Source organism: Agelaius phoeniceus, chromosome 15, assembly GCF_051311805.1.
Source record: "Agelaius phoeniceus isolate bAgePho1 chromosome 15, bAgePho1.hap1, whole genome shotgun sequence".
Lineage (NCBI taxonomy): Eukaryota > Metazoa > Chordata > Aves > Passeriformes > Icteridae > Agelaius > Agelaius phoeniceus.
The window spans coordinates 16768534-16908303 of NC_135279.1; the positions used below are offsets into that span (position 1 = coordinate 16768534).

General features: G+C 58.2%; 1 protein-coding gene across 3 annotated transcripts; it reads left to right on the forward strand.

Annotated features, from left to right (window-relative positions):
* The first annotated feature begins 40074 nt into the window (after positions 1-40074).
* Positions 40075-98759, forward strand: PCDH1 (protocadherin 1). 3 transcript variants are annotated; one of them, XM_054642894.2, is made up of 7 exons: positions 40131-40257; positions 41368-41521; positions 47535-48349; positions 49885-52077; positions 69308-69527; positions 95116-95158; positions 97158-97294. In XM_054642894.2, exons 2-6 carry the CDS (start codon positions 41458-41460, stop codon positions 95139-95141), a joined length of 3318 nt encoding a protein of 1105 aa, XP_054498869.1. In that variant the 5' UTR covers positions 40131-40257; positions 41368-41457; the 3' UTR covers positions 95142-95158; positions 97158-97294. The 3 variants fall into 3 exon arrangements, with proteins under 3 accessions (XP_054498868.2, XP_077042760.1, XP_054498869.1); XM_054642893.2 differs by lacking the exon at positions 95116-95158 and having other exon boundaries at positions 40075-40257; positions 97158-98759; XM_077186645.1 differs by lacking the exons at positions 41368-41521; positions 95116-95158 and having other exon boundaries at positions 40120-40257; positions 97158-98759.
* The last annotated feature ends 41011 nt before the right edge of the window (positions 98760-139770 follow it).

The following is a 139770-nucleotide window of genomic DNA, read 5'->3' on the forward strand; positions in this document are numbered from 1 at the left end:
TCTGCTCAATGCCATCAGCTTCCCATCCCAGCTGATGCAGGCTGGGAGCTGTGTGGGGTTTCAGGCTCATTCTCAGGGAGTTTGGGCACCTCCAGGGCACAGGAACACCCTGCAGGAAGAGCTGGCTCCATCACATCTCTGTGGTCTGTGGGGCAGCTGTGGCTTCCCTTGTTCCCTTGGAGCGGCCCAAGGAAGCTGGGCTGGATTTCAGGGGTAGCTGTGACTTCCCTTGAAAAGAGAGAGACCAAATCCATGGGGCTGGGCTGGATTTTGGGGCCCACACCCCTGTGAGAGCACAGACACCCCCTGAGCTGCCAGGCCAGGAGGGAATCACAGCAATTGCCCGTGTCACACCCTAAAGCCCCACATCAGCCCACCTGGGACAGTTCCAGCCGGCGCCGTGCCCAGCCCAGGCCTCAGGGGACATTCCCTGCTCCTGCTGCTGCTCCTCATCCCCCGCAGCTCCTCCTGGGCGGGCCGAGCGAGCGCTGCTGTGCTGCATCCTCCCCTGGGAGCAGCCAGGCGGGCTCTGCAGCCCGGGGTCACTGCAGGTGACACGCAGGTGACGCGTGGCCATGTGTCCTCTCCTGCTGACGCATCCCGGGTCCCCTCCCTCGGCCAGCGGAGCTGGGGTGGGTGCTGCAATCAGCAGAGATGCCGATAAGGGATCCCGCCCATCCTCCTGCTCCGGCTGCTGCCCCTCCATCCCCAGGGATCCTCGGTGCCAGGCACAGCCCCAAAGCCCCCAATAACCCCCCAAAGCCACTCCAATAACCCCCCAAAGCCACTCCAATAACCCCCCAAAGCCTCTCCAATAAACCCCCAAAGCCTCTCCAATAACCCCCCAAAGCCTCTCTAATAACCCCCCAAAGCCACTCCAATAAACCCCCAAAGCCTCTCCAATAAACCCCCAAAGCCTCTCCAATAAACCCCCAAACCCCCAATAACCCCCCAAAGCCCCCAGTAATCCCCCAAAGCCTCTCCAATAAACCCCCCCAAAGCCCCCAATAATCCCCCAAAGCCTCTCCAATAACCCCCCAAACCCCCCAGCCGGGCTGGGCAGGGCTGGCAGGGAGCAGAAGTGTGACAGTGTTCACAGGGGTCTGAGGATGAGGGAAGAGATGAGGATCTGACTCCATGTTTCAGAAGGCTTGATTTATTATTTTATGATATATATTATATTAAAACTATACTAAAAGAATAGAAGAAAGGATTTCATCAGAAGGCTGACTAAGAATAGAAAAAGAAAGAATGATAACAAAGGTTTGTGGCTCAGATAGAGAGTCTGAGCCTGCTGGGCTGTGATTGACCATTGATTAGAAACAACCACATGGCCCAATCCCAGATGCACCTGTTGCATTCCACAGCAGCAGATAACCATTGGTTACATTTAGTTCCTGAGGCCTCTCAGCTTCTCAGGAGGAAAAATCCTAAGGAAAGGATTTTCCATAAAATATGTCCGTGACACAGAAGGAGCAGCCTGGGGTGCCCTGCGCCCTCCCAGAGGGCTGTGCACAGGCTGTGGCACCGGGATTTCTGTAAAACCTGGGAATTGTGCCCCTCCATGGGCTGGGAGTGCCACTGCTGCCACCCCTCTGCAAGGGGACATGGTGCCCATCCCTGGGGACACAGTGCCCATCCCTAGGGACATGATCCCCATCCCTGGGGACACGGTGCCCATTCCTGGGGACACAGTGCCCATCCCTGGGAAAAGGCAGCGAGGGGACAGAGGTCCCTGGCAGGTTTGGGACTGGGAGGGGGGATGGCTTTGGTAGGTTTGGGATTGGAGGTGGGTATGGCTCTGGCAGGTTTGGGATTGGGATTGGGAGGGGGGATGGCTCTGGCAGGTTTGGGATTGGAGGTGGGGATGGCTTTGGCAGGTTTGGGATTGGGATTGGGAGGTGGGGATGGCTCTGGCAGGTTTGGGATTGGAGGTGGGGATGGCTCTGGCAGGTTTGGGATTGGGATTGGGAGGTGGGGATGGCTCTGGCAGGTTTGGGATTGGGATTGGGATTGGGAGGTGGGGATGGCTTTGGCAGGTTTGGGATTGGAGGTGGGGATGGCTTTGGCAGGTTTGGGATTGGGATTGGAGGTGGGGATGGCTCTGGCAGCTTTGGGATTGGGATTGGGAGGGGGGATGGCTCTGGCAGCTTTGGGATTGGGATTGGGAGGTGGGGATGGCTCTGGCAGGTTTGGGAGCAGCACAGTTGGATTTGGGCTGTCCTGGCAGGGAGGAAAGGCAGAGCCAAACTGGGAAAGCTTTCCCAGAGATGCTGCACTGGGGAGACTGTCAGGATTTCCCCCTGGAATGGGGAATTGCAGAGGGAGGGCCGGGAGGAGGGTGTCAGGAGGGGCAGGGGTGACAGGGAGTGCTCCGTGGTGCTCCCCATGGCAACTGCCGGGCTGGCGGGAGGATTGAGGGAATGGCTCTGGCTGTGCTGGGCCTAAACCACTGCCTGAGGGGCTGTGAGCACCCATGGGTGTCCCTGTGCCTTCCATGGGTGTCCCTGTCCCTCTGTGGGTGTCCCTGTCCCTCTGTGGGTGTCCCTGTGCCTTCCATGGGTGTCCCTGTGCCCCCATGGGTGTCCCTGTCCCTCTGTGGGTGTCCCTGTGCCCCCATGGGTGTCCCTGTCCCTCTGTGGGTGTCCCTGTGCCTTCCATGGGCGTCCCTGTGTTTCCATGGGCGTCCCTGTGTTTCCATGGGTGTCCCTGTGCTTCCATGGGTGTCTCTGTGCCCTCCATGGGTGTCCCTGTCCCTCTGTGAGTGTCCCTGTCCCTCTGTAAGTGTCCCTGTTCCTCCATGGGTGTCCCTGTCCCTCTGTGGGTGTCCCTGTCCCTCCGTGGGTGTCCCTGTGCCTCCCTGTGCCTTCCACCAGTGCCTGGAGGGGCATCCAGCTGCTGCCTGTCCAACATCTGCCCTGGCAGCAGAGACAGCGCTGCTCTGGGCTCACAAACCTCCCAGAACCCACCAGCTGGGCATCCCCAGCACCAAACCTGCCCAAGGGCATCCCCAGCACCAAACCTGCCCATGGGCATCCCCAGCACCAAACCTGCCCACGGGCATCCCCAGCACCAAACCTGCCCATGGGCATCCCCAGCACCAAACCTGCCTGAGGGCATCCCCAGCACCAAACCTGCCCATGGGCATCCCCAGCACCAAACCTGCCCAAGGGCATCCCCAGCACCAAACCTGCCCATGGGCACCCCCAGCACCAAACCTGCCTGAGGGCACCCCCAGCACCAAACCTGCCCACGGGCACCCCCAGCACCAAACCTGCCCGAGGGCACCCCCAGCACCAAACCTGCCCGAGGGCATCCCCAGCACCAAACCTGCCCGAGGGCACCCCCAGCACCAAACCTGCCCAAGGGCATCCCCAGCACCAAACCTGCCCAAGGGCATCCCCAGCACCAAACCTGCCCGAGGGCATCCCCAGCACCAAACCTGCCCACAGGCACCCCCAGCACCAAACCTGCCCATGGGCACCCCCAGCACCAAACCTGCCCGAGGGCATCCCCAGCACCAAACCTGCCCGAGGGCATCCCCAGCACCAAACCTGCCCGAGGGCATCCCCAGCACCAAACCTGCCCACAGGCACCCCCAGCACCAAACCTGCCCGAGGGGATCCCCAGCACCAAACCTGCCCGAGGGCATCCCCAGCACCAAACCTGCCCACGGGCACCCCCAGCACCAAACCTGCCCACGGGTACCCCCAGCACCAAACCTGCCCACGGGTACCCCCAGCACCAAACCTGCCCACGGGCATCCCCAGCACCAAACCTGCCCACGGGCATCCCCAGCACCAAACCTGCCCGAGGGCATCCCCAGCACCAAACCTGCCCATGGGCATCCCCAGCACCAAACCTGCCCGAGGGCATCCCCAGCACCAAGCCCAGCCACAGGACACCCCCCTGGCCCCAGAGGTGCCCCTGCCCTGCTGGGGCTGAGCCTCCTGCTCCATGGACCCTTCCTTGGCCTCCTGGCCAGCTCTGGGGTCCTGCTGGGCCCGGTGAGCTCCTCAAGGGCAGTCTCCCCCTCACCCTGGGGAGGTGTTTTGGGGTCTCCCTGCTGCCCCCAGCACTCGGGGGTCTCCATGCCAGGTTCGGTGGGAGCATGCAGAGGCCAGCCCATCACATGGAGCCCAGGCAGGGCAGAGGTGTCTGTGCCAGGCAGGGAGAGCCTCCCTGGCCCCACGTCACCGCCAGGGTGCCCTGGATTCCTCCCCGAGGCACGAGCCGGTGACCTCAGCCATAAACAAAGGAGTGCAATCAAACCAGGCCAAGATAGATGCCTGCTTTAGAGGCTTTTTAAAAGCTTTTGACTCATTCTGGCAGGCTGGACTAACCTTAAATTGCCGTGTGATGGAACTGGGGGGGAAATCTTCTGGCACCAGCGATGCTGCACACGGATCCATGGAGAGAGGATAAAAATAACCAGCGTGGAGAGGGCCCTGGGGCTGCCAGGAGGGGCTGCACCCCAGATTTAACCCCTGCACCCCAGTGCTGCAGCCAGGAGGGATCAGCAGCGTGGGCCTGGGGGCTGGCAGCTCTCCCTTATAGGATTTTCTGGTGGGAATAGGCTTGGCTGGGATCCCAGGCCTCTGCATGGCCCCTGGGAGTCACGGCAGACTGGCTTAGGAAATGGACCTGGGGTGAATGTCCTGCTCAGAAGGGGAGGGGGAATGTCCCCAAATGGAACTGGGATGTCCCAAAGAGCTGCAGGAGGCAGGGGAGGGGGAATGTCCCCAAATGGATCTGGGATGTCCCAAAGAGCTGCAGGAGGCAGCTGAAGGCATCCTCTGCCCGTGCCCACGGGGTCTGGCTGGGAGAGAGGGGCTGGGTGTGGGAAAGGCAGCCAGGAGCCAGCCCGGGCTGTGTGGGGCAGCGTTTGGGGTTTTCCTGTCTGTCCCCTCCTCCCTGCCTCAGGGGAAGGGACCTGCTCGATGCTGCAGCCCCAGGGCACAAACCCGTGTGACCCCCCTGCCCTTGGCACCCAGGAGGACATCCCTGCATCCAGGGACATGGGCTGGCAGCTGGCACTGAGGGGGCACTGAGGAGGCACTGAGGGGGCACAGCTCTTCCCTGGCACCCCAGGAGCACCCCCACATTCCTGCACCCAGGGAGATGGGCTGGCAGCTGGCACTGAGGGGGCACAGCTCTTGCCCAGCGCTCGCTGGGCACACAGGAGCAGGCTGGAGGCACCACCCTGGCACCGTGTGGGGACAGGGGGCAGGCAGAGCCCGGTGCCAGCCCGCTCCTCCTGCCTCAGCACAGAGCATCTGTGCCATCAGCCACTGCAGCTCCCATCGGGGAGGGTTTGAAGCAGCTCCTAATGCATTTCTAATTCCTGCTCACCGCCAGAGCCTGTTGGAGCTGCTCCCCCAGCCCTGCTGCAGTGATCTCACAGCAGCAGCTCAGCGTGGAGCCCTGGGCTGTGCCTGGAAAGCCTTCCCACAGCCCCTGCCCCATGGAGAGGGAGCTCTCACCACAGCAGCTCCCACCACAGCTGTTCCCTGCTTGTCCCTGCCCCTGTCCCTGTCCCTATCCCTGTCCCCATCCCTATCCCTATCCCTGCCCCTGTCCCCATCCCTATCCCTGTCCCCATCCCCTTCCCTATCCCCATCCCTATCCCTGCCCCTGTCCCCATCCCTATCCCTGTCCCCATCCCTGCCCCTGTCCCCATCCCTGTCCCTCTCCCTGCATCTCCTGGCCCTGGTTGGGATGAGATCCTGGTCACTGCCAGGCTCTGGTGGCATCACTGGACAGGTGTCCTTGTGCTATCATCCACAGGCCTGGGAGATGAGGCAAGGCTTTGCAGGATGAACCCTGCAACCCATCCCCAACCCCAGAGTCCCTGAGAGACCTTTTGGAGGTGACAAAAAGTCCTGGATGGAGAGGACAGGTGAAGTCCCACCTCTGCTGGAGGCTGTGGGTGACGGGGACGGACTCCAGCCCTTTTCCCTCCCGTTCCGGCGGTGGAAGGAGCATCCCCGGCATCCCCAGCCTCCGGCACCGGGGGAAGGGCTCGGTGGGAAGCGCCCTCTGCTCTGTCATTAGCGCTAATGGCTCTGTCGCTGGGGATGCTCCAAGAGCCGCGGCTCCAATTGAACGGCAAACCCGCCCTGCCCCTCCCCGCTGCCCCCGCACGGACACAGAGGCTCCTCCTGGGACCCCCGCGGGACAGCCAGGGCCACTCGCACAGCAAAGGGACCGGCAGGGAGGGCGTGCATAAAGAGGGACAGGGATGGGGATGGGGATGGGGATGGGGACGGGGATGGGGATGGGGACAGGGATGGGGATGGGGATGGGGATGGGGATGGGGACAGGGATGGGGATGGGGATGGGGATGGGGACGGGGATGGGGATGGGGATGGGGACAGGGATGGGGACAAGGATGGGGACAGGGACAGGAATGGGGACAGGGGACAGAGAGAGGGACAGGGATGGGGATGGGGAGAGGGATGGGGATGGGACAGGGATAGGGACAGGGACAGAGATGGGGACAGGGATGGGGACAGGGAACAGAGAGAGGGACAGGGACAGTGGTCACAGGGACAGGGGTGGAGATGGGGACAGGGATGGGGACAGGGACTGGGATGGGACAGGGACAGGGATGTGGACAGGGATGGGGATGGGGACAGGGATGGGGATGGAACAGGGATAAGGACGGGATGGGGGCGGGGATGGGGACAGGGACAGGGATGGGGACAGGGATGGGGATGAAACAGGGATAAGGACGGGGATGTGGACAGGGACAGGGATGGGGGTAGGGATAAGGACAGGGATAGGCATGGTAATGGGGACAGGGATGGGGATGGGGACAGGGATGGGGGTAGGGACAGGGACAGGGATGGGGACAGAGCTAGAGACAGGGACAGGGACAGGACACAGCCCGACAGCCCACGGGGAGCAGGAGCTGGCAGGTGGGGGCACAGAGCACACCCTGCACCCCAGGGTGGCACCCTGCCCACCTGGCACCTGCAGCTCCATTTGCATTTCAGGGATTCACGGGAAATGAGAGGGGATTTTTTAATATCTTTTTTTCCCCCTTAGTAAGCACGGAGTTGATGTGAGTTGAAAATTGACTCGATAAATATTTCAGGCGCTGTTTTAACGGCGTGTGCGGGCTTCCACGGCTCTGAGGGGAGCAGCTTCAGCCAGGCAGGCACTGAATCGCCCTGGCCAGAGCGCAGCACGGCCCGAGCTATGACACTGCCCCCAGGGGAGCTGCTCCAGCGGGATAAAACCGCTTTCCCTGGGAGCTGGGCGGGCTGGGATCTGCACCACAGGCGCTGGGCAGGATGCTGAGCACGGGGCAATGCACGGCGGGATCTGCGCTCCCTGGGAAGCCTCATGCGGGTGAGGGCTCTGCGGGAAGGTTTGGGAGGATGAGGAGCCCCGGGTGCTGCTGTGGGTGCTGCGGATCCAGGGTCCAGCCCTGCCTGGTGCTCGCTGGCGCTGCAGGATGAGCTGGAGGCTGCAAAGCCCCGGGGAATCCTCCTCCTCCTCCTCATCCTCCTCCTCCTCCTCCTCCCGTCTGCCGGGGAGAGGGAGGCGATTCCCGCTTGCAGAGCCCTCCCCATGCTCCGAAATGGCCCCACGGGCAGCCTGCCAGGCAGGGCTGCATCCTGCAGCGGTTCTGCAGCTGCCGGCAGCGCTGCCGTGCCCAGCCCGGCCGGGCACAGCCTGGGCACCCTGCGGGCCCCTGTGCCCCCTCCCTGCCCGTCCTCGCAGAGCCCAGCAGAGCTGGAAACGCTCGCAGCCAGCCAGACGAGTGGAAACCACTGCTCTGCATTTGGAAATTAAACGGGAGCTTTAAATATCGCTGGAGCCGATTGGCGGCGCGGGCAGGAGCCCAGCGCGGCCCTTGCCAAGGGCTGCCCGGCACGGGAGGGCTCAGCCACAGCGTCCCCAGCGCTGCTGCCCTCGGCCACTGCCCCCCGTGTGCCCCTGAGCCTGCCTGGTGCCATTGGGGGTGGCCCTGGTGACAACAGTGGGGACCTGGTGACAGCGAGATGGACCCAGTGCCAGTGGGGGTGGCCCTGGTGCCATTGGGGGTGGCTCTGGTGCCATTGGGGTGGCCCTGGTGCCATTGGGCGTGGCCCTGGTGCCATTGGGAGTGGCCCTGGTTCCATTGGGGGTGGCCCTGGTGCCATTGGGGTGGCCCTGGTGCCATTGGGGTGGCCCTGATGCCATTGGGGGTGGCCCTGGTGCCATTTAAGGTGGCCCTGGTGCCATTGGGGTGGCCCTGATGCCATTGGGGTGGCTCTGGTGCCATTGGGGGTGGCCCTGGTGACAGTGGGGTGGCCCTGGTGCCATTGGGGTGGCCCTGATGCCATTGGGGTGGCTCTGGTGCCATTGGGGGTGGCCCTGGTGACAGTGGGGTGGCCCTGGTTCCATTGGGAGTGGCCCTGGTGCCATTGGGGGTGACCATGGTGCCATTGGGGGTGGCGCTGTTGCCATTGGGGGTGGCCCTGGTGTCATTGGGCATGGCCCTGGTGACAGTGGGGTGGCCCTGGTGCCATTTGGGGTGGCTCTGGTGCTATTGTGGTGGCCCTGGTGCCATTGGGGGTGGCCCTGGTGCCATTGGGGGTGGCCCTGGTTCCATTGGGGAGCCCCTGGTGCCATTGGGGTGCCCCTGGTGCCATTGGGGTGGCCCTGGTGCCATTGGGGGTGACCCTGGTGCCATTGGGGGTGACCCCGGTTCCATTGGGGTGGCCCTGGTGACAGTGTGGTGGCCCTGGTGACAGTGGGGGTGGCGCTGCTCCCTGGGTGTCCCCGCTCCGGGGGCAGGGAGCCGTGCTGCAGGATTAGAGCAGTTTGCTGTGGGATTAGAGCACTGTGCCGCCCTGGCAGGGTGCAGGAGCCCCGCTCTGCCTCGCTGAGCTCGCCGGGATTAAGGTTTTGTTTCAAGGGATTAGGGCGATTAGCGCGGGGAGTGCTGTGGGATGCGGGGCTGCTTCGTGCAGAAACTGAGCCAGAAGTGGAGCTGGGGGGCTTGGAGAGCTCCAGAGACACCCCAAAATTGTGCTCCCCTCTCTCTGCAGGCTGCTGGTCCCTCGTGGGTCCATGCCCAGGGTGTCAGGGCCACGCACAGAGCTGCAGAAAACAACTGCACCCAGTCCCTGGTGGGATCCAGCCCCCTTGGAAGGATCCAGCCCCCTCAGTGGGATCCAGCCCCCACAGTGGGATCCATCCTTCCCAGTGGGATCCATCCCTCTCAGTGGGATCCATCCCCCTCAGTGGGATCCATCCCCCTCAGTGGGATCCATCCCTCTCAGTGGGATCCATCCCTCTCAGTGGGATCCATTCCTCTCAGTGGGATCCAGCCTTCCCAGTGGGATCCAGCCTTCCCAGTGGGATCCATTCCTCTCAGTGGGATCCATCCCCCTCAGTGGGATCCATCCCTCTCAATGGGATCCATTCCTCTCAGTGGGATCCATCCCCCTCAGTGGGATCCATCCCCCTCAGTGGGATCCATCCCCCTCAGTGGGATCCATCCCTCTCAATGGGATCCATCCCTCTCAGTGGGATCCATCCCCCTCAGTGGGATCCATCCCTCTCAGTGGGATCCAGCCCCCTCAGTGGGATCCAGCCCCCTTGGAAGGATCCAGCCCCTTTGGAAGGATCCAGTCCCCTCAGGGGGATGCAAACCCACCTCCTCCAGTGCCAACTGAGCCCAAGCCTGGCCTGACTCTACCTTCCTCATCCTCACAACTCAGCCTTTCCCCCACTCCTGCACATCCTTGGCCACAGACCATGGCAGGGAGCAAGGGCAACATGTGGGAAGATCATGGGGAACAGGGAAATGTGGAAGAAGTCCCCCCAGCCAGCAGGGACATCTCATTTCTGACACATAGACCAGCATCTCCTGGCTCTGGGAACCTCTGTGCCCTTCCCAACACCACTCTGGGGGGACAGGAGGTGCCAGCACAGCAGCTCCTGGCTGGTCCCAGGGGCTGTCCTGTCAGTCCCCAAGTGTCCCCAGGGCCCCCAGCTCCCTCTCTGGGGTAGGAACTGCTGGAGCTCAGCTGGGAGCAGGAGCAAGGGAACAGCCCCGACCTCTGCAGTGCAGGAGTGAAGCTAAAACTGCCAATCCCACCCAAGGTTAGAGCCTGGAATTGCCAAGAACCAGCTGGAATTGCCAAGGACCAGGAACTGGAATTGCCAAGAACCAGGAACTGGAATTGCCAGGGACCAGGAACTGGAATTGCCAAGGACCAGGAACTGGAATTGCCAGGGACCAGGAACTGGAATTGCCAAGAACCAGGAACTGGAATTGCCAAGGACCAGGAACTGGAACAGTCCAGGGACCAGGAACTGGAATTGCCAAGGACCAGCAGCTGGAATTGCCAGGGACCAGGAACTGGAATTGCCCAGGACCAGGAGCTGGAACTGCCCAGGACCAGCAGCTGGAATTGCCCAGGACCAGCAGCTGGAGCCCTCAGCCCTGGTGTCTGGTTGCTGCAGAGCTGGGGCGCTGGCAGCAGCCCTGCAGGGTGGTGGCAGTGCCAGGGGCACATGCCAGGCTCCCAGATGCCAGTGCTCATGCCATTTATGTGCTTTCCCCGTGGTGCTGCAGCCCAGCCCCTGACCTGAGGCAGCCACGAGGAGCTGGATCAGAGGAACCAGAAATGGAGCCAGGGGGTGGTGCAGGGGTCCCTCACCCTGCAGCTCCTCATGGCTGAGGCTCCCTGGCCCAAGCTGCAGAGCTCGGGGGCCTGCAGGGAGGGGAGCAGCCCCCAGGCCTCTGCTCTGAGAACCCAAAGTCTCATCTGTCCTGATCAGCTGGGAGGGACACAGAGCCCTTTGCTCAGATCCCTGTGCTCCCCCCTCAGACCCACAGCTGACCCTGCCTGGTGGTGACACCGTGGAATCATGGAATGGTTTGGGTTGGAAGGGAACTTAAACCTCATCCCACCCCTGCCATGGCAGGGACACCTCCCACTGTCCCAGGCTGCTCCAGCCCCAGTGCCCAGCCTGGCCTTGGGCACTGCCAGGGATCCAGGGGCAGCCCCAGCTGCTCTGGGCACCCTGTGCCAGGGCCTGCCCACCCTGCCAGGGAGGAATTGTATCCCAATATCTCACAGAATCACAGAATTACACAATCACAGAATCACAGAATGATGAGGTTGGAAGAGACCTCTAAGATCACTGAGTCCAACCTATACCCTCACACCTCACCCAGACCCTAGCACCCAGTGCCATGTCCAGGCTTTTTTTAAACACACCCAGAGATGGTGATTCCACCACCTCCCTGGGGAGAGCATTCCAGTACTTTATTATTCTTTTGGTGAAAAATTGCTTCCTAATTTCCAACCTATCCCTTCCCTGACGTAGCTGGAGACTGTGTCCTCTGGTTCTGTCAGTGCTGCCTGGTGGAAGAGACCGACCCCACCTGTCTGTAACCTCCTTTCAGGAAGGTGTAGAGAGCAATATCCCATCTAAAGCCCCTCTCTGTCCCTTTGAAGCCATTCCCTGTGTCCTGCCAGCCATCCCATGGGTACACTCGGGGGCAATGTCCCCCCAGCCCCCCTGTGCCATCCCCAGGCATCTGCAGATGCACATTTCCTCTTCACCAAGGAAATGTGCAAATGCTGCTTTGGGCATGGCCACACTCAGACCTTCAGAACTCTGGGACACCAGGTCTCTCCTGGCCCTGTGCTGTGCCTGGTCCTGCTGAGTGCCACCCCTGGGACAGGAGCAGCTCTGGGGCTGGCAGGGAGGGGATTTGCAGCTCTGGGGTTGAGCTGGGGATGGCAGCAGAGGGAGGGTGAGGGGGTTGGATTAGGGGGTGAGCAGGGCTGGATCCCATCCTCTCCCCTCCTCCAGCCTGTGAGGAGAGCTGGGTTTGAAATCCTTCTCCCCTGCTCGCTCCCTCTGAGCTGGCACCGTGCTGGAAGGGATTGATGTGGAGGAGACACAAATGAGTGACTCACACACACTTGGGGAGGATAAAAATACTCAGGCTCATGTGTCCCACCCGTGTGGGGTGGCTGGGATGCTGCAGGTGCCATCCCTGCTCCCCAGCCATGCCAGGACAAACCCACAGGGGGCTCAGTGGCTGCTGCCCTGCTGCTCCTGCCCCAGCAGCTCCAGCTCTGCTGCCCAGGAGTGACAAAGATCAGGAGCCACGTGCCCTGGGGATCAGGTGGCCTCTGTGTCCTTCAGCAGGCAGAGGGTGACACAGCCCTGCAATAAACCTGGTGCCAGCACCTGGGGAGCACCAGGGCCAGCAGCTCGGGCTGGCAGCAGCAGTGTGGACACTCAGGGTGCACCCAAGGGTGCCCACAGGGCAGGATTTGGTCTCCTCTGGCCTCGGCAGGGGTGGCACAGCCTTTTTGGGCACTGCCAGCAAGGTGTGCCCAGCTTTCAGTGCCTCTCCTGAGTGTGCCACGTGCAAGGGTCAGGCAGAATTCCCCGTGCTTCCCTCACTTCCCTGTTCCTGGGGGGAGGAAGGAGGTTTGAAAGCAGGGATTTTACTTCCTGTCCATTGCCTTTTGCAGTGCCATTTCTGAAAATGGGACACTTTGCAGTGTTTTCCCTGCTCTTTGGATGCTCTCTGACACAAGAATGCCCTGTTGGAGAGGGCACATGGTGCCAGGAGCAGCCAGGGATGATCCAAGCCCATCCCTGCTCAGTTCCTGCAGGGCTGATGGGTGACAGGAGGGGTTGATGGCGATGCCGGTGACAGGGCTGGGAGGGGACATCACCCAAATGTCCCTGGAGGCTGGCATGGCAGTGCCACACAGCAGGGGCACACAGGACACAGAGGGCACAGAGGGCTGTGCTTTGTGCAGGGAACCTGCAATCCCTGCAGGGGCAGTGATCAGTGCTGGCATGTGGGAATCACACCAGGAATGGTGAGAAAAAGGGAAAAACTGGAAGAAAAGCCCATGGGTGAAGGTTTCCAGCACTCAGCCTGAGGGTGTGGTGGGGCCTGAGCCTCTGCTTCCTTCCCCTGCTGCCTGTGCCAGGAGCCACAGGTGTCCCTTGGGCACAGGGGCACAGATCCAGCTCCCGATGGCTCCCCTGGCTCAGGGCAGGGGAATGGGGCAGTGGGGATGTGGGGAGGGGTCTGGCTGTGCCCAGCCTCATCTGCCACCTCCTGGGCATTCCTTGGTGATTTTCCACCTCGCTTTGCCCAGGAAGGAGCAGGAAGCTCTGCTGGTGTGTGGGTGAGCTCTCAGCACCCCTCGGGCCCTGCAGGTGCCCAGCCAGGGGTGCTTTGTGAGCCACTCAGAGGGTTTGGGGCAGAGGGCAGTGCCCAGGCCTGGGGTGGCACACTGATGGGAGCACCCCAAAGGGATGGGGCCCCGCTGAGCCCCCTGAGCTGTGCCAGCGCTGCAGAAGGTCCCTGCCGTCACCTGGCAGCTCGGAGAGCACGTTCCTGGCATTTCGCTGGAAGCTGAGGCGCAGGAGCCGGGCTCTGGCAGCGATCCCAGCACTCTGCGCTTTCCTGGCAGCGGGGTGGGAGCTGCCACGGCTGGGCGGGGGCTGCCTGGGGAGGGGGAGGAGGAGGAGGAGGAGGAGGAGGAGGAGGAGGATGCTCCTGCCGGGATGCAGCCCCGGGAGCCGGCTGGCGTGGGAGGGGGTGGGAAGGCAGTGAGGGCGGAAAGCAGGGTGGGAAAGCGAGGCAGAATTCCCGAGGGAGCGAGGGAGGGTGAGTTGGGAGCCCCGCTGCAGCCCCACCTCGGGCAGATGCAAATCCTGCGCCCTCCGCTCTGCCGGGGCACCCGGGCGCTCCTCTGCTCCCGAGGGGAGCTCTGTCACCTTCTGTGTCCTGTGACAGCAAGGGGAGCTCTGTCACCCTCTGCACCCTGGAGAGGGGAGCTCTGTCAACTTCTGCCCCTGTAACAGAGAGAGCAGCTCTGTCACCCTCAGCTCCCAAATGGCGAGGGCAGCTCTGTCACCCTCTGTGCCCTGTGAGGGCAGCTCTGTCACCCTCTGCCCCTGTGCCAGCATACAGGGGGTGCTGCTCACCCCCACCACAGGGCCTTGCCCGGGGGCACCGAGGGGACCCCACTGCTGAGGGGATCCTGGCATTCTGTGTCCCCTGTGCTGGGGGGACTCTCCCCACTGCTGCCCTGGTTATACTGGGACAACTGGGCAGTGGCTGGCACAGCGTTGGACTGGAGGAATTTTCCTGCAGTTAAAATATCCAATAGAAAAGGAGCATTTTAAGGCAGGATTAGTTCCTGGAGGGGGATCTGCCCCCCTGGCACTGTGCAAAGGGGGCAGCACTAAGGGGACAGGGCCCCCTGGGCTGGCAGGACACACACCAGGACACAGGGACACCCCCAGGGGGTTGCACCCTGCCCAGGGCATTGGGAGCACCTGGAGGGGCAGAGCCCCCATCCCCACCTGCACAGGCATGGAATCCCAGGTGGTTTGGGAGGAGCCTCACAGATCATTTCCATGCCAGGGCTGCCCTGGGCAGGTGATCCTGCCATGCTGACTCACGGCAATGCAGACATGAGTCAGTTGGGAGAAAAAACCACTCCTGCTCCCTGTTCCCTTTTCTCTTTGCAGGATCCCTTCCTCCCTGGGTGTCTCCCTGAGCTCTCTGCTCCACAGCCTCCCCTTGGCCAGGGGAACAGCTCCCAGAGCAGGGATGGAGTTGGGCTGTTGATTCCTTAGGGAAATGGGAATTCCCTGCACATGGCAGCATTTATTTTCCTCAGGGCTCCACCAGTACCAACACCCCCTGACTGTTCCTGTTCCTTCCCTACACATTTATCTGTCTTTCACAGGAATTTCAGCCCACCTTGGGCTTCCTCGGCCCCCAGCAGCAGCTCTCCCCTTCCCTCAGGTTTGCAGGGATGCTAAACCTCACTTCCTACTGCTCCTGCATATTTCTTCTCCAAAGCCCAGGCTGGGTTTGGCAGGAGCAGCCAGCACTGCCTGTTCCCAGCTCCAGCTCTCAGCTGGGGGATGAAATAGGGATGCTTGGATCAGCCTGGGCTGAAGGCTGCTGGCTCCTCATCACTATTTACTGCCCTGCCAGGCTCCCGTGTCAGCTGCAGATATCAGCAGAGAAATTGGGGATTTATTTCCAGCCACTGCTGAAAGGTGGCCCAGCCAGGGCTCCACATCCACTGGTGAGATCCCCATCAGGAGCATCCCGGGGTGGATTCAGGAGTGGAGGGGACCTGCCACGAGCTGCCTGGCCCTGTGGGCTGAGCTGGCTGCCTGTGGGGCTGGAAATGCCCCCTGGCATTGGACGCCCCCAGGGCTGTTTGTCCTGCTCCAGCAGCGGCACAACCAGTCCGGCAGCACCGGGAGGGTGGAGCAGGGAGCAGGGACAGGAAACTGCCCTGAATGAGCCCACTGGGTGAATCAGAGCCTCTCCTAACCCCGGCTATTCAGCCCGGGCTGCTGGAACAAACATGCCAAAGGAACAGCTCAGGACCTGCTGTGTGGCACCCACTGATCACAGGCACCCTGATCCCGGGAAGGATCCTGGTGGGAAGCACCTCACCTGCCCCCTGCCCCTGGGAAAACCTGCACACAGCCAGGACAGACCTCTCCAGGCTGCCCAGGCTTGAGCTGTGTCCCAGAAGGAGCCAGGCTGGTCCCCACCGTGCCACACTTCAGGATGGTGGCTGCTGGAAGAAGGGAAAACGTAATCCTGCTTTTTTTCCCTCATGTCCATTATAGCCGACATGAGGCAGCAAGAAGAGTGGATGACTCAGTGCTGTGCAATGCAGCTCCTCTGCAGCAGCTTCCTGTGCCCTGAGCATTGCCACGGCCTCAGGGTCCTGCCTCGGTTTTCTCCCTTTGGATGAATTCCTCCTCAGTGGGAAATGCAGGATCCTCCTGGCTGGGATTGCCCTGGGAAATCCAGGGGGGAGCTCGTGGGGAGCCCCGGATTTGCAAACACAGGATCAGGGCAGGAATCCTGAATGCATGGAGGAAGGGGAAAGAGGGGTCACATCTGGGGTGCAGAGTAGCCCAAGCAAGGCCATCCTGAGCAAGAGCCTCTGCAGCCTTGGGTGGGCTCTGGGTCATGGAATCAGGGAATGGTTTGGATGGAAAGGACCTTAAATCTCATCCCATCCCACCCCTGCCATGGCAGGGACACCTCCCACTGTCCCAGGCTGCTCCAGCCTGGCCTTGGGCACTGCCAGGGATCCAGGGGCAGCCCCAGCTGCTCTGGGCACCCTGTGCCAGGGCCTGCCCACCCTCACAGGGAACAATTCCCAATTCCCAATATCCCATCCATCCCTGCCCTCTGGCAGTGGGAGCCATTCCCTGTGTCCTGTCCCTCCATCCCTTGTCCCCAGTCCCTCTCCAGCTCTCCTGGAGCCCCTTTAGGCCCTGGCAGGGGCTCTGAGCTCTCCCTGGATCCTTCTCCTGTCCAGGGGAGCACCCCCAGCTCTCCCAGCCTGGCTCCAGGGCAGAGGGGCTCCAGCCCTTGGGAGCATCTCCATGGCCTCTCTGGACTCATCCAGCAGCTCCAGGTCCTTCTGGAGACCCCAGAGCTGGAGGCAGCTCTGCAGGGGGGTGGGCCCTGCTCAGGGGGTGCTGCTGCAGGGGGCTGTGGGTGCAGCTGTGGCTGCAGCTGTGGGTGCAGCTGTGGGTGCAGCTGTGGGTGCTGCTGTGGGTGCTGCTGTGGGTGCAGCTGTGGCTGCTCTGCTGCTCTCAGGACATACACCCAGCTCAGGGGCTGCTGGCTGTGGGGATGGGAGGAGTTTTTCCCCTGGGCACTGGGAGCACGTTTGTTCCATAGCTCTGGCATAGAGTGTGGCAGCATTTTCACGCACTGATAATCCATAAAAACAGGGTGAAATCTCTCCTGTGTTGTTGTCAAGTTTCAAATCTCCAAAGGGTTGGAGCAGAGAAAGCTCTTCTGGCTCCTTTTCCACGGCTCCAGCTTCGGCCTGAGTGGGCAGATCTCTGTGGAGCCAGGCAGGCAGGGAGCTGGGAGATGTTTTCCACTTTCACGCTCTTTACACTGTGATGTGTCCTCCAGGATGTCAGCTTTGCCTTTTGGGGGATGAGAGGCAGTGTGTGGCCCATCACATCCTGTCCCTGAGCTCCTGGGGGTGAAAGGAGCAGCTGCCTGCCCAGAGATCAGGGAATTTCAGAATTCACACAATCACAGAATTCACAGAATTCACAGAATTCAGAGAATGACCAGGTTGGAAGAGACCTCCAAGATCATTGAGTCCAACCCAGCCCCAACACCTCAACTACACCCTGGCACCCAGTGCCACATCCAGCCTTGTTTAAACACCTCCAGGGCTGGTGCCCACCTCCCTGGCAGCACATTGCAGTGCCCAGTCACTCTTGCTGTGAAGGATATTTTCCTCATGTCCAGCCTAAACTCCCCCTGGCACAGCTGAAGGCTGTGTCCTCTTGTCCTGGTGACCACTCCAGAGGAAATGACCTGGTGGGAATGTTGTGAGCACAAAGAACAGAGCAGAATGACCAAGTTGGAAGAGACCTCCAAGGTCATGGAGTCCAACCCAGCCCCAACCCCTCAACTCAGCCCTGGCACCCAGTGCCACATCCAGGCTTTGTTAAACACACCCAGGGATGGGGACTCCACCACCTCCCTGGGCAGCCATTCCAGAACTTTATCACCTTTCTGTGAAAAACTTTTCCCTGCTATCCAACCTGAATTTCCCTTGGTGCAGCTGGAGGCTGTGTGCTCTGGTTGTGTCAGTGCTGCTGGAGAAAGAGCCCAGGGCCAGCTGAGCACAGGCACCTTTCAGGAGCTGTGAGAGTGATGGGGGTAGCCCTGAGTCTCCTTTTCTCCAGGCTGAGCACCCCCAGCTCCCTCAGGGGTTCCTCACAGGGTTTGTGTTCCCAGCCCCTCTCCTGCCTCGTTGTCCCCTCTGGATGTGCTCAGTGTCCCAAGGTCCTTCCCAAGCTGAGGGCCAGAGCTGGGCACAGCACTCAGGGTGTGCCCTCCCAGTGCCCAGTGCAGGGGAAGGATGCCCTCCCTGCTCCTGCTGCCCACAGTCCATATGGACCATCCTTGGCAGTCCAGGAGCTTCCAAAGGCAAAGCTGCTCTTTATGGGCACTTTGATGAGAGCTGCTCAGGGGACAGGCTGAGCCTGCAGGACATCTGGGGACAGGACAGCTGTCTGTGCCCTCCTGCTTGCCCAGGACACTGCTGGCCACCCTGGGAAGGTGCCAGCAGCACCCAGAGCTGGGGGTGCCTGGCGCAGGGTGGTGGAGGCTCAGGAGCCCCTCCCCACCATCCCCATCCCTGTCTCCAGAGCAGGACAGGCTGCTCCCATGTCCCTGTCCCGGCCCCACAGCAACACCTCAGCACCCCTGTCCCACCAGCAGCGTCCCCTGTCCCCAGCAGTGTCCCCCTCCCTGTGCCAGCAGCTCCATTGCTTTGCTGATGCCTCTCCCCTGCTCTGGCAGTTCTGCTGTCCCCTGGGGAGGTGGCAGAGGAAGGTGTCACCCCCTCAGGCTGTTCCTCCCCAGGATCTGTGCCTCCCTCTGTGTCTGCAGGCAGCATGGGGAGCTGCCAGCCGGGCTGAGCTGCCTGGGCACCCATCCCAGCCCCAGGAGCCCATTCCAGCAGCCAGGGCAGGAGCTGTGCCTGTTCCCGAGCCTGTGGAGGGTCCTGGCCCTGCTGGGGTGGCTCTGGCTCCCTGCTGGCAGGTGGCCCTGCTGGGGATTGCTGGCAGCCATAGGGGAGGGTATTTTTAGCTCTCCCCTCCCTCTGGCTGTGGGTGGTGTGAGGCATTTATTTGTTGTGGAATTATTTGGAGTTGGGGTGGCAGGCAGCACGAGCAGAGGCACAGAGCTCACCACCATCACTCAGGGCACCCTCCTGACCCCAAAAACCCCTGGGTGCTGGGGTGGTCCCATGGGCTTCACCCTCATCCTGAGCCCAGGGCTCTGCCCAGGTCACAGGGAAGCTGAAATGCATCAGACCCAATGAGCTGCTCATAACTGTAGGTAAAGCACAGGTGAACTTCCAGGGTCACAGAACATGGAATCAGGGAATGATGTGGGGAGGAAGGGACCTTGAAAAGCATCTCATTCCTATGCCCTGCCATGGCAGGGATGCCACCCACTGGCCCAGGCTGCTCAGGGGCTCACCCAGCCTGGCCAGCACAGGTGAACCCATGCTCAGGCCCTGTGTGGAAGCATTTCTGTGTCCTGCCCCTGGCAGCTGCCTCCTCCTCCTCCCCTCTTGCCCATGCCCAAACTGGACCCACTTTTTCTCCTGCCAGCGCCTTGACTCAGCTGTTGGCATTCCCAGCCTGTCCTGCCTGCCCAGGAATGCCCATGGAGCAAACACTTGGTAGCTGTGAAACGATGCCCTGCAGGAAAACACTCCCCAGCCTGTCAGGTGCCTCCCCAAAGCTCCTCAGGCTGGCAGAGCCTCCCTGGCACACAAACCCTCCCTGCAAGGATCACACATTCCCTGGCACGGGCAGAGCCCTGCTGGATGCAGCTCTGGATGGGCTGGGCACGAGCAGGAATGTTGTGCCTGCACGTGTGGCTATGGTTCTGATGATCTGAGAGCTCCCAGCTTATCTGGACCTTACTATCTGGTTTTTAAAGCACATTTCAATCTTTATTTAGATGTTTTCAGGTCTTGCAGTAGATTTTATAAGCTGGCAAAAGTATTTCTTTCTCCCACAGAACTAGAACCACACATTCCCAATTCAGTATAAATATATGGTTGAACTAATATTAATACACATCACCATTTTCTCAATTACCTAATAAAACAAGTTATCAAGTATCCAAATATTAAGTTATGCAGCTTGAAAGGCATACAAAATATTACAGAGGTCTGCCCAAGGCATAGCAGAAATTCAAGGAGGAAAAGGAAAGGAAAGGAAAGGAAAGGAAAGGAAAGGAAAGGAAAGGAAAGGAAAGGAAAGGAAAGGAAAGGAAAGGAAAGGAAAGGAAAGGAAAGGAAAGGAAAGGAAAGGAAAGGAAAGGAAAGGAAAGGAAAGGAAAGGAAAGGAAAGGAAAGGAAAGGAAAGGAAAGGAAAGGAAAGGAAAGGAAAGGAAAGGAAAGGAAAGGAAAGGAAAGGAAAGGGAGAGAGAAGAAAAGAAAAAAGAAAAGAAAAGAAAAGAAAAGAAAAGAAAAGAAAAGAAAAGAAAAGAAAAGAAAAGAAAAGAAAAGAAAAGAAAAGAAAAGAAAAGAAAAGAAAAGAAAAGAATCACACTTTAAACAAAGCAATAGTTGGTAAACAACTCTCAATAGGTAAGTCAAAGAAAACTACAGGATTTTTTGGAAATTTTCTCATTAAGAATTTTTAGCTACAATAACAAAGCATTTCTATGTTTAAAAAAAACGTTTACTAAAGTAAAGGGCATATTCCATACCTCCTGCACAAGACAAAGCCAACACTTTACTGGAAACATTGTGCAGTCCCCTCGTGTGTGGGGACAGGCTGGGGGATGCAGGGGGTGATTCCAGCCTCAGCCATTCCATGGATGTCACCCCTCAGATCCACAGGGGCTGCTCCCAGGTCCCTGCAGGGGCTGCTTCCCTGTGGGCACTCCAAGGTGTGGCATGGCAGAGCCAGAATGCCAGCACTGGCAGCAGGCTGGGTTTGCTGCCACAGCTCCTGGGGCTGCCATTGGGAACCGGGGGCAGAGGCAGGGACAGCATTCTCAGATATTCCCAGCTGTGCAAACTGCTCGGTGGGGATGGAGCACAGGGACCAAACAGAGCTGGGGAAGCAGCTCTGAACCTTGGGGACTTTTCCCAGGGCTGAGCAGGAGGGAGCTCCCACTGGATTGCTGCCCCAGACCCTCTGGGGCTCATCCCATGATAGCGTCATGGAATCATGGAATGGTTTGAGTTGGAAGGGACCTTAAAGCCCTTCCAGCTCCACCCATGCCATGGGCAGGGACACCTCCACTGTGCCAGGGTGCTCCAGGGCCCATCCCTTGCACACCTCTGTGCCCCAGGTGTGTCTCTGTAGGCCTCTGTCCCTGCAGTGACACAGCTCAGGGAACACCCAGCCATGGAACAGCCCCTGGGAAGGGACCTGCAGCCTGTGAGGCCCCCATGGCAGAGAGCAGCCATGGCTGACTCACTGCAGCCCAGACACTGTGGGAGGGCTGGTTTCGGCTCCAGCAGGCTCCCAGTATAACCAGTAACGCTCCTGGCTGTGCCTCACTGCCAGCTGCAGCAGAGGCTCCACCCAGGAGAAGCCTTCCCCTGGCCTGGGGAGAGCTGAGGGTTGAAGAACACCTGAGTGCTTTGGCCTGTGGTGTCCAAATGACATTCCTGTGTGGATTTGTGTGTGTGTCCCCTCAGGAGCTCAGTCCCAACCCCTGCTGGCACACAGCAGGGTGGCACAAATGGAGGAAGGCCAGGGCAGGTGCCTGATGTGCCCAGGGCTGCAGTGAAGTGCCAGGAGCAGCCAGGGAATGTCACAGAATCATGGGATCGTCGAGGTTGGAGAAGCTCTCTGAGATGTTCCAGTCCAACCATTCCCTTGCACTGCCCAGGACACCAGTGCCCCATGTCCCCAGGTGACACAGCTGTGTGTGTTTGAGCTCTGCAGGGATGGTCACTCCAGCAGTTCCCTGGGCACCTGACCACCCTTTCCATGGGGAAATGTCCCCAAAATCCCCCCTGAGCTGCCCTGGCCCAGCCTGAGGCCGTTCCCTCTGCTCCTGTCCCTGTTCCCTGGAGCACAGCCCGGCCCCCCCGGCTGTCCCCTCCTGGCAGGAGCTGGGCAGAGCCACAAGGGCCCCCTGAGCCTCCTTTGCTCCAGGCTGAGCCCCTGCCCAGCTCCCTCAGCCTCTCCTGGGGCTCCAGCCCCTTCCCAGCTCCGTTCCCTGCCCTGGACACGCTCCAGCCCCTCCGGGGCTCTCTGGCCATGAGGGCCCAGAACAGGACACAGCCCTCGAGGTCCCCCAGCAGTGCCAGCACAGGGGACAGGCCCTGCCCTTGTCCTGCTGTCACACTGGGTTTGATCCAGGCCAGGTGCCCACGGCCTCCTTGGGCACCCCTGGGCACCCCTGGGCACCCCTGGGCACCCCTGGGCCTGTGTCCAGCTGCTGTCACCAGCACCCCCAGGCCTCTCCCCCTGGACAATTCCCAGTCACTCTGAGCGTCCCTGGGTTGTTGTGCCCCAAGAGCAGGGCAGGACTGGCAGCAATGCCCCTCAGGTGAGGGAGGAGCAGGCCCAGAAACCTCCCCGAGCTGTCACCGTGGAGACCAGCGAGGTAATTGCGAGAGAGGAGCGAGAGAGGAGCGAGAGAGGAGCGCTCTGCGAGCGGCAGCCGCTGCTGCATTCAGCCGCGGTGCAGCGGCTCTTTGAGGTAGCTGCGATTTCCACATCAAAAGAGGAAGCTGAGCTAAGGCAGACCAAAGGTTGAGGCCGAACTGTGCTCGGGTCCTTGCCCAGATGGCAGCAGGCCTGGGCAGATGGGGTGGGACGAGTTCCTCGAGCTCAAAATGCCTCCCCACAGAGCCTGTGCTCGCTCGGCCCTTTACAGGCCCTGGGGAGGATGGACACCTCTGGATGACAATTTGTGACATCCTCAGGTAGCTCTGAGATCAGACTCCAGACCTGTGCATGTCTTGGCTTTGTGAGGGAACAGGCAGAGGGATGGAAGCTCTGCTGGCCAGGGATCCCAGCCTGGGGGAGGCAGCACCTCTGAGGCCTTCTCTGCCATGCTGGGGTTGTTCTCAGCTTTTTGTTTTGTGCTTTGTACCCCTTGGCCTTGGCCCAGGGATGGGGATGGCACTGGGAGGGGAACTCAACATCAAACATTTCCATGTGCCCACCCCAAGCAGGATGGAGGGAATTCCTCCTGGGCCAGAGGGACAGGAAGCTTCTGCAGAGCTGGCTGAAGCAAATCAGAGGGCACCAGCAGAGTTTTGCATGGCTGAAATGCAAGAGACCCAATCTGAAATCTCTTTGGCACAGCAGATTTCAGACCATGATCATCAGTTCCAGTTCCAGCTCCTTCTGCTTGTGGAATTGGGCCTGGGGAGATGAGAATGGGGTGCAGAAGGAGAAAGCAGAGAAGCTGCTCCACAAGGGATCTCTCCTTGGTCCATCCTCACCCTTTGAACAGCTGAGCTGGGGACACTGGGAGGGGAGGCTCAGCTGCAGCAAACCAGGGTGACAACAAGAATTTGCACAACCTGTCAGAGGGACAAAGTGGCTCTTGAGGTCCTGCTGAAGGGGACAGGCAAAGCCTGGTCCCCATCTGCTGTTTGTTCCTCCAGGTCTTGTCCTGTCCCAGTTTGTCCACACACAGCCCTGGGGTTTGGCTCTGCAGTGCTGCCTTTGCTGGGCTCTCATGTCCTTTTCCAAACCCCACAGAGTACTGAGCTGGAAGTGACCCCAAGATCCCTAAAGTCCTGCACAGACCCTCCAACAATCCCACCCTGTGCATCCCTGGCAGCGCTGTCCAAAGGCTCCTGGAGCTCTGGCAGCCTCAGGGCTGTGCCCTTTCCCTGGAGAGCCTGGGCAGTGCCCAGCACCCTCTGGGGGAAGCAGAACCTTTCCCTGATCTCCAGCCTGACCTGCCATGGCCCAGTTCCATGGTGCTCTCACCTGGACAGCTGCTCTGGAGCAAGGGATGGGCCCAGGCTGGAGCCCTGCTGGGATCCTGGAGCTCCCATCACCCCTGGCCATGGCATTTCCCACCAGAAGTTGTTGGCCAAGTGCAACAGAACCAGCTGATTGTCACAGAATCCCAGACTCACAAAATGGAAAAAACCCTAAGGATCATCTCATGAGCAGGGACACCTTCCACTATCCCACCACCAAACATTTCCATGTGCCCACCCCAGCAAGATGGAGAGAATTCCTTCTGAGCCAGAGAAGCTTTCTGCAGAGCTGGCTGAAACCAATCAGAGAGTGCCAGCAGAGTTTTGCAGGCTGAAATCCAGGTTTCTGCACAGCAGATTTCCAGGTTGCTCCAAGCCCTGTCCAACCTGGTCTTGGACACTCCCAGGGATGAAACAGCCACAGCTTCTCTGGGCACCTTCTCCAGGGTGTCCTTTACTCCTCCTCCAGGGACATGGGGGTGAGGAACACATCCCACATGCAGCATCCAGTGAGGGATGTTTCTTCCAGTGAAGAAATTTCCCCAAAATCCCCCCTGAGCCTGCCCTGGCCCAGCCTGAGGCCATTCCCTCTGCTCCTGTCCCTGTTCCCTGGAGCACAGCCCGGCCCCCCTGGCTGTCCCCTCCTGGCAGGAGCTGTGCAGAGCCACAAGGTCCCCCTGTGGCTGTGCCAGGTGCAGGGAAGGCAGAACAGGAGCATCCTGTGATAGATGAGTAATGCAATGATTGACTCTCACAATTAATGGACAAGTATCATGTATGTAGGTTAAGATAAGTTTATAGATTTACAGTTATATTGTACCCCCTCATGTGGTTATCAGGGGACAGCTGGAGTTGGGACATCTGGGAGGGCTGGTTTGTCACTGTGGTGACATCTGACCTCCAGTCAGGATTTGAGGAAGAGCTCTCCACCACTGGACAGTGAAGGGCTTGATGGACAGAACTTTGGGAGGCGTTAAAGGGTTAAAAAGGGTAAAACCTCCATTGTAAGGGGGCTGAGCACATGGTGGGGAAAATCTTGGGCTCCCAGCGCCATAACCTTTTTTCTTTATTCAGTCTTCTGTTGTATTTTTGGTAAGGTTTAATAAACCTTCCTAAACTATGACAAGTGTGTAGCTGTTTCTCACAATCCCAGCCCAAACCCAGAGCTGTGCCCAGGAATCAGGGCCAGGCTGGGGATGGCAGCAGTGCCAGGACAGGGGACAAAGCAGAGCCCTGGCCCCGCTGGGCTGCAGCCCACATTAGCAGCCCCTGGTTGTGTATTAGCCGTGAATTAATGTCCTGCAGAGACTGGGAACCGGGATCATGCGGGGATTAAAGAGGCATTACCCCTTTGTTAAAGCTGATGTTTTTGGGATAATCTGGAAGCTTTAGCTAATACATTATTACAGAAACTCCTTCAATCACAGCGGCAGACAGTAAGCAGATTTGGATATTACTGCATAACTGCGCAGGGCTGCTGCTGCTGTTCCTCCCTGCTCCCCTTCCTGGGCAGCACCACGGCACAGCCAGGCCTGGGAGCTCCCCAGGGACCTGGGCTGGCCTTGTCCCAGAGGAGATCCTGCCTGGAGATGCCCAGCTGAAGGGTGGCTCTGTCCTGGCCAAGGTGCTCAGGGCTCCCCTGGGGAAATCAGCAGCTCTGGAGACACTGCAGGGGCTTTGTCCATGGACGGGAGCACTGGGAGCTCCAGCCTGGATAAGTGGATCACCAATCAAGCAGCAGGAAGCATCCCTGAAGCAGGGGGAGTTGTTGCTGGGGGCATATTTATCCCTTGGTGCTGCTGTCCCATTGGAGGTTCTGCTGCCTGGAGCCCAAAGCTGCTCCCTCCTGGTTGCTCAGGAGCCTCCAGGGTTCTGACAGAAGGAATCCTTCCCTCATCCCAAGGGGACAGCAGCCCCAGGATTTGGGGCTTGTTGGAAGGAGCCATTTGGATGGCACTTGTCCCTGTTCCCAGTGTTCAACACCTGAAGGACATCATGGGTGGCTTTGGCACCCATTCCCAAGGCTTACTGGGGCTTTGGTGGAGACACATTCCAAATTTTCCATGTGACCCCATGCAGACCCTGCCAGGGATGGGTCCCTAAATCCACCTGGGAGGGCAGGGGAAGCTCGTGTGTTCCACCCTGCAGGGATTCCTGACTGCTGGCAGAGCAAACTGGAGCTCAGCACTTCCCACCCCTCCACAAAGGCTCCTGGAAATGGGAAAGGTTCTCATGGAATCATGGAATCATGGACTGGTTTGGGTTGGAAATGAAAGCTCTTCTCATTCCAAGCCTCTGCCATTGGCAGAGACCAGGATGTTCCAAGCCCCATCCCAGTGCCCTACAAGCCTGGCAGGAGCCAGAGCTGGATTTAATCTCAGTCCCTGCCCTAAGTCTGGCTCTGATCCTGCCTCCCAGAGGTGCTGTGACTCCCACAAGGCAATCTCAGAGACACAGAGCCATGCCTGGGGTCGGAGCAAGAGCAACTCTCACTGTGCCACATTTCCTGGGACATGGAGATGGCTCCAGACCTGTGGGAATGGCAGGGACTGGAATGTGAAGGGACCAGGGCTCGAGCCCCTGCTCAGCAGAGCTTTGGGAATACTGGGAAGAGAAACAGGGAAGGGCCATATTGCTCTGATGGCAGATGCATGACAGGGAGCCAAATGCTGTGGAGAAAACAGGGATTAAGGCACAGAGAGCCAACAGAGAGGGGGAGAGAATGCAGGGAGTAAAACACGGGATGGAAATCAGGAATCAGAGATGGCTGGGAGCACAGGGAGCACGGGGAAGGGGGGAATGTGGGAATACATGGCCAAATCCTGGGACAACCTCACACAGGAGCAGAAGCCGTGTTCCCAAACCCATCCTCCTCCTCAGGCAGGGAAGCAGAGATGGAGGATTCACAGCCACGAGGCCAGAATGCACCAAAGGCAGCAAATCCCCTGGCCCAGATGACACATCTGGAGCCCTCCAAGAGCCCCAAGCCTGGTGATGGAGCTCTCAGCAATAAGACACAAATTCACATCCTCCAACTACGGCTCTGGGGGCACTAAAGGCTGGGCCTACATTTGAAAGCAGGCCCCGGGGTGTGCTCGGCCTCACAAACCAATAAGCTTTGCTTCAGCCTGAGCAAATGCTTGGAACAATTATGCAGAGGCATAATTAGAAATCTTGGTGAGCAGGGGCTCCTGAGCTGCCGTATCCAGCACTTCAAACGAGCACAGCAGCTCCTGCTTTCCAGGCTGGGCTGTTCCTGGGGCTGCTTCCCCCCACGGACACACGAGCCCTGCCCAGGCAGCAGCAGGCACAGTTTGGGCTGGGGTGGAGGGGTTGGCAGCAAGGAGAGCTCTGAGCAGAGCTCAGGCCAGCAGGACCCAGTTTTAGATGGATTTAGGCTCTACCAAGCTGCTGAAACCCACCCTGAGAGCTGCAGGTCCCACCCAGCAGAGCTCAGAGAGAGCAAGACCCAGTTTTAGAGGGGTTTAGGCTCTACCAAGCTGCTGAAACCCACCCTGAGAGCTGCAGGTCCCTCCCAGCAGAACTCAGGAGGTTCAGAGCCAGCAGGACCCAGTTTTAGAGGGGTTTAGGCTCCACCAAGCTGCTGAAACCCACCCTGAGAACTGCAGGTCCCACCCAGCAGAGTTCAGGGTCAGCAGGACCCAGTTTTAGATGGATTTAGGCTCTACCAAGCTCCTAAAACCCACCCTAAGAGCTGCAGGTCCCTCCCAGCAGAGCTCAGGGTCAGCAGGACCCAGTTTTAGATGGATTTAGGCTCTACCAAGCTCCTAAAACCCACCCTGAGAGCTGCAGGTCCCTCTCAGCAGAACTCAGAAGGCTTGGTGGCAGCAGGACCCAGTTTTAGAGGGGTTTAATCTCTATCAAGCTGCTGAAACCCACCCTGAGAGCTGCAGGTCCCACCCATCAGAGCTCAGAAGGTTCAGGCTAGCAGGACCCGGTTTTAGGGGGGTTTAAGCTCTGCCAAGATGCTGGAACCCACCCCATGAGCTGCAGGTAGCTCAGAGGGGCTGCAGTGCCAGGAAGATGCTGCCAGAGGTTGTTGTTTGCTCCTGGTGGATCTTTTCCTCCTTCAGGGCACCTTTTGCACCTCCCCATATCCAGACACCAATGTGGGGACTCCTCAAATTGAAGTGAGTCCCTGGAAGTGTTCAAAGCCAGGCTGGACAGGGCTTGGAGCAACCAGGTCTAGGAGAAGGTGTCAGCCAAGGGGGTTGGAATAAGGTGGTGTTTAATTCACAGAAATCACAGAATCACCAGGCTGGAAGAGACCTTCAAGATCATCAAGTCCAACCCAGCCCCAACCCCTCAACTCAACCCTGGCACCCAGTGTCACATCCAGGCTTTGTTAAACACACCCAGGGATGGGGACTCCACCACCTCCCTGGGCAGCCATTCTGTTTTAGGATCCCTTCCAACCCAAATAATTCTGTTATTAGAGTTTTTAGAACCCGTGGTTCTAGAAAACGTGCAGATGTGGCACCTGGGGACATGGACACATGGTGAACACGGTGGTGCTGGGTTAACTGTTGGACTCGGTGACCTTGGAGGTTTTTCCAACTTAAACAATTCTCTGATTCTGGGATCTAAATCCTGCAGAGCTCCCTCACATCGGTGACATCAGCCAGGAGCTAAAATCACCTCATTGCCTCAGAAAACCTGGCTGAAAGAGAAGGAAATGAAACCCAACCCTGCAGTGCCCAAGGCCCTGGCAGTCCCCTGAGGCACCAGGGTGTCCCTGCAGGGCTGGGGCTGCTGCAGCTCTGGGGTTTATTTTTGCCCTGCTAACAATAGGATTGCAAACCAAAACTCAATTATGGGATCCTCTGTATGGCTTCCTCCCCTCCCACTTTCCTCAAGAGGTGGAGCGGCCCAGAAAGGTCCACAGGGTTTTAAATACCTGACTCAGGCTGGAAAAAAACACCAAATAACAGCTGAGAAAGACTTTTCTGTAATCATTTTGGCAACAAAGGTCCCTGAAAAGCACCTTTGGGATCATCCTGATGCTCGGGGTGCCCTGTTTGTGTGCCCCTGGAGCTGCCCGTTGTTTGAGGGGGCCGGGGGGCACAGGGGAGCGTTCCTGCCCCAGGCTGTTCTCAGAAAGGAGAGCAGGGCCTCCCTGCAGGGCTGCCTGTGCCTGCTGCTGCCCCGGGGCGTTCGTGCTCCTTCCTCGGGAGCTCGGGCACCTCCGGGACTGGGAGCTCCCGCAGCACCAGCCCAGGGGCCTGACAAGGGAAATCAGGAGGGACCCCCGCCCTGGCTCCTCGCTGGTGGAAAAGTAGGACAGGTCTCCCAGGCTCTGCCGTGCTCCTGCCACCAGTCCCAGCGTGTCTCCAGCTGATTCCTGCTAACCCTGCCCTCTCCTGCTCCTCCAATGTGATCCTCACATCCAAGGGAGCCCCGATTTCACTGCTCCCCTTTGAGCTGGGCCTGTCTGCTGCCTCCCAGGGCAGCTGGGGGGTCACACAGAGCCCAAGGGAAGTTCCCAGCTTGGGGACAGCCCCTTCACCCACCTAAAAAACCACTCAGGAGCCTCTCTTGGTGCTGGTGAGGCACCTGCACCCCCTGGTACCTCCAGGAGGGACCGGGAGGTGATGGACACCCAGCATCACCATGGAGGTGGTGCTGGTGTCCCTGACAGGGCTGCTGGCACAGCAGTGGAGCTGGCACAGCAGCAATGGGGTACAATTTCTGCATCCTCTCCATCCTTCCTTGGCTTTCTGCAGCTCCCCCATCCCACATCTCCAGGAGGTGACACCATGGGTGTTGTACATGGGTCAGGAGCTGCCACCTGGAGCAGCCCAGTGTGGTTGTGGGGCAGGGAAGCAGGAGGAGGGCCCAGATCTCCTTCTGGCCCAGATTTCCACAGTCTGGCGCTGGCTGTGCCCCCACCTCCTGTCACCGAGCACCCCAGTGACACCAGTGCTGCCCCTTCACCTTCCTCACACTCCAGAGGGGCTGAGCAGCTCCCTGCCCTCTCCACAGTGCCCTTGGATGTGCCCTCAGCCCTCTCCAGGTGCGAGTGGTGCTGCTGCAATCAGGACAAGAGGTTTCATTTTGTGAGCAAAATTGTGACCAGATCCACTCCAAACGTCTTGCTGTGAGCCAGGCCAACACTCTGCAGTGATTTTCCTTCCTCTGCTCCTCTGGCCCTCCCCTGGAGTGCCTGGCACAGCCCTCCCTAACCCTGGTGGCACCTCCGTGGGGCACAGCTCAGTGGGATTTGCTGCATGGGGACACCATGGGTTCAGTTTCCCATGGTGAAACCCACCCCCCCAAAGGCTGCAGCTCCCTGTGACCCCCCCAGTGCCATCTCCACGCTCAATCCTGATTTCCTGAGGGCTTTTGGGGCAGCTCATGGTGGCTTTGCCAGGGACCTCAAGCTGAGGTGGCTCAGGGATCTCGTTATCCCATGACAATGGGATCTCATCATCCAAATCTCCCCTCCAAATTGTCTCATTCATTTTAGTCCTTGCTGTGGAGAAGACCCAGACCCTAAAAGGGCTTCTGCTTCTTGACCTCCACATCCTGCAGCTCAAAGTCTCTTTTGTGGTTGAAGCCTTGATGACTCTGAGCCAGGATGAGGCAGGAGGGTCAGGGCCAGGCTCTGGCAGCAGGAGGGGTGACAGGAAGAACATTCCCCCCATGGTGAGACTGTCCCCATGATTCCAGACTGTCCCCATCATTCCAGACTGTCCCCATCATTCCCAGACTGTCCCCATCATTCAGACTGTCCCCACCATTCCCAGACTGTCCCCATCATTCCAGATTGTCCCCATCATTCCCAGACTGTCCCCGTCATTCCAGACTTTCCCCATCATTCAGACTTTCCCCATCATTCCAGACTGTCCCCATCATTCCCAGATTGCCCCCATCATTCCCAGACTGTCCCCATGATTCCAGACTGTCCCCATCATTCCCAGACTGTCCCCATGATTCCAGACTGTCCCCATCATTCCCAGATTGCCCCCATCATTCTGACTGTCCTCATCATTCCAGACTGTCCCCATCATTCCCAGACTGTCCCCATCATTCCCAGACTGTCCCCATCATTCAGACTGTCCCCATGATTCCCGACTGTCCCCATCATTCCCAGACTGTCCCCATCATTCAGACTTTCCCCATCATTCTGACTGTCCTCATCATTCCCAGACTGTCCCCATCATTCCAGACTGTCCCCATCATTCCCAGACTGTCCCCATCATTCCAGACTGTCCCCATCATTCAGACTATCCCCATCATTCCCAGACTTTCCCCATCATTCCCAGGCTGTCCCCATCATTCCCAGACTTTCCCCATCATTCCCAGGCTGTCCCCATCATTCCAGGCTGTCCCCATCATTCCAGACTGTCCCCATCATTCCCAGACTGTCCCCATCGTTGCAGACTGTCCCCATGATTCCCGACTGTCCCCATCATTCCAGAGTGTCCCCATCATTCCCAGACTGTCCCCATCATTCCCAGACTGTCCTCATCATTCCCAGACTGTCCCCATCATTCCCAGGCTGTCCCCATCATTCCCAGATTGTCCCCATCATCCCAGACTGTCCCCATCATTCCAGACTGTCCCAAGAACCTACTCCATACCCTCCCCAGCCCCTCCAGGGCTCTTAGACCCAAAACTCTCTGCTCCCAATCCTTTCCTCTGGTTCTTCCTCATTTCACTGCTCCCACATCCAGAGCAAGCCCCTGGGAGCAGAGCCCAGAGCTGGGAGCAGCCCCCAGGCCACCAACCCATTGTCCCAGCAGTGCTGGAGGGAGGCTCCTCCCTGTGCCCAGTGCCTGGAGGTGCCCAGCCCATCCCCAGCCTCTCTCACGGTCACCCCAGCACATCCTGGCCCTGGCAGAGGGCAGTGCCCAGTCCCATGGCAGCAGGGCCAGCTCCTGTCCCGTGCCAGGCCACCAGAGATGCTGCTGGTGGCCATGGACTCGTTTGCCTGCTCAGCTCTCAGCCCATGGCTGCCAGGCTCCCAGGCATGTGGGCTGCAGTCCCTCCTGGGGGCCTCTTGCACCGTGCCAAGGGAGCTTTTCTTATCTTCACAGGAATGAAAACCTTTCTGAAATCAAAGTGCTTGGGTGGCTTTGAAGAGTTTCCTCTGGAGATGAAACAAGGCTGTTTGTGAGCGCCAGCAATCTGAGCTGCAGCTCCTGGGGCTGCTGGGCAGCGCTGGGCAGTGCCCAGCCTGGGGGTGCCCTGGCCTGGCCACTGTGGCCACAGGAGCTGCCCCCCAGGCTGGAAGGTGCCCCTGGTGCAGAGCCCACCCTCAGTGAGCTGGTCTGGCTGGCTCCCAGGCTGGGAGCTGTGTGCCATGAAAGGCAACCTGCAGAGGGATGGAGAGAGGATTATGTGGAGGTGCTGGAGATGTTCAAACACACCCTGAGCTGCCAGGGGCTGCTCAAATCATCCAGGCCCCAGGGCCCACAGGGCCCCTTTGCAATAGGGGAAAAGGAATTCAAGGGCCAGAGCAGCAAATGAGCCTGGAGGAAAACTGCCCCTGTGGAGGAACCCACCCAGGCTGGGCTGATTTGAGGTGCTGGATGTGGAGGGGCCAAGCAGGCGGTTGTGGGCATGGAATGTGGCACTCAGCAGCACAGGCTGTGCTGCCAGCCTGCCCTGGGGAGCAGAGAATGCCTGGCAGGCCGGTGTGCATGGAGATTACTTCTTGTTTGATATTTCCCCTTCAATGCTTTTGTCCTAAAATAAACACACAAAAGTTCAGGGCCCTGCAGGTTGTGTCTGTTAGGGCTGGTGGAGTCAGGGATTGTTTTGGAGTGATCCATGCTGTTTGTTTACCAGCATGGGCAAAGTCTGCTCTCCCTGCTTGCTCCCAGTTCCTCAGGATCCTTCCCCAAAGCTGCCTCACCCCCTCCCTGCTCAGCCCTGCCACCCTTCCCTGCTCCCATGGCCTTCCCACCCTGGGCAGGGCATGCTGGCCTCGTGGCACCAGCAATGTTTCTGTCTCTCTGGGGACAGACAGACTGGACAGACAGACTTTGTGCCCCTACAGGAGTGAAGGTCCACGCCAGGTGCCAGCCTGGGGTGGTGATGCTCAGGCCCAGGGGGAAGCAGGATGTGCTGTGAGCTCTGTGCCATCTCCCTGGCACCTGGGCACAGCTGGGAGTGATGTCCCATCCCCAGTGTTCCCCACTGCATCCCAGGGTCAGCACAGCCCAAGAGAAGCCCAAGAGAAGATCCCCAGCAGGATCCCCCACTGCAGCCATCCCTCTGAGGCTCCTTCTCTCCCTCAGGATGGGCTGTGTCTGATCTTGGCTGGCCTTTCCTGCAGATCCCAGCTTGTCTGCCACTTGTTTAGCCCTGCATTCCCCTTCCATGCTCACCCCAGGGCCTCTGGATTTTGACCCCAGAAGTGCTGGCTCCAGGATATTGCAGAGCAAACAGAGCAGAGATAAAGGGGCAGCATCACCCCTGGGAGCAAACACAGCCCCAGCCCTGCAGAGGTCACTCAGGTCCATCAGTGCTGCCACCCTTCCCTCCCCAGCCCCTGTGCTCCTGCCACGTGCCAGCTCCAGAGGGACAATGACCCAGAGCCTGCCCTCAGTGCATTCCCATTCCCCATTCCCAGCCCTGCTCTCCCCATCCCAGTGCCAGGCCTGCCTGTTCCTGCCCTCCATGCCCACAGGGATCTGTTCCTGCCCACAGGGATCTGTTCCTGCCCTGCTGGTGCTCGTGGCTCCCTGTGGCCCTTGTCTCCTCTGCTGTCCCCATGCCCTAACCCTGCCCCCAGTGTGTCCCTGCCATCTGCTGCCAAATCCACGCTCACCCTGAGCTCTGCCCCCTCTGCTGTGCCCACCACAGGCCCTGCCCTGCTGCTGTCACCCAGCACCCTGCCATGGTCCCCATCTGTCCCCAAAGCCTACAGAACCCTGCTGGCCATGGGTGCCTCCCCTCCAGGGATGGGGATGAGCCTCTCCCTCTCTCCATGCCCAGAGCTGCTCCTCTCCTGCCCAGCCCAGACTCCAGGGGCAAGTCCCAGCCTGAGCAGAGGTTTCTGTGTGTCCCATCCCCGTGCCAGTCACGGGCAGGGCAGGTCTGGTCTGGTCTCCTCTCCCTGAGTCTCCTCCTGCTCCCTTGGGCTGCAGGATCCTGTGGAGGGAGGTCAGGGCTCCCTGACAGCTCCTGTGGGAGGATGTGGAAACTTCCCTTCCCCGGTGCCTGCTTGCTTGTCTCCAGGGCTGGACCATCTCCCAGCGGCAGCTGGAGGTGGGATTTCAGGCAGGAGACCGTTGGACCCTAACAAAAGCAGGAAATGGGTGTAATTCTCCTTCGGAGGAGGAATGAATAGCAGATCCCCGGAGGAGGGGAGGCCAGCTCAGCAAGCAGGACGTGAGAAACTCAGCTCATTCCTCCTAAGGCTGCACTTCCTGAGAGCTTCCCCCTTCCTGCAGCTCTGCAGCCTCTCCCCAGCTCTGCCAGAGCCTCAGCAGCTCCAGCAGCAGGACAGGAGCACCAGAGTGCTGGCCAGGTGTCTGTTCCCAAAGCTGCTCCTGCCAGCTCCTGGGGAGCCCAGGATGGGACAGCCGAGGGGGACAGGGGACATGAATGATGTGATTGAGTGGGTAACATCCCTGTTTTGGATTGGGATGAGTTTGAAGGCCACTTCCAACCCAAACCATGCTGTGATTCCATGACTCTGTGACCCCACAACTCGTGTACAGCCCCACTCACTCCTTCCTTATACCCAGGAGCAGGAATGTGACTGGTTTGGGAATACAGGGGCAGGGGATGGGAGGGAGGCCAGCACAGCCCAGAGCACTGCCATGGGCACGGTGCTGGGAACAGCAGGAGCTGCCCTTGGGGGTGGCTCCCAAGCTGGGGAAGCTGTTGGAGCATCCCACAGGTTTCCAACAGCCTGGGAGTGCCAGGGAAGCTCCTCTCCAGTCTGAATCCCAGGATCAGCTCAGGCACTGAGCACCAAAGCTCCATCAGCACCCAGGGTTTCATTGTGGGGCTCTGCTGCTTGTTCTTGAGGAGCTCTGTGGTGCCGCAGAGGATGGGTGGGGACTGGAGAAACCTTCCTGAAGCCTGGAGCAGGGGATTGATTAATCAGTGCTTGAATAATTGCAGGGCACTGCAGACACTCTGCTCCCTGTGGAGGGAAGGGATGAGGTGGAGGATAGGGCCAGGCAGGTCACTCACCCCAGCCCATCCTCGCCTCAGCCTCAGAGCTGCTCCCAGGATTAAATGGTTTCTTTTTAAAAGTGAGATCTAATCTGGTGACAAAAGCTGCAGCAGTGCTGTGAGCCCATCAGCTCCCCAAGAAAAGCTCCTCCAGCCTTCAAATGCTCTCACCACTTGGATGCTGGATTTCAATCCAAGGCTGAATCTGCCTCTCTTCAGCTCCAGCCCTGCTCTTGTTCCTCCTTGCTGTGGGATTTAAGGGCTCCCCGCTCTGTTTTCCATGTGGGAGCACACAGGCCAGGTGCTCAGATCACCTGATAACCGAGTTGTAGCAGCATCACAGCCCTAGGCCTGGCTTTTCCAGCCTGTGGTCGGGTCTGTGGGCTCCTCCCAGCTCTCTGGTGTTCCCCTGCCATCCCCCAGTGTGGGTGCCAGACAAAGAGCTCCAGCAGGGCGCTCTTCACTGATTTGCAGCCCCCACACATCAGCACACAATGGTCCCTAATTACCCTTTCACAGACAAATCTGCATCGCTGGACCAGGCAGATATTCCTGGGAGGGCTTAAACTTAAAGCTGGTTTGGTTGCTGGTTAAAAGCCAGGGTTCCTCTCCCCAGCCTGTATGGGCATGTCCAGAGTCACTGCTTTCCAAGATCCAGCCTGAGGGCTTCAAATCCAAGCTTCAGACACAGATCTATTCCGGATATCTGCAGTCAAACACCCCCTGACCATTTAACCAGCTGAAAACATCCTCTTCCCTTACTGTCTCATCACTCTGGGTGTCATTTTCCAGCTTTCCCAGCAAAGATTTCATCTCTTCATCTCCATCATTGATAAAAATGTTTCATAGCAGCGGACAAAGCGCGGGGCCCCGGGGGAGGGAGGTGGGAATAATGCTCCTTTCTGCTCTCTCCCCATTAGCAGCCCCCTCGGAGATCTGCCAGGGAAGCAGTTTGAATCCATCTCATCTGTGCCCTGTTAATTCCTTCTAATGCAAGTTTTAATCAAAATGTCAGGTGGAAGGAAGTCAAATGCCTCAGAGAGATCCGAGTGTGCTCTATCAACACAAGTGCCTCTCTCGCCCAGCCTGGTGCTCCTGTCACACACAGACAGGTCTGGGTGACAGCCCTGCTGGCCCTGCCACCAACGCTGCCTGCAGCTCCTGTGTCTGGGGACATCACATCACCAGGTGGGACTTGTCCCAGGGATCCATGTGTGGATGGAGACCCATGGGACACCACCAACCCCCCCCGAGCAATGCCCTCAGCACCTTCTCCAAGCCTAGACCCACATTTCCCCCTCATTATGGAGGGAATGCTGCTCCCTGAGGAAGGGGAGGAGCTTTCTGTGATGCTCAGCCCCAATGTCCATCCCAGGAGGAGCTTCCAGTGTGGCAATAGTGGAGCTCATGTGCCCTGAGGGAAAAGGGGTAGTGGCCCCTGAGGAAGTGTCCCTAAGGAAAGGTCCCTGAGGAAGGGGATGAGCTTTCAGGGCTGGATGAGGAGCCTGGAGATGCTCAGCCCCAATGTCCATCCCAGGAGGAGCTCCCAGTGTAGCAATGGAGGAGCTCATGGGGCCTTGAGGGACAAGGAACAGTGGTCCTGAGGCTGGGAAGAGCTTTCAGGGCTGGAGGAGGAGAGTGGAGATGCTCAGCCCCAATGTCCATCCCAGGAGGAGCTCCCAACCCTGTGCCCTGGGATGTGGGGTGGGCCAAGCACTGTGGGAGGACCAGGGCTCAGGGGCTTCCCCAGCTTGCAGGATCTTTCATCCTCCGTCACCACAAAGCCAGGCCAGATCTGCATTTGCAGCAGCCCACAGAAGCTGCCTCTGTTGTCTTATTTTTGTTATTTTTGAGAGGATATTTTAGCGCTGAGCACATTCCCTCCTGTTGCCATGGCAGCCGTGACAGGGGTTATATACCGTGAGAAAAATACCAAAATTAATGAGTGAGTGAAAGAGCAGCCAAGAGAAAAACAAGGTTAAAAAAAGAGTTAAAACAGTAATAAAAACAATCTCCCAATAATTTGGCAGCGAGCATCCCACAGGCAAGACAGGCGGCGAACATGGGAGCCCCGCGGCTCCTTGCTGGATCCCAGCTGGGGCTGGCTGCCCACAGCCATGGCCAGAGCACTACAGCCCATGGCCAGAGCACTGCCACTGTCTGAGGGCCGTGCTGGATCCCAGCCTGTGGCCAGAGCATTGCTGCACTCCCAGGGATGCTGCAGATCCCAGCCTGTGGCCAGAGCATTGCTGCACTCCCAGGGATGCTCTGGATCTCAGCCTGTTGCCGGAGCATCGCTGCCATCCCAGGGGTGTTCTGGATCCCAGCCTTGGCTGCAGTGTCACTGTGGTCCCAGGGATGCTCTGGATCCCAGCCTATGGCTGGAGCATCGCTGTGATCCCAGGGCCACACTGGATCCTGGCCCGTGGCCAGAGCATCACTGCACTCCTAGGGCTGCGCTGGATCCCAACCCATTGCCAGAGCATCACCATGGTCCCAGGGATGCCCTGGATCCCATCCCATGGCTGGAGCATCGCTGCACTCCCAGAGATGCTCCAGATCCCAGCCCCTGGCTGGAGCCTTGTTGCGGTCCCAGACATGCACCAGATCCCATCCCATGGCCACCGCATCGCCACAGTCCCAGGACCGCACTGGATCCCAGCCTTGGCTGGAGCATTGCTGCAGTACCAGGGATGCCCTGGATCCCAGCCCATGGTCAGAGCTTTGCCACAGTCCCAGGGATGCTCCAGATCCCAGCCTGTGGCCAGAGCATCACTGTGGTCCCAGGGCTGTGCTGGATCCCAGCCTCTGGCTGGAGCATCACTGTGATCCCAGTGCTGTGCTGGATCCCAGCCCCTGGCCAGGGCATTGCTGTGATCCCTGTGCTGTATCCCAGCCCCTGGCTGGAGCATTGCTGTGATCCCAGTGCTGGATCTCAGCCCCTGGCTGGAGCATCGCTGTGATCCCAGTGCTGGATCCCAGCCCCTGGCCAGAGCATCACTGTGATCCCAGTGCTGGATCCCAGCCCCTGGCTGCAGCATTGCTGTGGTCCCAGGGCTGTGCTGGATCCCAGCCCCTGGCCAGGGCATTGCTGTGATCCCAGGGCTGGATCCCAGCCCCTGGCAGGAGCATCACTGTGATCCCAGTGCTGGATCCCAGCCCCTGGCCAGGGCATTGCTGTGATCCCAGTGCTGGATCCCAGCCCCTGGCCGGAGCATCACTGTGATCCCAGTGCTGGATCCCAGCCCCTGGCTGGAGCATCGCTGTGATCCCTGGGCTGTGCTGGATCCCAGCCCCTGGCCAGGGCATTGCTGTGATCCCAGGGCTGGATCCCAGCCCCTGGCCAGGGCATTGCTGTGATCCCAGTGCTGGATCCCAGCCCCTGGCCAGAGCATCACTGTGATCCCAGTGCTGGATCCCAGCCCCTGGCCAGAGCATCGCCACCATCCAGGGCCGCTCTGCTCCCACTCCACGCCACCGACGCTCCGGATGGGGCTGCGCCCACCCAGCTCCTTCCCCCGCAAACCTGCAGCCCTCGGTGACGCAGGAGGCGAGCGGAGGAGAAGTTCTTTAATGTGCTCATTTCCTCGCATTTGGGTTTTGAGGATCTTTTTGTTTTTAATTGTAGAAACAAGCGGATTGTCAGAACATCTGTGTTATTAGCATTTGCTGCCCAAATCCGAGCTGCTGCTTCTCCTGCGGAGCCCAGAGCTGATGAGAGAGAGAACAGTGGAGCCTTTGAACTCCTTGCAGCAGACGGCAGCCAGGTTGCTGCGTGTGTGTGTTGGGGGGGGGTATTTATTCTCTTGTAAGGTTCATTTGCTCTCCGTGTTTCCCTTTCTTCTTGCTTTCCCAGAGATTTAGCTGGATGCTCTTCCCTCGCAGGCTTTGTTCTTCTGACAAGGCCCCACCGGCACCAGGAGCAGCTGCCTCTGTGTGATGCCAGGGCAGCCCAGCACGGGGTACCTGGAGCAGCCCAGCACGGGGGACCCGGAGCTCGGGGCAAGGCAGAGCCTCCAGCAGCAGCTCCGGGGGCGGTGGCACTGCCAGCCCTGCAGGGGCTCACGGAATAACTCTGCAGACAGAGCTGCAGCCTCAGGGCTTCTTGTTGCTCAGACTGGCTCTGCTTTCTGGGAATGGTGAAGACAAGGTGAGGATGGGTGACTCATCTGGAGCTGTACATACACAAGGTGGAATTCTTCCCTGGTAGGGTGGTGAGACGCAGGTTGCCCAGAGAAGCTGTGGATGCTCCATCCCTAGAAGTGTTTAGGGCAAGGTTGGATGGGGCTTGGAGCACCCTGGGATAGTGCAAGGTGCCCCTGCCAGACAAGGGTGGAATGAGATGGTCTTTGAGCTCCTTTCCAGCCCAAACCATTCTGGGATTCTACAATGACGCCCAGGAGAAGGAAGTACAGGGAAAGGCAAGCTTCCTGTGTTGTCAGAGGGCAAGGAGCACTCTGGGAGGGGCTTTCAAAGGCACTGGGGTGGAGGAGGAAGGCAGAGATGGATGAGGCAGCCCTGGGATGCCAGGCCAGCAGGGGCCTGGACACAGTGTCCCCCCAGGTCCCCAGGCCACGGGTGCTGCTGGCACTGCAGAGGCTCTGCCAGGCTGCTCCCCTGGGCTGCACAGAGGTGGTTCCTGATGCCAGGACACTTCTCCCCTGCATTCCTAGAGCCTGGACCTGTCCTTCAGAAACATGTGTGAGCAGAGCCTGAGGTGACAGTCACAGGTGTCCCACAAACCAGCGGCATCCAGTGATCCATGTACGTGCCCAGCTCCCTGGCACTCCCAGTGCCGCTGCCCATCGACTCCTTCACTGCCCCGTGACTCTTGTGAAATGCAAACCTTTGGTCCCCAGCAATCTCTAAAGTTTGCTGTCCCTGCTTCCCGGGCAGCCTCAGATCCACAGGGTCACCCTCTTGGTTTCTCCCTTGGCTCCAGCTCTCTGTCCCTCCAAGGAGGGCTGCCAGTTACTGATCCATCAACAAAGGAGAATTTCGTTCCCTCCCCCTGCCCAGCTCATGCTGGATCAGCAGGGCACAGCCTGACAAACCCCACAGCTCCTCTCCCTGCCCCAAAGGTGGGCTGTGACCTTCCCTGGCTTCTCAATTCACATCTCCTGCTAAATTGGCTTCATGTGAATTGACACTCGGAAGAAAAACCCTGCACATACACACGGAGGAGCCGACATCTCTGGAGGAGCAGAAAGTCAGGGAGGAGAGCTGGGCTTTCCATCCTGAGGGATGACTCGCCAGCCCCCTTTTCCTGCCCATCCCTGCCACGGCCTGAACCCGCTTGTTGCCGGGGAAAAGCGGGGAAGATTTGGGAGAAAAGCACGGCAATTTTGGGGGGAAAACGAGGCGATTTAGGGGGTGAGAGAGAGCCGGGCTGCTCCGAGCAGGCAGGCGCAGCCTCTAGATGGTGCAGTCATGCAGCCGAGCTGAGCATGTGTGCAGCGAAGGGCTCTGCGCAACAGGTTGGCGTAGCTCAGCGGGGAGACGCGCTCCCATCCTCGCTGCGGCGGAGCGGGAAGGACTTTCCAGCATCCTGGCGAGAAATCCGCGCCGCAGCCGGCCCGGAAAGCGGGTGAGGGGCAGCGCCACGGGCTGCGAGACCCTCGGAGGGTGCCGAGGGTTTTGGCAGGGTCGGGCTGCAGCTCCAGCCCCCGGCACGGAGCGCGGCCGCTCCTTGTAGGAGCGCGGAGGCGGCGGCGGCAGCAAGGGAAGGGACAGCCCTGGATGGAACACGCTGTCCCCAGGCCCTCGGGGACCTGGCTCGGCCAGCCGAGGCGCCGGGGTGAGGAGCCAGCTGAGGGAGAGAGAACAGCTTGTGAAAGCATCGCCAGGGCGCTGGGAGCTCGCGGGTGCTTTGGGAGCCGCAGGTGCTCCGTGCCTGCTGCGCCCCGACAGCCCGCGGTAAATACAGCCGTGATTCACCGAGGTGTGACGGCTCCAGCCCCGGCCCCGCAGCCAGCAGGGCGGCTCTGCAGCCTGCCCGCAGCCCTGCTAGGCTGGGGGGGCCGGCGACGCTGGGCACGGCCCCCGCTGAGCGCGGTCGCACGGAGGGACCCTCCCGGCTGCCCTGGCCCAGGTCCCTGGCCCTGTGCATGGGGTTGTGGGGCTGTGAAGAGCCGGCTGGAAGAATAAATGAGCAAATTAATTATTAAGAGCACCGAGAGGGGAGTGAGGAGGGACACCCGAACCGCACGTGTGCGGGCGCGGAGCGGAGGGGTCCCCGGGGTGAGGGGGCTCCGGGGGCCGCGGGGACCCCCGTTCTCCACGGGCACGGCGCTGGGCGCGGTGCCGGCAGCCCGGAGCTCTGCCCGGCAGCCGCTGCCCGCTCGTCCCGGCAGCCCGGCAGGGCTCAGGATCTGATAAGGAGCCGGAGCTCCACCTCCCCGTGGTGGCGGCGGCGAGAGGCGGAGGCAGCGGCGGGCGGGGGGGGGAAGGGGCCGTGCCTGCGCTGCGCTTCCCCTGCACATCCTCACACACACCGAGGGACGGAGGCGGGCACGGACCGAGCTGCCCACCGGGGCTGCCTCCAGCCTGAGCCGCCGCTCCGCCGGAGGAGCCGCAGCCCCGGCCCGGGGAGGGGGGCGGTTCCCACGGGACATTTATATATTTTTTGCCCCCCCTCCCCATTTTTTCTTTTTTCTTTTTTTTTTTCTTTTTTTCTTTTTTTTTTTTTTTTCCCCAGTATTTTTTTTCCGTTTGGTTTTCATCCGTGGATAACGCTCGAGAGGAGCCGGGGGGGTGGGGTGAGCGCGGTCCCGGCGGGAAGGAGGCGATGGAGACGCCGCGGGACCAGCGCGCAGGGGCTCGGCACGGAGCGCAGCGCCGGCACCATCCAAGTAAGAGCTGCGGCGGGGCCGGGACCCCCTCCCGCAGCCAGGCAGAGCCGCGGGGGGGGTGCGGGATGCCCCGCGCCGGAGCTCGGCGCTGTGCGGGAGCGCGGGGCCGGGCGGCGGCGGGAGCGGCGCTGGCGAGCATCCCGCTCCCGAGCATCCCGCATCCCTCCGCTCCGCTCCGCGCCGGGCTGCGCGGGGCTCCGCGCACGGCGGGGCGGCTCCCGCTTGTCCCCGCTCCCGCCCGGCGCTGCCACTTGTTGTGCGGAGCGGAGCGGAGCGCGGCCAGCCCCGCACAGCGCGGGAGCAGCGCAGGGCGGGCGGGGGTTGCGGGAGGGCGGCTGTGGCGGGGGGTGCGCGCCTGTTTCGGGGTGTTTATTTTTCCGCGTGGGGGTGGCCCTGGGTGTGTGTCCCTCGTCCAGCCCTGGGTGTGTGCGCCCGCGGGGTGCGCGGCTGCGTGGGAGCCGCAGAAGTTGCGGGTGAGCCGGGAGCCGGCTGGGAGCGGGGCTGTGCGGGAGCCGGAGCGGCGGGGAGCGAGGGGCTCCGGGGGTGTGGAGAGGTGTCCGCGTGGATCCGTGTGACACCGGGGTGCGGGGACGCGAGTGGGGTGCGTGTGTCTGTGTGCGGAGCTGTGTGTGTGTAATGGGTGTGCGTGCGGTGAGTGTGTCAGCCGGCTCTGAGTGTGTCAGCGAGCTCCGAATGTGTCAGCCAGCTCCGAGTGTGTCAGCCAGCTCCGAGTGTGTCAGCGAGTTCCGAGTGTGTCAGCGAGCTCCGAGTGTATCAGCCAGCTCTGAGTGTGTCAGCGAGCTCTGAGTGTGTCAGCGAGCTCCGAGTGTGTCAGCGGGCTCTGAGTGTGTCAGCGAGCTCCGAGTGTGTCAGCGAGCTCCGAGTGTGTCAGCGGGCTCCGAGTGTGTCAGCGGGCTCCGAGTGTGTCAGCGGGCTGTGTTTGCTCTCGCCGCAGATGATCCCTGTTTCCCGGTACGCGAGGCTGAGCGCGGAGCCGGTGCCGGCAGAGCGGCTCCCGTGGTTTTGTCACGGGTGTCTGCGCGCGTGTGTCCGTGTGTCCGTGTGTGTGTGCGTGTCTCTGTGCGTGTGCTCGGGGCTGGCGGAGCCGCCTGCGGGAGCGGGGGCTCCGCTCCCTCCGTGCCCGCAGCCGGAGCCTCAGCCCGGGCAGCGCCGCGGGGAGCGGGGAGCCTCGGCCGCGGGGCCGGCAGCGGACCCGGCCTCCATCCTCCCTCCCGGCCCCCGCAGCGGCAGCAGCGGCTCCTGCGAGGCCGGGGGGGGACCCTGTGCCCCTTCCCCAAGGTCCCCCCGACCCTCCCGGCTGCATCCCCGCAGCAGAGCCGCTCCCGCTGTGCCCGGCTCCCAGTGGCCCTGCCGGGGTGTTCCAGGCCCGCGACATTTTTGTCTTGCCCCAGGGCCCCTCTCCAGCCGGGGTGGAGGGTGGGATGGTGGCGCGGGGAACGGGAGCCCGGAGTGGCTGTGGGGAACCCACGGCTGGAGGATGAGGGTGCCACTCCAGGGAGGCTCTGACAGGTCTCTGCCTCGCTGGCTGCCAGACTTGCAAGAGATGTGGAGAAGGCAGCAAGAGGAGGGAGGGCCCTGAGCTTTGCCGGCTTTTCACCGCCGCCCAGCTCCTCAGGGATGGTTTTGGGGTGACGCTGCTGCCAGGCCAGTGGGGTTCCTCCTCGCGGGGTGCTCTGGCTCCCGGCGCTCGGGCCCAGCCTGCAGAAACGCCGAGCAGCCGCAGTGGCAGCCGGAGCTGGAGCAAATCCTGGGACGTGCTACGGAATACCCAGGATTCAGCCCATCCGTGCCTTCGGCGCAGGACTGACCATCAGCGGCCGCGTTCTCGGCTCGCACGGTCCCTGAGCTCCGCGTGGAGCTGGGATGAGCTGCTGGCTGCTCGCTGGGATGTCGCTCCAGCTCCGGGTGTCGGAGCAGGGCTGGGGGGAGCGTGGAGGGGGGATTAGCACTTGTGTGCTCAGTGCAGGGTTTGGACAGACTTGTGAGCCGTGGCTCCGAGCCACGCAATCAGCGGCTGGGAGCGAGGAGAGGCTGGACTTTGGTGCCCATTCCCGAAGCGGTGCTGCCTCCCGTGGAACGGGGCCAGCAGGCTGTGGGAATCACAGGGAGTACAGGCTTGTTCAAGCAGTTGCTTAAATTCGCGGCGCTTTATAACCTCTCTCTCATTAAGGCTTGTTTTTTTTTGGTGGGGATGGCTGAATTCTGTCGGATTTTGCATGCCACTGTCCTCCGAGAGCTTCCCAGTCATGCATTAAGCAGCGTGACTAACGCCTCTCTCATGTGGTTCAGTCTCTCTCACACACTCCCCGTAGGGAGAATTGTGTGTGCGGAGGAATAGTTGTTTTGGGAGGGGCTTTTATTTTTAAGTGCTCTGTGCTTTGCCAGCAGGTTGGAAAAAGGTGCCTGGCACCAGAGAAGAAAGTGTGGGATGGTCCTTAGATCCCATGGGAAAATAGCCTGGTGCCTTGGACTGGCCCCTGGGAAGCCTGTGTCTCCTGCACAGACGTGCTTGTGGAGGCTTCCTCCTACTCCTCCTCCTCCTCCTCCTCCTCACGCCCAGCTCTGGGCTCTCACGTCTTCGCCGTGTCATTCACACCCCTGGGTGCCTGGGTGCCAAGCAGGATTCCTGACCCTGCTGATTCCTTATCCTGCCCAGCCCAGGGCCCCTTGTGCCTTCCAGCAGTGCCCCTCAGGCTCTCAGGCCCTCTGCTCCTCGCAGCTGCCAGCTCTGCAGGCTGCCTTTCTTCACCTGCAGGAATGGGGCCTGGGCTCAGAGTCCAGCCCTGGTTTTGGAGCAGAAATCCTGGGTGCTGAGCACCTTTGGGTGACACCCTTCCTCCTCCAGGCTGGCACAGGGCTCCTGGTGTTTCCAGCTGCTGGGCCCTCCCTTCCAGCTCCCTGAGCCATGTGAGGCATCAGCACTGCCTCGAGACTTTCCCCTTCCGTGGCGATCTTTCACCTCACACCAGGGCTTAGTCAGGATGTGGCTACGTCACCAACAGCCAGGCCCAGCCCAGTGCAAACAACCCAGCAGCGGGCACAGGGCCTCTCCCAGCCCGGGCATCCTCCAGGAGCCCTTTCCCAACAGCTGGAGCCACCCATCTTGCCTGTCCTCATCCGCAGCCATCCCCAACAGGAGCGCAGGGCTGGCAGACCTCGGGGCAGGTTCACCCCGTGGAGGCAGCTGGGTGAGGGGGTCTGGTGTGAGCACACCCAGGGGGTGGCAGACACGAGCGTGACCCAGGTGGCAGTGCCCCCGCACGGGTGACATCACACACATGCACAGGGGCGTGCGCACACGCGGGCACACGCGCTGTGTGGGGCGCACACACGTGCAGGAGCGTGAGCTCACACCCTGGGCATGGGCCTGGGGCAGGCAGGGATGTGCTTCTTGCCCTGTGTGACACAGCTGCACACCCTGCCAGGGCACAGGTGGGATTGTGTGCCTTTAGCTAAGGACACAGGGCCGTGCTCCGGGCAGGTGCACACTCTGGAACGCTCACAGTGCACACCCAGCGTGGACACACACACGTGTGTGCACACACTGCCCGTGCTGATGCAAAAATCTGTTGTGTTTCTGCTTGGCCCCTGATCTCCTCCATCCTCAGCCCAGTCCAGGGATGGAAGTTGTCCTGCTCTCTCTCCTCATCCCTTCCTCCTGGAGTCACACATCCCAGCGCAGGTGGGGGCAGCTCTGCATGGCCTCAGCCAGCTGGGGATGGCTCTGCTCTGCACAAAGGAAGGGGCAGGACAAGGGAGCAGAGGCAAGCTTAGCTCCAGGGCTGCAGTCTCCTCTCCAGGCATGGAGATGTATTTTCTCTGCAGAGGCAGAGCTCATCTTGTCCATGTCCCCATGTCCATGGGGAAGCAGAGGGGTGGAGGGACCAGGAGCTGCTGGCTTGTGGGAAGTACCAAGGAGCACAGTGCAGGATGTTCCACTGGGTGATGATCCATACCATGCCAGGCTAACTAGGAACTGGGCACTTGCAGCGTGGCACCACGGAGGGGGATGGTGATGGAGCGCTTGCCTGTGGAGCATTTGCTTGTTCTTGGGTGCAGAGTGTGGAGAGAGGGAGCGATGGGAGCAGCGAGAGCAGGGTGATGCTGTGGGGCCCTGGCAGATGTTTGTGGCTGTTAATTTTAGGGCATCCAATCCCTGGGTTTTTGGGTGCCAGTGAGCTGTGTTGAACCACTTTATGCTCACAGCTCAGCAGAAGCTCCTGGACCCTGGAGGAGGAAAATGTGTTCCCAGAATGGAACAGGAAAGCTGGTGGCCAAGTGCAGCACCAGACAGGGGCTTGGTGGCATATGGCTTGGCACAGGAGGGGACAGCCTGTGGGGCTGGCATGGCCTGGGCAGTGTGTGGGCACGGGGAAGAGGTGCCAGTGGTGGGTGCAGCGGTGCAGGGGTGCAGCGGTGCAGGGGTGTCTCTGCAATGCAGGGGGGCAGCGCTCCCGGCACTGTGCTGCAGCAGCGAGGTGGGCACCAGCACGGGTGGGCACCCAGTGCGTGCCATGTCCCAGACTGGAGTGGGAGGGAACGGGAAGGAACAGTGTGTCTGCAGTGAGGAAGGGAACAGGAGCTGCTGGCGCAGGGTGTGGGGTTGCCTAGTGACTGTGCAGCGAGGGGGATGCTGTGCTGCCGTTGCAGTGAGCCGGGGCTGGGCACTGCCGGGGGCTGCCCAGGGGTTCCTGCACTGCAGAGCAGCCTGGGCAGGGACCCCGTGTCCCTCTGACTGCCGGGACACCGGGGGTGGCAGTGCTCCACAGGCAGTGCAGGAGGGATGAGGCTCCTGCATCCCTGCAGTGCCGGGTGGGTGGTGCCTCTGTACCTGGCAGTGCGAGGCTGGCAGTGCCACTGTGCTGGCAGTGCAGCAAGGGCAGTGCTGCTCTGCTCCTGCCACAGCGGTGCCCCGCAGCCCTGCAGTGCTGGAGGGGTGGCAGCCCTGCATCTCCGCAGCGCCCCATGGCCCTGCAGTGCCCTGCAGCCCTGCAGTGCTGGACAGGCAGCATCCCTGGAGCGCCTGGTGTTCCTGCACTGCTGGATGGGCGGCAGTCCTGCATTCCTGCAGTGTCTGGTGTCCCAGAAGTGATGGCTGCTGCTGTTCCTGCCATGCAGGCAGTGATGGATGGCAGGGAGCTGTATGCTGGCAGTGCCCCGTGTCCCTGCAGTGCTGGGTGCATGGCAGCCCTGCATCCTTGCAGTGATCATGGCCCTCCATCCCTGCATGGGTGGCAGCCCTGCATGCCTGCAGTGCCCTGTGTCCCTGGGTGGGTTTCAGTCCTGTATCCTTTCAATGTCCCATGGCCCCGCAGTGCTGGATGGGTGTCAGCCCCACATCCCTGCAGGGTTGGATGGGTGTCAGCCCCACATCCCTGCAGTGCTGGATGGGTGTCAGCCCCAAATCCCCACAGTGCTGGATGGGTGTCAGCCCCACATCCCTGCAGTGCTGGATGGGTGTCAGCCCCACATCCCCGCAGAGCAGGCAGAACTCCCCGTTTGGTGCTCTGGTTTCTGCAGTGCTGGCAGCTGCGTGCAGTGCCCGTGTGTCCCTGCCGTGCGTGGCAGGCAGTGCCCCTGCACTGGTGGCACACAATGCTCCTGTGTTTGGGTGGTGAGAAGCTGTCTCAGAGTCTGGCCGGCTCCCATCGGGTTGTTGGCAGCAGGCTGCCTGCAGTCCACCCTGTTAGTGTGCCTCGTTGGGTCTAATTACAGTTGGTGTGGTGACGAAGAGGGTGGACAGTGGCAGGAGTGGCTTCCTGCAAGTGGCAGGGCTGAGGTTTCAATGACAGGGTTACTCACTCCAGCAGGGCGTTGCAGGAACTTTGCAAGCTGGGACGGGTCCTTCAGGGCACTGGAGGCTGCCAGGAGCCGGCCCCAGCAGCCCCTTCCCTTGGGGAGCCGTGCCAGGACCATGCGCGGTCCCGCATGGCGTGGGGTAAGCCAGGGAAGGGGGCTGGTCGCTAACCTCCGGTGTCTGTGTCTCCTCCAGCTCCCCTGCAGCGCAGGATGAACCCGCTGGCATCCTGCCTGGGCCTGTGGCTCCTGTGCCAGCTCCCTGCCCTGGCCTCGGGGACACGTGCGGTCTACAAAGTGCAGGAGGAACAGCCCCCCAACACCCTCATAGGGAGCCTGGCCTCTGACTACGGCTTACCGGACATGGGGCACCTCTACAAGCTGGAAGTGGGGGCCCCGTACCTCCGTGTGGATGGCAAGACTGGGGACATCTACACCACAGAGACCTCCATCGACCGGGAGAGCCTGCGGGAGTGCCAGCACCTCCTGCCTGGAGATCCCTGCTTCCTGGAGTTCGAGGTGTCCATCACCAACCTGAACGCCAACAGCAGCCCACGCCTGCTCGAGGGGCAGATCGAGGTGCTCGATATCAATGACAACACCCCCAACTTCGCCTCGCCCGTCCTCACCCTCTCCATCCCTGAGAACACCAACGTGGGGACGCTCTTCCCCATCCCCCTGGCCATGGACCGGGACTCGGGCCCCAACGGTGTTGCCTCCTACGAGCTGATGGCTGGTCCGGAGGCGCAGGAGCTCTTTGGGCTGCAGGTGGCCGAGGACCAGGATGAGAAGCAGCCTCAGCTGATCGTCATGGGGAACCTGGACCGGGAGCAGTGGGACTCCTACGACCTGACCATCAAGGTGCAGGATGGGGGGAACCCCCCTCGGGCGAGCAGTGCCCTGCTCCGCATCACCATCCTGGACATGAATGACAACGCACCCAAGTTTGAGAAGGCCCTGTATGAGGCAGAGCTCTCCGAAAACAGCCCTGTGGGGCACTCCGTCCTCCAGGTGAGTGCTCAGGACTCTTCTCCTCACTGTGTCCCCTCCTGCCTGGCTGCAGGGACAACCCAGGAGCATCAACATGGCTGTGGTTCCTGCGGGGAGGAGGGAGGGTTGGATGAAGGAGTTCATAGTGTCACCCAGGGCCAGCGCGCAGGCAGGTCCCTTGGTTATCATATCTGCACCAGTGAGGTTGGAGAGGATGCACAGGAAGGCACAGCTGGAGTGGGGCTGCAGGCCACGGCTGAGGGGCAGCAGCAGAGCTGCAGGGAGCAGGGTTCTGGGTTACTGGGAGGGCTGGGACCTGAGGGCCACCGGGAGCCTGGCTTGGGGCCAGCGCGGTCTCAGTGCTGCCTGCAGACAAGACATAGAGCCTTTCATAAGTTGCATTCCCTTGGCTGCTCCATGGAAACTCAGGAGGTGGGGACAGGGAGCATCCCTGCTGCCCGTGCGCGGGGCCGGCCATGGCTCCGGAGGTGCCCTGCTGTCTGCAGGGAGAGGGGGCTCTGCCTCGTCTGGGCAGCGCTGCAAACTGGCCCAGAGAGCCCAGGGGGCTGGATCTTGGTGGATTTGGCTTGGAGGGGGCATTGAGATGATAGTAGTCGACATCTGTTTATCTGCAGCTGCCATCTTAATAAGCGGAGCGCGGCCAGCTCTCATCTGCCTGCTAATTCTGATGTGAATTTTTTAAGAATTCATTTTTCACTGTTAAGAGAATAAGAGTTGGAAGCAGATAAGGGAGCTGCATGGCCGGGAGGAGAATGGGCTGAGATGCTGCTGCTGCCATTGCTCAGCTTTTATCTTTCAGGGGGAAAATGACTTCCGCCTGTTTTGTGAGTGGAGGTAAAAGGTGGAATTTACATTTAACAACTTTCGTTCTCCATCCAAATCTGCTGAGCAAGATAACGGCGGAGCAGCAAATGGTGCAGAGAAGAGGCTGCTCAGAGAGCCGATTAGGGAGGCAAATGTTAGACAAACCTCATCTTCTTTAGAAAGCAAATAATAGGCGTAGAGGCAGGTTTATGGGGATGCAGGGCTCCTGGCGGGCGGGCAGGGATGGACGGTGCTGTGGGGGCTCAGGCAGCTCCAGCCCCTGCATGGCTGCATCCCCAGATGCCGCGATGGAGCTGCTGCAGCTCCGCACATGGTTTCCTCCCTCCTCGCCCTCACCTGAGCCAGGCAGCTGCTCCAGCCCCTCCTCGGAGGCACAGCTGGAGCTGTCCCTCCCTGCTGCTGGCTGGGTCTCAGCGGCACGGTTCCATGGTTCCGGAGGATTCCCTGCGTGCCGGAGCCGGCTGGGAGGGGAGCGCATTCAACCGGCCCAGCCGGTTTCTCTGGAAGAGCGAGGCAGAGCCTCCATGCCCGAGGGTGGCTCCCAGCTGCTCTGCCGGTCCCAGGCTCTTTGCCCCACAGTCCTTGGCCCCAGAAGAGGAAATCCTGGTTTTTCCCCCCGGCTGTCCTCAGGGAAGGCTGCGACGGTTTGTGGAGGGGCTCGCTCCGCCATGCCCTTGTCCTGCTCACCGCTTGTCCCCTCTGTCCCCCAGGTGAAAGCCAACGATTCGGACCAGGGCGCCAATGCCGAGATCGACTACTCCTTCCACCAGGCCTCGGACATGGTGCGGCGGCTGCTGCGCCTGGACCGCGCCACGGGGCTCATCACCGTGCAGGGCCCCATCGACCGCGAGGACATCGGCACCCTCAAGTTCTCCGTCATGGCCAAGGACAAGGGCGCCAACCCCAAGAGCGCCCGCACGCAGGTGGTGGTCACCATCAAGGACATGAATGATAACGCGCCCTCCATAGAGATCCGGGGCATAGGGTTGGTCACGCACCAGGATGGCATGGCCAACATCTCGGAGGACGTGCCAGTAGAGACAGCAGTGGCTCTGGTGCAGGTGTCCGACCGAGATGAGGGTGAAAACGCTGTGGTGACCTGCGTGGTGGCTGGTGATGTCCCATTCCAGCTGCGCCAGGCCAGTGAGACAGGGAGTGACAGCAAGAAGAAATACTTCCTGCAGACCACCACACCGCTGGACTACGAGTCCGTGAAGGAGTACACGATTGAGATTGTGGCCGTGGACTCGGGGAACCCGCCCCTCTCCAGCACCAACTCCTTGAAGGTGCAGGTGATGGACGTCAATGACAACGCCCCTGTCTTCAGCCAGAGCTTCACTGAGGTGGCCTTCCCTGAGAACAACGAGCCTGACGAGCTGGTCATGGAGGTGAGTGCCACTGATGCTGACAGCGGCTCCAATGCCAAGCTGGTTTATTCCCTGGTGACAGACCCCTCCTCCAAGGGCGCCTTCACCATTGACCCTGACTCTGGGGAGATCCGAGTGAAGGCGGTGCTGGACCGAGAGCAGCGGGAACGCTACGAGTTCTTGGTGGTGGCAGAAGATAAGGGCAGCCCCAGCAAGCAGGGCACAGCGTCTGTGGCCATCAACGTCATGGACAGGAATGACAACGACCCCAAGTTCATGCTGAGCGGCTACAACTTCTCAGTGATGGAGAACATGCCGCCCCTCAGCCCCGTGGGCATGGTGACCGTCATCGATGCCGACAAAGGAGAAAATGCCCGGATCCAGCTGTCGGTGGAGCAAGACAACGGGGATTTTGTCATCCAAAATGGCACTGGCACCATCCTCTCCAGCATCTCTTTCGACCGGGAGCAGCAGAGCACCTACACCTTCCGACTCAAGGCGGTGGACGGTGGGGATCCCCCCAGGTCTGCCTATGTGGGGGTGACCATCAATGTCTTGGATGAGAATGACAATGCCCCCTTCATCACTTCCCCCTCCAATGCCACCTACAAGCACATCCTGCCTCACACCAGCCCCGGCCAGCAGGTGAGCAAGGTCAAGGCGGAGGACATCGACTCGGGCATCAACGCTGAGCTGATCTACAGCATCACAGGAGGAAACCCCTTCGAGCTCTTCCAGATCTCCCCGCAGAGCGGTGACATCACTCTGGAGAAGGAGATCCTGCGCAAGCACCACGGCCTGCACCGCCTGGTCGTGCGCGTCAACGACAAGGGCAAGCCCTCGCGGCACGGCACGGCTCTGGTGCACTTCTACGTCAACGAGACGCTGGCCAACCGCACGCTGCTGGACACGCTGGTGGGGCACAGCCTGGACACCCCGCTGGACATCGACATCGCCGGCGACCCCGAGTACGAGCGCAGCAAGCAGCGGAGCAACATCCTCTTTGGAGTCATCGCCGGCATCGTGGCTGTCACCCTGGTCATCGTGCTGGTGGTCCTGGTGCGCTACTGCCGGCAGCGCGAGGCCAAGAGCGGCTACCAGGCGGGCAAGAAGGAGACCAAGGACCTGTATGCACCCAAGCAGGCCAGCAAGAGTGGGAAGAGCAAGAACAAGGTGAAGAAGAGCAAGTCTCCCAAGCCACCCAAGCCCACGGAGGATGAGGAGGAGACGGGGCTGCAGAAATCGCTCAAGTTCAACCTCATGAACGACTCTGTCAGCGACAGCCCCCGGATCCACCTGCCCCTGAACTACCCTCCGGGCAGCCCGGACCTGGGCCGCCACTACCGCTCCAACTCGCCGCTGCCCTCCATCCAGCTGCAGCCTCAGTCACCCTCCGCCTCCAAGAAGCACCAAGTGGTGCAGGACCTGCCGGCCACCAACACCTTTGTTGGCACCGGGGACAACAACTCGACGGGCTCCGAGCAGTACTCGGACTACAGCTACCGCACCAACCCCCAGAAATACACCAACAAGCAGGTAGGAGAGCTCATCCTGAGGCCGGCAGCGGCGCCCCCGCTGCACCGGGGAGCCATCTGGACAGAGGTGTGGGAGTGAGCGTGGACTGGCCCCCAGCCCTGCATGTGTGGCCCAGGGGGCTGGCGTTGGACTACCCCGGAGCCGAGCCACAGAGCCTGGGCGTGGTGCAGGGAGGGGATGGGGATGGTGTGGGGGAGGCCAAAAACTGTCGGAGCCCTTGTCAGAGCGCCCGGGGCTGGGTCCTGGTGGCGCTGCCTGGGTGACGGTGATGCGAAGGGCGCTGCATGTGTGTGGCTCTGCATGTGGGGCTCTGGGCAGGGAATGCCACCTGCCTGCGTCCCCTTTGGGGACCACTCTAAGAGCACCAAGGAGGGCGATGCCCACCCTCCCGTCCCTCCCTCCGCTTGGGCTGGCTCATGGGGAGGAGGGACTGGTCCTGCTCCTGCCACAGCCGGGTTCCAGCCCTGCCCTGCTCCAGGGAGCAGTTGGGAAGGCTCTGGCCTCACTGCCTGGCTCTGCTGGTGTGGCTGAACCTGCCACCATCCCTGCACCAGGGCGCCTCAAAGGGAGCTCTGCGCCCGCTGTGGCTGCCCGGGCAGGTGGGGCTGGGCGGAGAAGCAAAGCTCTGCCTTTTTCCCAGGCTCAGGCTCCGGCTTCCCCCAGGCTCGGGCCCTCTGCCACAGCCAGCACGGTGAAATCCGGGCTTCCTGTAGCACGAGCACCAGGCCTGGAGCTGTGGCTCTGCGGGAGAGGGTCTGCAGATCCTGGTGGCACAGGAAAGGCCCATCCGTGTGGCAGGGCTGGGGCTGTGCTGGGGCCGGGGGACAGGGGCACTGAGGTCTCTGCTGCGGTCAGGTCACTGCTCTTGGTGTTGCCGGGGGGGTCTCTGCGTGCGGGGCAGGGCGGAGGCAGGTCTTGGCTGCTCGCTGGTGTGCACTGGAGCTTGGAGCTGAGCCACGAGGTCATGGGCTGAGTGTGGAGCTTGCAGGACCCTCTTTCTCGGGCTGTCTGGCCACTTAGGAGCTTGCACCACATTTCTGCTTTGGCACTTCTGTCCTTAACCAGCCAGGGAGGGAGAGGGGGAGCGAGTGCCTGTGGCTTTGTCTTCTTCCTGGGGCCCCATGGGTGAGGACCACCCACTCTCCCCCGTGCTGTACCCCCTGTGCTCCATGAGACCCCTGCCCCTTTCTTTGTACCCCAGTGAGCGGCAGGCTGGGCTCCTGCCGTGGGGCTGAGCTCAGCTGCCCTGTTGGATTTGACTTCAATAAAGTTTTCTATTTTTGACCGGTTGTGCCTTATTTTCCCTGCTGCCCCTGAGAAGGCTCTCCCAGCAATTTCCCAGGCATATTTTCCATGTCCTTGGCCACTGGAGCACTCCGGCCCTGTGGAGGCCAGGAGTGATGCTCACGTGAGCCGGCCATGTCCACAAACCCTCCACCACGCCCCAGCGTGATCAGCCCAGAGGCCTCACGGTGCTGACCCTTCATCCCCAGGTTGACATGTCCCATGTCTAGTCACTACCTGGCCCTCTGCAGATGTCCCTCCAGGACAGGGTTCCCAACACCTGCACACACACACACACACCTGTGTGGATGTGGATGCAGTCCGAGCCATGGCCCAACCCGCCCAGCTTTCATTTCATTTCACACCAACATCCTCCCTCAAAGCTTCTCCTGGCTGATCCCCACATCCTCTTGAGCCACACCCACGTCCCACAGCCAGAGCATGGTGGAGCAGATCCCTGTGCCTGGCTAGCCTGACCCAAATCCCTCTGGCGCGGGCTGGCAGCCGCCGCTCCCGCGCGCCGCAGTGCTGCAATGAGGGCGCACGCGGTTGCAGATGGAGCCTTGGCGTGTCAGCAGCGCCCAGATCCCGGTGCTCCCCCACCCTGGGAGGTGATGGGAAGGAGAGATCCTCTCAGGAAGGCTTGCTGGAGCCAGGTGGTCCCGCTCCCCACGCAGATGGCTCTGCTCTGGATGGGATCTCCTGGCGGGATGGATGGGGGTGATGCCAATGCCAAGGGGCGCGCTCGAGGTCTTGTCTCCAGCTGTTTGGAGAAAAGATGGACCCTGGTAGGCAGGAACAGTCCAACACCACCCCTCTCCCACCATCCCACTATCCCATCTCAGGGCCCCCCTCCCTGGCCACCTTTTCTTGTTTCTCCTGGTTTTTCTTCCAAACTGGGACACCCATCCCTGCTCCTGTCACACCAGTTCACCTCTTCCCCAGGGCCTCCAGTGGCCTCACCAGGCTGCTGGGGCTGAGGAGCTCTGGCGCTGGGAGAGATTAGATCAGCCAGGGAAACCAGTGGTTCTGGCTTCGGTGGTTTGAGCCCTGTGCCAGCCTTGGCTCTCACAGCCTCCTCGTTTGTTTTGCTAACAGCATAAGGTTTTATCTTGAACCATCCAGGAAGTGTCTGGGCCTCCTGGGCAGGCAGGGCTGGGACCCGCAGGGAGAAGCGATGGCTGCAGAGGAGGAAAGGAGACACCAGCAACCACCTCAATAACTGCTCCCCGCAGGGCTGGGCCGGGCAGTCTGGGGGCTTGGCTCAGCCCTGCTATCTGCTTCCCTTTGGGAACTTTCTGAGAGAAGTTTCCCTCCCTTCCTCGTCCTCGGCAGCTCTTTGATGAACCTGGGGTGAGAACTCAGGCGCTGGCGTGGGGAGCGGCTCTTTCTTCTGCCTGGCTCCCAGGCTCCATCCCTTTTTCACCGGGAGGGGATATTCTCCATCCTTTCCCAAGAGCTGCCCCGGGTCCTCGCAGCCCCCCAGCCCCCGGGAAGGCAGCTGGAGCGGTGTGAACTGGGCGAGCTCAGCAGAGGTTCCTGCACCTGCCCGCGGGCTCGGAGCGGTGCAGCATTAATTACTCTCTGCGGGAGGGGAGGAGAGGAATATTGTGGCTGTAATGGACAGAAATGAAATCGTCTTGTTTGAGAATTTAGCTCAGAGTCTCCATAAATTGCAGGTTTAGGTGCTGGCAGATGTCTGGGAAAGTCTCCCACTGTCCTGGGTCAGTGGGTTTTCTCAAGGTCGTTCACGTGGAATGAGCTGATAAATGGATCCAGCAAGGAGCTGCAGATGGAGCTGAGGGTTCATGGGGGACCTGCCCTGCTTTCCCCCAGTTCCAGAGAGAAGCTGTGCTGGGAGCAGTTCCTCCACACTGTGAATCAGCTCCTGCTGCTGAGATCGACGGGGCTTGGGTCAGATTTGGCTCTGCCGGGCTGAGATGGAATGAGGGAAGTGTCCAGGGGCTGCAGCTCCCTGGATCTTCTGGGAAGAGTGGCTGTGTCAAAGCACAGCAGCCTGTGAGCATCACTGGGGCGCCTGGGGGGGCTGGGGGAGCACAGGACAGGGTGGGGAGAGGGCAGTGCACCGTGCTGGAGATTGCTGAGGGTGCTGAGGGCACCAGGGGCCAGGCAGGAAGGTGTGGTGGCTCCTGGTGCATCTGTGCTGGGGACTTGGGTTGATGAGTGAGAGCACCATGGGGCATTTGGGACTTCAAAATGAGGAGCTTCAAGAGCAGCCCCTGGTAGAGGCTGGATGTGCAGCCAGAGCCAGCGCGGGTGTGTGCAGTCTGTGCTGCAGGGGGAGGTGACAGCGGGGTGTACCCAGCCCGTGCCCCCACACGGGGCAGGTGACAGGGGGATGCTCACTGCCAGCACCCTGGGCAGGTGGCACAGAGGGGAGTGTCACTGCCAGCACCCTGGGCAGGTGGCACAGAGGGCAGCGTGGTGACACAGGCACAGGCTGTGTGTCAGGGACAGGGGATGCAGCTGGAGGAAGGTGGCACAGGGCAGGGTACAAGCCCTGTCCCCAAGGAGGTGGCAGTGGGGACTGTGCAGCCTGGGCTGCAGAAGGAGGTGGCACAGGGGGTGCACAGCCCCAGGGAGAGGGCACAGGGCTGTGCACAGGCTGTGCTGTGTGGAGGGTGGCAGTGGGGTGGACACAGTGGCAGCGGGTGACAGCAGGGTGGGCAGCCCAGGCCAGGTGACCGCTCTGTAGGCAGTGTCTGCAAGGACACAGTGGCACTGACTGTCCCCAGCACATCAGGGAGGTCATTGGGTCTCTCCTGCCTGGCAGTCCCTGGCCCCACCAGCACTGGGGACCTCGTCCTTTGTCCCCTGAAGGCTCCCCCATGGTCTCTGTGCTCCTTGCCTGGGGCTCCCCACGTGGGGCTGGGTGACAGCACTGCCCAGTTCCCCTCTTGCCATTCCTCCCTGCCCTCCTCTTCCTCTCCCTCCTCGCAGCCTCAGCCTCTCCCCTGCCCGATACCCTTGGAGCCAGCATTGGCCTTTCCTAGCTTAGATCAGGGGAACTCCTCCTTTTCCCCCTCAGATCTTCCTGCTTCTTTCACAACCGTGTCTGCTCCTCTCCACCCTCTCTCCTGATCTCTCCCTTCTCCCTGGCTTTCCCCAGTCTCTCCTGACCGTGCTGGCTGCAGTACAGAGGGCTGCTGAGCCCTCCCAGCGCAGGGCTGAGCCCCTGGCTGCCTCTGCTGTGGATGCTGGGGGATGAAAGCCCTGGCTGTGTGTGCAGCCGCCCGCTCCAGGCCTCCCTGATTGATATTCCCAGCACTGCTCTGCCCGCTCGGCCGGGCTCAGCTGCAGTGCTGCTCCCTGGAGCGGGGCCCAGCCCTGCAGGCTGCAGCACCCAGCACCAAACCCTGGGGCAGAGCCTGCGGCTGGGACAGGCTGTGTCCCCGTGGTCCCTGTGTGTCCCTGTGTGTCCCCATGGTCTCTGTGTGTGTCCCCATGGCCCCTGTGTGTGTCCCCATGGCCCCTGTGTGTCCCTGTGTGTCCCCATGGTCTCTGTGTGTGTCCCCATGGCCCCTGTGTGTCCCCATGGTCTCTGTGTGTCCCCATTATCTCTGTGTGTGTCCCCATGGCCCCTGTGTGTCCCCTTGGTCCCTGCATGTCCACATGGTCCCTGTGTGTCCCTGTGTGTCCCCATGGGCCCTGTGTGTCCCCATTATCTCTGTGTGTCCCCATGGCCCCTGTGTGTCCCCATGGTCTCTGTGTGTGTCCCCATGGCCCCTGTATGTCCCCTTGGTCCCTGTGTGTCCCTGTGTGTCCCCATGGCCCCTGTGTGTCCCCATGGTCTCTGTGTGTGTCCCCATGGCCCCTGTGTGTGTCCCCATGGCCCCTGTGTGTCCCCGTGTGTCCCCATGGTCTCTGTGTGTGTCCCTGTGGTCTCTGTGTGTCCCCATGGCCCCTGTGTGTCCCTATGGCCCCTGTGTGTCCCCATTATCTCTGTGTGTGTCCCCATGGCCCCTGTGTGTCCCCATGGGCCCTGTGTGTCCCTGTGTGTCCCCATGGGCCCTGTGTGTCCCCTTGGTCCCTGCATGTCCACGAGGTCCCTGTGTGTCCCTGTGGTCTCTGTGTGTCCCTATGGCCCCTGTGTATCCCCTGTGGTCCCTGTGTGTCCCCATGGTCTCTGTGTGTCCCCTGTGGTCCCTGTGTGTCCCCATGGTCTCTGTGTGTCCCTGTGTGTCCCCATGGCCCCTGTGTGTCCCCAGGCACTCGGTGCCCCTCAGCCCACAGAGCACCCAGAGGTGTGGATGGGGTGAACACAGAGGGTGGATGCTGCTGGAGGGGGTGGAGGGTGGGGTTTTCCCAGGTGAGGACAGAGCTGGGATGTTCTGGGATGTTCTGGGATGGGATGGAAGGAGGTTGCAGTAATGAGAGGGTGCAGGATGTAGGACAGGCCAGGGAGGTTGTTGTGGAGGGAACAAGGGCTAAGGAATGCCTGGAGCAAAGGGCACAGAGTGGCTGGGATTGTGTCAGGGCTGGGAAGGGCAGCCCTGGGAGCCCTGGGACAGCAGCAAAGGGGTGGCTGCTGTGCTCTGGGGGCCAGCTGGGACCCCCAGAGTGAATCCCCCCGTGTGGGGCCGTGCCAGGGCAGGTCCCAAAGAGCCCCTTTGTGGTTTGTGGGGTGTTGGGCACGTGGCACCCGTGGTGCCCTGGCAAACCTCCTGCTGGTTGGCACATCCTTTGGAATGCTGAGCCCTGTGCCAGGCCCAGATCACCCTCCTGCCCCTCCACCCTCATCCCCACACACCCCTGTCCTGTGAGAGCCCTTGCCAGGAGCCCTGGGCACGGCCCATCCCCAGGGCACGGCTGTGCTGCCATTGCACAACCCAGCTCTGCTCCCGGCAGAAACCAAGATGGGCACTGGAGATTATTCCAGAAGAGGCTCCTCCTCTGGAATGTGCCCAGCACCCCAGAAGGCACAGACAGCTCAGCTGGGGCACAGGAGGGTTAAACAGGGGTGAGGAGGTCACCCCTGGTGTCCTGGTGCCCTTTTCTGGTCACCTCTGACTGTGGCTGCAGCACCCACAAGTCCAGCCTGGGTGAACTCAGCCTTGGCTTCACCTCTGGAGTCAGGCCTGCAGCTCAGCCTCACTCAGCTTCCCACCAACAGGTCCTTCACTGACCTTGCCTTTTGTCCTGACCCTTTCTGTACTTCAAGGAGAGCTACAGAAAAGATGGAGAGAGATTTTACACAGGACAAGGGGAGCTCTGAAAGTAAAAGAGGAGAGATTTAGATGGGATATTGGGAAGGAATTCCTCCCTGGGAGGGTGGGCAGGCCCTGGCACAGGGTGCCCAGAGCAGCTGGGGCTGCCCCTGGATCCCTGGCAGTGCCCAAGGCCAGGCTGGACACTGGGGCTGGGAGCAGCCTGGGACAGTGGGAGGTGTCCCTGCCATGGCAGGGGTGGGATGAGATGGACTTTAAGGTTCCTTCCAACTCAAACCATTCCATGATTTTATTCTCTGACTTTCTGAACTTTTCTGGAGGTCTCTCACCCTTGAGTACCTGGTTTCCACATTCTACCTGTAGTAAAGGCTTCTTTTCTGAGTGTGATTCCCAACCCAACCCTCTTGAGAGGAAGAGGAGGTCAGGCAGAGGACCAGAAAGAAAACAACTCCCCCAGATCCCTTTAGAAACATTCCTGGTTGTTTTGCATCAATGCCTTGTGTGGTGGAAGCTGTTTACTGCCTCAGCCCTTGAGCTGCTGGCAGGGAAGCGTGGGTGGGTTTGTGGTGGGAGCGTGGGTTGTGACCTGCCAGGAGAGCAGCAGAAAGCTCCACCACCTCATTATTTCCATCCTTGTGGCACTCCCAGCCAGGCCTTGTGGGTCCTGCCCAGAGATCCCTGAAGATGCCCCTTTGCTGGGATGTAAACATCCTGCTGAGCTCCTCCTGCCTTGCAAAACACCCCTGTGATCTGCCTGCACATGGCACAGGGATCCTGGCACGCTCCATCAAAGCTGGGAGCCATCCTTTGGGGAGGGCAGCGATCCCACCTCCCTCCCTGGGAGCTGTCAGAGCAGCCTGCCCTGATTCAGCTCCTCCGAGACATCTTGAAAGGCCCCAGCAACCTGAGAGCCTGCAGCTATTTTGCTCCCTCATGGCCTGGTTTTCACATCCTCCCAGCTCCCCCGTGCTCAGCAGCAGCTGCTGGGGGGGCACCTCGTGGCTGAGCTCTGCACTGAGATCCTGCTGGAAGTGTCCTGCTGGAGCCACGTGTGATGTTCCCCTTACACTCATCCATTCATCTCCCTGCTTGTTCATCAAAAGCACTTGAGCCCCGTGGAAGGAAAAACTCGTGTTTCAGATGTTTGAAGAGCCCTTGGTTCTCATTCAGGCTGGGCAAGACTTTCTGAGGTGTTGTGATTCCAGGCTCTGCAAATGCCTGGAGGAGCTTGGGGGGATTTTTTTCCCAATGATTTCAAGTGGATCACAGTTTATTGGGGACTATTGGGGCACCCCTTGCCCAGAGAGCTCAGAAACCATTGCAAATGTGCTGGAAACTTGTTTGGAGCCAGGATCTGGTTTGGCCAAGGATTGTGATAGCAATCCTGGGATTTGAGGAGCTCACCCATCCCAGGGGTCCTGTGCCAGTGGGAATGGGAGCTGGAGCAGTGCAGGCAAGATAAGTGGCCCTAAGAAGCCTTCCTATGACTTGTCCTACCTGTTTGATGTCTCCAAAGGAAGGTTTGTCTCACCTGGTATCTCCACTCATCAGGAGGTGCAGACCACTAAAGTGAGGGCTCTGCCCATCTCTGCAGTGTGTGGGTGCCCAGACCTCTGGAGCAGGCACAATTCCTTGGGCAGACAGGAAAAGCTGCTGCCCTTTGCCTGTGGAAATAGAACTGGCTGCAAAACAGGTTTGCCCTCAGAGGAAAATTTTCAATTTGAAAGCAAATCAGGAAGAACTGACAGTTTTCCCCCCCATTTCCCAGGTCAATCAGAATATATATTATATATAAATATTTTTTTTTCTAGTAATGTCTAAAGGCATGATTTTGCCTGACCTTTTTGAGTTGAGCTCCATAATTAATACTTGGCTGGAGTCCTGAAGTGAAAGGTACCTTTGCAAGAGCATCATTTTTTCATTTTCACGTGTCAGCAAAGATCTCCCCCCACGCCCCAGCCCTGAAACAGGGAGCTCGCTTGAATAATGATCTGATTTCAGCAAATTGACAGGTTTTCTGTGGAAAGGCTTCCATTCCTGGTTATCTCCATTTTTTTTTTATAGAGTCCTGAGTCTACAGCTTTGGACCCCCTGCTCTCCCCAGAGCCTTCAGTGCTCCCTGTCAGCTCCACTGGGTGCAACTGGAAGCCAGATTAGCTCATTATTTTCCCAGCATCATTTTCCCACTCTGCAGCTGTTGGATTCCTCTAGGGTTTTATTCAAGTGTTGCTCCCAGTCCCGGAAAGCTTTTTCTCCCTGGGATCTTAAGATGGTTTTAACGTGATTATGAGGTCTCCTGCTGCGGCCAGGGCAATTTCCACTCCACACCAACCATCTCCAGAATAGCTCCATTATCAGCTGGATGGTGACAGACATTCCAGGGCAGCACAGCCAGACCAATTTAAACATTATTCCATAAAGATTATGACCCCTTTCCATTTTACCGTTCGCCCTTCCCATGATTTATTTCCGTGTTTTCCTTGCCCGTCTTCATTTCACCCAAAGAAAAGCCAAATGGCACCTCCTGGATGGGCTCAGAGCTGGGATAGGCTGAGGGTTAGGCAGGCTCTGTCCCCAGGCTGCCTAAATGGGTCTCTAATTGCGTTAGATCTTGCTCTGAGTTAGATAAATTCGATCTGACCAGGCAGGTTGGCACCGGGCTTTGGCGGCTTCTTTGAGCATCATGCAAATTTCAGGAGGCTTCAGGGCACCTATGTGGAGTCAGCCCGCATTTTCCTGGATTTATTCATTAAATAGTGCCTCGGGAGCTGATGTCCATTTGAGGCTGGCTGCTCTGCTATCATTATTTGGGCAGCACTTGGAGACTGCCTCTGCTGACTGCAAGGTCAGCACTCGCTAATTGTCAGCTGAGCAGCCACTCAGGAGGGGACCAGGTGATTTTGGGGATAATACCTGGGTTTGGGAGCTGGGATTCCATGGGTTCCTGTGCTTTTTTCCTCTAGTTGCGGATTCCTTCTCTGGTTTGTCAGTATTGGAAGAGCTGAAGGGGTGTTGGGAGCTGGGGATGGACACAGGAATTTGTGGGCAGGCACAGCCGCCACACGAGACCCTGTGGGCATCACGGAGCAGAGCGGTCACCCCATGGCTGATGTGCCCTGTGGGACCCCAGGGGCTGTGGTGGAGGTGACCCCAGGAAGGCCAGGCTGGCAGATAACAGATTTGGGCCTCTAACTGTGCTCCAGAATTGTCAGGGTTCTTTGGGACAGACAAAATCTTGGGAGGGCCTGAAGGAGTGTTTTGAAAAAAATAATGGGTCTCACAGGTGTGAGACCACAGATCTTGGCTTAGAGATGGCTCTGTCCATGTCCCTCCCTTGTCCAAAGCAGCCCCTGGGACCTGATCCCAGCCCTTCCATCAATTCCTTTGTGTTGAGCAAACAGGGAGCTGGGAATGCAGCTGGGTCTGCTCAAGCAACTGAACCCCTGGAGATGCTGTGGCAGGGCAGGGAGGGGCCCTTGGGGCAAACAGGACCCCCAGGCCACCGAGGGCAGGAGCAGGAGGTGACACCAAGCCAGGGCAGTGTTTGCCTTGTCCCTTGTCCCGTGTCCCTGTCCCTGTTCCTCAGGGTGCTGCTGTGCCAGGAAATGCCCTGAGCTCTTCCCATCACCTGCAGGGTGAGTGCAGAACAAGCAGGGAGGGCTCTTGGGGGGCTTCTCCTCCAAAAACCAGTGCAGTGGCTGCACAATGTGCTGCTGCAGGGTCATGGAACAGGATGGGAAGAGCTGTCTGAGCTCCATTCTCACCCCAGCAGGGCAGCAGAAGCTCTGGTGGCTCAGATGAGCTGTAAAATGGTCGGCTCAGGGACGAACTGTGTCCTGTTTCCTGGAGCCTGAGCGTTGCCCTGGGTGGTTTTGGCAATTCAGCTCCAGCTTTCCTCGAGGCCTGCCCTGGTTTCCATGGACATAATATTCCCCTCAGCCTCCTGCTCCCAAGGCTGTGCTGCACTGCACTGGAGCCCTGCTCTTCGCCAGGCAAAGCGAACAATTCCCAAGCCTCCACCCATGGAACGCTGGCTCTGGCTCACTCAAAGCACGGCCCCTGGCCTTATCCTTCTCTCTTCCCCTCCATATCCAGGGATGCTGCATGACTCCAGGTTGGTGTGTGAAGGAGAGGGGCTGATGAATCCATGTGAAGTTGGGTAACTCCAGGGCCACAATGGCTCCCTTGTCGCTCATTTTGATATTCCGGGCGCTGGCTCTGACATTGCCTTTCACTCCCGGCCCTGTGAGTTGCTGCATTGTGGCGGCTGTAGGGGAAGCAGCTCCCTTGGCAGCTGCCTGAAAGGAGCTTCTGGCATGTGGGGAGGCACAGGAGGCCAGGGGAGCGTGGATCCTGCTTTGGGATCAGCAATGAGCCAGTTAACAGGGGCTGGATTTTGCCCCTGTGCTCAGGGTGGCTCCCCTCTGTCCCTGCCAGCAGGAAAAGGGTGCCCGGGGCGGATTTTGTGGTTTCCTTTGTGAACAATGGAATTTCTCCTGCTGCTCAGTCCCTGCCCTCTGCACAGGCAGTGGTGCCAGTGGCTTTGTGGGGACATGGTGACATTCCCAAATTCCTGTTGCTCAGTCCCTGCCCTCTGCACAGGCAGTGATGCTGTGGGTTTGTGGGGACATGGTGACATCCCGAATTCCTGTTGCCTCCTGGCACTGCTGTCACTTGGGCTGAATTTGTTTTCCCTGGGTTTAGTGAGGACAATCAGCCTGGTGCAGGACGTGCTGGGAGCTGGGGATGTTTGAATGAGGGAGCAGAGGGGCTGAGGGCTGCGGGGTCCCCTTAGCCCCATCCAGCATCCATGAGTGGGAATCCTCACAGAATCATTAAGGTTGGAAAAAAAACCCTCCAAGATCATCAAGATTTGATGTCACCCAGCCCAGAGCACTGAGTGTCACCTCCAGTCATTCCCTGAACACCTGCAGGGATGGTGGTTCCACCACCCTCCTTCTGATGCCTGACCACCCTTTCCATGAAGAAATATTGAAAGAAAGGTCTCTCAATATTCCACGAAGAAATATTGGAAGAAATGTCTCCCAGTATGATTTTTCCTAATGTGCCCTCCTGGCAGAAGGAATCAGCACAGTCAGGGATTGGTGCTGGGGGGGTTTGGGATGTGCAGCCAGGACCAGGCAGGTCGGGGACAGCCCACAAAAATTCCTCACCAAAACAAAGCTCCTGCTACTGCCAGATGAGCCCCAAAACTGGAGCTGTGGGTTCCCTGTGGCTGGAAAATTGGGGAAGAGCTGGAAGGGGCACAGGGAAGGGCAGATGGGATGGAAGGGACACAGGGAAGGGCAGCAGGGCTGGAAAGGGCACAGGGAAGGGCAGCAGAGCTGGAAGGGGCACAGGGACAGGGAGATGGGATGGAAGGGGCACAGGGAAGGGCAGCAGGGCTGGAAGGGGCACAGGGAAGGGCAGATGGGATGGAAGGGACACAGGAAGGGCAGATGGGATGGAAGGGGCACAGGGAAGGGCAGATGGGATGGAAGGGGCACAGGGAAGGGCAGATGGGATGGAAGGGGTGCAGGGAAGAGCAGCAGGGCAGGAAGGAGCACAGGGAAGAGCAGTAGAGCTGGCCAGACCTGCCTGGTGTCTGCAGCAGGACCTGGCAGAGCAGGATGCAGCCTGGATTTGTGGAATTGGAAGGGGCAGAGTGAGGAGTAATTACTGCTGTTCCTCACAACCCTGCAGGTAGGAGAAGTTCAAGGCAAAACGAGCAGGCAGCAGAGGCAGGAGCAAAGGGAAGAGCTTTTCCAGAGAGCACATGGGCTGGAGTTCACTGCTGCTGGAATCTGAGGAGGCCGGAGCAGGCAGGGGCTCAAAAAGGCAGGAGAGCACTTACAGAGGATGGGGGTCACCAGAGGGAGAGCTGCCAAGGATTCCTCCTCAGGAAAAATCCCTGAGCTGCAGCAGCACAGAGCCTGCAGGATTTTCATGAACATCCCCATCAGAGCATCCCTGCAGGAAGAGGGGGACAGGGGTTCAGTTTGTCCCTGGTGCTGGCACAGGTGTCCCCATCAGAAATATCACAGTCAGCACTGAGGAACCCTGAAAGTGCAGGTTTTTTATCCAAAGCCACAATTTCTCAGCTGAGAAAATAGACAGCTCTGCCCCAAATCCCATTCCAGCACAGAGGCAGCAGTAGGAAGTGGGAAACTAATAAATACTGGGGGTAAAAGGAGGGAGTTACAGCAATTAGGAGAAATGAGTCGTTCTGGAGTGTAGAAAATTAACAAGCAAAGCCAAAGACATTGGGGGAAAATCAATTATTACAAAGTCAACACAATAAGTACTTTAAAAAATGTGCCGGGAAGAGGTGGAATTCAGGAACTGTCAATTCCAAGTGGAGATTGCAAAATTGTTAATTATGGAGAAAAATGCAAAAGTATTGACTAAATAGTTGGAGTAATTTGGGCTGAGACATAACAACGTAGGATGTGGGACCTGCCCATGTGTTGGGAACCTGCAAAGGCATTCCAAACAGAGATATTTGACATAATGGAAGGGAATCATTTCTAGCAAAGAGTGGGATCTCTCTGATCCAGAGGTGTTCATGGAGCTGGGGAGCCTGGGGTGGGCAGGACTGGTAGGGCAGTGATGCCACGAGCAGCTGGAAGAGCTGGCTGGGGCTGTGCAGTGCTCACTGCCCCAGGCAGCCCCAGGGAACAACTGGATTAATGGCTAAAGCAGGGAATGGCTGATGGAAATAGCACTGACGTCAGTCACTGTGGCTGATGGCAGGGGACACTGGCATTACGTGACAGGTCTGGCTTTTAAACCTTTCCTTAGGCATGGCCCTGGCCTCTGTGAGGAACGAGAGCTGCTGCAAGCATTCCCACAGGGCTGGAGAGGCAGAGCTGGTTTGTGTTGGGTACAGAGCAGCTGGAGACTGATGGATGTTCCCAGCTGATAATGGGGATTTTATCACTATCATTATTATTATTTTTATTGCTTTGCATGAACACTGCTCTGAGGTTGGACATCAGCAGGAATTTCTCCATGGAGAGGGTGTTCAGGCCTTGGGAGGAGCTGCCCAGGGAGGAGTTTGGGTTTGGAGCACCCATCCCTGGAGGTGTCCAAGGAACACCTGGATGTGGCACTCACAGCTCTGGGCTGGGGATCAGGCACAGCTTGGACTCGGTGACCTTGGAGGGCTTTTCCAACCTGGGATTCTGGGATTCTGAGCACGGCATAGTGAGGCAGATCCGGTTTATCCAGAGCTTAGGGAAGGAAAGGGAAGCTTGGCTGGGATCCCTTGTGGAGCCAGGTTCTCCTGGAGCTGCTCCTCGGCACCCGCTGCCATTCACCACTGGAATCAATGGTCTGGAAGGAAATCTGAAATCACTGCTGATAAACCCGTGCCTGCCATGGAGATTGGTGGAGTGGGAGATGGTGCTGAGGACGGAGCAGCCATGCAGAGCAATCCAGATTGCTTGGTAAACTGGGCCCATTTAAACAAAGTGCATTTTAACGCAGCCCAGCACGGAGGAACGGAGCGCTGGCTGATATCCTGGGAAGTGCTGGCTTTAAAATGGATTCAAGGGTCATGCTGCATGAGTAGCTCAGGGTTAAGAGGCTGGCACAGACCTCAGGTGGAAAAACCTGCGAGGCTGAAAGGGCAGGAAGGCACTCCAGGAAGCCCTGGTGAGACGGCACCTGCAAAGGTCACCTCTGATGAGGAAACGGGGAAAAACTGGGGCAAGCAAAGATGAGGGCCCCAAAACAGATTTGCTGTTTGCAGGTTGTGACTTGGAGCTGCTGTGTTTGACTCCTCAAACAGAAGGCTCTGCTGTGCCTGGACTGCACTGCACAGGCAGCTCCTTGTGCAGAGGGCACTGCCTGCTCAAAGGCTCTTTACCCTCCCCCAGAAAGGTCACACCAAACCCAATTTCTGTGAGTCAAGGCCAGACAAATCAATTCCGTGCTTTTCCACGATTCTAGAGCCGGGCTGAGCGGCTGCAGAGCGTCCCAGGGACCCGCTGGTGGGGCTGGGCACAGAGGGAGGGGGGCACTCCCCATGCCAGAGCCACTCTGCCCTGTGGGGCTGCAGGGACGGGGCTGGGGAGCCCTGCAGGGAGAGGAGCCCTTTCCAGGGCTGCCTGGTGACATTTAAAGGAGGTGTTTTTCAGGTAAAAGCGCTGCTGTTGGGATGGAGCCCCCCGGGCTGGGGGGATGGTGGCTGTCACAGGCTGGCTTTGGGACTTTGTTGATTTGTGTTATCTCAGCACCCCGAGGAGCCCGGCTGGTCTGGCAGGGCTGGTGCAAGCACGGAGGGAAAGCAGGAGCTCGGGATGGGCCAGGCAAGGCAGGAAATGGTTTCAGCTGGGTGGGCAAGGCCAGGGGGAGGGCAGTGCCAGGCTTTACTCGATCCCTGTGGGCTGGGAGGGGACTCCAGAGGGGCACTGGCACCTGGGCAGCGCCGCCTTGTCCTCAGCTCCTGCAGAGCCCTCCCAGGAGGGGCTCACCTTATGGCAGGGGGTGCACCCTCTGCTCTGGCAGCCCCATCCTGTGCCCCCTGTGCTGTGCCCCACCCTGGCAGTGCCCAAGGCTGGGCTGGATGGGGCTCAGAGCCACCTGGGCTACTGGAAGGTGCCTGCCCATGGCAGGGGTGGGATGAGATGAGCTTTAAGGCCCTTCCAGCTCAAACCCTGCCATGATCCTGTGATTGCACTTGGCCAAAGCTACTGTGGGGTTTTTGCCCCAGTGATTAACCCGGTGTTCCCCACTGCAGGTAGAGGTCACTCCTTCTCATCTGCCAGTGGTCCCAAGCACAGGCTTTTCCTTTCCAGCCTTTGCCACCCTTAACCTTCTCTTCCCTGAACCAATTTCTCTCTTTTTTTGAAATATTTCGTCATGGTTTCCAACAACTGCTTGTCTGTTCTTCTCTGCTGAAGTGGGGCACTCCCCTCAATACCGGTGCCCAGCTCAGCCTCCTGGCACCCAGCAGAGCTGGCACATCCCAGCCCATTCACACCTCCCAATATTGATGCATTTTTGGTGGGAGGCTGGCAGCAGGAGTGGATCCCCAGCCTGTGATTGCAGTGATCCTCAGCCAGCTGTGACTGCTCCTCACGAGGGTGCAGATGTGACAGACCCACCCCACATCTGTCATGCCAGCAGCTAATGAAAACACAGCCCAGCAATGGATTCGGGACACAACTCAGAGCTTTAATTTGATCCATGATCCCAGCTGAAAAGGCTGTCTGCAGTAATTCCTTCGGGAATAACACTTTCCAAATGATTTGCACCCACATTACCCAGGCAGGGATGTACCGTGCTGCACCTCTGCTGTTTGCTTGCATTACTTATGAGAAAATCAGCTAAAACAGTGTCAAAAAAAACTTCCTCAAGTCGAGCTAGAACATTTACTGCTCCTCCTCCCTCCACGAGGCCTGCTGTCTTTTCAAAGGAAGGAGTTCAATGGCTTGACATGTTTGTTTGTGACAAACCTACAGTGGCTGTTACTCATTTCCTTGTTATCTTGTAGGTACTTACAAAGAGTTCTTTTATCTGCTTCAGTATTTTTCCAGGAACTGAAATTAAGCTAACTGTTTTATAATTCTCCAGCTCTTCTTTTTTCTCATCATTAAAGACAGGCGCTATTTTAGCTCCCTTCCAGTCTTCTGGAAGCTCCCTGATTCTCTACAAATTCCTCAGGAAAAAAAAAAAAAAAGTCTTGGGAAAAAAAAAAAAAAAGCAGCCCTAACAGCTCTGAAGTTACTTAAATCAGGTCTCTAAGCATCTGTGGTGAATTTAATCAGGTCCAACCAACCTTAAAGCAGCTCATCTAAATGCTCCCTCTGTGTTCCTTCCCTCTGTTCGTCTCAATTCCTTCCCCTTCCTGGCCGGTGCTCGCTGTGTGTGGGACGCCTGATTGCCACTGATTTGTAGGAAAGACACCAGCACAGAAAAAGGTATTCAGTATTCAGCCTAAACATTGTGTTGGCTCCTCTCTCACCTCATCACCTTCAGCTCCCCATCAAATAATTCCTGTCTTGGCCTTTCCCCACGTTTCTGGTGGGGAAACATTGTGGTGGTTTTTTCTTGCTCTCGATGGTTGTGTTTCATTCCCCTCTCTTGCCCCTTGAACTCTCCACTCCACTCCTCGGTAATCACACCAAAGAAGGATTTGGTGGAAGGATTTGGAGCAGGATAATGATGTGGCTTAATGGCTGCTGGCAGGGAGCTGCTCTGAGCGTGAGGCAGGGCTGGGGAGGGAGAGTGTGAAGTGGGGTCTTGGAAAGGCTTAACGAGGTGACCCTGGGAGGAGAATCCTGGGGATGGGAGCTGAGGTCGTGCCAGGGGCTGGCAGGGGAGGGAGGATGTGGCTCTGTGCTGGGCAGTGATGCCATTGGAGAGGCTTTGGGGCAGTCTTGGTCACAGGAGGCTCTGGGGTTGCGTTGGGAACCTGCCAAGTGGGGAGCCCTGGTTAAGGGTGGAGACAGTGACTCAGGAGGCTGTGCTGATGGGGGAGCCTTTCCAGAGCTGTCCTGACATGGGAGGGGACACCTGGGTGACAGACAAGGCTGGGACAGAGCCGTGGAGGGAGTGATGGGTTGGGGCAGCGCAGGGACCATGCAAAGTGTGCTCCCTGCATGTGATGGGGAGCTCTTGGCTGGGATGGAGCCTGGTGCTGAGTCTGCCAGGATGGCTCTGGGGGCCCAGGATGGGCTCAGGTTGGATGACCCCACCCTTTTTCTTCACCTGTCAGGTGGGTGATGCAACATCTTCTCTCTTGTCTGCAGTTACCTCATCGCCGAGTGACGTTCTCTGCAGCCAGCCAGGCTCAGGACCTGCAGGACCCCTCCCAGCACAGCTACTACGACAGTGGGCTGGAGGAATCCGAGACCCCCAGCAGCAAATCTTCATCAGGGCCCCGCATCGGGCCCCTGGCCCTGCCCGAGGACCACTACGAGCGCACCACGCCCGATGGCAGCATCGGGGAGATGGAGCACCCCGAGAACGGTACGTGCCCGCCCTGCGCCTGTCCCCTCCCTGGCACCTGTCCCCGAGGCTTCTGGTCCTCCATGATCCCTGTCCCCGGTGCGGGTGATGTGGGAGCTCGGCTGGGACACGCTCGGCTTGGTGGGGATGGGAGGATGGAGAAGAGGGGAGGCTCAGAGCAAGAGAGCAGCAAGAGGGGTGGGGAGGGGACAGGTGGGTGAGGGAGGGGAGGCCTGGGAGGAGTCAAGGAGACAGGTGGGTGGGGCACAGGACAGGTGGGCGGCAGGAGATGGGTGTGGCAGGAAGCAGGTGGGTGTGGCAGGGACAGGTAGATTTGGCCCTGTGGTCTGAGATGGCAGCACAGGGGCAAGCAGAGGGGCTGTATCCCAGCCCATGGGGAGCTCGTGTGCTGCACTCAGGGCTCCCATGGTTGCCCGCCCCCGCCTCAGGGGGACTGGGGTGTGCTGGAGCTCCCTGTGTGTGTTTGGGGTCGGAGCTATGGGGGGTTCCAGGGTGCAGAGCAGGTTTAGTGGCACAGGCTGGGCTCAGGAGATCCGTGGAGCGGAGGCTCATTGAGCATGGTGGTGGTGGTGGCAAACCCCAGAGCGACATGTCCCTTCACCCTGCCCCTCAGGTCACCTCCCAGTGGGGTCCAGCTTTCCCTGAGAACCCCTGGAGGTGTCTGTGGTGTCACCACCTGAGAGCTGCTTCCCCGCGCTCGTGCTGCTCGTGCTGCCCCCGTGCTGCCCCCCTGGCTGCAGCCCACCCACCCCCCAGCTGTCTTCTCTGGCCAGCTCCCATTGCTTCCTTGGATTTGGCTCTGGCTGTGCACATAACATCGTCTCTCCTGTACCTGCTGCCTTCTGTGCTTGTGTCCCCAGGGGAGGTGGCTGTGGAGGTGGCAGGGTCAAAGAAACTTCTGGGAGGGAAGAGGAGCAGGTGGCAGAGGGTTCTCCTGAAGTCTCCTCCTGTTTCTTGGAGCATCCTTGGCTTTGGGACAGGTGTGTGTGTGGTGGGAAGATGGCTGAGTGTGCATTCAGACGGTTTTTAGGGAGCTGCAAACCTGCTGGGTCCCTCTGTTGTGGAAATGGACAGGTCTAGTGGAACATCCCTTCCCAATTCCCGGGTTATTCCTGGAGTAACACTGGAGTTCTCTGTGTTACAACCATTGGAGTGAGGCATGGAGGGGTTCCCAAATCCATCTGTTGCACCCTTCTGTCCATGAGTGCTGTGCAGATGACTTTCTCCCCAAAAGTGCCAGTCAGTCACCTGGGAAGAGCAGTTTGGAGCAGTTCCTGGAGCCTTGGCACTCAGTAACAGTACTTGGAAGAGAGGCTGGAAGGGTGGTGAGCAAGGAGATGCCCCATGGATGAGCTGATGGACACGGCGAGGTAGTGGGGGTGATGGACCTGGGAAGAGGAAAGGTTGAGCCCTGGAATGTGACAGGAAACTCAGGGATGATGAGGGAGGAGCAGGGCTAAAAGTACAAAGAGGGGAGAGAGAGGAGCACCTGGAAGTTGGAGGGCAGAGAGGGTTGTCTTGGAATATTCCTTGGAATGTTCATTGTGTGCCCAGCTGGATGGGCAGAGCTGAGGAAGGCCAGGGGACACTGCCTGGAGCTGCCAGGGATGGCTGCCTGCCCACAGCATCACAAACCTGCCCTACAAACCAGCTCCCTGCCTTGGCACAGGGTGTCCTGTGTGTGCTCACCTCCCAGGAGAGCAGGAATCACCCCACACCCAGCCACCACCAGATCCTGGTGTGGTACAGACCCTGTGGAGGCTCCCAGGAATAACCACAGCCCTGCTCCGCTCTCCATCCCCCAGAACGCCCTGCCTTGGCTCCCTTCCATGGCAGTGGTTGGGAATCAGGCTCCAGGGGCTCCAGCATCTGTCCTGGTGCCGGAGGACATCCTGTGTTGGGTGCAGAGGCCGTGGCAGCTCAAGGCTCTTGGAATCCCCCAGTATTATCCCGAGCTGGTGCTGGTGCTCTGCAGATAATCTGGCACAGCCGTTCAGGGGGGACCTGAGGAGCTGGGCTCAGGGTCGTGATCCTCTAAGCAGACTGTGAGGGCATCCTGGCACTGGGACAGGCCATTTGGGGATGAGGAGGCACTGGGGTGTTAGAGCAGCTCAGCAGAGTTGTGTTTGCTCCGTGCCCTGCCCGGGGTGTGGCACATCCACATCTGTGCCTCCAGCCAGACCTTGTTAGTCCCGAGAAGGATCATGACTTGTTTCCTGCAAAGGCTCTCCAGCAATGTGGGACCATCACAGCCTTTTGGGGACTGTCCCACCATGTCCTTGCCTTGGCTCCATGGGCATCCCCAGCCCCTCAGAGAGGTCGGATGTTGGGTTTTTGGGGAGCTGGGCAGACTGAGCTGTTCCTGACCTTCTGTTAAACCGCGGAGCTGCGCTGGATGCCGCACCCCCATCCCGCGGCACGAGCACCAGGCTGACACCACTGTGCATTTTCTCAGCTTTCATCTGGTTATAAATATCCAACATAACAGGGCTTCCATTGCTTTCTCCAGGAGATTATCCCTGCAGCCGAACCAATCTGATAAGCAAGTATGCAAGGCTATTTATAGCGTTTCAACTGGAAGACAGATCCATGCCTTTTCTTTGTAGATGGTTCTTCACTTGATTAACACACATCTCAGTGTCCTCCTTTTTTGGACCCTTTCTGCTGTGCAGACTGCAGTAAAATGCTGTATTGCAGGGGCTGAGCCAGGCCCTTTGCAGGAGGAATTACGCTGGTTCTGGTGAAGGCTTCTCCAGGAGCTTGGCACTGACGTGGCAGCTCCTCAGTCATCCCAGGCGTTTGTCATCCCTGCTATTTTCCCTCTCTGCCCACTGTTTCCTCCCCAACATTTCCCTGTGCTGTTCCCCACCTTGGTGGGGCCTGCTCAGCTGGGAATGAAGCTCAGGCTCCCACTTGGCCACCCGGTGCTTTTCCCAAAGACATCTGTTCCCCCCGGATCCCAGATTTGCTTTGGCTGGAAGGAGCCTGGGAATGCTGGTGCTCCATGGAGGCTCTGCCCTGCCATAACACACGGAGGGCTTGGATGGGGACAGTGCCCTCACTCTCCAGCAGCCATCGAGGGAATTTCACAGGATTTCAGGACCAAAAATGAGAAATTTAGGAATTGTTACACGGAGCTTGTTTTTCCTCTCTCCCTGTGTGGTGCAAATGTATCTGAGATTGTGTTTTATTGGATGAAGCATTCCTGATTCGTGTTTTTCCACCCCCAAAATCTGTTTTATGGCTGTTATTTAAAGTGAGGACCCCATGCCATTTTCAATGCATGCAGTTACAACTGTGCTCTGAGTATGGAATTTACAACCACCTCATGAGCTTTCCCAACACTCTCCGTGCCGTAGGATCTGCACTTCCCAGATGTTCATGAGTTTATCCTCACAGTTCCAGGGAAGCAACTCCACCATAGGTGGGGAATGAAATAGAAAATTGCAATTTGCATTTTTCGGAGGTGGCTGCTCGCTCTGGGTGACCCTGGATGAGCTGGCAGCTCCTCCTTCTCTGTGCTGGGATCCTGGTGTTCCAGAGGCACGAGGCAGGAATCCAGCTGCTCCCAGATACCAGAGCCCAGGCTGCTGCTGACATCTGAGGTGGGAGCAGAGCTTGGCTTTGGGACTTTGTGGCAGAGCTGGTTTGAAGCTCTCCTGCCTGGTTCAGGCTTTGCTAAGCCCAGCCTTTTCCTGGTGCTGTCCGGGCCCCTCCCAACACCTCAGCACAGCTGGAGTGGATGGATGGAGATTCCACTTCCCAGGTTTGGCTGCTGGGCTCAATAAAACCCCCCCAGTCCAGGTTTTGCTTTGTTTCAGGGAAGATTTAGAGGGATGCTTTGCAAAGGAAGAAGGAGCAGCTTGTCTTTATCTGTGTGTGGCACAGCCATGAAATCCTAGCCTGTGATTCTGCTGGGAGCATCCCTTTAGGAATTTCCCACTTGGTTAGCCCAGTGTGTGAGACCCCAGGTGAGCCCTCCCAGTGGAAGGTCCTCTCTGCCCCCAGTTTCACCAGTTTACACTTAAACTCTGCTTCAGCTCCTCCCATTTCTTCCCACTGAGTCCCACAATTCCCCAGAATTCCCTCTCCTGGTGTGTACTCGGAGATCCCATTCAGGCAACTCAACATTTAAAGATCTCTTTGAAAGAAAACTGAGTCAAGTCCCTCCCTGTGAGCAGAGCCAAGGCAAGGGATTTTGGCAGCTGGGTGTCTCTTCCTTCCTCCCACCCTTCCTCGCGCTCCTCCCAGCCATTGCCATCTGCTCCTGCCACCACCACAGACCTGCAGCCTCATTCCTGGGCAGCAGCAACATCTGGCACATCTTGGATGTGTGTGGTGCTTTTTGGCAACCCTTGCAGAGGCAGCCTGGGGAGAAGTTTCCCTCCTCCTCTTTGCTAATTTCTGATTATAGTTCAAGCCTTCCGTTCCTCCGGCTCATTTTCCTCTCTGCATGGTCTCCAATTTGCCCTCAAGCTTTTGGTGGGCTGGATGTGTCCAGGTGATGTCCCACAGCCCCCCAGCAGCACTTGGTGACATCCACAGCAGCGCCAGGTGCAGGGATGATGTGTCTGGGAGTGTTTGTGTTCACAGTGTCACCATGGCATGGAAACGTGGCTGCACCTGGCTGTGTGTGCACCCTGCAGTGCCAGGAATTGTGGAATGGTTTGGCTTGGAAAGGACCTTAAAGCCCATCCAGTCCCACCCCCTGCCATGGACAAGGACACCTTTCCCTATCCCAGATTGCTCCAGCCTGGCCCTGGGCACTGCCAGGGATCCAGGGGCAGCCCCAGCTGCTCTGGGCACCCTGTGCCAGGGCCTGCCCACCCTGCCAGGGAACAATTCCCAATTCCCAATATCCCATCCAGCCCTGCCCTCTGTGTCCTGCCCCTCCATCCCCTGTCCCCAGTCCCTCTCCAGCTCTCCTGGAAGGCCCTGGAAGGGCTCTGAGCTCTCCCTGGAGTTTTCTCAATGCTGAGCACCCCCAGTTTTGTGCTCCTTGAGAAAGTGGATGGCTCAGAGTACTCCTGAGCCGACCATTCTCTTTTCCTGCTCACCACAAGGATGGATTTGCAGCCCTGGGCAGTCACTGCCTCCTGCCTCTGCTTTAGTGCCAGTCATGAGCTGCTTTTTAAGGTTCTCACTGCGATTGTTGTTCAATTCCTTGCAGCCAACAGATGGGACAAAAAAATTACATTCTGTCTCCTTCCCTGGCACAGAGACTCCTCTAGATCTTAAAATCTATTCTCTTTTTCCTACATTATCTCTAAATGTCCCTTTTGTCTTGCAGAAAGAGTTCCAGGCACATTTGCAGTCTGTGGAGTTGTTTTTTTGTTTTTTTTTTCAAATGTACCATGCAGCACTTCTGCTTTGTTGCAGAGGCTGAGGGATGCTTTGGAGTGGGCTTTGTCTGGGATGTGGGATTCCACTTAGATCTGTGCCATTCCTGGTCTTTGCTGACTGGAATCCAGCAGGTCACACATCTGCCCAGCTGGGCTCAGGCCTGGCTGCTGCTTGGACTCCTCTCCAGCTGAGACATTGTGGGTTTGGGGTTTTTGTTACTGATCTTCACCCTTTTTAACACTTCAGGGCTGGAATTCCTTTTGTCCTGACCAGCAGCTCCCACTGCTGCCCGGGTTTAGGGTGTCCACATTCTTTGTGACCGTGTTCTGCTCGTCATCTGTCTCTGAAAATTCTTTCTGGGTCCCTCAGTGATCCTCTTCTTCTGCAGAAGAAATTGGGAGCTTCTCTCCTTTCCACACTTAATGTTGGTTCATCCCCAAAACCGGCTCCTGGTTTGCTTAATCACTGCTGGGAAAAGATTTTTATCAGGACAGACAACATCCAGCAGATCGCAAATGGCCCTGGATTACCCCATCCCAGTTTCAACATTTCTGCCTGAGCTGTAATTCCAGCCCTATTTCCTTATTTTCCATGTTTTCCAGTGGCTGTGTCTGGGCAGACTCTGACGCCAGAGCTGCTCAGGGCAGGGCGCTTGTCCTGCCAGCCAGGTGACCTTCCTTAATTGTCCCCAGCAGCCCGGGGTAAACAGGGGACGCTGTTCCCCTGCCCCAGGAGCAAGCACATTGCTCCCAGACACTGCCTTTAATCCTCTCAAGACCTTCTAAGAAGGCTGCTCCTCGCTTCAGACGTTGTCCAAAATAGCTGCAATAATTTATCTGCCTCTCCTGCCTCCCAGGATTATGTGCTAGCACACACATAAGGCTGTCCTCGAATTCTCCAAAGATCCTTGGTGGATCCTGGACATCTTTAGAGGAGTTATTTGTAGAACCCAAATTTCCCTGTTGGATTCTGGTTGCTTTTTTCCCCCCTTTTCTGTCCCTGAGCTCATGTGGTGTGATTGTGAAAGGTCCAGGCAGTGCAGTCACTCGGCGTCAACGCCCAAGAGACAAAAACTCCGCATTTCAGTGGGAAGGTGCCTTCTCTTGGAGCATCTCCAGGTCCCCATGGCTCTGTGTGGGCCTGCTGCATTCAGGGTTGGATTTTGGGAGTTTCTTGCTGGTCCTTCCCGTCCTGGGCTGGGCTGGGATCTCTTCCATTCTCTTGCTGTCTGTGGCAAACCGGTGGAAATCCACGAATGCCCTCTCGCTTGTGTTATGTCCATCACATTCCTCCTGCTCTGAATTTACTGGGTGGAGAAAATTCTATCATTTCTCCTAATCTTTATTCCTCTTTCCCTCTGGAAGCCCTCCCCAGGATGCTCCTGTCCCTGTGCATGGGGAGGTGACCCTGCCCTCGTTGTGTGGATTTTCTGGGCAATCCTGCAGAGACCCCAGGCCTGGGGACCAGCTGGGAGCTGCTGACCCCAACCTCACCCCGCTCCTTGGAACCACTCTTGGGCTTGGTCAGCTCCATGGCAAACTTTGAGACTTTCCTTAGGGGAATCAGCTACACACAGATGGGAATGTGGAAGGTTTTAGCTAAGAATTATAAATGAACCCGCTGAGGGAAGGCGCCTTCTTCTGCCCCAGGGAAGGGAGGATTTCCCATCTTCCCAACAAGAGAGGCCAAACTGTGTCATGGAACCCCTCCAGTCCAAGGCAGGAATGTTTTCCATCACATTCCACCTCAGCAGGCCTGGGAAGAGGTCCTCACCTGGCAGAACATGGCCCTAGTGACATTAAAACAGGAACCCAACCCACACAGGACTTGGCATTTTCCTTTTCCCTGGCAATGGTTGCAAATTCCAATGCAAATGCCCATGCAAATGGTCATGCACAGCTATTCTTATCTCTGGGCCAAATCTCAACATCCCTTCTTTGGTAGAAAGTCGATTTTCCAAAAATAGTTTACGTCAGCCTCCAACTATTCATGTCTTCAGCTCGGGTTCGTTAAACCCGGCTCCAGGAAGAGTTTTCCAAATTAGATCTGCAATGGGAATGGGAGGGTGGGGCCCTTCTTTGCTTGTCCCACGTTCCTCTCCAGGGAGGACATTTCCTTGGAGTGAGGGGTTGGGTGAAGCTGCTTCAGGCTCTTCTTTTGTGTTTCCCAGCCCATTTTAAAATGCACGCTTGAACTTGGGACTTGCTGCCATTTCTTCGGACAGGTGGGGGACAGCCAGGAATGGGAATGATGAGTTCTCCTACAGAGAATAGAGCCACAACACTCTGTGTGTTTTGGGAGCAGAATAGGCAGGTCCCTCCTGTCCCTCCTGGCTGGCTCACCCCTGTCCCTGGGCCATGCTGCTGTCCCAGCACAGCTCCATGGTCAGCTGGACAGGGGAGTGACCAGGCTGAGGTTTTGCTGGGTCACATTTTTTTGGCCATTTTTGCCCTCCAGACAGAGCAGTTTTCCCACCCTGCCTGCTCTGTGGCTCCACAAAGAGCTGAAGTTGCAGGAAGCCGGGATTCTGCGGGAGGCAGGGATTCTGAGCTTGGCATTCAGCTTTAGAACACGTCTAAACCAGAAAAAGCCACCGAGTGTAAAAGCAACAGACAGGCAGGATCCCTCAGCAGCCCCAGACTATTTGTTGTTTTCAAAGACCTGCTTCCTTAGAAAGCTCCTTTTGAAGTAATTTGACGTGCCATTTCCAGCTCCTGTGTGATCTACCGCAGTTATTCCCCTTTATCTGCCTCCCAATGCTCCGGAATGTCTCCATAAACCTGCCTGGCAGTGCCTCTGCCCGTGCAAGGGACCTGCATTAGCGTGGGATTTAAACTTAATGCCAGAGGAGCTTACAAACTCTCCCATTTGAGCTTCTCGTGGACTCCACACCGCAGCTTCTTTCTCATAAAAATAGCAGGTGGCTGAGTTTGAAGGATCGGTCAGGTGTGGATCCCTCACATGGAAAATCCCTCTCGCCGGCAGGAGATAGAGGATAAGAGATTCATTCCTGTCCCTGGTGAAATCAATGGGAGCTTTGCTGTTGAGACAGGTCAGGTGTCAGTCTCAGTTGTTGGCTCTTCCCTGGGATTTGCTCCTTTGTGCTGTCACCATTAAAGAATCTCTCTTCCTGTCTCCTTCCCACGGGCTCTCATCCATCCTGGTTTGAAGTCCCCTCCGTTAAGTGGCTGGAACGCCGGCACTCTGCTTCCCCGGTGGAGAGGACACTCCATAAATCTGCCATTAGTCATGGATGTGCTGAGCCATCCAGGGCCAGGCTGCTGTGCCTCAGAGGTTATCAAACCGTGGCAGCCCCTGCGTTTGCCTCTCCTTCCCGAGGGCTCCATTCCCTGCCAGCATCCAGGGCTCATTTCCCGGCCACGCTTTGCTCAGGGACACAACAGAGGCCACGTGGGGCTCGGTCCTTGTTCCCTGGCCGGTGTGGCTGGAGCTGGGCTCCCTTTCCAGCTCCTCTGAGCAGGACAAGAAGCTTCCAATGAGCAGGAATGGGGGAATTTGTGTGTTGATGGTTGTAAGGCTTCATTTTCCCAGCAGAGACACGCAGGGACATTGTCTGTGTGTGTTGTCCCCAGTGGGGTGGAGAGGAGGTTGTGCCTCTGAATGGGGTACAAGGCTCCCAAATAATCCCTGTGAGGCATTTCAGCCTCAGTCCTGAGGGCTGAACCTCACTGGTGGGAGCGTGGAACCTCCCAGGGCGCTATGGACACCAAGCCCTACCTGGATGCTCCTTCCAGGGCTGTATCCCCAAAAACAAACATCCAGACCTCATTCCTGGGCTTGGGGGACAAGAACAGGGAAGGATCTCTCCAAAGTGCTCTGTTCCAGGGCTCTTGTCTGGCAGGGAGCTCACGTCAGAATGAGCTGGATGATGAGGACTCTGCTCGTGGTAGCTCTTGGACATGCTTGGATTTACCCTTGGCACCTTTGCTCTGGTGTGAGACGGTGTTGGGCTAAAATAACATCATTTTCCCAATAATCTGGGGGAGACTGGCAGGGATGCTGTGAATCAGGAAGAAATCAGCTCAGGTGGCCCATGGGTGAAACCTGTGACTCTCCTGTGGTCTGTGTTCTGTATCACTCAGGTGTAAAATGTTCCTCCAGGGATGAACCCTCTGGACCAGGAGCATGGGAGAGGCTGGGGAAGGGATGCAGCAGGGAAGAGCAGGGTGCTGGAATGCACAGGTTCCTGGGAACAGCAGTTCTCAGTCAGCTGCGTGTGTCTGGGTTAGTACAACCTGCCTGGACGTGAGGGAACAAGGAGGCAGCAGCAGGAGGAGGAGGAGGGGGTCAGGATGTGCTCCCTGCTCAGGGATGTTGGAATGGCTGTCGTGTTGTTTTATCGCTGCCGAGGAAAGAGAAAATGGAGCAGGGAATGCAAAATGACAGAGAGTGAGGAGATGTGATATTTGCCTGATGTATTTTGCTGGTAATTAGTGTAATGCCAATTAGACAGAAGTAATCTTTTATTTTTTTTCCCCTTCTTCAGCTGTATAAATTATTGCTGGAATATATGCCAGCTCAAACTGAGATATTAAACTCGGAGTGATGTGGAGATCTCTGCTCCTTGAGGATCTCTAGATGAAATTACCCAGACAACAGGGATCTTGACAAAAGTAAAGCTGACTCTATCCAGAAAGAAAACGAATCAAAGCCAAAGGAATTTTTGTATTCCACGTCTGGCGTCTTGCTGCTTATAAGCCACACAGGAAGGGGCCCCCACAGAGATGCAGCAACATCAGTGAGAAAAGGCAAATATCTCGCCTTTCCTGCAAACAATGCCACTTGCAGGCTATTGTTCCCCTATCAGCTTCCCTGAGGAGCAGATCCCGAGCCCTTCCCGTGCTGGGGCCGCAGGTAAACCCTGCCGCCCCCGCGCATTCCATTTGTCATTCCCTGAGCCCTGTTTGCTCCCACACCGGCGCAGCAGCGCCGGGGTTGTTTCGCCTCCGGGCCCCCCGGGATGTGGAGCTCTTTAATGATGATGTACGGCTTCCTTCAAAGGGTCAATTGCTGGCCGGGACCTCTCCAATCGCGGCTCCCTCGGAGCTCTGTACCTGGGCACAGACGCTGCTTTGCTCCATGCCTGCCGCACACGGATTTTCCCTCGCATGAGGAGCAGACCTGCTCTTGCCGTCTCCTCCCTTTGGAAAAATAACTGCAAAAAATGATGCCCGTGGACCGATTCTGGAAATTTTCATCCATCTCTGTTGGATTGTGAAACCCAAATCTTCTCATGCTCATCCTCCCTGGTGCTGTGCTCTGAGCACATCTCCCTCTGACGCGGGGGGAATGATGTATCCCGCTTGTCCCGCCTGGGTTTCAGGATTTTGTAATCCTCGCTGGCTCTTTAAAGCGTGTTTTATTCATGGCAGCCTTTAGGACTGCCTCTGGCAGGCCTCCCTCGAGTGGTGCAAACTTTATTGCATCTCTCCTCCAGCAGCCTGTAAACTGCAGCACCCAGGGGTAGCTGGAGGTTGATATTCCCTATTGGAAGCGATTTTCTGTCTTTTCCCTGCTTTCCCGCAAGGGCTTCTTGCTGCCATCCTAAAAACAAACACAGGGCACAGCAAAATTCATCAGGATCAGGGTTTTTTCCCAAATGAGCTATCCCCAGGCTGCCCTGTTCCTAAACATCCCCATATCCCGTGTTTGCTCCTTCAGCTGGATGCTTTGATGCTGATCCCTCCTACTTTTCCAGGAGAAGGGGATTTCTCCCCAATCCTGGCCATTAGAGAAGGGGATTTCTCCCCAATCCGGGCCATTTTGAGAAGGGGATTTCTCCCTTATCCTGACCATTTTGAGAAGGGGATTTCTCCCCAATCCTGGCCATTTGAGAAGGGGATTTCTCCCCAATCCTGGCCATTAGGGCAGCAGATCCTTTCAGTGCTTGGTGGGGAATCACAGCAGGAGGGCAAATGCTGCAATTCAAGCCCCGGGGTTGATTCCTCGGGGTGAATTTTGCCTGCACCACAGGAGGATGTGACCGCTGCTGCTCCTGCCACGTGCCAGCCACAAACCCTCTCCCCGTGGTGCTCCCACTGCAGATTTTCAGCCTCGCAGTCTGTGGGCGTTGGAGGCGTCAATAAGGAGCGTTTTCAGCTGCTTTGTGGCACGGCTGCACTGCAGAGAAAGGGGCTGGGCAGCCCAGGGGTTGGGGCTCTGGATCTCCGAGCAATCGGCAGAGAAACGGCCCCATTTGATGTGGGATCCTTGCCGCAGGGTTCCCTGGCTGTATCCCTGCTCCAATGCTCCCAGGAGTGCCGTGCGTTGGATTTCAGGTGGGTTTGGTTCCCCAGGGCTGGGTTTGGGATCCAGGGCTGTGTGTGCCTCCAGCACGGACAGCACAGCCCAAGAGCCTCACCCTGCACTGAGTGCCCGTCCCCTGATCCTTCCCACAGCCACCAAAAACTCCGGCAGGGATCTGCCCCTTCCCCCTGGGCGTCTGCAGGACAGGCTCAGGACAGGCTCTGAAGGAGCTGCAGGGATCCGAGGGTGCTCCCTTGCCTCGGAAGCAGCCCAGGAAAGATCCGTGGCAAGGAAACAAAGCGTCCACATGCAAATCCACACTGTCATTTCCTCTGGTTTCCTTGGGGTTTGGCTTGACTCTCTTCCAAGGGCTCTTCCTTCTCCCTGCTCTGCTTCCCTCCGAGTGGTCTCGGTTCCCTTTGTTTGCAGATCCCCTCCTTGAGAGGAGCCCTTTTCATAAACTTGTGGGTTTTTTGTCACTTAAACACCTCCCTGACTTCAAAGGCCAGGAACAGCACTTGGCTCTGTGGCTCCCGGCCCCCCTGCACCCACCATTTCCCCCCATCCATTGTCCTACTAGGGAAGGATTATTAAATTGTTGATGGAGCTGAACAATGGTTTTGTTCAAAGGCAGACATGCAAACGCCACTTCTTTTCTCCTTGACACAAGAGCTTTAATACCCGGGAACAATGAGAGGCAGCCACCAAGGAGCAAACACTGGAGAGGACTCACAAAGCCAGGCTGGGATTCCCAAATCCCTGTGTGCATGAACTGGTGCTCCTTGGAGTGTTCCCCGTGGCTGTAGGTGAGGTGAGAGGCCTGGCCGTGCTGAAAATTAATGAAAAATAATCCAATTATTGCCTGTTAATACTAGCTTGTGTGATTAGGACATGAGCAGGGGTGGGAGAGGACCACCCTTTGCACAGAATCGTGGAATTAAGGTTGGAAATCTGAGATCATCAAGTCCAACCATGCCCCCAGCAGTGCCAAGGCCACCACTAACCCCTGTCCCCAGGTGCCACATCCACATGTGAGACAGTGTTCACAGGGGTCTGAGGATGAGGGAAGAGATGAGGATCTGACTCCATGTTTCACAGGGCTTGATTTATTATTTTATGATATATATTACATTAAAACTATACTAAAAGAATAGAAGAAAGGATTTCATCAGAAGAATAGAAAAAGAAAAATAATAACAAAAGCTTGTGTCTCGACAGAGACTCCGAGCCAGCTGACTGTGATTGGCCATGAATTAGAAACAACCCCATGAGCCCAATCCCAGATGCACCTGTTGCATTCCACAGCAGCAGATAACCATTGGTTATATTTTGTTCCTGAGGCCTCTCAGCTTCTCAAGAGAAAAAATCTTAAAGAAAAGATTTTTCAGAAAATATCATAGCTACACACATGGCTTTGAAATCCCTCCAGGGTGACTCCACCACTGTCCTGGACAGCTCTGACCATCCCTCTGGGAAGAAATGTTCCCTGGTGTCCAGCTTGAACCTCTCCTGCTGCAGCTGGAGCCCACTCATGCTGGGAGCAGCTCCTGATTTCCTCTCGTGTCAGGGAGCTGTGCAGAGCCACAAAGTGTCCCCTGAACCTCCTTTTCTCCATCTGAGCCCCTTTCCCAGCCCCTCCCTGGCTGGTGCTCCCGTTGCCAGCACAGCTCTGGCTCCTGGTGCTCAGGGTGTGCCGGGCACACAGGGGGAGGCAGCAGGAAAAGGAGGAGGGGGTCAGGATGTGTTCCCTGGCTCCAGCCAGGCTGTGCCTCTGGAGCAGCTCTGCAGTGAGGATCCTGCCCTGCACAGCCTCAGCGCTGACATTTTGTGCTGCACAGGCTCCTTTCCCATGGCTTATCGCCTCAGCTGCTTTCCAGCACCACAGCTTCAATTTTCCATGCTGGGTTTCCCTCAGGTTGATTTCTCTTTCTGTTTTTCATGAGTTTTAGCCGAGCTGTTCCAGCTAGTTTTGGAGAACAAGCCGTGCTGCCTCAGCCCTGCTAACAAAGTGATTATTAAAATTTCCTTTCAAGATCCATTAGCTTAACCACGCTTGGGGAGGGAGGGGTGGGATTTGCCATGGGAGCTGCCAGCAGCAGCTGGGGGCTGCTTGTCCCAAAATGTGCTCTGAATGTACCTCAGAACACATCCCTGGGGAGCTGTGCCCACACTGCCCTGCGTGGCCTTCAGACAACAGCATTCCCAGGGTTATCCATTGGGGGAATTGATTCCAACTGACACAGGAGGCTTAGATTGGATATTAGGGAAAAAAATCTTTCCCGTGAAGGTGGTGAGGCCTTGAGGTTGCCCAGAGCAGCTGTGGCTGCCCCTGAATCCCTGGAAGTGTCCAAGGCCAGGTTGGACAGGGCTTGGAGCAGCCTGGGATGGTGGAAGGTGTCCCTGCATGTGGCAGGGAACAAGATGAGCTTTGAGGTTCCTTCCAACCCAAACTACTCTGTGATTCCATGGTCCTGTGATCCATATTCTCTTTTTGGGAGCGGCCAGGGTTTGCTGTCATTGCTTCATGGACACCCATCCTGTTCTCTGATCCACATCCCTCAGTTGCTCGGTGGCCTCCCTCCCTGCTGGACATTTCCCAGTGCTCTGTTCTCCCCAGGTTTCTTTGGGAAGCTGGGTTCAGCATGGCAGGGATTGTCCTTTTCCTCTGGGAGGAAAAAGAAGTCATTTCTCCAGGGTCTGGGTATCAGCTCAGAGGTGGCCTTTGGGGCTCGAAGGACTTGCAGGGTCCAAGTTGCTGGCAGCCTCAGTTTTGGAGAAATCCAGCAAAGTTTGGAAAATTTCAGGTTGGTACCTCAGTGTCAGCTGCTGGGTGTGGCTGAGAAAGGAGGGTGGCTCTGCTCTGGGACGCTGGGGCCAGGGTGCACCTGAGGGAGCCTTGCTGGGAGCCCAGGGGTGCCCAGGGGTGTCCAAGGAGGCCGTGGGCACCTGGCCTGGATCAAACCCAGTGTGACAGCAGGAGCAGGGCAGGGCCTGTCCCCTGTGCTGGCACTGCTGGGGGACCTCGAGGGCTGTGTCCTGGTCTGGGCCCTCATGGCCAGAGAGCCCTGGAGGGGCTGGAGCGTGTCCAGGGCAGGGAACGGAGCTGGGAAGGGGCTGGAGCCCCAGGAGAGGCTGAGGGAGCTGGGCAGGGGCTCAGCCTGGAGCAAAGGAGGCTCAGGGGGCCCTTGTGGCTCTGCCCAGCTCCTGCCAGGAGGGCACAGCCGGGGGGGCCGGGCTGTGCTCCAGGGAACAGGGACAGGAGCAGAGGGAACGGCCTCAGGCTGGGCCAGGGCAGGCTCAGGGTGGGCACCAGGAGGAATTTCCCCATGGAAAGGGGGCTCAGGGATTGGGAGGGGCTGCCCAGGGGGGTTTGGAGTCCCCATCCCTGGAGGTGCCCAGGAAGGGCTGGAGGTGGCACTGAGTGCTCTGGGCTGGGGACAAGGTGGGGATCAGGCACAGCTTGGACTCAGTGATCCTGGAGGGCTTTTCCAACCTCAGTGATCCTGGGATTCTGTGGGAGAGCTGCTCTGGGGGATCTGGGAGATGGAACCAGTCTGAAGAGCCTCCCCTCAAGGCCTTTCCTTGGCTCCCTCCCAGGCTGTGACACTGCCCAGGTCCCCCTGGAGCAGAGCTGTCCCCACATCCCCCCATGCCTGGCACAGGGGTGGCACTCTGGGGTCCCTCACTGCCTCCCCAGTCCCAGCCAGCACACAGGGACTCTTCCTTTATCTTCTGTCCCTTTGATTGTCCTTCCCAGGGCCTGTTCCTGCCTTCTCCTGCTCTTCCTGGCGAGCTGGCAGAGGCTGCCTCAAGCTCCAGTGCCCTCGGTGATGAGCTGCTGGCAGCCAGGGCAGCAGGCTGCAGCTTTAATTAAATGATAAGGGCAGAGCCCCGGAAGTGGGGAGATAAGTGCAGTGGTGTCTGCCACCACACTTGCCCAGGCTCTTTCTAATTAGCTTTGAGAAGCTCTGGAGAGGCAGATTAACCCTTGCAGGGGCTGGGTGAGCACGGGGATGCAGCAGGAGGAGGGTGCCAGGCCAGCCCCAGGGATGCCAGGGTGCAATGCCATGGTTTGGGTGGGATGGGGCTGCAGGGACCCTCTGTGCTCCCCCCAGCCCGGGGCAGAGGGGACAGGTCAGGGAGGATCAGACCTGGCCTCTCACAGGCTCAGGCACTTTCAAAGCTCAAGGATTATGTGCTTTGCTCCTCCTGGAAGAAGCATTTGCTGCTGTGCCACGTCCCTGCTGGCTGGGGGACTGTCCCCAGCCCCACAGGGCACAGTCCTGCCATGGCTCAGGTTTCCAGCCCCTCTGGGACCACAACCAGTGATTCTCTGAGAGCTGGGGACAGGGGACACAGGGTAGGAGGAGCACTGTGTGTCACCAACCTGTGGTAATATGGACTGGCAGCTCCCCAGGAGCCGGTGCCACCAGGGCCACCCCCTGTCCCTCACCCAGGTGCAGCTGAGAGTGAAGCACACCAGAGGGCTGGGAAGGGCACCTGGGCTGTGGGCACTGTGTCACCAGGGCAGTGGGTGCTCAGAGTGGCACTGGGGACACTGCTGCTGCTGGCCTGGCCCCTTGTGGTCACCCTGGCTGGCAGCACAGGGCACCCGGAGTGTGCCAGGGAGCTCTGGGGTGGGCACTCGGAGTCCCCAGGGATCTCTGGCCATTTCTGTGTCCCCTGGGAGATCTGGGATGACCATTCCCTGTCCCCTGGGAGCTCTGGGGTGGCCATTTCTGTGTCCCTAGGGAAGTCTGGGATGGCCATTCCCATATCTCCAAGGAGCTCTGGGACAGGCATTCTTATGTCCCCAAGGAGCTCTGGAGTGGCCATTCCCTGTCCCCTGGGAGCTCTGCCATTCCTGTATCCCCAAGGAGCTCTGGGGTGGGCACTCCTGTCTCCCCAGGGAGCACTGGCCATCTGTCTCCCCAGGGAGCTCTGGGGTGGCCATTCCCTGTCCCCAAGGAGCTCTGGGATGGCCATTCCCTGTCCCCTGGGAGCTCTGGGATGGCCATTCCCTGTCTCCAGGGATCTCTGCCATTCCCATGTCCCCAGGTAGCTCTGAGGGCTCTGGGAGAGCCATTCCTTGCCCCCAAGGAGCTCTGGGGTGGCCATTCCTGTGTCCCCAGGGATCTCTACCATTCTTGTGTCCCCAGGGAGCTCTGAGGGCTCTGGGAGAGCCATTCCCTGTCCTCCAGGATCTCTGCCATTCTCTGTCCCTAGGGAGCTCTGTGACAGCCATTCCCATATCCCCAAGGAGCTCTGTGACAGCCATTCCCTGTCCCCAGGGAGCTCTGTGACAGCAATTCTCATATCCCCAAGGAGCTCTGTGACAGCCATTCCCTGTTCCCAGGGAGCTCTGGGATGGCCATTCCCTGTCCCCAGGGAGCTCTGGGACAGCCATTCCCTGTCCCCAGGGAGCTCTGGGACAGCCATTCCCTGTCCCCAGGGAGCTCTGGGACAGCCATTCCCTGTCCCCAGGGAGCCCATACCTGCAGGGGGCCAGGCCATCCCCAGCCCCCCAGGGGCAGAATCCCCATCAGCAGAGCAGGTGGGACTGGGGAATGCAGGCAGGAGCAATCAGGAGCCATTTGGGCAGCAGGAATGTGCATCCAAGGCATGCATGAGCTGGCAGCCCCGGGGGTGGCAGGTGCTGCTGCTCCCTCCCCTGGGATTTCCATCATTAGCCCTGAGCTCCCCCTGTCCCAGCTCCTGGGGCAGGGAGGGAAGGAGGGCAGGAGCTCCACTGCCCAAATCCCACGGGTTTAGGGCCTTTGTGTGCCCCTAAAGGAACCTCAGGTGCTGCTGCTCACCTGGGGCTGCAGGAGCCGGTGCTGGAAGAGGCTTTGGTTATTCCATGGATTGGTTTGGACTCCCCAGCGTTTCTGGTGGATATTTGTGGAATGCCTCTGGTCTGTAGGACAGCCAGAGAATAATGCTGGGATGTGAATAGATGCAGGGTTTCACTCTGGAGCTGGACTGGGTTGTTTTATGCAGGGTGAGTGAGGGGATTGCCCAGCAATGCTCATTCTGTGCCTTTGCTTTTGCCTGCTGTGATTTTTAGCTGCAGGGACCTGATTTTTCATAGAGGGTCTGTGCCAGGTACCAAGTGCTTTGGGAAGTGCCCAGATATTTTATTTCTGGAAGGAGGAGAGAAAATGCTGTTTTTTCTCATTAGGAGAGCAACACCCTCCCATCCTCCAGCCCCTTTTTAGAGGAGGAGTTTTCTGTGATCTCTTGACCCTTTCCTTGTACCCTCCCCAGTTTCTGCAGCCTCTGGGGCAGAGTCTCAGTGGCAAATCAGCTCCTTCCCTGTTAAACCTCCCAGGGGTTTGTCCTCTCCCTGGAAGCCACAGAGGGACCCCAGGGGAAATATTTCCCTCCAGAGTGAGACTCTGCTCTGCATCAGGAAGCAGGAGGAGAATTAAGGCTGCCTGGACAATCCTAATTTTGGCATTTCCTAACCTTTGGACCCTGTAATCCTATTTAGGTGCTTCTTAACATAATTATTCGGCAGTTTAATGTAATAATTCTGCTTTTTATAGTCCAGTGAAGGTTGAAGCCTTGCTGTGCCAGGGTAGGAGATCATGGGGGTGGCACCACAACCACAAAATCTGCTATAGGGAGGTTGAATTTGTTTTGCTGGGTATCACAGGGAAGCTGTGGGGTGATGGGGATTTTGGGAGCTCTCAGTGTGTTCTGAGTCCTGCAGGGACACACTCAGTGTCTGGGAACATCCATCTGGGTGCTCTGCCTGCCGTTGCTGTGGCGATGTGGCCGCTGTGACTGCAGCAGGGAGGCGGCTCCTGCTGCACACACGGGAAACACATCCCCTGGGAATGGGGGAAAAGGGAAACATATCCCCTGGGAATGGGGGAAAAAGGGAAACACATCCCCTGGGAATGGGGGGAAAGGGAAAACACATCCCCTGGGAACAGGGAAAAAAGGGAAACACATCCCCTGGGAATGGGAAACACATCCCCTGGGAATGGGGAAAAAGGGAAACACATCCCCTGGGAACAGGGAAAAAAGGGAAACACATCCCCTGGGAATGGGAAACACATCCCCTGGGAATGGGGGAAAGGGAAACACATCCCCTGGGAATGGGGGAAAAAGGGAAAACACATCCCCTGGGAATGGGGGAAAAAGGGAAACACATCCCCTGGGAATGGGGGAAAAAGGGAAAACACATCCCCTGGGAATGGGGGAAAAAGGGAAACACATCCCCTGGGAATGGGGAAAAAAGGGAAAACACATCCCCTGGGAATGGGGGAAAAAGGGAAAACACATCCCCTGGGAATGGGGGAAAAAGGGAAACACATCCCCTGGGAATGGGGGAAAAGGGAAACACATCCCCTGGGAATGGGGAAAAAAGGGAAAACACATCCCCTGGGAATGGGAAACACATCCCCTGGGAATGGGGGAAAAAGGGAAACACATCCCCTGGGAATGGGGGGAAAAGGGAAACACATCCCCTGGGAATGGGGAAAAAGGGAAAACACATCCCCTGGGAATGGGGGAATGGAAACACATCCCCTTGGAATGGGGAAAAAGGGAAACACATCCCCTGGGAATGGGAAAAAGGGAAACACATCCCCTGGGAATGGGGAAAATGGGAAAACACATCCCCTGGGAATGGGGGAAAAGGGAAACACATCCCCTGGGAATGGGGGGAAAAGGGAAACACATCCCCTGGGAATGGGAAACACATCCCCTGGGAATGGGGAAAAAGGGAAAACACATCCCCTGGGAATGGGGGAAAAGGGAAAACACATCCCCTGGGAATGGGGAAAAAAGGAAAACACATCCCCTGGGAATGGGGAAAAAAGGAAAACACATCCCCTGGGAATGGGGGAAAAGGGAAACACATCCCCTTGGAATGGGGGAATGGAAACACATCCCCTTGGAATGGGGAAAAAGGGAAACACATCCCCTGGGAACAGGGAAAAAAGGGAAACACATCCCCTGGGAATGGGGGAAACATCCTCTGGGAATGGGGGAAAGGGAAATACCCTAGGAATGGGGGAGAAGAGAAAACACATCCCCTGGGAATGGGGGAATGGAAACACATACCCTGGGAGTAGGGAAGAGGAAGAACAGATCCCCTGGGAGCAGGGAAAAGGAAGGACAGATCCCCTGGGAGTGAGGAAGAGGAAGAACTCATCCCCTGGGAGCCAGGCAAAGCTCCCCAGCCCCAGCCGGGTGTGTCCATCTCTCCACATCCCTTCCTGGCCGTGCTGGACTGCCCTGGGCAGGGGCTGGGAAGGCGTTTGCAGCTCTGGAGTGCCGGGATGCCCTGCAGGGGCTGGGGCTGCTCCGTGTGTGCTGCCCGGCACAGGGGCAGAGCAGCGGGGCTGGAGGGGCCGGGGGATGCCGGGGCTGTTCCATCTCCTGACCGCAGAGCCCAGGAGAAGCCGGGCAGCACTGGGCAGCTCCGGGGACGTGTGGAACAGCGGGGGTGCTCGTTCTCGCCCCGGGAGCCGGAGGTGTGGCTCGGAGCCGCAGTCACCCCTCGTGGGCAGTGCCGGGTCGGGCTCCGATAGCGGGAGCCATGTGGAGCGAGGGTGGGAACTTTGGGAAGCCATCTGGCCGCGTGTTGTAGTGCTAGGATCGGTCCCGTCTGGCTGGGTGATGGGGTGCTAGGGGTGGTTCTACAGCCGGGGAGGGTGCGGGGGGAGCCCGGGGCTGCGGGAGCTCCTGCCCCTGTCCCGGCTCCGAGCGCTCCGTGCCCATCCATCCCCAGCGGGGGACAGACAGCGCCCCGGCAGCTCTGCAGGGCACATTGCTGAGCTCTGCGCTCGTCCACACGGGAATTTGGGCCAGGAGCCCATAGGAGCTCCCCTAGGAGCTGCAGGAGGGATCCTGCATCCAAAGGTGTTCTGGGGATCAGCCAGGGAGGGATTGTCCTGCTCCAGGGCTGGGGCACTTCGGGTGCCACAACATCAGAGACCCAAAGCTGTTCCAGAGGGCCCAAAGGAGGGGCCGGGCCTGGGGAAGGCTCTGCAGGAGCCACCCGAGGAGGGCTGAGGGCACTGGGCTGGTGCAGCTGCAGAGAGGAACCCAGGGCAGAGCTCAGGGAAGGAGGGAACGGCTGCAGGGGAGCTTTGGGATGGACACCAGGGAAAGGTTCCTCCCCCAGAGGGTGCTGGGCACTGCCCAGGCTGCCCAGGGAATGGGCACGGCCCCGAGGCTGCCAGAGCTCCAGGAGCCTTTGGACACCAGGGATGCACAGGGGGGATTGCTGGGGGGTCTGGGCAGGGACAGGGGCTGGACTGGGTGATCCTGGTGGGTCCCTTCAGCTCAGAATATTCCATGATTCCCTGCTGGAATAATGCACTGGCTGTGCCACCCTGATTTGAGGACCGTGAAGGGGCACCTTGTCTGTGAGCTTGTGAAGGAGATCCTGGCTCCAGAGCCACCTGCAACACAGCTCCCCTCTCCCAACAGCACTGGCAAGGGGAAAATGTGCTGGGAATGAGGCACAGAGCTGCCACATGCCTGTTCCCTGCAGGAAACTCCTGCTGGGATGGGCTGGGATGGGATAGGATAGGATAGGATAGGATAGGATAGGATAGGATAGGATAGGATAGGATAGGAATGGGATAGGATAGGATAGGATAGGATAGGATAGGATAGGATAGGATAGGATAGGATAGGAATGGGATAGGATAGGATAGGATAGGATAGGATAGGATAGGATAGGATAGGATAGGATAGGAATGGGATGGGATAGGAGAGGATAGGATAGGATAGGATAGGATAGGATAGGATAGGATAGGATAGGATAGGATAGGATAGGAATGGGATAGGATAGGATGGCAATGGGATAGGATGGCAATGGGATAGGACAGGATGGGATTCTATTCATGGGATGGAATAGCATAGGAATGGGGCTAGCCAGTGTAAGAACATGGCATGTTGGGCTGCACAATCCCAGCTGTTCCTAAGGGTGCCTGAGGAGGGAGGGGAGCAGCAGCAGCGGTGCCTGGAGGAAGCAGCTCGGCAGGGAAGTGGTGTCTGGAGGGAGCAGTGCTGTAAAACATGGAACCTGGAGGAGATGGCTCCACTGCAGCTGCACTGCCTGCAGGGAAAGCAGCAGCGGGGGGGGCAGCACCTGGAGGCACCTGCAGGATGTGGCACCCTGGGGGACCCATACCTGGAGGCAGCAGCGCCGTGGGGATGGCATTTCCCAGGAATGGCACTGCAGGCAATGGCACCTGGAGGGAGCAGCACCATGGGAGAGATGTGCCTTCGGGAGTGCGCCGTGGGGGACACACACCTGGGGACACACACACCTGGGGGGACACACCTGGGGGGACACAGCTGTGGGGAGTGGCACTGCGGGAGAGTGGCACCTGTGGAGAATGTTGGCACGGCAGGATGGGGCCTGCCAGCAGCTCTGCCACGGGCAGCAGGGAGCAGCATTCCTGGGAATGGTTCCTGGAGGAGCCATGGTGCAGGAGAACGGCACCAGGAATGGTGAACTAGGGAATGGTGCCGACTGCCAGGAGCTGTGGGGCGGGAAGGGAGTCCTTGTTGCACGGGGAGGGGGGACAGTGCTGCTGGGAGTGATGTCATGGGGGCCACCACCCTCAGGGACATCCCAGAGGGGTCTGCAGAGCCCTGAGGGCCAGGAATGGGAGGGGAGGCATTCCCAGGTGTCCACAGCACGGTGGCCAGCCCTGCCCCTCTCCCTGGCTCAGGACAGACCTCTGGAACCCCTGGCAGCCCAGGGTGCAGCGTGGGCCCTGCTCTGTCCCTCTGTCCCCAGAGCCAGCACAGGTCAGGGCTCTGGGGCTCTGCTTTTGGGGCAGCTGGCAGGATGAGTTCTCCCCAGGGAGGGAAGAAGGCTCTTTCTGATCCCAGCTATGGGAAACCATCAGATTTTCCTCCCAGCTGCTCTCCCCACACTACCCTTGCCCATTTCCCCACACCACTGACCCTCTCCAGTCCCTCCTGGCATGCTGTGCTTCTCTCCTCCCCTTTCCTGGGCTTCTCTGCATCCTCTGCCCTGCTCTGCTCTGTCACAGCCCCTCTGCCTCCCCTCCCAGAGCTGCTCCAGCACTTCCCCTCCCTTCCAAGACTTCTCCTGTGCTGCATCATCCATCCCTGCTCTCCCTGCACTGACACAAGTGGAAGACGCAGGAAGACCAAACCAGGCTGGGGATAAAAACCAGGCTGGCATAAAAAACATGCTGGGGGCTGGCTCAGCCTCTGCTTGGAGCTCCCAGGTTTGCAGAGGGTGAGGGAACCTCTGCCCATCTCCTGCAGGAGATGGATGCTGGCTGAGGCTGCTGCTTTTGTCTTGTTCCCAAAGTGCCCCAGAGCTGTGCTGGAATCCCCCAGTAAAGGTTTGGAGGAGCTCTGTGACAGGATGAGCTCCTGCCCTGTGTGGGGAGAGAGGGACACAGGAATAATTAGCAGCAGCACCAATTTGTGCCTCTTCCCAGAGGAGCCAACCTGGAATCTCTGAGGGCATCCTGGTGTAAAACCCCAATGGTGTCCAAGAAACCAAAGGGATCCAACTTTTCCTGCCCTGGGTTCATCCCTGAGGAGGAAAACACTGCAAGGCAGCCGACCAGGACATGCCAGAGAGAGGCAAAGCTGCAGGAAGGGGAGAGCCAGGAGGATGTGAGGGCTGTGAATGCCCAAGCACCCACTTCCCTGCCTGGGAAGCACAGTCTGGTGGCCTGGAATAACCAGGAGGGTCCAAAGCTCAGGAAAACACGGCAGCTGCACAAAGCTTTACTTGGTGTGACCAGGACACCCTGATACCAGAGAGGGCGTGGTCGTCACATTCCAGGGCCTCAGAGGCACAAAAGGGCATTTTGTGTGGAGGAGGGAAATCCCGAGCACCCTTTGTGCACCCCGAGGGGAGGGCCTGCCTCCTCATCACCCCACAAAACGGGGAAATCCATGGGCAGAATTCCCACCAAGGAGGGATTTGTGCTTGTCTGGTGGCACACTGGAGTCCCTGAGCCACCAGCATGTGCTGGGAATTAGGCCATGGGGTCGTGTTTTCCCTCAGTCCCAGCTATTCAGGAGTTGTACCCTGCCCCGTTCCGGGCTCATGGCACAGAATCCGCTCTGCCAGTGAGGGGACAACGCTGGAAAAAGGCTCCAGTGCCAGGAGCAAACAATGGGTAGAGCAGAATAAAAGACCCTGAACACAGCGTTCCTGCTTGATCCTGCCATTCCCAAGCTGCTGCTGGCACCAGGAAATCTCCGTAGCTTTGTTCCCTGCAGAGGTGGATTTTATTTCAGTCCTGCCAGTCCCCTCTGTGGGCTCGGCAAAGCTCCTTCTGCCCCAGGAAGAGAGGATGGCTCCCATCCACTCCCCTGGGAGCACAGAGCAGCAGGGCCTCTCTGCAAGAGGAAAGGACATGCAGGAGGAAAGCTGGTGAGGAAAGGATGGCAATAATTCCTCATGGACACAAGGGAAAGACCACAGAACATGACCTCAAAGTGCCCAGGGCTCTGCGTGGCCACTGGAGCATCCTGTGGTCCTGAGAGGAAAACCTGGATGGATGGATCCCTGGATGGGATGGATGGATCCTCTTGGGTTCAGATTCCGTTCTGTGCTTCTGCTTGCCCAGAGTAGGGATGGAAACGGAGCCCTCGTGCCTCTGGTTGTGTATCTCATGTGGGAGAGAGAATCGAGGCGATTCCCCAGGAAACAGGGCACTGGTGCATGGCCAGCCCCAAGGATGTGCCCTGCCACGCTGTGCTCCCGTGCTGCCCGTGCCCCCGCCGTGTCCCCTGGGCTGCTTCTGTGCTGCTGCTTCTCATCCCCGCCGTGTGAGCATGGCTGTCCCCGCGCCGCGAGCAGGGCCAGCATCCTGAGCGATGGATCCTGGTGTGGATCCGTGTGGTGTGTGTGTGTCCATGTGTGTGTCCATGTGTGTGTCCATGTGTGTGTCCATGTGTGTGTGTCTGTGTGTGTGTCCATGTGTGTGTCCATATGTGTGTGTGTCCGTGTGTGTGTCCATGTGTGTGCGTCTGTGTGTGTGTCCATGTGTGTGTCCATGTGTGTGTCCATGTGTGTGTTCATGTGTGTGTGTCTGTGTGTGTGTCCATGTGTGTGTCCACGTGTGTGTCCATGTGTGTGTGTATCCCTGTGTGTGTGTATCCATGTGTGTATCCGGGTGTGTATCCATGTGTGTGTATCCATATGTGTGTGTATCCATGTGTGTGTGTCCATGTGTGTGTATCTATGTGTGTGTATCCATGTGTGTGTGTCCATGTGTGTGTGTCTGTGTGTCTATCCATGCATGTGTCCATGTGTGTGTCCATGTGTGTATCCATGTGTATCTGTGTGTGTATCCATGTGTGTATCCATGTGTGTGTGTCCATGTGTGTATCCATGTGTGTATCCATGCGTGTATGTCCATGTGTGTGTATCTATGTGTGTCCATGTGTATCCATGTGTGTATCCATGTGTGTGTATCCATCTGTATCCATGTGTGTCCATGTGTGTGTCCATGTGTGTATCCATGTGTGTATCCATGTGTGTGTATCCATGTGTGTATCCATGTGTATCCATCTGTATCCATGTGTATCCATGTGTGTATCTATGTGTGTCCCCATGTGTGTGTATCCATGTGTGTGTATCCATGTGTGTATCCATGTGTGTATCCATGTGTGTGTATCCATCTGTATCCATGTGTGTGTCCCTGTGTGTGTGCACAGCCCCAACCCCTCCATGTGCCCGAGGTTCTGGTGTCACCACCCAGGTGGCTCCGGTGTCCCCGTGTGAGTCCCGCGGGGCCACTGGGCTCCAGGGAGGATCAGGATGTAGCTGGAGCCAGGAGTGAGGGAGGAGCAGCGGTGGCTGAGCGGCCTCCAGGAGGCTGGACAGGGCCAGGAGAGGCCGAGGAGGGGACCAGGGGGCCAGGGTGGCAGAGGCTGAAGGGGGTGTGGAGGCCGGGGCTGTGCACTGATGTGACGCTGTCGTCCTTTTTCTGCCCCTCATCAGAGTCCCCTGAGCGGAGCAGGCTGTGAAGGGGGGCTGCCATCAGGTATGTCCGTGTGGCTCCTGCCAGGATATCCCAGCTGCCAGGGGGAGCTCCCGGGGGTGCCAGGGATGCAATGTGGGCACAGGCCCCAGCCCCCAGCTGAGGGTTTGGGGAGCATCACTGGGGGCTGGTTTAGGGCAAGATGTGCTCACACAATGGTTGGCTGCTGACTTCACCCCTTCGTCCATGCCTGTGTCAAGCATTCCCAGCGTTGTCTGGAGCCTTCTCCTGCATCCTGTGTGTGAAAGCTGTGCCAGGGTGACTCGGATGTGTGGCAGTCCCAAACTGGTGGCAGGAGGGAGCGTTGGCCAGGGCAGAAACCCCACCATGGTGCTCTGGTTTGCTTCTTCCCCAGGCTCAGGAGTGCCTGTGGGTCTGCCCTGCTTTTGGGATAAGGGAATTGTGTGGACCAGAGTGTGTCCCATGGGAAGGGGGTGCCCCAGCAGGTCTCAGGTCCCCAGAGCTCCTTAGCATCTCCCTCCATCAATCTGTCAATGCAGAGAGCTCCACAGTGGTGGAGACATGGAGAGGATGTTTGGGAACCACAGGGACATCTGGAAGTCTGAGCAGCCTCAAGAGCCTCTGAGCTGCTTCCACCCCATCATCAGCACCAGGCTGGATCTGCTTGTGGCAGCAGGCAGTGACGTGTCCTGGGGCATTCTGTGGTGTCCCAAACTGGGGCAGAAATCAAGGAATGGCTCATGACTGGGATGGCTCTGGGAGGGACTGCATGGAAGTGCCAAATTCCAGCCTCAGAAGCCTCGTGACAGGTGCTGCCTGTGCCAAGGACACCTGGCCAAGGCTCAGGGACACCTGGGGCAGGGGGTGGCTGGCATGTGAGGACACCAGTATGTGAACTGGTCTAACTGGTGCTCAGTGTCCCAGCTGTGCCAGGAGCAGGGAGCTGTGGTGCCCTGGGGTGCTGGGCTCCCTCTGGGGCAGGGGTTTGGTGCACAGGGCACCCCTGGCATCTCCACGGGGCACCCCAGGGCATCTCCAGCCTCTCTCGGGTGGGCATGGCTTTGCCTCAGTCTGCTTGGGGACCGCAGGCTCCACAGGAGACCAGGACTTCTGGCTGGGCTTGTGGTTCCTGCTGGGGGTGCCAGGGGAGGCTGGAATGTGGCCTGGAATGCCTGGTGGGAGCAGGGCAGGGATGCCTGAGGATGCTGCCCAGCACACATGGCTGTGCCTCGGGGCTGAATCCAGGGCAGTTCTGTCCCTGCACAGTGATCCATGGGATGCCATTGGTGGTGCCCAATGGGAATTCCTGGAGCTTAGCAGGTTCCAGGTGGTGCCTCACCTTCTGGGATCACAGGCCTGGTGTGGCAGCGCCTGTCCTGCTCTGCAAATCCAAGCTGTGGAGCCTCCCTGTGCAATCCTGGTCTCCTGAGGGGCTTGGGGAGCTCTGCCCTGTGCTCTGCCTCCTGTTTCTCTGTGGCTTTGGGTTTCCCTACCCGCTCTGCTTTGCTCCCGTTTTTTTTGTCTGTGGGTCTGGCTCCTGGGTGTCCGTGGGTCCAGTTCCTAGGGTGTCTGTGGCTCCAGTTCCTGGGTGTCTGTAGGTCCAGCTCCTGGGGTGTCCATGGGTCCAGCTCCTGGGGTGTCCATGAATCCAGCTGTCTGTCCCAGCATGGGTAGGATGGAGATGTCCAGTCCCTGCTGCTCCTCCCTGCATCCCAAGAGGGGGTTCCCAAGGCAGGGTTCCCAAAGTGGGGTTCCCAAGGCAGGGTTCCCAAAGTGGGGTTCCCAAGGCAGGGTTCCCAAAGTGGGGTCCCCAAGGCAGGGTTCCCAAAGTGGAGTTCCCAAGGCAGGGTTCCCGAGACAGGGTTCCCAAAGTGGGGTTCCCAAGGCAGGGTTCCCAAGGCAGGGTTCCCAAGACGGGGCTCCCAAGGTGGGGTTCCCAAGGCAGGGTTCCTGAGGCCAGGTTCCCAAGGCCAGGTTCCCCAAGTGGGGTTCCCAAGCTGGGGTTCCTGGGGCTAACACTGCTGTCCCTTGTTTCCTGCAGATCTCCGGCCTCTGCCCGATGTAGCCATGACTGGGACCTGCACCCGGGAGTGCACAGAGTTCGGCCACTCCGACACCTGCTGGATGCCTGGCCAGTCCTCCCCCAGCCGCAGGCCCAAGAACGCCCTCAAACTCTCCACTTTTGTGCCTTACCAAGACAGAGGGAGTCAAGAGCAAGTCGGGAACGGCAGCCCCAGACTGTCGGAAGAGCGCAGCACCAAAATGGCCAACCTCCGCCTGCTCCCCACGTACAGTGCCTTCTCCAATAGTAGCCATGAGCCCTGCAAGGACTCTCCCATGGAGGAAATTCCTCTCACCCAGACCTCGGACTTCCAGCCAGCCACCACCCCCTCGGCCCAGACCACCAAGAGGGAGATCTACCTGTGAGGCTGGGCGTGAGGGGCAGGGAGCTGAGGCCAGAGGAACATTTTCCACTTCGATGCTTTATGGCTCCGGCCGCTTCTCCAGGCAGGGGGCTCTGCGGGGAGCAGGGCAGGGTGAGGCAGGGATGAGAGGAGCGCCTTTTTAACCCCCTGTTGCCCGGGGCTGGGGGTGGGTGGGGAGGGCGAAAAGCATCCCGACCCCGATTGCCGAGCATCCCGAACTGCTGCCGGGGAGGGCTGGGCAGGCTCCTGGTGCGGAGGGCACGGAGAAGGGAGAGAAGGGCTTACGTACCAAAGGTCCACGCAGAGCTGGTGGAGTTCCTGGGGCATAGGACGAGGAGTGTCCCCGAGCACGGGGAGCCAGCTGCCTGTCTCTTTGCTGTAGACTCCTGTAAATACGAATCTTATAGGAATGACATTCAAGTCCTGCCTGATCGCAACTTTTTATTGTCCTTGAAACAAACAAAAAGACATTTAAAGAGAAAACAAAACAAAACAAAATGAGAAAAAAAAAAAGCAGACAAAAAAAAAGAGGAAAAACAAAACAAAAAAAAAAGAGAAAAAAAAAAAAAAACAAACCACAGGGAGCAAGTTCCAGCTTTGAATGGTTTCCTGCGTGGAAGAGCCCCTGGGAGCGCAGCGTCCAGCCCGCACTCGTGTTCTATATTGTAAATAGAGATGTGATCAGTCCCTGAAACAGCAGCTGGGGAGCTGGAGGAGAGGGGCAGCATCCTGGCCGGACTGTAGGGACTTTGCTGTTTTTCAGCCTGGATCTCTTTCTGAACGTTGTCACTGTGCCCACAAGCTGCAGGGTCCCTAGGGACTGCCCGGTGCCATAGGTGGGGGCTGCTTTGGGGGTGTGGGGGGGGTCCCGGTGGTGGCCCTGCGCCTGGCGGGTGGAGGAGGGGTGGGGAAGCCCCCAGACATGGGACCGGCTGGGTCCGGGGAGGGGATGTCCCCAGGAAGGGACCGGCTGGGTCCGGAGAAGCCCTCAGTCCGCCTCTGCTGGCAGGGAGGCCGCCAGCGGCCCCGGCTCTCAGCCCATCGCCTCGGGCCTCCTCTGGGGCAGGGGATGCCCACGAGGCCAGGCTGTGCCGTGCCCTCGACCTCCGTCCCATCCGCCTGTAAAGCCACCATTGCCTTTGTGAGGAGGAGCTTTGTCTCAGGGTCACACCGGGGGCCGCCGAGCCCCTGCCCGCTGGACTCCGCTGCCCTTAGGCCCCAGGGCCACTCTCACGGGGTCCAGCTTTCTCTTCCATTGTCAAAGGTCCACCGGTCTCCCGGCAGGTTCCTGCTGCCCCGGCGTCCTCAGCTCCCGTGCAGGGTCAGAGGAGCCCCTGGCCCTCACAGGGCTTCCTGAGGGGCACCCCCGGCTCTGTCGCTGCTCCCTTGGCAGCGGGGCACAGCCCTGGTTTTGGGGTGCACTCCTGGCCGGAGGGGTCCGGGCGACTCGCGCCTCATTCCTGGGTAGCCCATCCCCTCCGGGCCGCGGGAGGGGCCGTGCTGCACCCTTGTGCTTCCCGTCTCCAGCTCTGGCACCTTCCCGAGGGAGCGAGGCCGGCAGGACGGCTCTCGGTCAGTGCCCGCGGGGCTGGCGCGGGGCTCCGGTGGCACAGGGACCCCGCAGGGCTGGGGCTATGCCCTGCCATAGCTGTAGTGCCTGTCGGGACCCCTGCCCAGCCTCTCCCCCAGCACCCCGCTCTGAGCAGCTCCTCTCCCCCATGGGGCGGTGGCACACGCAGCCACCTCCCCGCTGGCTCCCTGAGGGGGCACGGTGCCAGCCGAGCCCGGGGCACAGAGGAAAGGCGGCAGAAGGCGCCTGCTCGCACCTCTGCTTCATGTCCCTCGTGCCCTTCGTGCCCCAGCCCTGCCTTCCCCGGGTGGCACCGCTGCCACCCCGCATGGCCCGGCCCCGGCGGTGCCAGCCGGAGGAGGCAGGACCCTCCTCCCGCTGCTGCTCCCGCCCGGCCGGGGTGCTCCCATTCCGGTGGGATCCAGCGGCCTGCCCGGCCGGGGTGCTCCCATTCCGGTGGGATCCAGCGGCCTGCCCGGCCGGGGTGCTCCCATTCCGGTGGGATCCAGCGGCCTGCCCTGCCCCGCCCCGCCCGGCCGGGATTCCCGCTCTGCCCTGCGGGGCCGCGCTTCCCCGCTCTGGCTGCCGGAGCAGGTGCCGCTCCTGACCTTGTTTTTATTGTAGCTCTGTAGTTTCAGGGCCAAACTGGGCAGAATGTGCAATTTGGCCGCGCTGGCCACGATCTTTTGACTCCACTGCCAACTCGGCTGCTCACGCCTCCCCTGGGCCCAGGCAGTGGCAGTGTCCAGTGCCCCTCTCGGGGACCCCCGGCAGAGCCACATCTGAGGGGGGCTTGTCCAAGACCACCTCATCCCGGCCGGGGGGCTCCCTACCCTGTGCTGGGGTCTCCAGAGGGATCCCGAGGCTGGAATTGCTGTGGCTGGAATTGCTGTGCTGTCTCCTGGAGCACCTGGCGAGGTCCTCAGTGCGAGCACGGTGTGGAGGGAGGGAGGGAGGGAGGGGGGAGCGCAGGGGGTCCCCGGGGGATGGGGCTGGGGATGGGTTTGGGGGTGGCTGAGTCCTGTGGGGGTGCACAGCGGTCTGGGGGGGTTTCAAGGGGAGCACGGTGGGGCCAGAGTTGGATGTCTGGGGGTGCAGAGGGCTTGGGGGTCTCGGGGCACTGGGTGGGTGTGTGGGCAAGGCCAGAGGGGGGCAATGGGACCGGGGCCTCAATGGGGTGCCAGGGGTGCAGGGATGGGTGCCTGGGGAGGAGAGGGTGCCGGCCATCAGTCCTGGGAGAGGGGTTTGAGGGGATTTGTCCCGGGGGAAAGCTGCCAGTGTGGCTGGGGATCAGTCCTGGGGGAGGGCGAGGAAGAGGTGCTGTGGGAAGAAGCTCATTTGCACAATTATAAGCCAGAAGGATAAAGCCTCTGTGCGCGTGGGGGGAGGACAGCTCCCCACGGGCTCCAGTCCAGACAAGCACAGGGAGGAGGAGGAGGAGGGTTCACTGTATCTCACACTGCACTAGGACAAGCCAGGGGGAAAACCAAAGGTGGGAGCCAGGGAGCAGGCGGGCTGCGTGGGAAGGATCTAAGCGACCCCTTTGTAGCTCTTCAGTGTTGGTTCTATTTATACGAGATTTCATTTCCTTGCTTGTGATGCCTTGTTTTTTGTACAGTTTTATGTACATGCAGGTGTAGCTTTTCTAAAGGAGAAATCCTATGGCAGAGTAAAGTCCCCCCACTATTTTTCAGATGGTGCCCTATGTCTAAGGCGATGCCTCTTGCTAAGGTTGTACTGCTCAATGTGTGATGCATTTCCCTGTGCGGGGAAGCCTTTGGGCCTTGGGCTTGGTTTTCCCCGGGCGCTGTGAGCACAATTGATTCCCTTGTAACCCTTTCTGTTCGGAGCCGTGAGCATGACACCGTCGTGATGCCCCTTTCTTTCCGTTCTCCCCTGTTCCGTTCGTTTGCTGAGCTGTCAAGATGACCAATTCCATTGTAATTAGCCCTTCCTAAAGCTTTACAATAAAAGTGTGAAAACCCGGCTGCTTCTGGGCCTGGCTGCTCCTTCCCACACCTCCCCCTGAGCACCCTCAGGGGAAGAAAGAGCTGGGGAGGGTTTGGGATCTGCCTGTTTCCTTGCCCTGCTCTTGGCTCCTTGTTTGCCAGCTCGAGGATGCTCCTGCACATGGAAAAGGAGGATATGCCCCCAGAGCACTTTCCCACAGACCAGACTCCTTCAAGGCCAGGTTGGACAGGGTTTGGATCATCCTGCTCCAGTGGAAGGTGTCCCTGCCCATGGCAGGGGGTTGGAGCTGGAGAGGCTTCCAGGCCCCTTCCAACCCAAGCCATTCCATGATTCTGTCATTGATTCTGTGATTGAAACCCAAATATTTCAGTGAAAAAACACCTCCAGCCCCAAGGCTGCCTGCACCTGTCACCAGCCACGGTGGGAATCAGGGAAAATCCCATCCAAGCTCTCTGGACCCCCTCCCATCTCCACCATTGCTCCTTGGAGACTTGCTCCATTTCCCACCATTTCAGCATCTCCTTTCCCAGGCATGGCTGGGGGTTTTGGGGTATTTCAGACCCTTTGGAAACATCTGGGTTATTCCAAACCTGGCCCATTTGTGGCTGTTCCCACCCCAGCTCCTCCAGCCCTGGCTGTGGGGTTTCCCTGCCTGCCTTTGCACAGGATCCCGATGATCCCGGGAGGTTTCCTGGCTCGGGGTAGGGCTGTCCCCTCTCTGGTGGGTTCCATACAGCTGTGGCACATCTGGGCTGTGCTGGGCTCACACACAGCCTTGCACTCTCCCTGCTCAGCTCTGGGCTCACTGTGACTGCACCACCAGGCACAGGCTCCTTCCCAGCCTGGAGGACTCCAGGAAGGAGGAGTTCCCATGTGGAGATGAAGCTCAGCCTCCCCTCTCCTTGCAGGGGCTCCTTTTGAGCCATCCCCTCCCCAGGGCTCTGCAGGGCCATCAGAGGGGATCCAATGCCCCCATTCCTGAGGGCTTCCCCTCGTGCTGGGGCCTGGGGGGGTCCCAGCTGCTCCTCGGGCAGGCCCAGGCCAGCTGGGAGCAGGGATGTGTCCCCAGGGACCCTGGGCAGCCCCGTCCCCTTTGCTGCCATCCCAAGGAAAGAGGGTCTGGATGCTGAGGGTGGTTCCAGGCTGGCACAGCTGGCACAGAGGGCAGAGCTGCCCCCAGGACAGGTGACCAAAGGGTGTTTTCCTTAGCAGAGACAGTCCCAGGCCCTCCCTGTCCCTCCTGAACATTCCATGCCCTCACAGTCCCTCCTCCTCAGCCATCCCAGGATATCCAGACCCCTCCCTGATGCCATCTGTGCCTCCTTCCCCTCTCTGCCAGCCCTGTCCCACCCATCCCACTCCCTCCTCATTCCCTCCGGCCTCTCCTCCCGTTCCTGTGCTCTCCCCTCACCCCACACCGGCACTCCAGCCTTCCCCTCCTCCGGCAGAGCCCTGAGCTCGCATCCAGCCGGGCTGGAGCCCTCTGGTTTCCATGGCAGCACACATCAATTACCGCCTGGCTGCGAGGGGCTGCGGTGCTGCGGCTGCGGAGGCTGCCGGCACTGCCGGGGGGCTCAGGGACCCAGCTGCACCCTCAGGATGGGAACTGGTGCCCATGGAACACTTCAGGGGGATGGGGAACAGGAATGGGCACAGGGACCCCAGCAGGAGCACCCTCAGGAGGGGAATTGGTGCCCATGGAGCCCTGAAGGGTTTGGGAACAGGAATGGGCACAGGGACCCCAGCAGGAGCACCCTCAGGATGGGATTCAGTGCCCGTGGAATGCTTCAGGGGGATGGGGAACAGGAATGGGCACAGGGACCCCAGCTGCACCCTCAGGAGGGGAATTGGTGCCCATGGAGCTCTGCAGGGTTTGGGAACAGGAATGGGCATAGGAACCCCATCAGCAGCACCTTCAGGATGGGAATTGGTGCCCCCAGAGCACAGCAAGGGGGTGGGAAACAGGAATGGACAGGGACCCCATCAGCACCCTCACCATGGGAATTGGTGTCCACAGATCCCTGCAGGGGGATGGGAACAGGAATGGGCACAGGGATCCATCCCAGCAGCACCCTCAGGATGGGATTCAGTGCCCCCAGAGCCCTGCAGAGGGTGGGCACAGGGATCTTGCCCCCCAGGACTGTCCCAGCTGCCTGGGCTCCATGGCTGGGGTGATGTGGCCTCACTGTCCCTGCCCAGTCCCTGGGCATTCATTCCTGGTGAAGATGGAGCAGGTGGGAGCTGCTGGACATCCCTGAGGAGTGAGGGGTGGCTGCTGGGGACAGCGTGTGACAGTGCTGGGCTGGCTCATGCCAAAGCTCTGCTGTGACCTGCCTTTCCCAGGTACCTCTGGTTTAATTGGGTCCTGGCTTACAGCAGGAGCTGGGAGAGTGCCAGGCCAGGGACATCCATTTTGATGGGAAATTTAATTCCTGTGCCTCCCCAGGGCCTGACCTGCAGCCCCAGCTGTCCAGCTGCCTGCATGGGCCTGGCAGAGTCATTTCCAGGCCTTGCATGGTAATGGGGATGAGGTTTGGGATCTCTTGCTGGCTCCAGCTGTGCAGTGGCACCATTTCCTCTTGAGGGTTCTCCCAGCAGGTCTTGGCTCAGCCCTAAGCACTGGGAGGTTTAAAGCTGGATTTTCAGTAGCCACAGGATCACAGAAGCACAGAAGGGTTTGGGTTGGAAGGAACCTTGGAGACCCCCCAGTGCCACCCCTGCCATGGCAGGGACACCTCCCACTGTCCCAGGCTGCTCCAAGCCCTGTCCAGCCTGGCCTTGGGCACTGCCAGGGATCCAGGGGCAGCCACAGCTGCTCTGGGCATCTTATTCCATGTCCCACCTGGTCAGGGGAGGGGAAGGAGCTCTGATCCTGCTAAATCCACATCCTTGGGTGTTCCCAGTGGCCATGGGTCCCTCCAGCTGAGCTTTTGCTGTACACAGGAAACTGATTCCTTTTATCTGCTTTCATTGGGAGCCTTCTGCCTTCCTGCTCTGGCACTTCCCACGTGGAGAGAAGGGGAGAGGGGCATAGGGCTGTTCATGGCCCCTGTGATGGGCAGGTACCTGCACCACATCCCAGCAGCATCTCCTCCCACACAGAGTGACCCCAGCCCTGCAATCAGGGAATGGTTGGGGCTGGGTTGGAAGGGAAATTAAAGCTCATCCATGCAGGGACACCTCCCACTGTCCCAGGTTGCTCCAAGCCCCAGTGTCCAGACTGGCCTTGGGGGATCCAGGGGCAGCCCCAGCCGCTCTGGGCACCCTCAGGGCCTCACCCCCATCCCCGTGTGTGCTTGTCCAGGTTCCTCCCTCCCACAGCAATGGGCATTTCTGGCAGCTGGACACAGGGAGCCAGCTGGGAACCTCAGAACAGCCTGACCTCTCCTCACTGCATCCTTAAAAAAAGGTCCTGAGGTGGTTCCTGGGCCAAGCAACTCTGGAGTGAGCCAGCAGAGCCCTGCCCAGAGCTGCCTGGGCAGGGAGAGCCCAGCAGGGAGGATTTTTCCTTGGATGAGCCACGGGACAGCTCTTTCTGCTGTGCTGATGGCCACAAATCCCCCCTGGCACGGCAGCAGGGCTCTGGATCACCGCTGAGCCAGCCCAGCGCTCAGGGTGGAGGTTCCAAAAGAACGGGAAAAGCTGACACCACTTTTTCTTTTTTTTTTTTTAATCACAAAATGTGTTTAAATCCACGATTCCCACGGGCAGGCAGCTGTGAAGCCTCCAGAGCAGGACCATGGAGAGGGCAGGGAGGGCCGGGCACAGCCCGCAGTGCTGGGGGAGCCGCTCGCTCCTTCCCCGCTGGCTCGGGGGGTGCCCGGCGCCCCTGGCAGTGCCCGCCCCCCTGGCACATCCCTGCCAGGCTCTCCGGTAATAGGATGAGCAGAGACAAGCCCGCCGTGGCCCCGGAGCCTGGCCCTGCATATGTTGCGGTGGCCTCTGGGGGAGATTGGATATTGTGCTCCAGGAGAAGCCCCTGTAATCGCCCGCAGGATGATTGGGATTTGCAGCAGCTCAGAGGAGCAGGGGGGCCCAGCCCCAGGCAGTTTGCTCGGTGTCTCTGCTTGTCTGGCACTCTGATGAAGGGGATTAGGAGATTTAGAGGCAGCCCAGCCCCCTCCCCGGGGGGCTCTGGAGCTGGAGCCCAGCAGAACGCTCGGCTCCGTTTGTTCCCCCTGCAGACTGATGGGGACAAGGCTGGGGTGCTCTGCCAGCAGCTGGGCAGGGGCTCTGCTCCTCTGCCAGCGGGGAACTGTGCTCCTCCAACACAGGGAGAGCCTCCATGGCCAGCTGATCATCCCCACGCTGCTGTCCCTGTCCCCTCAGCCCCAGAGCTGTCCCCTCACCCCCAGAGCTGTCCTCTCAGCCCCAGAGCTCTCACCCCACCCTGTCCCTGTCCCCTCAGCCCCAGAGCTGTCCCCTCACCCCCAGAGCTCTCACCCCAAACTGTCCCTGTCCCCATCCCCAGAGCTCTCACCCCATCCTGTCCCCATCCCTCATCCCCAAAACTCTCACCCCACTCTGTCCCTGTCCCCTCATCCCCAGAGCTCCCATCCCAAACTGTCCCTGTCCCCTCATCCCCCAAGCTCTCACCCCACCCTGTCCCCGTCCCCATTCCCCGAGCTCTCACCCCACCCTGTCCCTGTCCCCTCAGCCCCAGAGCTCTCACCCCACCCTGTCCCTGTCCCCTCATCTCCAGACCTCTCACCCCACCCTTTCCCTGTCCCCATCCCCAGAGCTCTCACCCCACCCTGTCCCCATCCCTGCCCTGCTCCCAGTGCCAGGCCCCCCTTTATCCCAGTATGAAGGCTCAGGCTGGCCTGGCACCATGGTTTAACCCCACCAGGAGGCTCAGCTGCCCAGTGCAGGCTCTCCTGCCCACCCACCCGAGCTGAGGCTGGCCCGGGGCACGGCCCAGAGCCCCGGGGCTTGGTGCCAGCAGCCCTGATGGGATTAACGGGAACAGCAGGAGCCACCTCTGCTCCATGGACAGGGAGCTGTGCCTGCCCCCTCCCTGTTCCCTCCTGCCTGTCCATCAGCCCACAGGTGCCAATCACATCCCAGCTCCCACATTCCTGGGGAAAGGCAGCTTTGGAAAACTGGGAATTACCTCCCTGAGCCCATCTCACTGCTCTGATCTCACATGGACACAGCTGAGGGCACTCACACTCCTAAATAACCCCACACTGCAGGGTTTGACTCCAGAGAAAGAAGATTCTTTCCCAAAAACCTTTAAAAAGGAGGTTTTAGAGGAGGTTGGACATGCAGCCCCTGCTCAGTTCCCTGTTTGCAGCAGCCCTGTCACAGCTCCAGCACTGCAGGGACACTTTGGCTTTCTGGGAAGCGCAGGAAGGATCCCACAGGAAAACCATCAGGCCCAGTGATTAATTAGTGCTGTAATAACATCGAGGAATCCCCCATAACCCACTGTGGTGTTACCCTGCAGGCACAGGACAGAGGTTTCCCTTCTGTTGAAGGGAAGGGAAGGGAAGGGAAGGGAAGGGAAGGGAAGGGAAGGGAAGGGAAGGGAAGGGAAGGGAAGGGAAGGGAAGGGAAGGGAAGGGAAGGGAAGGGAAGGGAAGGGAAGGGAAGGGGCTCTGTGGGGTCCTGCATGCTGGGCTGGCCATCTGGGTGTGCCCCTAACCCAGCAGGACACACCTGGTGAGGGCAAACCTCCCTCAGCACCTCACCCTCCTCCTGGGCTGGGCCAGGGGTGTCCCCAGGGGACAGTGACAAGTGGGGGGGCAGTGCCACCCGTGTTTGCACACCCACACACACCCCCAGGGGCACCAGCACGGCCGTGAGTGCAAGGCTGAGCTACCAGAGCTGCTCTGTGCAGGACCAGGTGTCCGGGGGGGGGACACAGAGCGTGTCCCTGTGTGTCCCCAGGGCAGGGGTAGGTGTCACACACACACACACACACACACACACACACACACACAGTGTCCCAGTGTGTCCCACACAGTGTCCCAGTGTCCCCAGAGCAGGGGTGGCTGTCACACACACACACACACACACACACACACACACACACACAGTGTCCCAGTGTGTCCCCAAGGCAGGGGTGGCTGTCACACACACACACACACACACACACACACACACACAGTGTCCCTGTGTGTCCCCAGGGCAGGGGTGGCTGTCACACACACACACACACACACACACACACGCACACACACACACAGTGTCCCAATGTCCCCAGAGCAGGGGTGGGTGTCACACACACACACACACACACACACAGTGTCCCAGTGTCCCCAGGGCAGGGGTGTGTGTCACACACACACACACACACACACACACACACACACACAGTGTCCCAGTGTGTCCCTTGGGCAGGGGTGGGTGTCACACACACACACACACACACACACACACACACACACACAGTGTCCCAGTGTGTCCCTTGGGCAGGGGTGGGTGTCACACACACACACACACACACACACACAGTGTCCCTGTGTGTGTCCCCAGGGCAGGGGTGGGTGTCACACACACACACACACACACACACACACCATGTCCCTGTGTCCCCAGGGCAAGGGTGGGTGTCACACACACACACACACACACACACACACACACACAGTGTCCCTGTGTCCCCAGGGCAGGGGTGGGTGTCACACACACACACACACACACACACACACACACACACACAGTGTCCCAATGTCCCCAGAGCAGGGGTGGGTGTCACACACACACACACACACACACACACACACACACACACACACACACAGTGTCCCTGTGTGTCCCTTGGGCAGGGGTGGGTGTCACACACACACACACACACACACACACACACACACACAGTGTCCCAATGTCCCCAGAGCAGGGGTGGCTGTCACACACACACACACACACACACACACACACACTCAGTGTCCCAGTGTGTCCCCAGGGCAGGGGTGGCTGTCACACCCCGCCTGTCCCCCCCTCTCCCCGCTCAGCCCGAGGCGGGTGCGGGCGCTGCTCAGGGCCAGGGGCTGTTATTATTCTTTATTAGTTTTCCTGTCCGTCTGACATATTCTTTATCACTGTGTCTCAATCTTTCACTCATCCTCCCGCTCTCCCTCAATCATCCCCGATTAGTTTTTCTGTCTGCCTCCCATTCCCGGATTCCTCATCAGGCGCTCCCTCCCCCGCTCCTCCCCGCTGCCCTCCCCTCTCCCGCACTGCCGGCAGCCCAGGAGTGCTGAGGAATGCTCAGGAGCTGCGGGGCCATCGCGGCTCTTCTCCAGCGCCATCTCCACCCCTGCCGGAGCTGCCAGGAGCGTCCCGGGGCTGCCTAGCGCCTCCAGCCCTGGCGGGGCTGGTGCTGAATCGGCTGCAAGCTGAGCCCATGGCTCAGAGCAGCTCAGGAGGAGCCAAGATCCCCTTGGATCCCCTTGGATCTGCTCTGCTCCTGCTTCCCCATCCCTCTGCTCCTCCTGCAGTCCATCCCAGCACTGCTCCGTGCCTCCTTCCCATTCCCACTCCCACTCCCATTCCCATTCCCATTCCCATTCATATTCCCATTCCCCTTCCCACTCCCACTCCCATTCCCTTTCCCATTCCCATTCCCATTGCCCTTCCCATTCCCTTTCCACTTCCCTTTCCCATTCCCATTCCCACTCCCATCCCCCATTCCCATCCCCCATTCCTATCCCCCATTCCCATGCCCAATTCCCATTCCCTTTCCCATTCCCACTCCCATTCCCATTCCCACTCCCACTCCCACTCCCATTCCCATTCCCATTCCCACTCCCACTCCCATCTCCCATTCCCTTTCCCATTCCCACTCCCATTCCCATTCCCACTCCCACTCCCATTCCCACTCCCACTCCCATTCCCATTCCCACTCCCACTCCCATTCCCATTCCCTTTCCCATTCCCACTCCCATTCCCATTCCCACTCCCACTCCCACTCCCATTCCCATTCCCATTCCCACTCCCCCTCCCATCTCCCATTCCCTTTCCCATTCCCACTCCCATTCCCATTCCCACTCCCACTCCCATTCCCATTCCCACTCCCACTCCCATCTCCCATTCCCTTTCCCATTCCCACTCCCATTCCCATTCCAGTGCAAGTCCCTGACCAGGCTGCTGCTGGTGCACTGGGTGAGGCTGAAGGCTCTCCTGGTATCTCCAGAGGCCGTGCCTGGCAGCCCCAGGGCCATTCCCAGCTTTTCCTGCCTCTCATCCCCAGGTGTCTGCTGCTCCTGCCGGGATGTCCCAACCCCCAGGGAGGGCTCAGAGCCAGGAATGGGTGCTCAGGATGGAATTTTGGCCAGAGCCAGGGATGGATGCTCAGGATGGAATTTTGGCTAAAGGCAGAGGATGGATGCTCAGGATGGAATTCTGGGCAGAGGCAGAGGATGGATGCTCAGGAAGGAATTCTGGGCAGAGTATGGATGCTCAGGAAGGAATTTTGGCCATAGGGAGAGGATGGATGCTGAGGAGGGAAATTTGGCTAAAGGCAGAGGATGGATGCTCAGGATGGAATTTTGGCCAGAGCCAGGGATGGATGCTCAGGATGGAATTTTGGCTAAAGGCAGAGGATGGATGCTCAGGATGGAATTTTGGCCTGAGGCAAAGGATGGATGCTCAGGATGGAATTTTGGCCTGAGGCAGAGGATGGATGCTCAGGAAGGAATTTTGGCTAAAGGCAGAGGATGGATGCTCAGGAAGGAATTTTGGCTAAAGGCAGAGGATGGATGCTCAGGAAGGAATTCTGGGCAGAGGCAGAGGATGGATGCTCAGGAAGGAATTCTGGGCAGAGGATGGATGCTCAGGATGGAATTTTAGCCTGAGGCAGAGGATGGATGCTCAGGATGGAATTTTGGCCTGAGGTAGAGGATGGATGCTCAGGATGGAATTTTGGCTAAAGGCAGAGGATGGATGCTCAGGATGGAATTTTAGCCTGAGGCAGAGGATGGATGCTCAGGGTGGAATTCTGGCCAGAGGCAGAGGATGGATGCTCAGGAAGGAATTTTGACCTGAGGCAGAGGATGGATGCAGACTGGCTGCATCCCCCAGCAGAAAGGGCACAGACATTTCACCCCATGCTGCCCCTTTTGGGAGGCAGAGGTGAAAATCTTCGGTGCTGGAGAACTCAGGAAGGCAGAGTGGCCTGGCTGTGGCTGCAGAGGGATCCCCCAGGCTGGAGCAGACTGGAGCAGCTCCTCAGGAGCTGGGCTCTGCTGGGCTCCCTGCTCCTGGGGACACCGTGCTGGCACTCTCTGTGTCCCAGCATGGGCAGAATCCCAGCTGGAATTGCAGGAAGGACCCTCAGTGCCACGGCAGCCCCTCCTTGGGGGTGAGGGGGTTCCTGACCCATCAGCTGGGACAAGCTCAGGATTTCTGCCCCTGGACTTATCCTCTCCAGCCTGATTTCCCAACAGTGCCCTCGCTCCTGTTCCCTCATCCCTGAGCTGCCATCCCTGTCCCCACAGCCCCAGAAAAGCTCATCCCAAGGGATGGGAGCCTTCCTCAGCAGGACCCCCGTGGCACCGGGGCTGCATCCGCTGCCCTGATGGATGTGACAGGCGCGGGGGTTGCCAGGAGATAGCATCCTCCTCCTCCTCCTCCTCCTCCTCCTCCTCCTCCTCCTCCTCCTCCTCCCCGGGCTGCAGCCAACGCGGCTCGGCGCTGGTGAGGTAATGCTGCAACAGCACTGCCCGCCCGGCCTCTCCCTGCCAGCATCCAGGGAAAAAGGGAAAAGAGGGGAAAAAAGGGGGGAAAAAGGGGGGAAAAAAAGGAAAAAAAAAAATAAAAAAAGCCTTTTCAGCCATCCCCGTGGCCATCCTCGCTCTGTCTCCCCTGCCCCAGGCACTGCCAGGGAGGGGTCACAGACACCCAAAGTGCCCCCTGCCCTTCCCGGGGTACCCCCAGCCCCTGCTGGGGTCTGGCCCCTGGGATGGAACATCCAGAGGTGTTTTCATGGATCTGGGAGGGACAGGGGGAGGCAGAGGGCTCCTCACGCACACAGAGGCTCACGGAATAAATATCTGGCTACAAATTATCTACTGATCTAATAAAAAAGATATTACCTAGCTCTCCAAACCTGGTTTCAAATTATTCCTCCTGCTCTGCTCAGCAGCCTCCTGGGAGATCACTGGCAGGTTAATTTGCTATTGAACGGGTCCCAACTGGAATTAGGCTCCAGCCTGGCTCTGCTTTCACTTGACACTTAATGAAAGTCGCTGTTATTCACTCCTGCCTCTGAACTTTATGCACTGCACCACGTTTCACAGGTGGGAAAGAGCTGAGCAAGAGGTTTTGCTTTGGATCCAACACTTGCAAGGCCCAAAAGGTGCTGAGGTAGAAAATAAACTGCCATTTGTGTGCTCTGCCACGAGAGCCTGGCGTGCTCCTAACAGAAGTGGCCTTTATCTGGGGACTGTCATTTTGATTATTTTATATCTGAGCAGTGCCCCAGAGGTGTGCATAGAAAATGAAAACAGATAAAGAGCCTGAACGAGGCACAGCTCTGCCCAAGGCCCTGAGGAACAGCAGGGCTGAGGGGGGGACACTGAGGGGGGACACCTGAGAGCCACCAGTGCTGCTCCAGACAGAGAAGGGGACACCCACAGCAGCTCCATGGCCCTGGAGATGTGCCTGGAATGGGGGTGATGCCTGCAGGGGTGGATCCCAACCCCAGGGCTCCCCACATCCTCTGTCCCTGTGCTATTGGAACAACTCCATCCCTGTGCCTGGGTTTCTGCATGGAGGGACCCCATTCCCTTCTCCTGGGCTCTCCCACCCTGGCTCCTGCCTGGACATCCCCAGGAGCAGCTCCCTGCAGGGCTGATGGAACATCCCACGGTGCCAAAAAGGGTCTGGAACAGCACAGACACCACAGAAATTCCAATCTTGGCATTTCTCAAGCTTTCAGCATCTCATGTGTCCAACCTTTGCAGGTTTTACCTGTCCCATCCCACCTTCCTCAGCCCTTTTCCCACCCTGTTCTCTGCTCCATCCCCTCATCCCAGATGGTTCCCACAGAGCTCCTTGACCCTCAGCCATGGGCCAGGAGCTTCCCCTGCTGCCAGGCACGGTTTGGCTGGGGCTCAGCCCCATCCCTGCCCCTGAAGGACCCCATGGAGGGCAGGAGGAGCTGAGGCAGCAGCCCTGGCATTCCCCACCCCCTGACCCCCCAACTCCAGTGAGCAATTTCCACCTCCTCTCTTCCACCCTACAGGCACTCAGAGGATCCAGCCCTGCCTGTGTGATTGATCAGCAGAGCTGCACAGATTGAGTTCATCTCATCTGCCTCCCAAATCCCATCCCTCAGCAGCTCCCTGTGCCTGGGGCTCCTGGGGCCAGCAGGGCCTCCAGCAGTGCCCAGGCCCTGGGATCCTGCTGGGAATCTGCTGCCAGCACCACCAGGCCTGACCCTGCAGGGTGCTGGGTCCCTAAGGATGCTTGGGGACATCTGGGGTGTCCCCTCTGCTGGGGGTGGTCCTCAGTGAGCCCCTGAGACCCCTTTTGTCCCCGTGCTGGGGTGGGTGTGCAGGGAAACAGCTGCCAGAGCAGCAGGGTGGGCACAGGAGCCGTGGGACACTCTGGAACCACCCTCTCTGCATTCTGGTCCTGCAGCATCCCCCCCTTGCCTCAGCCTCCCAGTGTCCCCAGCCCAGCCCCAGGCACTGCAGGGCTCCTCCAGGGCTCTGCCTGGGGTTCTCTCCTGCACGGCTTCCCCTGCCAAACCTGGGCCAAAATCCCTGCTCTGGGCTAAACCCAGCCACGGTTCTTGTATTTGTGGGGGAAAATGATGCAAAATGATGTGAAACCTGATGGGGGTGAGGATGTGGGACTGGTCCAGCCAGGCCTCCCTGATCCTGCAGAGAGCCAGCAGCTCGGAGAGAGGGATCTGTCCTGCCCCTCTGGGTCAGGGCTTGGAGCATCCTGGCTGAGGGCACTTGGCTCATTCCCAGAGGAGCCTGAGGGCACCAGGGGCTGCAGCTCCTCCCCAGGGGCAGCTCTGAGCTCTGAGCTCTGCTCTGGGACAGGGACAGCACCCGGGGAATGGCTGGGGCTGGGCCAGGGCAGGGCCAGGCTGGATTTTGGGAGAAGTTTCTCCCCCCAGAGGGTGCTGGGCACTGCCCAGGCTGCCCAGGGAATGGGCACAGCCCCGAGGCTGCCAGAGCTCCAGGAGCCTTTGGACACCAGGGATGCACAGGGGGGATTGCTGGGGGGTCTGGGCAGGGACAGGGGCTGGATTGATGGTCCCTGGGGGTCCCTTGCAGCCCAGGATATTCTGTCATTCAGTGATTCTCCCATTCCTGTGCAATAGCACAGTTGTCCAGGTGCCCTGGCAATCAACATTCCCATTCCAGAACCATCCAGCAGCTGGGCCTACAGCTGCTGTTCCCATCTCTGTGCCCAGTGAGGACTTTCCCCCATCTCCTCTGATTCTCTGGATCCCCCAGTGTATTCCCAGACCCAGAAGCCCAGAGTGGCTCCCCTGGAAGCAGCAGGACCGAGCTGGCAGCTCCAGAGGGGAAAAGGGAGGAAGAGCCTCCCTTTGGGTGAGCAAAGCCCCTGCAGAGGCTGTGGCTGCTGGGCTGCTGCCCTGCCCCAATCCTTTATTTCCAGCAGCCTCCCTGGCTCTGGGCTCCCCACTGGGGGTGGAAGATGGAGCCTGCAGTGGTGGCTGCTGCTGTCTGTCCCTCCTGCAGCTGCTGCACTTCCCTGCCCAGCCCCTCGGGTCATTTCCTGCCCCTCTCTCACTCAACAACTCCACTCTGGGGCTCTGCTTTATTCCTGGTCCCACCCCGGGCCCTCTGCCTGCCCCAGCCCTGCTCAGCTGCACCTGCCTTTCCTTAAGGTTCAAATGTGATAATTTGACAATATTTCCTTTGTTTTCTTATTGTCCACAGAAACTCGTTAGCTTCTCTTCTCTTCCTTTTCTTTTTTTTTTTTTCCTTGGTTAAAGGCAGATTTTAGAAGGCTCTGCAGTGCTTCAGCCATTTGAGAGTCATCATTAATTTAATCTTCTTCCTAATTTATTAATGGCTTCTACTTTCTTGCCAGTATTTGAGACTCCCCTGATATATTTGCAAAACCCATCTGATTCCCCTTCCCCTCTTTGGCAGCATGAGTTCATCTGCCTTCCCTCCCCCCGAGGAGGTTGCAGTGAGTCACTGTCCCCCTGTCCCCAGGACATCACGTCCCTGCCACCACAGCTCTGCTGGCTGCTCTTTGCCTGCTCCTTGGTAGCTGATTGCTGGAAGCTGCCCTGTTCTTGAGGGAATATCTCAGGCTCTCCTCACCCCACCCCAAAATTGCCACCCTGTCCTGGTGACATCTCCCACCAGGTATGGGGGGACAGGGAGGGGACACAGTGCAGGGCCTGTGCCTTGCTGGTTTATTAATTCCAGCAAAATTCCAGCCCTGCCTGAGTGGATAAAGCAGCATCAGACTTGGGGGGAAACGAGCCCAGGGGTGCCCAGGGGTGCCCAGGGGTGCCCAAGGAGGCCGTGGGCACCTGGCCTGGATCAAACCCAGTGTGACAGCAGGACAAGGGCAGGGCCTGTCCCCTGTGCTGGCACTGCTGGGGGACCTCGAGGGCTGTGTCCTGTTCTGGGCCCTCATGGCCAGAGAGCCCTGGAGGGGCTGGAGCGTGTCCAGGGCAGGGAACAGAGCTGGGAAGGGGCTGGAGCCCCAGGAGAGGCTGAGGGAGCTGGGCAGGGGCTCAGCCTGGAGCAAAGGAGGCTCAGGGGGCCCTTGTGGCTCTGCCCAGCTCCTGCCAGGAGGGCACAGCCGGGGGGGCCGGGCTGTGCTCCAGGGAACAGGGACAGGAGCAGAGGGAACGGCCTCAGGCTGGGCCAGGGCAGGCTCAGGGTGGGCACCAGGAGGAATTTCCCCATGGAAAGGGGGCTCAGGGATTGGGAGGGGCTGCCCAGGGGGGTTTGGAGTCCCCATCCTTGGAGGTGCCCAGGAAGGGCTGGAGGTGGCACCGAGTGCTCTGGGCTGGGGACAAGGTGGGGATCAGGCACAGTTTGGACTCAGTGATCCTGGAGGGCTTTTCCAACCTCAGTGATCCTGGGATCTGTGAAATCTCCCCCAGTGAGCCGTGCCCTGGCACACAGAGCCCACAGCTGATGGATGGAGGACACAGATCAGCAAACAGCACCCACGGATGGGAGAGGAACCCCAAGGCTGAGGCTCCTGTGACCCACAGCAGCAGAGACATCCCCTGAACCCATCACTGCTGGTGCTCCCTGCAGGCCACAAGACTCCAGCTGCTGGGAATGCTCCAGGCCTGGCTGGAAGTTGTGTCCAAAGCTTCCCGTGCCTTGGAATGCAGTAATGGCTGATCCTCTGGTGGCCAGGCTTGTAGGAACTGGGGCTGAGGGCTGAGAGAAGGGTGGGTGGCATCTTCTGGGACAGTTTATCATGGAATGATGGAATGATGGAGTCATGGAGTCATGGAGTCGTGGAATCATGGAGTCATGGCATCATGGAATCATGGAATGATGGAATCATGGAGTCATGGAGTCATGGAAACATGGCATCATGGCATCATGGAATCATGGAGTCATGGAATGATGGAATAATGAAATCATGGCATAATAGAATTATGGAATCATAGCATAATGGAATTATGGGCTCATGGCATCATGAAATCATGGCATCATGGAATCATGGACTCATGGAATCATGGAATCATGAAAACATGGAAACATGGAAACATGGAATTATGGCCTCATGGAATCATGGCATTATGGAATCATGGAGTCGTGGAATCATGAAATCATGGAATGATGGAATAATGGAATCATGGAATGATGGAATAATGGAATAATGGAATTATGGCATCATGGAATCATGGACTCATGGAATCGTGGACTCATGGAGTCATGGAGTCATGGAATGGGATGTTAAAACTCATCTCATTCTGTCCCCTGCCATGGGCAGGGACACCTGCCACTATCCCAGGTTGCTCCAAGCCCTGTCCAACCTGGCCTTGGACACTTCCAGCTTCTCTGGGTTTCTGAGAAACCCCCCCTGGATCAGACTGGGAGGTCCCACTGCTGGGGACAGGGCACCAGTCCCAGTCCCAGTCTGCCCAGTGCCACCTGCACTGCATCCCCCCAGTGTTCCCAGCACCAGCAGCCCCAGCAGCCCATGATCCCATGGCTGGCTCCTCCCTGGAGCACATCCCAGCCCTCAGAGACCACAGGGAAGGAAAGGAGCAGCAGTTTCCCAGGAAATGCTGAGGATGTGACTTTTTCTCCTTCTTTTTTTTTTCCCTTCATTTGCAAATGAAACAGGCCCATCAAAGTCTGAGTGTTTTCTGGAGATGAAGTTCGGGAAGTGTTTCTTTTGGATTAATCCAAATGTTCCGTGTCAACAAAGCCCAAATACGTCACTGCAATTTGGACTGTTTCAAACACAAGTAGAAGGAACACTTAGATTCAATTTTGTTCCTAAATGTCATTTGGAACAGAGAGAGAAATTCCTCAGCCTGCAAATGTTGAAACAGACATTTTGATAGCACAAGGATACTTAATCCTATTAAAATAAAATAAGATGGGAATAGACATATTTTAGTACTTCTTTTTTTTTTTCTTTGATTTGGGCAAAATCACCATAAAAGATAAAATCCTGAATTGTTTGAGAGAGGATGTGTGCTCCAAGGAATGCTCTGTGCTGGAGGCATTTGGGGCTGTGGCAATGACTGCATCATGGAATCCCAGACTGGTTTGGGTTGGAAGGGTCTTTAAGGATCAGATCCATGGGCAGGGACACCTCCCACTGTCCCAGGCTGCTCCAGTCCCCATCCAGCCTGGCTTTGGACACTTCCAGGGATGCAGGGGCAGCCACAGCTTCTCTCTATTTGGAATTCTTATTCCATGTCTCAGCTGGTCAGGAGAGGGGAAGAAGCTCTGGAGCTCCACTCCCTCATCCTGCAGGATCTGGGTGCACCCACAGCATCATCCCATGGTTGACCACGTGCTGAGGAACCTCTGGAATAACTTACCCACCAAAAAATCCCTTTTTTTGGGACAGGGCATCAAATGCTGATCTCTTGAGCAAGAAATGTGCTCACAGTACCTTGGATCTCAGCAGTGCTGCAGCTCCTCCATTTCCAGCTGGGCACCTCTGAGTCTGGCTCCAAAGCTGCCTCCCAAGGACATTTTGGGACTGATGAACTCCTGGGCCACTTCATTCCAGAGCACAATCAGGTTAGGAGACAAAAATGTTATCAGGAACTGGACCTGTCACAGCAAAATTGGTTTGCAGATGCCAGGAATGAGCAAAACGGAGCCTGGCTGGCAGCAGCTGTGGCTCCTTTATCCTGGGATTTACTCAGGATCCTGTCAGATCTCTCCCTGTATTCCCAAGCTGGGAATTTCCACATGTGACAGCTCCTCACAACTGCAGTGCCTGTCCCCACACCAAGGTCTGGGCCACTTTGTCACCACCATGCCTTGTCATAAACCCACCCTCGCAAGCTCTTCTGCCCCTCAAAAATTCCCTTTAAAATTCCCCATCTCCCATATCTCTTCCTCAGGCTCCCCAGGTTTTCTATCTGTTGACCAAGACATTGCTTAAAATATCTTTTTTTTTTTCCCTCAAAATTGCACAGTTTCAGCCAACGTGTTTTGACTGCACTGATGAGGTTTTTCATGGAAATTGCTGGCAGCTGGAAAACGCAGCCCCTGCCTAGGAGGGAGCCAGGGCTGTGTCCCAGCCTGCCCCAGGCCAGGATTGTGTTGCTTCCCTAGCAATGGATCCAGCTCAAATCCCATGGGAAATCCTGGAATTCCATCCCTGCCCATCAAATCCTGCAATTCCATCCCTGGCCATCAAACCCTGGAATTCCATCCCTGCCCATCAGTGCACTCTGCCCTGCTGGTGAAGCTGAGGAGACACCATTCCCATTGCCAGTGCATCCACTGGGAATGGGATGAGCACAGCACTGTGGAGCACTCACAGCATTCCCACAGGAGCAGAGGTGGTTTCCTGCTGCCCCATCCCATCCCTGGAACTGGGCAGGAGCATGGCTGCAGCCCACAGCAGGGCCACACTGGTGTGTCAGGGTGTCCAGTGATTTTTTTCCAGTTGGAGAAAAGCAGGAATCAGCAGCCCTTGCGATGCCTCAGGTTTCAGCTTTTCTATTTTTCACATTCTGTGCTGCTTTAGTGTGTCGGTCTGAGCTTCATATCAGGGGCTGGTGAGCTCTGTGCACAGAGCAGGGAGACAAAACAATTCCTGCTCCAGCTGGGGACCAAGGACAAATGATCCAAACCTCAGCCCCAAGAGCACAAACACCATGGGCTGAAGAGAGAAAAACAAGGATGGGACTGCATGGGCTAAAGCTGGAATGGGACAATGAACTGCAAGATGTAAATGGAGCAGAACTGATCAAAGTGCGAGACCCCGTGCCCGGTTGTGCATTTTGTGACCATTTTGGTTCATCTTGGGTGCAGCCCTGGCTGGGCCCTTGTGCTGCCCAAGGTGGATCCATTGAAGGCTTTTAATAAATCCCTGCTTTATTCTTTAGCTCTGTCTGGTCTCTGTTCTAGGGCAGCCTGCACAAGGCAGCACTGGCAGGGGGATGCCCTGAGAGCAGCAGCCAAGCACGAGCAGTGAACAGAATGAGGAGAGTGAATCATGGAGGGGACAGGAGCAGCCCTTGTTTGGGAGAGGGCTGGATTTCCATGGCAGCTGCTGAGGGAAGCAGCAGGAAAACGATGCTCAGGGTGGACTCAGAGCTCGCTTGACGCCCAGAAACAACATCCCCATGTCCTGGGGTGGGCACAGGGTGGTGACAGGGTGGAGTCACACTGGGTGCTGGCAGGTCCTTGAGTCACAGAATCACAGAAATCACAGAATTAATGGCTTGGATGAGATCACCAAGATCATCGAGTCCAACCCAGCCCCAACCCCTCAACTCAACCCTGGCACCCAGTGCCACATCCAGGCTTTGTTAAACACACCCAGGGATGGGGACTCCACCACCTCCCAGGGCAGCCATTCCAGAACTTTATCACCTTTCTGTGAAAACCTTTTTCCTGATATCCAACCTGAATTTCCCTTGGTGCAGCTCGAGGCTGTGTGCTCTGGTTGTGTCAGTGCTGCTGGAGAAAGAGCCCAGCCCCAGCTGAGCACAGGCACCTTTCAGGAGCTGTGAGAGTGATGAGGGCACCTCTGAGTGACTCCAAGCTGTGCCTCATTCCAGGCACTCCCTTCCTGCTCCAGCACAGAGGTCATTCCAGTGCCTCCCAGCCCACAGATCAATATTCAATGCCGTGGAAACACGGTCAGCCTGCCAGGATGGGCTGGAAAGGCTTGGAAGGGCTCATTCCCAGGTTGTCCCTATTCTCAGGGCAAGTCCCTCCACTCCAGCTGCAGAGCTGCTGCTCCAGGCACAACGAGGCCACTGGGAATTCTTTATCCACACAACGATTTCCCTGCTGCTTCTCACTTGTTTGGGATGCACTCTCCAAGTGATGGAGCTGGGACTGTGTGGGACTGGCTCCCCAGCCAGGCTTTGGGGAGCTCAGCTCCCATTTCTGGGTGCTGGGATACCAGCAGGAATGTGGAGAAAGGGCTGAAGTGCCTGGAAAGAGCTCTGCACTGCAGCAGCAGCTGGGTAATCCCTCAGGGAATGAGAATGGTGGTGCTGGGGAAGCTGCAGGAAGGGACAGGGATGTGGTTTGTCCTCAGCACCAGGGATCCATCCTGCAATCCACACCCCTTGCCCAGCTCTCCCTGGGCTAAACAGGGATAAGCTGGCAGCTGGAAGATCCTAAGGACAATGTAGAGTGAGACTAAGCAGGTTCCTGGAGCTCCTTTTCCATCCCCCAGGATCAAACTGTTCCTTCAGGATGTTTGGAAAACTGCTCTGTCCTGTGAGCAGGGCCCAGGCAGCCCAGGCTGGGTTGGTTTGAACGAGGCTGAAGCAGTTTGGGATCTCTGGAGTGGCAGTGGGGCTGTTTCCAGATGAAAACATGGAGAGAATGTCCAACAGGGAAGGAGGGAGAGGCCCTGGAGGGAGGAGGTGAAGGCCTTGGGCCTCTCTTCAGGAAATCTCCTGGATTTCAGCAGCACCTTCTGCCCAGGGAGGGGCTCCCTCCTCCAACCACCCCCTCCAGGTAACCCCGTGAGCACCCCATGTGTGTGCACATCCCCTGGACATGATCCCTTCACCCAGGGTTTTGCTCCTGGGAAGCTGAAAGGCAGCGAGAGGCCTGAGAGAAAAGGAAAACAATTCTTATCTCATTTGCTTCTCCTGTGCTGTGCTCACATGTGCAATGTGTTTGGAGATTGGTTACCCACAAGTGATTGTTCCATTGCATTTTGCTGGGAGTTGTTTTGGCTCTTTGGCCAATCAGGGCCAAGCTGTGTCGGGACTCTGGAAAGAGTCAGGAGTTTTCATTATTATGTTTTTAGCATTCTGTAAATATCTTTTCTGTATTCTTTAGTATAGTATAGTATAGTATAGTATAGTATAGTATAGTATAGTATAGTATAGTATAGTATAGTATAGTATAGTATAGTATAGTATAGTATGACATTCTGGAATAGAATAGAATAGAATAGAGTAGAATAGAATATATACAGTAGTAAATTAGCCTTCTGATAAGATGGCATCTGTCACACACATCTTTTATGAAAAATCCTTTCCTTAGGATTTTTCCTCCTGAGAAGCTGAGAGGCCTCAGGAACAACATGTAACCAATGGTTATCTGCTGCTGTGGAATGCAACAGGTGCATCTGGGATTGGGCTCATGTGGTTGTTTCTAATTAATGGCCAATCAGAGCCCAGCTGGCTCAGACTCTGTGCGAGCCACAAGCCTTTGTTATTCATTCTTTCTTTTTCTATTCTTAGCCAGCCTTCTGATGAAATCCTTTCTTCTATTCTTTTAGTATAGTTTTAATGTAATATATGTCATAAAATAATAAATCAAGCCTTCTGAAACATGGAGTCAGATCCTCATCTCTTCCCTCATCCAAGAACCCCTGTGAACACTGTCACCGACATCCTCCTCATCATTCCTTCCTTTGTTGGTGGCCCTGCATTTACAATACACCCAGAACTCTCTCCTGGCATTTCCCTCTCCCCCCACCCCATGTGCAGCTCCTGCCCTGCCCTGGCAGTGGGGCCGTGTCACTGGGGCAGCCTGGCTGTCACTGTCCCTGTCACTGTCCCTGTCCCTGTCACTGTCCCTGTCACTGTCACCAGCCTGCCACATGCCCAGGCCTCCTCCAGGAGCTGCCCTGCCGAGCAGGAGCCCTGCCAGCAGTGGAGCTGCTCCAAGGGGTGATGGAGTGGAAGCAGGAGCAGCTGGCACCGGGATGAGCCACGCCAGGCTGCGTGTCCTGCCACCGCCATGGATCCCTCGGCTGGCAGCTCCGTGGGGTGGTGACACGCCAGCCCTGTCACCTCCCCCAGCCTGGCAGCACAGAGGGGACATCTCGGAGGGACCAGCCCTGGGAAGGGGTGCAGGGGTGTCAGGGGTGTGTGGCCCCAGGGAACCCCTGGGGCTTTGTCCCCCACAGCAGAAGCCAAGGCACAGCTGCTCCCAGGGAGGGGATTTGGCCCCTGCCCACAGTGACGTGGGGCCACCTCGTCACCTGAGGTGTGGAGCACAGCCAAGTGACATAGAGGAGGGGACATATTTTGATGGATGTCCCTTTGGCCAGCTCAGTGGCAAACCTCTGGCAGCAGGCAGGGAAGAGAGCAGTGACACAGCATTGACCCAGTGGCTCCTTCCCCAATCCCAGAGCCACTGAGGCTGGGAAAGCCCTCCAGGATCGTCTCAGCTGTGCCCCATCCCCACCTTGTCCCCAGCCCAGAGCACTCAGTGCCACCTCCAGCCATTCCTGGGACACCCCCAGGGATGGGGACTCCAAACCTCCAAACCCCTCCCAATCCCTGAGCCCCCTTTCCATGGGGAAATTCCTGCTGAATTTGTACAAATCTGGAGCATGGGGTTCACATCTCTGTGTGGCCACAGGGATGGAGATCTTGGGGGTTTCCAGAGCCCTCCCAGAGTCACACAAATGATCAGTAGGCATTGCTGGAACTTGTCCTCTTCCCTCTGTTATTCCAGGACTCATGACTTGTCCAGCCCTGTTTTCCTTTGTGCCACATCCCCCCTGAGCTCAGAGGATTCTCCTCCATCCCCTCCCTGCAGCACTCTGGGCTGGCAGAGCAATCCTGGTGGGCAGGGAAACCAAATCCTTCCCAGGTGGGAAGGGGGAGAGGCTCAGAGGGAGCAGGAGTGGCAGGGCTGCTCCTGGAGTGAGGGATCTCTGTCCCCAGGAGCTCCTGGAGCTCAGCTGAGCCTCCCTTTCCCCTGTGCTCCAAACTGAGCTGATGCTCCCTCACCCAGGGACTCCCCAGCAGCTCCTCCTGCTCTTCATTTCCTGGAGCAGCTCTGCATTTCCTGGGTCAGCTCCTGAGCCCCTGACCCCACATTTGGACTCTTGAATTCCCTTCCAGGTCTTGTCCTGCAGCCTTTGAGGTCACCCAAGCTCTTCTGTTTGATATTCCACTGCTGCCATCACCGGCTTCTCCTTTGAACCTCCAGCAGGTTTTATCAGCAGCCTCCTACCTTTTGTGCAAAGATCATTAGTGGGAATATTAAAGAAAATCAGAGCCCAAATGGATCTTTGAGGAACTCCATTAGCAGCCTGCCTGCAGCTCTGAGCTTGCTGGTTTAACTCCATCCATTGCCACCTCCCCTCTGGGCATTTCCCAGGTTCCTTTCTCCATTAATCCCCATCCTCACCAGTTTAATTAATAATTTCTTCTGTGCCTTACATCAAATGCTTGACTGAGGTTCAGGGAGATGAGATCTCCTGGAATTCTTTTGTCTGGGAAAGCAGCTACTTTCCAAAAAAAAAGCCAACCTGCCATGGAGCGCCTTTGGTAAATCCATGTGGGATTTAATCCCTTTTTCTATTTATTTCAGTGCTTTTAATTACAGTTTCTTTTAAAGTCTGTCCTAAAGCCCAGCTTCTTGCTCAGGTCAGGTCTCAAGTTGTCTTTTCTCCAGATCCTGTTTTTTCCTTGGTTTTGGTCAATCAGTTCTTCATCCCAGCGAAGAAATCCTGTGGGCACAATGGTGTAGGAGAGGGGAATTATTGGGAATCCAGCCTGGGCAAGGCTGAGCAGCTTGGAGAAGCCTCCCAGATGTGACCCACCCTGGTGGAATGGGGTGAATCAAAATAGAAGTTGTGTGTTGGGAAAAGAACAGTTTCATAATTGAAAATGAAGTAAAATGCTGTACTAAGAGTAAATAATAATGGCAAATAAAAATGGTTAATAATAATAACAATTATAATAATTATACTAATGATGATAATGATAATAATAATGATAATAATGGCAAAAACCAAGTGATGCACAAAACAATCACTCCCCACTCCCTGACTGATGCCAGGCCCCTGTTCTGGAGCCCAGCTCAGCCCTTTCCCAGTAACTCCCAGTTCACACCCTGGATGTGATGCTCCAGGTGTGGAATTGCTTTGGTCAGCCCAGGCTCTCCCAGCACGGCTGTGCCTGGCTGAGGACAGGGATGAGAGGAGAGCTCTGGGTCTGTTCCCAACCCAGGGACCTGCAGCACCAGGCCAGAGGCTCTGAGGGTGCAGAGTCACATCCCTGGACACTCCAGGCCTTCCATGGAGGACGCGTTCCCAGCTCTTGGTGATGGATGAGGACACCGAAGGCAGAGCAGCAGCCACAAACCCGTGCCCAAAAGGCACAAAGGTATTTTATGGGTTGGACACACCCTGCATTCCCCATCCCAGCACTTCCATCTCCTCATGCTCTGTTTTCCAGGGAAGCTGGCACAGCTGGGATAGCTCAGAACTCCCTCCTGACCTTCAGCTGATGGATCCATGGGGAGTTCTGCTGATCCACTCCCGCTCTGAGTTTGCTGTGCCACCTACATCCCACAGACCATCTCCCCTCTTCCCAGAGCCCCTTCCTGAATTTTCTGTGAGGCAGAAATCAAGGAGAAGGCTGTGTTTGTGTTTCTGGGATGGGTTTTATTCCACACCATATGTTTAGCAGCAGATGCTTCCTATGGGAATGTGACCAAAGCAGGGACGCTTTTCCCTGACCCCCTTTCCACACTGTGCAGACCCAAGGGGAAAAGGAGAGCAAACATTTGGATCAGGAAGCTGCATTTGCATCCTCCCAGCCCCTTCCCCCTGCACTCTGTGTTTGCAAAGCTCTGGTGAATAAACAGCCATGTCCCCTTGCCAGCTTCCATGGATCCAGGGAAAACTCAGAGCTGATTATAAACAAATGAGCTGGAATTTCTGGTCAGTTCCCAACACAGCCTGAAGTGCTGAGAACATCACACGTCTTTGAACTGGGGGATGAAAGGGTCAAAGGAGTTCCTGGAGTTTCCCCAGAGCCTGGATTTTGGACACCAATCCCTCATATGTGCTCTTCACCCAGGCAGAGTTCACCACATCTTCCCAAAAGCAGCCTGGAAATGTCTTTGAACTGGAGCAGCTCCTGAAGCTGAGAATCACAGGGAGCTCCAAAGCAGAGGCTGCTCATGGGGAGCAGCTCCTGCCCATTCCAGGGGCACATCTCCATCCATGGATCCTCTGCCATTCTCCTCCTCTCTATCAGGTAAGGATAGGGAATGTGGAAGCACAGAATCCCAGGCTCACTGAGGTTGGAAATCCCTCCCAGAGCACTGAGTCCAAGCTGTGCCTGATCCCCACCTTGTCCCCAGCCCAGAGCACTCAGTGCCACCTCCAGCCCCTCCTGGGATATTGGAATATGTTCCAATATTGCCTGATGGAACGTGCCCAGGCTCCTCTGGCCTTGCAGCAGCTGAGGTGGTCTCACCCCAGAGACAGCCCTGGCTGGCTGGGGATTGCAGCTGGAGCCTGGGACAAGTCCAGGCAAGCAGAACTCAGGTTTGCCTCTGGTGGAAAGGCTTCAGGCGATGGTGAAGGAAAAGGAGTCGGGTCCTGCTGGAGGGTTTGATCCAGAGCTTTATTCCTTGGTCACAGACCTCTGAATGCTGCAACAGCTCCAACAGAACCCAGAACTGCCTGGTCCTGTGTCTTTTAAGCCTGGGGAGAGGGGGAGGGAAGGGGTAGGGAGCCACCAACCAGGTGGGAGGGGGGAGTCTCAGGGGACAATGACAATGACACCTGCATAGCCCAATGTTGCCAGGGCTGAGAAGCATCTTTTGAACTTTGCCAATCAGACGATGCCACTGCTGGAATGTTAAAATTGATGGACAGCACTTAGCAAGGGGCAAGGGGGACAGGAAGGGAGAGGTTGTTGTTGGCACACCTGAGGGAGGAACTGGGATAGCTGAAACAGGAAATTGCATCACACTGCAACACTGGGACACCTCCAGGGATGGGGACTCCAAACCCCCCTGGGCAGCCCCTCCCAATCCCTGAGCCCCCTTTCCATGGGGAAATTCCTCCTGGTGCCCACCCTGAGCCTGCCCTGGCCCACCTGAGGCTGATCCCTCTGCTCCTGTCCCTGTTCCCTGGGAGCAGAGGCTGCAGCCTCCAAATGCACCAGCACATCCCAGTACGAGTGACTGGAGGAGCAGGACAAGGGTGGAAAATTCAGCTTCCATGTCCAGAACCTAGACAGATCCTTGTCTCTTCTGGAGTTTCTGCAGAGTATTGGGTATCTCTGGAGATTTCAGCTGCGTTTTTCCAGGGCTAAACCAAGTACTCCAGGCTGGAGACCCAGAATTCCTGCACACCCCGGAGTGTGGAGCACGAGGAGCACCCAGAGCCTGCTGTGCTGTCAGGGGCTGTGGAGACATGCCAGCTCCCTCCCCTGGAGAGGTATCCCTTGGATGGGCTATGATCAGATCTTCTCAAAGTCTCCTGGATTGAGGACTCCTCCTCGGTCATGGTGAGTTCCCAGCACGCTTTGGAACCCCATGTAGATTTGTTGGGACCCATTGGTTTTTCCCCTTTGTACCACCCCTGCTTTTTCCCCATAAAACCCCAATTTCTGCCCTTTTCAGGGGGGAGCTGCCATCACTGCTGTCCTTGGCAGGGTGCTGGAATAAAGGAACTCTTTGGAATAACCACACGGAGCTCCTGTCTCTGTGTCCCTGTGTTGGCCTGGGGACACCTTGCAAGGCAGAACTGAAATCACCAAGAGCTGAAATCCCTGCTCAGAGCTGGAATCCCTGTTCAGAGCTGAAATCCCTGCTCAGAGCTGAGCTGCCTGCCCCTTGCTGAGGTTACCCAGTGGCTGAAGCACTGCCTGACAGCCCTGGGAAGTTGTCTCTTGCAGGATCTCTCTCTGGGAAGGTTGCAGAGTCCAGGTGGAGCCCTCAGACCCCTACACTGAGATTATTGGCTCTACATTCCTACTAGTGTGCCTCTCACCCCTCATCAAACACCACTTCACACCACAGCACACTTTGGATTTGAAGCAGCAGCCTGGTACTGACATTTCAGAGATGCTGTATGGTTATTCCTCTGCATTTCTATCTACTGATGAGGATCCTGCTCTTCCAGTATATTAATTACAATTGACTTCCAATCCTCAAAATCTGGTTTAAACCCAGAGAAGAGTAATAAACATAATCCTGTTTATACTGCCCCTATCATTAACCCTAAGCATCCTCCTCACCATGCTAAACTTTTGACGTGCCCAAATGAACCCTGACTCAGAAATCCCATAGGAACGTGGATTTGACCCCCTGGAATCTGCCCTACTCCCCTTCTCAATTTGCTTCTTCTTAGTAGCCATCCTATTCCTCCTATTCGACCTAGAAATCACCCTACTCCTCCCACTACCATGAGCTCTCCAACTACAATCCCCCACCCATTGGAATATTACCAATACAGCTGGACAGGATGTGCCTGAGCTTGTCTGGCCTCTGTGGCCGAACCAAACAGCAGCACTGTGGTGTTTCACCCCACAGACACTTTTGGGGTGTGTGGTGTTTCACCCCACAGACACCCTTGGCTGCCTGGGTGTGTGGTGTTTCACCCCACAGACACTTTGGGCTGCCTGGGTGTGTGGTGTTTCACCCCTCAGACACTTTGGGCTGCCTGGGTGTGTGGTGTTTCACCCCACAGACACCTTTGGCTGGCTGGGTGTGTGGTGTTTCACCCACAGACACTTTTGGCTGCTGGGTGTGTGGTGTTTCACCCCAGGGACACTTTTGCCTGGCTGGGTGTGTGGTGTTTCACCCCACAGACACCCTTGGCTGCCTGGGTGTGTGGTGTTTCACCCCACAGACACTTTTGGCTGGCTGGGTGTGTGGTGTTTCACCCACAGACACTTTTGGCTGCCTGAGTGTGTGGTGTTTCACCCCACAGACACTTTTGCCTGGCTGGGTGCTGCAGTTGGCACTGGGGACAAGTCCAGGCCTGCAGGAGCTCTGGTGGCTGCAGGATGGAGCTTCCCCCCATAACAGGGGCTGCTCCTCAGGTTTCCCTCTGTGGAGAAGCTTTGAGGCCATGGTGAAGGAAAGGAGTCGGTTCTGAGGGAGGGTTTGGATCCAGAGCTTTATTCTGGCCCTCAGGCCTCTGAATGCAGCACCAGCTCCCACAGAACTCCCTGAGCCCGTGGCTGCTGCTCCTTTAACCCCGGGGAGAGGGGCAGGGAAGGGGCAGGGAGGCACCAAGCAGGGACAGGAGGGGAGGGACAAAGGGACAAAGGACACCTGGATGGCCCAGGGCCCCCCAGGGGTAGAGGGCATCCTTTGGATCTGCCCAATCACTCTGGAATTCCAGGACTGACAGACAGTGCTGGGAGGGGAAAGGAGACGTGACTGACACACCTGGGGGGGAATTGTCAGGGAGAAACCCGGGGTAGCTGAGGCAAACCCTGACATCACACTGCAACACCCACCACCAGCCTACTCTGAACTTCCTTGCTCATCCTCCCTCTTACACCAGGACTAGTCTATGAATGAATTCAAGGTGCATTAGAATGAGCAGAGTAACAGAAAGTTAGTGTAACCAAGATGGTTGATTTCAGCCCAACAAATCATAGCTTCCATGTCATTGCTAGGCTGGATGTGACATGCACACAGGGTCAGGGGCTAAGAGGAAAAAAGGTGTTTATTCTGTGTGTTCTCCAGCTTATATACTCTTGACAAAGTGTGATCTTAAGTCATTAATTACATCACAATAACTTCTTATATTCATTGGTGCAAAGCAATTAGCATCAATATAATTGGCAAAATTTTACAGAAATTTAATAAGGCACCTGTACACATCTACCTATGCACATAGTCAGCTGACAAAAATTTTCATGTATCTTTTTAAATCTGTTTCTATGCTGACAGCTTTGTCTCCTTCCTTGCTATGGATACACTCCAAAATCATCCATTGTTATTTCTTCTAACTCAGCTTTGCTTGCAGGCCAGCTCAAGCCCCTCCTTACTTCCACCCTGTAACTTTATGTCCTATCTCCATCTAAGCTCCTCTCAGCCTTCACCCTCAGCAGCCCAGGTTCATCCTTCCACCAAACTCCCCTGATCCCAGCCCTGTTTAGAGAGTGGGGCCTTTCCTGGGACTGACACTGGGATCAGCACATGTCCCACGCCTGGCTGGCTGCAGGAACAAATCCCTGCAGGGGAAAAGGGATCCCTGGGTGCTGCCTGTGCCCTGGTGGCAGCAGCTCCAGGGAATGTGTCCCTGAGGAATGCTGAGTGTGCTGCCCACGCCAGGAGCATCTCCTGCCTCGGCAAAAGGAGCCTGGCTTTTGTCACTTCCCATTTCTCAGCTGGGAAAATCGGGATGTTCAGCTGGAAATGTCCCTCCTGCTCCTGCTGAGTCCCTCGTGCTCCCATTGCCACTTCCCAAAGGGAGCCAGCTGATCCAGCAGGTCAGAGGGACATTGCCCCATCCCAAAGTGCACCTGGGATGACACCATGGGCAGTGCCAGGGTGGAGCCATGAGACACACACAGGGATGAAGAGGGAGAGGATGAGGATGAAGCAGGAAGGGGACGAAACAGGCAGGGGATGGAGACACAGGGAATGAAGCAGGTAGGGAATGAAGAGATGTGTTCTGGATCCCAGGTGTGCTCTGGATCCCAGGTGTGTTTTGGGTCCCAGTTGTGCTTTGGGTACCAGGTGTGCTCTGGATCCCAGTTGTGCTCTGGATCCCAGTTGTGCTTTGGGTCCCAGGTGTGCTCTGGATCCCAGGTGTGCTTTGGATTCCAGTTGTGCTCTGGATCCCAGGTGTGTTTTGGGTCCCAGGTGTGTTTTGGATCCCAGTTGTGCTTTGGGTACCAGGTGTGCTCTGGATCCCAGTTGTGCTTTGAATCCCAGGTGTGTTTTGGGTCCCAGTTGTGTTTTGGATCCCAGGTGTGCTTTGGATCCCAGGTGTGTTTTGGATCCCAGTTGTGTTTTGGGTCCCAGGTGTGTTTTGGATCCCATCCCACAGCCTGGGGATCCCCCTGCCCTGCTCTGATCCTGCCAGAGGAGCCCTGTGATCCTTTGGCATCACCCACAGATGGAATTAAATCCATGCAGGGCTGAAGTGTGAAGGGTTTGGATACCCTCATGGGTAGGGCTGGAAAGCAACCAGCTGCCTCAGGGATTTAAATATCCAAGGAAGCATCTTGGGAAGTCCAGCAGGGACCATCCCAGGAGCTTTCTGTGCTCCCTCTGGCCCTGCTGGGCTGCACTTGGAGGTTTTATGGGAGGGATTCTCCAGCATGAGATCCCCCAGCCCTGCCTCCACCACACCCCATCCCTGCCTGGATCCCTGCATCCCTCCAGCTGTCCTGCAGATCCTGCTGGAGGAGCAGCACCCTGGAAAGTGCTTGGTGCTGCTTTCTTTTTCATTTCCCAAGTGCTGACAGCTCCCCTTTGTCCCTCAATGGGTTTTTTGCTCTGGGCTTTTCTCTCTGTTCTCATGAAATGGAATCATTTTGTGCCCAGCCAGGAACTCAGAGCTGCTCTGAGGTGACCAACACAGCAGCAGCAGCAGCAGCAAACATTGTCACTGCAGCTCTTGGCTGCAGCCTGACCCCGCTGCCCACGCACATCCCCACTGCTGGGCTGCCTGCAGGGCACACAGCCTGCTCTGCTCACCTGCCAACCTGCCCTGCCACCAAAGCTGGGATTTGATGAAATCTGGGGCGGTTCCTCGTTGTCCCCAGTGTCCCCAATGTCTCCCTGCAGCACTAGAGGTGCTGTTTTCCCTCAGGCTGTGCCTCAGCCCTGCCCTGTGCCCGTGCTCTGCCCCCCAGCCCTTGGCATTTCTCACACATCCACTCCTGTCCCTGCTCAAGCTGTCAGATGTGGCTCCAGGCATTTCCCTGACTCACCCAGGGCCAGGCTCCTGCCTGGATCGATGGGGTGGCCATGGGGCCATGCCCACATTGCCAGGCTCTGCCCTCTCCCCGAGCAGGGCACTGTGACGTTGGTGACACCGTGACCTGGCTGCCTTTGAATTAATTCCATTCATTTCACAGTGCCAGGCTTTCACTGAACCCTTTCCCTTATTTTTCACATGATTGCCAATCTCTGCTCTTGCACTGCCGAGTCCAACCATTTCTCCAGCTCTCCAGAAGGACCATTAATCAAATGAGAGGGATGTGAGGGACATTGGTGTGCACAGCCCGTGGGTGTCACCGTGTCCCTGCATGGCCAGGCCCCAGCCCTGCTATTCCTGACCCCGTGTGCCACCCTGTGTGCCCCTGTGTGCCCCTGTGTGCCCCCTGTATGCCCCTGTGTGCCCCCTGTGTGTCCCTGTGTGCCCCTGTGTGCCCCTGTGTGCCCCCTCTGTGCCCCCCTGTGTGCCCCCCTGTGTGCCCCCTGTGTGCCCCCCTGTGTGCCCCTGTGTCCCCTGTGTGCCCGTGTGCCACCCTGTGTGCCCCTCTGTGCCCCCTGTGTGCCCCCCTGTGTGTCCCTGTGTGCCCCCTGTTTACCCCCTGTGTGCCCCTGTGTGCCCCCTGTGTGCCCCTGTGTGCCCCTGTTTACCCCCTGTGTGCCCCTGTGTGTCCCCCTGTGTGTCCCCCTGTGTGCCCCCTGTGTGTCCCTGTGTGTCCCCCTGTGTGTCCCTGTGTGCCCCCTGTGTGCCCTCGTGTGCCCCTGTGTGCCCCCCTGTGTGCCACCCTGTGTGCCCCTGTGTGCCACCCCTGTGTGCCCTCGTGTGCCCCTGTGTGCCCCCTGTTTGCCCCGTGTGTCCCCTGTTTGCCCCCTGTATGCCCCTGTGTGCCCCTGTGTGCCCCTGTGTGCCACCCTGTGTGCCCCCTGTGTCCCCCTGTGTCCCCCTGTGTGTCCCTGTGTCCCCCTGTGTGCCCCTGTGTGTCCCTGTGTGCCCCCTGTGTCCCCTGTGTGCCCCCTGTGTCCCCTGTGTGCCCCCCTGTGTCCCCTGTGTGCCCCCTGTGTGCCCCTGTGTGCCCCCTGTGTCCCCTGTGTGCCCCTGTGTGCCCCTGTGTGCCCCCTGTGTGCCCCCCTGTGTGCCCCCTGTGTCCCCTGTGTGCCCCCTGTATCCCCCTGTGCACCCCCCGTGTCCCCTGTGTCCCCTGTGTGCCCCCTGTGTCCCCCTGTGTGTCCCTGTGTGCCCCTGTGTGCCCCCTGTGTGTCCCCTGTGTGCCCCCTGTGTGTCCCCTGTGTGCCCCTGTGTTCCCCTGTGTCCCCTGTGTGCCCCCTGTGTGCCCCTGTGTGCCCCTGTGTCCCCCTGTGTGCCCCCCTGTGTGCCCCCTCTGTGTCCCCTCTGTGCCACCCCTGTGTGTCCCTGTGTGCCCCCCTGTGTGCCCCCTGTGTGCCCCCTGTGTGCCACCCCTGTGCCACCCCTGTGTGCCCCTGTGTGTCCCCTGTGTCCCCCTGTGTGTCCCCTGCTGCCCAGGCTCTGCTGGAGCTCCTCACCGGGGTCTCCTGTGAGCTCCAGCCCCTCAGGCCCTGCTCTGTCCGGGGCAGCACGCAGGGATCAGGGCCAGCCCTGGATAAATCAGGCCAGGGAAGGTCCTGCAGCAGCAGCAGCAGGGCTTGGCTGCTTGGACCAAAATCAACCTGCTTCACTCCCTGCCTGCTTCACTCCCTGCCTGCTTCATCCCCTGCCTCTTCATCCTCCTGCCTGCTTCATCCTCTGCATTGTTCATCCCCTGCCTGCTTCACTCCCTGCCTGCTTCATCCCCTGCCTCTTCATCCTCCTGCCTCTTCATCCTCTACATTCTTCACTCCCCGCCTCTTCATTCCCTGGGTCTCCATCCCCTCCCTCTTCATCCTCCTGTCTGCTTCATCCCTGCCTGCTTCATCCCCTGCCTCTTCATCCTCTGCATTCTTCACTCCCCGCCTCTTCAGTCCCTGGGTCTCCATCATCCTTTATGTCTTCATTCCCTGCCTGCCTCATCCCTGCCTGCTCCATCCCCTCCCTCTTCATCCTCCTGTCTGCTTCATTCCTGCCTGCTTCATCCCTTGCCTCTTCATCCTCTGCATTCTTCACTCCCTGCCTCTTCATTCCGTGTCTCCGTCATCCTCCACGTCTTCCACCCCTGCCTGCCTCATTCCCTTCCTCTTCATCCTCTGCTTGTTTCATCCCCTTCCTCCTTCATCCTCATCCTCTTCTTTATCCCTGTGTCTGCCTTTATCCCTGTGGATCCCTCTTTGTTTGGTGTGGTTGACTGTGGAGGTGGACAGGAAGTTGGGCAATAGATCTGATTAAAGAGTCAAAATTAAAAATATGTATGTGTTGAATCTGGTCCTGTCTGCTATACAGACCCACAAACATTGGTCTCACCATGACTAAAGAGGCTGGATAGGAGGGAAAGGGAATCTGCCAGAACCAGGAGAAAGAGCTGTAGAAAGTGGCCTGAAAGCATCCCTCTATTCCTTGAGGCTTCCTAAAACTATTCTAAGTGTTCCAGAGTCAAAATATTAGTATTCTACCTTATTCTTTATGTTGATTATTGCATCATCCTCCTGCCTTGCCTCACTTCCCTCCCCCTTCATCCCTGACAGCCTCATCCTCCTGCCTGCTCCATCCCCTGCCTGTCCCTGCCTGCTCCATTCCTTGCCTGCTCCATTCCTTGCCTCATTTCCCTTCCTCCTCATCCTCCTGCCTGTCCCATCTTCCCTCCTGCTGCATGCCTGCCTTGTCCCTGGCACTGCCCCATGGCCCTGAGGCACAGCTGCCTGAGGAGGTGCCAGCAGTGGCAGGTCAGGGGTGCCCTGGGGCGGGTGGGAACAGCCTGTGCTGCAGGGGACATGGAGGAGCAGGGTGCCACACCTGTGCTGTGCCAGCCCCAGCTCTGCAGGCCCCCATCCCTTATCCAGTGCCAGGCCAGGGCACCTGGCTCCTCTCCTGGCTCCAGGGGGATGTGTTGGGGTCAGCCCCTCACCCATTCCCCAGCCCTGGGCACTTGGAGGCGGCCCCTGACACCCCAAACACCCAGCCCTGGGCAGGGCTGCTGCCCCAGGCAATTGGCTCTGACCCCTCTGTGTCTCCCAGACAGCCTCTGGCCAGGGCCTGAACTCCTTCCAGCCCTCCCAGGTTTTTTCAGCTCTTTGTTTTGCTCCCATTTAGGAAGAAGAGCTCCCAGCTCCCCTTTGCAGTGCTCTGTGCTGCTGGCCCTGTGTGCAGAACCGTCCTCCTGAGAAGATGAAAGCAGACACAGGTCAGACTCATCAGGCCAGAGGTGGGAGCCTCACCCTCTTCATCTCCCTGGGCTCCTCCTGCAGCAGCTCAGGGTGTGTGCCAGCCTCTGTCAGACCTGTGGCTGATTTTCCTCTGCAGGGAGTGTGCATGAGATGGGGCTGAGCAGTGAGGAGTGAGCCACAGACACCAGAGCCAAGTGGGAACATCTCAGCTCGGGTGCTGAGCTCATCCCTGCTGACACTCACACCCTGGGCACGGCCAGCAGGGCAGGAGCTCCTCAGGAGCCCTGGCAGGGAACCCACACCTGAGAGGGGAGCTCAGCTCCAGGGCATGGATCCTCCTGAGGGCTCTGAGCTAAGGGCATGAGCTCTCCCCCCTCCTGTCCCTTCCTCCAGGGGCTCTGCCTGCCTTCCCAAGCTGGAATGTTTCCTCCTGTGCTGGGCAGGATCTGACAGATTCTGCCTGCTGGTGGAACACAAAGCTGGGGACAGAGCCTGGGCTGGTCACACGGAGGGGAAGGACAGCAGAGACCTGGGATAGGACATGGATAATGAATTCTGGCCTGGAGGGGCACAGGGACAACGAGCTGGGAGTGTGAATATGAGAATGCTGGGAAGCAGCAGGCAGAGGGGATGGAGGTGCTGCACTCCAGGGACTGCAGGGACTGGAGAGGAACTGTCCTGTTCAGGTGAGACCCCACCTGCAGCCCTGGGCCAGCACAGGCAGGAGCTGGAGCTGCTGGAGCCAGGCCAGAGGAGGCTCCAGGATGAGCAGAGGGATGGAGCAGCTCTGCTGGGAGGAAAGGCTGGCACAGCTGCCATTGTTCACCTGCACAGGAGAAGCTTTGGGGGGACCTCAGGGTGGCCTTGCAGGGCCTGAAGGAGCCCCAGGAAACCTGGAGAGAGACTGGGGACAAGGGATGGAGGGACAGGACACAGGGAATGGCTCCCAGTGCCAGAGGGCAGGGATGGATGGGATATTGGGAATTGGGAATTGTTCCCTGGCAGGGTGGGCAGGCCCTGAGGGTGCCCAGAGCAGCTGGGGCTGCCCCTGGATCCCCCAGGGCCAGGCTGGACACTGGGGCTGGGAGCACCTGGGACAGTGGGAGGTGTCCCTGCCATGGATGAGCTTTAATTTCCCTTCCAACCCAACCCCAACCATTCCCTGATTGCAGGGCTGGGGTCACTCTGTGTGGGAGGAGATGCTGCTGGGATGTGGTGCAGGTACCTGCTCATCACAGGGGCCATGAACAGCCCTGTGCCCCTCTCCCCTTCTCTCCACGTGGGAAGAGCCAGAGCAGGAAGGCAGAAGGCTCCCAATGAAAGCAGATAAAAGGAATCAGTTTCCTGTGTACAGCAAAAGCTCAGCTGGAGGGACCCATGGCCACAGGGAACACCCAAGGATGTGGATTTAGCAGGGATCAGAGGAGGGTTAGACCTGGAAATGGGTTAGACCAGGTCCCTGGGGCCACCCTTGGACAGGATCACACATTTGGCTGAGCCAGGAGAAAATCCTGCATTCTTTGGGCCTTAAACCCCCCCCCTTGTGCCCTCAGGGATCCCTCTGGGGAGCCTGGAGATGGCTCAGACAGCGGCCCAGGGGCTGATGGCACCAGCTGAGTCTGGAAGGAAGCAGCAAACTGGGATTGTCCCCTGGAGACAGGACCTGCCTGAGCTTCCCAGGCTCCCACAGGTGCCTCATCCTTCATCCTTGCTGCAGGATCCTGGGAGACTTCTGGGGAAAACTGCCTGAGGTGTGGAGAGGGGAGAGCAGGGATGTGCTGCTGCCTGTGCAGAGCAGAGGGGACAAAAAGCAGGAGCGGGATGAGGCTGTCCCAAGCAGGGTGGGAAATGCCTGGGGGATACTCGGCCCTTTGGGGCAGGAATTCCAGCCCTGGGTACAAACCCCAAGGGTCCAGCAGGGATGGAACAGCCCTGGCACTGCTGGAATTGGGGCCTGTTTGTGCTGATGCCCCTGGCAGGAGCCCTGACCCATCCTCCTGGCAATCTGGGAGCCTGGAAAATCAACGCTGCTGATTTTTATTTCCTGTCAGATCCCCACACCCAGAGCCCCTCAGAGATCAGCCAGGGGCAGAGCCAAGGGGCACCGTCAGCCCCACTGGAGGGAAAACTCCCCCCAAAAAAGCCCTGGCAGCAGCAAACCCATAGCAAATCCTTTGCAAACAACAAAGAAGGAGCATGACATGAGGGAGATCTCAAGGCCAGAGAAAGGCACAGTGACAGCTCTGGGCAGGAGCCGTGACCCCGGCCATGAAAGCTCCACTGTGGCTGCTGGAAATGAGGATTTCAAAGGCTCTGGAGTGCATCAGGGACCCAGAGGCATTCCTGGAGGGGGAGATGGGAATGGTGAAGTTTGGCTCCTTTAGCACTGGGATAAAGGAACTCTTTCTAATCAGGGACCCAGCAGGGCGGGGGTTCCCAGGGGGATTTATGAGCATTGAATTCTCACACCCAGCAGCCACCAAAAGGCAGCAAAAAACCCTCTTGATGTCACACCCTGCTCCCAGCTGCCTGGTGCCCCATCCAGATCACTGGGAAGGCTGGAAACCCATCAGCCCTGACCTCTGCTATTCATCCCTGGCTTGTTTTGGACCCCAAACCTCTGCAGACCTTCCCATTTGGGGCTGTTATTTAAAATATGTTTAATATTTAAATATTAATATTTTAAAATATTTAATAACTGAGATTAGTTTAAATTTTTTCCTTTTTTGGGGGGTTTTCTATATCCACATCTGGTTTTGATGTGCACTCAGAAAGGTTTTGTGCCACACCAGCTCCTGGTTGTGCCCCAGTGCCATGGGGGCTTTCCTTGCCACCTGAGGGCTACAGAACACCCAGGGAGCAAAATCTCCTTGCCTGTGTGTGGGAGCATTGGGGGGTAGCACGGTAGGGATGGATGGAGAGCAGAGATCTCTGCAGCCAGGTCAGGAATTTGGGGTTTATTGCAAAGGGCCTGGGGGCAGGGCCCTGCTGGGAGCTGCCAGGCACAGCTCAGAGCAGGACTGAGAGAAGAGAGGGGCAGAGAGGATGAGAGGGTGAGAGAGTAAAAGGGGCAAGAGAGCGAGGTTCCCATTCCAATACAATAAATCTTCTTCTGTGGTGAATATTCTCATTCTCACTAACCAATCTAGTCCAAGATACAAATCCTATAGCATTTACATACAGCCTATAAGAATCATTACATTACCACACTGTGTTACATTTTAAACCCTAAAAACTCCTCTTTGGGCCCCTCTGCCAAGCTGTAGGGTCTGCTCAGACCCTTGGGCCTGTCTGCAAGCAGAGGGTGTTGTTCCATCCAAAGGGATCACCTTCAGCTGGCCATGCCATTGTTTTCCAGCTGTTCAGTAACTAAGGGATCTCAAAGCTTGCTTTCATTTCAATCTCACTTATAGTTTCCATATTCTCAAAATCTTTTGCCAGACAATCATATTTATAAGGCTTTCCTGTTTCATCTTCCCCAACAGCCATGGGGGCAGGAGGGTGGGATATGGAATTCCACCTCCAGAAGGTGGGACTGTGCTGAGGCTCTGCCCCTGAACCTGCCAGCAGTGCCTGGGCACAAACAAACCCCACACCCAGCCCAAAGCAGAGCTGCAGACCCTGATCCCACCAAGAGCAGCTGGGAGCACAGCTGGCAGCAGGGACGTGCCCTGTGTGTCCTGCTGTGCTCTCCAGTGGCAATTACCAGGGAATGGGGCTGCAGCAGCTCCAAACACACTCTGTGCTGGTGCAGCTGGGCTGGCAGCCCAGGGAGCTGGTGCTGAGGCTCAGAGCAGAGCTGCCCTGCCAGGAGAAGCTGCTGAGGAGCTGCTGGTGCTCTGACAACAGCCAGAGCATCCCCAGGCCTGCAAGGAGGGGAAAAGCTCCAGGAGAGCTCCATGTGCCCACCAGCTCCCCCGTGGGTTTGAGGGCACATCCTGTGCTTTTCCTTGCCCCAGCTTCCCCTCTGTCCTGGTTTTTGGAGCAAACCATGGGTTGTTAAAAGCTCCAGTGCCTGAAATAAATCTCTCATGTTCCAGGTGTTTCCAGCTCAGCCACCCAGGGCTGCAGCAGGGACCCTGTGGAGGTTCCCCCAAACCTGAGCAGGTTTTGTTGTCTCAGGGCTCCTGCCCCCAGCCAGGGTCCCCTGTGAGAGAAAGAGAAATAAAAAGGTCTCAGCATTTGGGGCCATCATTCCTTCCCCACCTGCTCACAGCACCAGATCCTGTTAAATTTCCTGTCACCCACATGAGAGGGAAAGCTGAGTGTGACCAGCAGAGCTCCAGCCCAGCTTCCACACAGGAAAAGCAGGATGAGATCTGTCCTGGGCTGCAAGATATGGTTTGGGGCTGTGTGTTCTATCCCCATCTGTCAGAGCTGGGGCAGTTCTCTGCTGTCCATGGGCAGTTTGTTCTTTCTCTCTCCCCCAGCCAATCCTCCCTGCAGGAGATCTCTGCTGTCCATGGCCACTGAGTGTCCCTGCAGGGCTGATCCAATTCCAGCATCCCATGGGGAGATGCTGCATTGCCCAGGGCAGGAGCCAAGCATTCCTACCTGGATCCAATGTGAGCCTGGCACAGCCCAGCAGCCTTTGCCCAGTGCATTGCCAGAGGAGCAGCTTCTGCTGCCCTGCATGGCCAGAGGGAGCCCAGGCCCATCTGCAGCAGCCCTGGAGCTGCAGAGGAAAACTCCCCCCTTGTGCAGGATCCCTGCTCCAGCAGAGCCACAGCTGGCACTGCAGGAGGGCTGAGCCCCCATGGGATGGGGCTGTGCCACCCCCTGACACACAGGGGACAGGGCATGCTCTGACTCTGGCAGGGTTGGTTTGTGTTACTGCATTGTTTATTTTATTTTTATTTTTATTTTCTCCGCTAGTAAAGAGCTGTTATTCCTATTCCCATATCTTTGTTTGAGAGCCCCTTAATTTCAAAATGATAACAATTCAGAGGGAGGGGGTTTGCATTTTCCATTTCAGGGGAGGCTCCTGCCCTCCTTAGCAGACACCTGGCTGTTCAAACCCAGAGAAGATCCCACCCTAGCCTGGAGCTGGACCCTGAAGGGGATCCAGGAGCAGCCCTGGGCTGTTCCCACCCTGCCCCCGGGCACAGCTCCTGCAGAGCCCCAGAGCCACCGTCTGGACCCGGGGTGCTGCTGGCTCTGCTCCCCTCTGCTCTGGAAGGCAGCACCGAGTGTTCACTCTGGCTCCGTGTGCCTGCACTGCTCTTCCCAGCTTTCCTGGTCCTTGCAGCACCGCTCACATCCCCATATCCATGGAGACACGGCATCACCCCGGCCGAGCCTCCCCGCACAGCACAGTGCCCTCTCCTCTCTGGCAGCAGCAGCCGCACATTCCTGACCTCCGGGCTCAATTACTGCAGCTCATTATCTCCGGGAAGGGAGCCAGGCAGGCTGAGAAAGCTTCCACTGGTGCAAACTGCAGCAGATCTGCGTGCTCGGTGCCCGGGGCTGGGATCCATCAGCCCGCAGCTCCCGCAGCTCCCCTCGAACGCCGCATCCCTGCCGGGCCCGGCCCGCCCTGCAGCGGCTCCTTCAGCCCTGCCAGGCACAGGGACAGGGACAGGGACAGGCACAGGGACAGGCACAGGGACAGGGACAGGCACAGGGACAGGCACAGGGACAGGCACAGGCACAGGGACAGGCACAGGGACAGGCACAGGGACAGGCACAGGGACAGGGACAGGCACAGGCACAGGGACAGGGACAGGCACAGGGACAGGGACAGGAACAGGGACAGGGACAGGCACAGGCACAGGGACAGGGACAGGAACAGGGACAGGGACAGGCACAGGGACAGGCACAGGCACAGGCACAGGGACAGGGACAGGCACAGGGACAGGGACAGGAACAGGGACAGGGACAGGCACAGGCACAGGGACAGGGACAGGAACAGGGACAGGGACAGGCACAGGGACAGGCACAGGCACAGGCACAGGGACAGGGACAGGCACAGGGACAGGGACAGGAACAGGGACAGGGACAGGCACAGGCACAGGCACAGGGACAGGGACAGGGACAGGCACAGGGACAGGCACAGGGACAGGGACAGGCACAGGGACAGGGACAGGGACAGGGACAGGCACAGGCACAGGGACAGGGACAGGCACAGGGACAGGGACAGGGACAGGAACA

Bases quoted from the DNA above. Each gene is read 5' to 3' on its own strand.
- PCDH1 (XM_054642893.2), top strand. From the start codon at position 40,090: ATGGTGCAGTCATGCAGCCGAGCTGAGCATGTGTGCAGCGAAGGGCTC. The intron at 52,078-69,307 runs GTAGGAGAGCTC...TCTTGTCTGCAG, and splicing joins AGAAATACACCAACAAGCAG to TTACCTCATCGCCGAGTGAC. The intron at 69,528-97,157 runs GTACGTGCCCGC...TGTTTCCTGCAG, and splicing joins GATGGAGCACCCCGAGAACG to ATCTCCGGCCTCTGCCCGAT.